Below are 133,737 nucleotides of genomic sequence, written 5' to 3' on the forward strand. Positions count from 1 at the left end.
CAGGCTACAACTAAAAGACCAAAGAGAAGGGATGGTGGAGGGAAAGGGGATGAGGGTCCAGTGGTTCTTCTCTCCCCGAGACCCTGGACCAAGGGCAGAAATGGCCTGGAGGGAGGGCTCTTCTCTTCCAGGCTAGTCCTGATGGAGCTGGGACTCCTGCCAACTCCCTCTCAGGCCGGCGGGTGCAGTTGGGAGGGCGGAGCCTCAGGCTTAGTCCTGATGGAGCTGGAACCTGCCTGGCCAACTCCCCTCAGGACGGCGGGTGGCAGTTGGGGAGGGCGGAGCCTCCTTCCTTCAGGCTTAGTCCTGATGGAGCTGGACCTGCCTGGCCAACTCCCTCTCAGGCCGGCGGGGCAGTTGGGGAGGGCGGAGCTCCTTCCTTCAGGCTTAGTCTGATGGAGCTGGCCTGCCTGGCCAACTCCCTCGAGGCCGGCCAGGTGGCAGTGGGGGGAGGCGGAGCCTCTCTTCAGGCTAGTCTGATAGCTGACTGCCGCCAACTCCCTCTCAGGCCGGCGGGTGGCAGTTGAGGAGGGCGGAGCTCCTTCCTTCAGGCTTAGTCCTGATGGAGCTGGACCGCCGGCCAACTCCCTCTCAGGCCAGCAGATGGCAGTTGTGTTTGATGTGTAAACTGACTTGACGCGGGGGAGTTGGCATCTAAATAAAATGTTAGTAGTAGTAGTAGTAGTAGTAGTAACGATTATACTCTTAAGAAAAATCTGGAAGAGCAGGCTGTTTTATAAGAGGTCTGCACATCCCCTTCATCTAGATACTCATTTATTCTTACCTTTAAACATGCTAAAATCCTTCCACGAAATTGCAAAAAAAAATATCTGCAACTTGTTACTTTTGGGACAATAAGGGGATGGTGGTATTATCTTTAAAACCTACAAAGTGACTTATCTTTTTAAAAATGTAAAAAGGAGCACTCTAAGCAGTCTTTATGCAGTACATATTGTAGTCTGTAGATGTTCACGAACTGTATACTCTTATCTAATAATGGTGTAGTGGTTCACATAGGTCTGGAGGATAACCTGTTATCCTTTGCCCAATGAATGGCATGTCTTCAGCTTAAAAAAAGTGTGACAATTTTGTAACCTTCACACTGTGTGTTTTTCACCCCACAGTTCTGATAACAGAAACAGGAATGTAGATCTGCATAAATGAAAAAAAAACAAAATATAAGAAAAACTTAAAAAGCACAGAGGGGCTGTATATATGTCCCAGTGTGCTTGTATAGGATTGTTAAGGTCTACCCTAATTATAAGGCCCGCAGACTAGTGTTTTGCCGGCCTGGGGCCAATTTTAGTCCATCAGGCTGGGTGTCCATAACACGCCCAGCCCTACATACAGCACCTGTTGTACCACTTGCCGCAGCCCCATCCACAAGGCGCGGCATTGTGATGCACGGGCATCTGAACCGCCCAAGGCACTCGCTGGAAGAGTCGGTCATGGCACAGCATCGCGGTGCTTATGACACTTCTAAAAAGAAGGTTCTAGGCTGCTTTTTAGAGGCATGTCAGTGCCATGCTCCTGGAGCTGCCCATCTGATCCCTCTAAATGTAAGTAGTCCAGCTGCATTATGGGTTTCGGGGATTTTTGTTTAAAAACTTAATCACAAGCACTTATAAAACTTTGAGAATGGAGTAAAGGTCATATTTAATGGCAGTGTATTCATATGGATGGGGAAAGAGAGAAGACATTGAGAAAACATTGTAAAAAGAAAAGAAAATCACAAGGGAATGAAGTCCACTAAAACAGTTGTATAAATAACAAGGTCCTGAAGGTTCAAGCTGACCACAGCTACACAGCATTGTGCTGGATACAGCTGTAGGCAGTGGTGTTACAGGGGGGTGCAGATTGCACCAAGTACACCTAAAGGGAGTGACTCCACTACCTCCAAATATCTGGCATTTGGCAGAAACCCGCTGTGGTATGCCAAAATTCCTGCTTCCCCCCCCCCATTACATGTATTTTACTCAAAGCTCTTCCTACTAAATTAGACATTTGTCTTCCTTTCACAAAACCACTGTGTCTTCCTATATATGACATACATTTATTCATTCTGTTTTGCTATTATTGCCGTTAATATCTTTGCGTCCTGATTTATTATGATATAGTGTCTATATGACCCTAAATGATTCAAATTTTTCCATCATTCCATTACGAAAAGGAGCAAATACCTCGATTCATTTAGACCCTGTTTTCCATCCCATTTATTTAAATCGCTTTATTTAAAGCGGATTAATTTGCTCCCCTTCCCATTGTGTCTGCAAGCTGTCAATCAAGCGCGTAGGCTTCAGACGTCACAAGTCTTGGGGTTTTGGGGGGGCAGCCAATGAAAATCGGCTGCATCCGAGGCTCTTCTGTTTGTCTCCCCAGACTAGAAAAAGAGCCTCTATTCGTCCTAAACCCCTTGCTCTCTTTGTCTCCCCATATTAACTCCATAATCAGTGCTAGGGAATCCTGGGAATGGTAGTTTATTATGGCACCAGCACTCTCTGGAAGAGGAGAGATAATGTCTCACACACAACAGGTTTTTTTCCCCGTAAATTAAAAAAGTGTTACTTTATAAATTTACTTTATAATATATACAGTGTGTATATAATAAATACACACACACACAAATATACATTCAGATGTAATATATGTGCGTATAACACAACACAAATATGTATGTGTGTATAACCTATTGTTGTGTGTGTGGTGTGTGTGTTGTGTGGTATCGTCTATCTTCTATCTATCTATCTATAGATGTGGTGCATGTGTGTTTGCCCAAATCGGATCAGAGGAAAGGCAGTGGGGTTCAGTGGGTAGAGACTCTGCAGCCAAAGCCAGGCTGAAAAACTGGATCAAGGAGAAGGCAGTGGGGTTCAGTGGGTAGAGCTCTGCAGCCAAAGCCCAGGGCTGAAAAACTGGATCAAGGAGGAGAAGGCATGGGGTTCAGTGGGAGAGACCTCTTGGGAAGAGAGAAGACTCGATCCCCCTCAGATCCCTGGGCGTTCAATCTCTCCTGGTCTCCCATAGTTCCTCTGGGAAGAGAAAGAGAAGGCTCGATCTCCCCCTCAGATTCCCTGGGCGTCAGGCTCTCTTGTGTCTCCAGATTCCCTGGGGAAAGAGAGAAGAGAAGGCTCGATCTCCCCCCTCGATTCCTGGGCGTCCAGCTCTCTGTGTCTCCCCAGATTCCTTGGGGAAAGAGGAAGAGAGCTCGATCCCCCCGCAGATCCGGGCATACAGGCTCCCTGTGTCTTCCTATAGTTCCTCTGGGAAAGAGAAAGGAGCCTCCATTCCCCCAAATCCCTTGCCTCCCATTGCTCCCTGGCTGGTCTGAGGGTGATCAAGCAGGCATGTACTGCAAAGCCCATCTGCTGCACACAGGCGCAGGCAGAGGCAAAGAAGAAAAAAGAAAAAGAATAGTTAAAAATGGTTGTTCAATGGTTCTCCTCACACATCGGCTATGAATGAGGAGCAGAGTGTAAAGGCTATGTGAATGAGAGAAAATGGTGCTAGCTATGCAGAAAGAGAACAAAGAGGGTGACACCCCCAGCCGCCCCCCTTGAGAGCATCGCTCCTCCCTCTCAGGTTCCTGAATCAGACACCCTTCGTTCCCTTCAATACCACGAATCGGACCCGGAGACAAAAATATCGCTTTTAAACACACTGTTTTTTTAAACCGGTTATAGGCTTATAAATCGAATTAATCAAATAAATTGAATAGGATTCAAAAACAATGGAACGATTCCGGGGCAAGGAGGATCAGATTGCGGGCTTAGTTGGAAACATACCCCCTTAATTCGCATCATGATCTGCGTTTTAAGCAAATGGAATGCCACCTGTATGGGACAGAGTCAACATTTTTCCCAGCCCACTTCTGTCAAAAGATCTCCCAGTTGAAAAAAAAGTATCCCATCCAACCAAGGCAGTTGCAAGCTCTCCTCTTGGAAGGGGAAGGGGAAAGTGGGGGGCTAGCCAGCTCCCCCGATGTTCTTGACCCATGCATTCCCCAAAAAGACTCCCCTGAAAGGGATCGAGCTTTGGCAACCTCTGTTCATCTTGTTCCAGCCTTTCTGCAAGCAGATAGTGGACACTGGCTTAAACCAAGCTCTCAAAGTTCCAGGGGAACAATGTGGGTTTGAGCAAGTCATCTCAAGAGATCCAGGAAGGAAGGTGGGGAGCCTGGGTAAAATTACAGCAGGGGAGAGGGGGAACAACAGTGACCCACTGTGTAGGTCTGCTCTAGACCTCCAGTCAGAGTGAAAAATGGATGAAGCTTAGCCTAAACAAATGAATCCAAACAGTTGAACATTCAGAATGAGGAGATGGAATAGGAAGGACCCTTAAAACTGATATCACTTGTACATGAAACTGAACTGGCAAGAATGGAAGGTCCAACAAACTCCAGACTTGCCTTGCTGACAATTTCATTGGAACCAGGCACACCAAAGTCTAATACAAAGAGATGGATCATGTTAGTTAATTTTAATTAATTTCTCTGTCCCCTTCTCATCCATCCAGATGGTGGAAGAACATACACCCAAACTCATAATGTACCTACAGCTCTAGATTTCTGTATGTGGGTAAGTTGGATAAACAAACAGAACACCCTAAAAAAAACCTATCTTCCATGAAGACAGGAGTTAGGAACCTCAGTTGTGGGGCTGAGTTCTCTCCATTGTGAGACATCTTCATCAGAACATGTCTCAAAATGGGGAGAACCCTTTGTGACATGTCCCTGCTGGCAGCCTTTAAGAGGCTTGACTGAAAGAAGCCCTTTTGTGGGAGTAAGGAGATCGAGGTAGAAGGAGGGAGGAGTTGTTTGAGAGAGTCAGAGCGAGTTAGAGTCAGCCTTTATTTTAATTAGAGTTTAGAGATTTAATTTGTTTTGTATCCTTTTAGACACATAGTTGTTTGTTTTGTTTATTTATTAGTGTTCTGTTATTAGTGTTATTAGTGTTTATTATTATTACTTAGTAGTTACTTTTCTTTTCATAATTTCTAGAATATATTCTTTAGAGGGAGGGTGGGGTGTAGATTAGAGAAAAAACAGGCAAGGAAAGTGGCAGTCGATCTCCTGAAAGATGTGAGTAGCCTTTCTTTCTGATCTCTAGTTGTGTCACAATTTTCTTTCTTCTTTCAGCCCTTCTGACTGTCTCCTTTCAGCCATGACCCAGTTCCATTCTCTGTTGCCAAAAGGGACATATCCTCAGTTGGGCAGTAGGCCCTCCATATCCACAGATTCTTTATCCATGGATTCAAGCATCCACGGCTTATAAACATTCAAGAAAATATATAAATTCCATAAAGCAAAGCTTGACTTTTGCCATTTCAGATAAGGGACTATGTCACTATATTTAAAGGGATATATCTATATTATATTTAAAGGTCCTGGAACCAACCCCCAGTGGATACCATGAGTCCACTGTTCATCTCTTTCTCTTTTTTGACACTTCCTTGACTCAATAAGAAACTTTCGGTGTTTACTTGATTAAAGCCAATATTATTTATGAAAGGCAATGAGAAATGAGTCAAGATTTTAAACCAACAAGGCCCTGATGGTTGCTGTGCCAAATATCGTGGGTGCAGGATTGGACCATTGTTAATTTGGGAGAAATCCTGGGCGTTGCTGAGGGAGTTTTTCTCAAGCGATTCTCCTCTTCATCAGCTTGGTTTTTCACTATTTTGGTTAAATGTCCCCTGCCCCAGTGCTCAGCCACACAAATGAGAAGCAAATTCACTTGCTTGGGAACATTTTCTCGTTTCACCCAATAATTCCCTTGGGGATAAGGGTCCCAAGTAGAAGTATAGAGATCCAAACTCCCAGTTTCTAGCAGGTTCTCCAGGTGAACAGTGTAAACTGCGTGGGCTAGGGTTTATAAATCAGACTCCTGTGGCCTAAAGTGGTAAGCTCAAATAAGGCAACTACTTCTGGGGTAGCAGAATGCTATGGAGAGGAGGATTACCTGCTTTTTAGCACCTATCTTTCAGGATTAGTTGTGGAACATTTCACACGAAGGGATTGCTAACCACAGGGGCTCATTCCCACTGGCAGTATAACTCAATTTCTGATCGGCTTTGCTGCTTGTCAGCAATCGATTCCAAAAGGTCCCTTGTTCTCGGTACAAAACAGGATCTTTTCCTTACTCCAGTGTAATCGGGATTTTGGGGCATGATCGTCGTCCCCATTAGTTTGCGTCGCTTCAAAAATAAATGTCAATCATCATGGCAGGAGGAGTGTGGGCTTATTTTGCCATAATCTAGAGATTATGGGGCGAGGGGGAGACCCCTGCCAGGCTTGAATTGGGTGATGAGTTTTAAAAGTGGAGGAAGGATTTAGGGAGCAACTATCAAAGGGCAGAGGGAGATGCAGAAAAAAGAGTTGGCTTATTGTAGGGAAAAGCATCAAAATCCATTATTTATTTATTTATTATATTTATTTGTATCCCGCTTTTTTCCCTGGACTAGGACTCAGAGCAGCTTCGCCGCATTAAAAACAGTACAATTAGAAACATTTTTAAAAGTACATTTAAAAGGAATTAAATTATTACGGCATTAAAACAGAAAGTTATTAAAAGAATAAAATATATTTTAAAAAGATAAAACTATATATAGAGAAAAAAAGGTAGCAAATTTTTTAAATGGTCCAATATCCCAGCTTGTCCTTATAGTAATTCCTTAAATGCCTCTATGAATGGGTAGATATTCACCTACCGGTGGAAGGCCATCGAGGAGATAGTGGGAACAGCACCCATTAGGGTTGCCATAACCCGGCTGCAACCGGGTTTTTCCCGGTTTTGGCGGCACCTGTCCGCTCCCGGCACGGGTGCCATCCAAAAACTGGGTAAAGCCCAGTTGCAGCGGGGTTGCAGAGCAACCCGAGGGGGGCTCGCTGCCCTCCTCCTCCTCCTCCACCGCGCATGGCCGCACGGAGAAAGAGGAGGGGAGCGAGGCCTGGGGCGGAGGAGGCTGCAGAGAGGTGGCACCTCCTGCGCGCAGCCGCGCCAACCTCCCCGCCTCCCTGCAGCCTCCTCCCTCCTTCCTGGCCTCCGCGGAGGTCAGGAAGGAGGCGAGGCGATCACCGGCAGCCTCGCGCCTTCCTCCTCAGCCTCTGCGGAGGCCAGGGAAGGAAGGGAGGCCTCAGCGATCGCCCGAGGCCTGGCCCTTCCTCTGCGGCCTCCTATTGTGGCGAGGCTCGGGGCCCAGGCGGGGAGGGAAAGCCTCCTTAAGTGGAGGCTTTCCCTCGCCACTTGGCTTCCGCTCCCCTCCGTGGGAAAATGTAGGACAAAATGTTCAAATGTAGGACACATTTCTGTGTCCTACATTTGAAAATTCTGTCCTACATTTCCCCCATTTTGGAGGTCCAGAGTTATGGCAACCCTAGCCCCCATGAGTTTTAAAAGTGGAGGAAGGACTTAGGGAGCAGCTATCAAAGGGCAGAGGGCAGAGTCTAGGGGCAGCCAGCAAGAAATACAATGCTTTTCCCCACATACAACTATTTAATTCTTCCTATTGCATTCAGTATGATTTATGCCAAAGTACGTGTGAAGGGAATTGACTGCAGCCTACATTTCTTTTGGGATTTTTCATCAATCCATTAACTTTTTTTGGTTAGGGAGTCTGAGTCCAATGTTGACTAATCATTTCCCATAGGAAGGGTTCTGGCCATCCAGTGCTATCCATCCAGGGCCATTCTGGATGTAGCCTATGCTCAGTGGAGATAGAAAGAGCCCATCTGGAGCAGGAGACCCCATTGTTCAACATCTGCTTCTCCTCCTTCCTTCTAGGTTGGGAAAGCTGCTGGGTGTCTTCCGTAGGAGAAGCAGAAAAGTTGGCCCAGCTCCAGTGGACATTCCCATCACTCCTAAAAAGACACCTAGGGCTGAAGGGAAGAGGTCCCCAGGCCGTCACTGGTGGTTCTGCCAGGGATGCCAGAAGCAACCTCTTATGGGCAAGCAGCCAGTCAGCCTTCATTATGCAGATCCCCAATACCTGTCTTGCAAGATGGAGGGGATCCTTGCAGAGAGAGCCAGCGCTTTGGGTGAGAAGATCCCCAGGGGTCTGGAGGATCTGTGGGGAGGAACCAAGGCTCTGTGTACCTGGGTAAAAGGGAGGGGGTGCCTGGAGTTCTAGCTCCTAAATTCTGGAAGGCCCAGGGGAAAGTAGCAGCCACATCCCCTGCAAATGAAGGAGGCCGGGCTCACATGGTCCTTTCTTTCTTTCTTATATCAACAGCGAGAGTACAGTCTTCCTGTCCACTTCCCACCCTTCAATCGGAGACGAATCTGCTCATAAATGTAACAGCCATCTCAGAGAGATGTTCATCAAAATCAACAGCAGAAAGGAGGTACAACCTCCCTTTAGGGCAGTGGTTCCCAACCTGGGGGCCGGGACCCCTTTGGGGGTCAAATTACAATTTCCCAGGGGTTGCCAGGGACCCCCCTCAGAGCACCACTTCCCAAACAAAGGGCTCCCAAGCTAGGTCCATTAAAGCAGCAGCCACCTCCAGGCCCTCCTCAGTTGCTTAGCAACTGCCCACAGAGTCCCCTTTCCTGCCTCTCTCAGGAACATAGAGCTCTGCAAAAAGGAAGAGAGACAGCAGCACAGCCAAAGAGTTTCAGTTTCACTTTGAACCACTACTACCGCTCTGCCCTTCTATGATGGGGCTTTCTGGTCAGGTTTCCCCAGAGGAGCTTTGCCATTGCCATCCTCTGAGGCTGAGAGAGTGTAGCTCCTTGGGCTGAGAGAGTGTGGCTTCATGCCCAAGGCTCAAGGCATACCTATCCTGGGGCCTTTGGGACAGGTTTCTTCAGAGGAGCTTTGCCTTTGCCATCCTCTGAGGCTTTTTTTGTGATTAATCACTATGCTTTACTTATGTTCAATGAAAATACGATTCATAACAGTAGCAAAATTAAAGTGATGAAGTAGGAACGAAAATAATTTTATGGTGGGGGGTCACCACAACAGGAGAAACTGTATTAAAGGGTTGCAGCATTAGAAAGGTTGGGAACCACTGCTTTAGGGCTTCCCTGCCCAAAGCCTGACTTTCCACAACCCTTTCCAGGTCACATCTTCATCACAGAACTCTGAGGGTTGAGATTCTGTACATCCTCCCATTGGGCCTAAGCATTCAGAAACCTAGTAGTCCCGAAACTCTGTGCTTGGGATGGGTCCCATTCCCAGTCACAATCTGGGGCAGGAGGACTTGGATGACCAGAGGTGAAGAAGGATCCTCCTCACTGACAGTCTGACTCTCTTGTCTTCCAGGACATCGTGGTGTGCTCTGACCAAGAGAAGCTGGACTTTCTCTGGCTCTCTCTGCCAGTAGCATAGATGCCTTAGAGATGGGGCAGAAAGACCTGGGTCTCCGACCCCCCAAAATTGAGTTGATCAAGACCATTGTGGTGAGTGACTGATTTCTGAAGGGGGTGGATGAGGAGCCCTGAATTTGGGCACTGGTGAGGAAGAAAGCTCCCATTTGGGGTGGGGAAACCTGGGAGGAATGTTTGGAGAAACCTCTTTTTCCATTGTGTCTATGGGGGGGGGGGGATATTTACAGTGTGGGAGCTAACAGGGCCTTTCCTCTCCTCTTTGATTTTAACCTTTCTCTTTCTTCCAGGTGGTGCTGGAGAACCTACCATTGACCTCTGTGCCTTCTCCTGTGCTGTCATGTGCCATGCTGGCACTGTACCACCTCAGGTACCCAGTGGCATCACTAGGAATGGATTTATCTTGTGTGGTATCTCATGGTGTCACCCTCCGCCACCCCATTGGCCTCATCCCATACAGAATCCTTAGTAATGTTTTTTGCATAATGTTACTCATAAATCGTAATTCCTGTATATCACTGATGTAATGGGAACAGATGAGTCATAAACAATTCAAATGACATTTTAAAATTACAACATCATATGTACAGCATGAATGGATTTGTATGCACATTGTTTCATGTTGTTAAAGTGGAAATCGTGTAAGATACAATTTTTTAGAATAAAATTTTTAAAGAATATTTTTTTAAAAAAATAATGTTCAATTTTAAAGTTTCAAATTATTTTTTTAAAAAAAAATAAAACTTCCTCTTCTCACTGAGCTTTGCCCCACTCACATCATCATCACAGCATTTTAAAAGAGTGCAGGAGAATGCCACAGCCTGTTTCTGTCAAAAGGCTGATGTCTGGGGAGCATTAGTGCCACCACCCTCAAGGTGTCACCTGCTGTGCCCCCCACCCACCCACCCACCCCCCTAGTGATGCCCTTTCATGTACCTAGACCACTCCGATGCCAATGGCATTTGCACTAGCTGAGCCTTCCTCAAGCCCACAGAGTGTTTGTGGAGAGGGAGGGAGCCCTGAGATAGTCATGTTCTTTGAAACTTCCTCTGGCACAAACTTAGAAAGGGCTGAACCTTCTTTTCTCTCTTAAGTAAATGTCTCCCCTTTCTGCCTCTTGGGGGCCTTTAAATGTGTAAGCATAGATGTTTCTGCAAAGTCAAGCTAGGGAGAAATTTTGTGCTGCCTCACAGACAAATTTAGATTGGTACCAAAAGTGACAGACACTAGCCATCAGATGAAGTAGGTCAGAGTCAAAAAATATTTCAGACAAATCAAACAGTATTGTCTTCTTGGTGCCACAACACTTCTCGTTGTTCTGCTGATGACCTTTGATTCCTTCCCCCCACACCAATTTCCAATTTAGATTATGCACATTTTTAAAAATCTCAGAATACATTGGGGGTCCCAGCATGAAAAGTACTTCTCATTTAAAAAAAAAAAAAAAGGGGGGGGGGGACAACAGTGTGAAGAATCTACCAGAGATCTGGGAAAGAAGGCCAGGACCCTTTATTTACCATCCTCACAAATGCGGGTGGTCATATTTCCTGGGAGACTGTCCAAAATTGAAAGAGGTGTAGGAGAAAGATACTTTCAAATGCTTTCCTCTTGGAGTAGACGGAAGGACGCTCTCATCTCCCTCCCTCCATTCCCATTGATAGATTTCTCCTTTCTTCCCCAACAGCAACTTTGAGCCTTCACTCGATCAGAACATGGAATCACATGTTCTATGCCTGATTTTATACCAGGTCTTCACCATGGAGAGCTCAGCTGACCACAGAGAGGTACATTTCAATAAAACCCACCTGGGTTCAGTTTCTGTCCCCCCAGCTGCCCAAGAGATGGCCCTTCTTCAGGAGCCAAGAGCCCAGGACACACAGGTACCCCAGGGCATTCAGGAGAAGGTTGTTTGTGGAGGTATTTTGCTTCAGAAGCAAACCTTCCCTTTGTGTCCCAAGAACTGTTTCCTGTTGGGGTGGAGATCTTAGCCCCACAATTTAGCTTCTTTATAGTCAGCTTGTGTTTCCTCCGGAAATAGGACTCTGAGCTAAGTCACTGGGTTCCATGTTAGGGAGGTCACCCAACTGAAGCTACAGTACTGTTGACATAGCTATTTCTTATTGATTTCATGAGTCTCCTGTAGATGATACAAGATGATTTAGGCTTCTTTGCCTCTTCCCATTCCCCTGCTTCCCTTTCTTTTTGCCTTTCAGGACTTCTACATCTCCTCATGCTCAACACTTGAGCTTCTGCTGAAGGGTTTTCTCACGGAGGATAGAACTGTAGACCATCTGCTCTTCCTGCTGAAGGTCAGTGTTCCCAAGAAATCAGCCATTCAGCCTGCTCTTCAAATTCTGAAGGAGACTCCCACAGGAAAGGTTGTTATAGCTCATTCTCTCAAGCCCACTTGGGACTAGATGAGAAAAGCCCAAGACAACCAACTCCTGATGAGAAGGTGATTCCTATGGGCAGATTAAGACTGTCACCTCCAAGTAGTAGAACCCCTTGTGGAAGAAACAGGGTGACTCCATTATCTCTTAAACACGATAAAAAGTAGTGGATTTTGTTTTATGTCAAGGCAGGTATCTGTAGGAAGATTTGGTTGAGGAATGGAAGCTTCTTCTAGGTGCTGTACAGTATCTAACTTTCTGCTTCTTTCCACAGCATATTAATTTTTTGGCTGGAAGGAAGAAGGGGAGAAAAGCTCCGGGCCCTAACATGTGCTTCAGCCCTGATTGACCATGCCACTGATATCCTAGGCCCTAAAGTGAGTACCACAACATGCCAGTCTGGCTCAAAGATCCTACCTCTCAGGGATCCTTACCTGAGAGGAATGAAGGCCAGAGCAGTTTGACAGAGAGCTACAGGGGAGAGAACGTTCTTGATTTCTTTCCTTCCAGGCAGCAGAACAATTCTCTGAATGGGGTCAGATGGTGTGTCAGTACATCATCCATATCACTTCCAGCAACCCGGTGGTGATTGAGGCAGCGAGGGATGTTCTTTCATCCATGTACAAGTTCCTTTGGCTCCAGAAAGGTGAGTAAGCTGGAAAGGAGGACACAAGCACTCTCCTCACTGCAAGAAACATCAAGAACGTGGGCCATTCTGATGGAAAGACCCAAGATGCCAAGCAATTAGAAAAAGTGAGTTTATCCTTTCTTCCTTTCAGGCCTTTCTCTAGCATATATCCTAGACTTTTGGTGCCTGGAACACTATGACACAGAAATGCTCGGCTATGTGGATGTCTGGCAGTAGATGTAAGCACACAACCCTTCCTTTCAAGTTCTCAGCTTCCTTTTAAGTGCACACTAAGGACCTGAGCACCCAGGGAGCAAAATCAAGTGCCCCTCAATGATGTGAAATGTTTTTCCTGGTACAGTAAAAATCTATTTGATCAAATGGAGCATAAGGAGGGTGGGACATAATCAGGTGTTTCTTGGAGTCCTGCTTTTCACCTGAAGGGGAGAGAGAAGGGAGGGGAAAGGGGGACAGGGAAATGGAGAGCTCATTTCTCTTTTGGTGGAGGTGTGCCTAGGGCTGGAAGGATGGCAAGCACCTGAGAGAGCTCCCTCCTTTCTGCCCCAGATGGGGAGGGTTTAGGAAGAAGGAGAGGTACATTTTTGCAGCCCCGCTCCTTGGAATGTCTCCCCATTCCATGAAAGAAGTGACGGGCTGACAGATGGAGCCAGGAGCTGTGAGAAACTGAGGCTTTTAGTGGTAGTCTCTGTTCCCCAGCAAGGGTAGCACCTCAGGATCGGGGTAATTAAAATCTCACCTTGCACAGAGAAACTGCTAGAATAGGATTGTTAATATGGATCAACAGTTTTTTCATATTTGGATGCTCCTTGGGGGCATAGTTAGGGCAGTGATGGTGAGTGTGATGCCACTCATATTGGAGCCCTTCACACCCATCAGGACATTGGAGGCAGATCTGAAGAACTGTCCACAGTGTGTGTGTGGGGGGGGGCAAGGTTGAAGGGAGTAACAGGGAATAGGGAATGAACCAATCAGGAACCCCCCCCTCCGGCCTGGGAAATGCAAAAAAATCAAATTGGGGAATCTGATGGGCAGCATTTTCTTTCTTTCTAGCCAGAGGTTGTGCAGAAGAATATCTTAGATGCTGTGCACCAACTGAAGAAAAAAAAAGATACCCAGAGCAGTTCAGGTCCTTTTACACACCCAAGGTAACAGCTCTTCCAAAATATCTGAACTGCTAGAAATTTGCTACAAAGCATCTAGAATTCAGAAGGGTGGAATTGCTGGCCCTCTTTAATAGGTTGGTCCAAGGGGTGTGTCAGTCAGGCATTATCTGGCTTTGGCTCTCTTGTTCCTTGGCCAAAATGGAAATGCTGGTATTGTGAGGCATTCTGTGTCTCAGAGATGCTCAGCGGGAAGAAGGGTCAGGTAGGATGGTCTTTGCATCCTGAAATTCCTGGTGAAAGAAGTAAGAAGAGGAAGGATCCTGTCTGTCACCTGGATGGATAGGTGAGTGTTTTTTGAAGTACAGCCTCTCCACCTCCGTTTTACAAACATTCCTTTCTTCTTTTCTTTTTTCTATAGATGATGTAAGGACCTTGAGAACTAAGTCAACCACACAGTACATGTTCCATCTCAGTGAAAGGTCACTATGGCTGTGCCTGAGAAGTTTGGTGCAGACCCAGGTGGCAACCTTTATTGCAAACTGTAAGCTGTATATAGAAGAGGACGCAGAGGACTTTCTGAAGGAGTCCACCTAGTGGCCTCCATGATTAGTTTGCTGTCTGGCATGGCTGCTAAAAGGACTACTCTGTTACTTTGTCAGAACAGCCCTGTGCTAAATAGATTGGAGAATTTCCTACAGAAGTTGAAAACACTGTGGGGAGATCCAATGCAAATGGAAACCACCAGCGGGTAGATTAATCATCTGCAGCAAGGGAAACAGACTGTACGAGTCTACAGCACAGTTTTCCATCTCCTGTCTCAGGAGCTGGCTTATAGTGACCTTGCTGTTAAGGATCAGTACAAAGCAGGGCTGGTTCTTGTGATCTTGGGAGAGCTAGCTCACAGTCCTCCTTGTGCTACTCTGGAGTTGCTTATTGAGCAGACCCTCCGCATTGACAGATGCCTGATTCCTGCAGACAGGCCCAGAAGATGATTCCCATTACCCAGGTAAGAAGGGAGGCAGGGATGGGGGGGGAGACGGAAGGAGTGGGGGAATGGGGCAGCGTGGTGAGCCAGCACGGCAAAATGGTTTGTGGATTGGACTATGACTCTGGAGACCTGAGTATGGTGGGTTACAGACCACCATTTCGGATGTCCTCAGGACGTCCCAGTTTGAAAAAGGGGCGTCTCTTCTAGACGCCCCTACTCCTATTGCAGCTGTTCCACACGGCTGTCGCCATTTTGACGTAGCGGACGGTCTGCGTCCGCACATCATGCCCCAAAAGTGATGCTGCAAGTGTGCGACTAGTGCCTCGCGGCGTCTCTTCTGGGGCCCAGGAAGGAGCGTGATTTTCGCGCTCCTTCCTTTGCAGCGTCCGGGAGCCGCGCGGTTTAGATGCCGCGGCAGGAGACTGCCCCTTCTGGGCGAGAGGAAATGTTGATTATTTTAAAAGTTGCTATGACGTTTGGGGATGTGGGAAATGTAAATATGGAACACATTTGTGAATTATTATGAAGCCATGGGTTTTAATCATGCTGATCTTGGAATTCCTTGCCCAAAGGCATGTGGCTAGGTGTTGAAGCATCTCCCCTTTTCCTACCAAGTGTAACCGGATTTGATCTATATCCAAGAAACCTGATTAGCCCTTGGATTGTTATTGGATTATGTTATAATAATAATAATAATAAAGATTTATTTATAGCCCGCCCAATCACAAAGAATCCGGGCGAGTTACAACAATAAAATACATCAATTACAATGAAGTTAAAAATCAAACCCTAGACCTACCGACCCCCCCATACCCAGTACTAAAACAGAATTAAACAATAATAGTATAAAAACATTAAAAACATTAAAAGCATTTAAAAAGGCAGAAACATAGGCAGGGAAGAATAGACAAATGAGGGGACAATATCTCTATATCTGGGGAGGTTAACTAAGTTGGAAAGGCCTACCAGAAGAGATCCGTCTTGAGTGCTTTCTTAAAAGCTGCCAGAGTGGAAATGTGATGGATCTCCTCCGGCAGGTCGTCCCATAGTTTGAGAGCAGTAGTAGAGAAGGCCCTCTGGGAAACTGTTGTTAATCTAGATTTTTTTGGCTGTAGTAGATTTCTTCCAGAGGATCTTAGTGTCGGACAATAGGGAAGAAGGTGTTCCCTCAAGTACTCTGGGCCCAAGCCATGTAGGGCTTTAAAGGTGATCACCAACACCTTGTACTTTGCCCGGAAACTAATAGGCAGCCAGGGCAGGGACTTCAAGACCGGTGTTATATGGTCATTCCTAGAAGCTCCCGTGATCAATCTGGCTGCCATATTTTGTACCAGCTGAAGTTTCCGAACTTGGCACAAGGGTAGCCCCAAGTAGAGCGCATTACAGAAGTCCAATCGAGAGGTTACCAGTGCATGTACTACTGTTTCCAGGTCCCTCGGCTCCAGGAAGGGGCGCAGTTGGCGTATCAGACGGAGCTGATAGCAGGCGCTCTTGACTGTCGCATCCACCTGAGCTGTCAGTTGGAGCGACAAGTCAAGGAGCACCCCCAAGCTGCGAACAGAATCCTTCAGGGGAAGTGTGACCCCATCCAGAACTGGCTGACACAACTCCATTCCTGGATACGGGGTTCCTATAGTGAGTACCTCCGTCTTACCTGGATTCAGCTTGAGTCGGTTTTCCCTCATCCAGTCCATTACCGCCCCAAGACAGGCATTCAGAGGAGAGATGCCATCCTTAGTCACTGCTTCAGTCCAAGACATAGAGAAATATATTTGGGTGTCATCAGCATACTGATAACACCCTGCCCCATGTCTCCGGATGATCTCACCTAGCGGCTTCATGTAAATGTTAAACAGCATTGGGGACAGGATCACGCCTTGAGGGACGCCCGATTTAAGCTCCCTCTTGGCCGAACAACTGTCCCCAAGCGACACCATCTGGAACCTGCTCGAGAGGTAGGATCGGAACTACTGCAATGCAGTGCCTCCAATACCCAACTCTCTCAGGTGTTCCAGAAGGATACCATGGTCAATGGTATTGAAGGCTGCTGATAGGTCCAAGAGCACCAGCAGGGTCACACTTCCCCTGTCGATGCCCAGACGGAGATCATTGACTAAGGCAACCATGGCAGTCTCAGTTCCGTATGCTGTCCTGAATCCGGTTTGAAATGGATCCAGAAAATCTGTTTCCTCCAAGACAGCTTGTAGTTGATTGGCGACTGCTCTCTCAATCACCTTGCTCAAAAATGGTAGTAGTGAGACTGGTCTGTAGTTATTTCTATCCAGGGGGTCCAGGGAGGGCTTTTTAAAGAGTGGTCTAACTATTGCCTCCTTGAGACAGGGAGGCAGGGAGGGATGCATTAATTATGTTTTTCAGCATCACCATGATTTTTTCTCCCCCCTGGATAGCCAGCCAGGTTGGGCAAGGGTCAAGAGGGCAAGTCGTCTTTTTCAAACTACAGTGGTACCTCGGGTTACGAAATTAATTCGTTCCGCGGCTAATTTCGTAACCCGAAAAACCTTCGTAAGCCGAATTGCCATAGGCGCTAATGGAAAAATAGCTCTCTGCTGCCCTCCGGTGGCGGAAAATAGCGCCGAGGTTTTTTCGTAACCCGAAGAAACCTTCGTAAGCCGAAACAATAAATCCCTATGGGATTTTTTCGTAACCCGAAAAATTCGTAACCTGGGTAATTCGTATCCCGGGGTACCACTGTACTAAGAAGCTTGTCCACATCCTCAGTACTTACCGACTCAAATTGATCCAGTCTAACAGTAATGGCGGAGGCACTGGATGCCTCTCTATTTGTCTCTGTGCTCCAAATTTGGCATCCAAATCAGCTCTTATCCGAGAGATTTTATCTGCAAAATGATCATTAAAAGCGTTGCAGCAGGCTTCAGAAGAATCTAATAAAGGGTTCTGGGTAGGAGGTAGTTAGGTTAGGTTCCTGTTGCCCCTTACAAAGATCATGGAGTATGCAGATATGTGTGTGTTTAATGCAGGAGTTTTGTAGAATGGGCATTGAGGAAATTGCTTTTGAATACCTTGCTGTGGATGCAGGTTTAACTTGTTTCTTCTGGTGTGTTATGATTTGTCACCATATATAACCCTTGCCATACAGTTTCTACTCCAAGTGATGAAATGCCCATTTGTTTTTCACCTTGCTTCTTTGTCTTGTCTTGATCTGTGGCTTGTGCTGAGAAATACCTCTGGCATATGTGGATGGAAGGAAAGAACTCTGGAAATACACCAGATGATGTTGAACTTCGAAGACACCAAATAATAATTTTGGCAAATTCCCTTCCAGAATTGCTGAATATTTCGGCTGGAGGATTAAGCTGCAGGAATGATGTGATGAATGAAATTTGGGCTGTAAATACAAAACCTGATTCTATGGGGAACTGGCTGTGTTTTGGTTGGGTACCTGTTCACCTTGAGAAAGCAGGAAATAAATTAGTTGATTTAGTTGCAAAAGAAGAAGTAGCAGCTTTGCAGTACTCTGTTATGGATCCTTCTTTGCCTTTATGCCCGGAGAGAAATTTAAAATTTAGGAGGGAAATTGTTAAGCAATGGCAACACAAGAGCAGATTGGGTACCCTTCTCCTGTCTTGAGGCATTCATATTTTTATCAAGCAAAGTCAAGCATGCCAGGTTTGGCTTTTCAGGTTACGAATAAGACAATGCACACAGCATGAGGGCTGCAACCACACTGCAAAAACAAGATTACACTTCTTTATCCATGTATCTACCTGTGTGTCCGTTCCTCTGAGCTATTCAAGCTGGAGGATTAGGCTGTCTCACATAACTACATTTTGCAGAATTCCATAGCACTGAGCCAGGGCAGTTAAAGTGGTGTCAGCCTGGATGATTTGTACACACTGGATGCAGCCATAGTGATCTTTCTGGCATTGGACGGGTACATTCAGACCTGAATAAAGCATGACACCCAGTCATTAACAGCCTGCTCAGGTCCTGCAAACTCAGGACTGCAGCTTCCTTGACTGGGTCTATTTACCAGCCATGCAGTCTTCCTCTTTTCCTATTGTCCTCCACTTTGCCAAGCATTATTATCTCTTCTAATGAGTCATGTTGTCTCATGATACAGCCAAAATACAATAGCCTCAGTTTGGTTATTTTGGTTTCTAGGGAGAGTTCAGCCTTTCTTTGCTCTTGGATCCATTCATATTAGAATTACAAACAATCATTTGTGGAATAGGTGGATGAAGATGATGGTCATTATAATTACATAGTATAATAGTAATAATAATTAATTCATAATATGTACATTATTATATAATGTGTTAGTAATGATGATGCAGTATAATAGTTATTAAAAACGATCATGGTAATCCTTTATGTTCTTCCCAGCAACTGCTTCAAAGTAAATTAGGATTGTTTTCCTAAACAATGCAGAGCTTTTCTTCTAGGTTGTTTCAATGTTTTGTGCAGTCAGCTCTGTTGGAAAGGAGACACTTGCAAATATTCCTTACAGACATATATCCTGTTAGTCAGGCATGATTGAAATGTTGATCATGTTCTGCTTTCTTCTTTATATTGTATTCCTTCCTAATTTATGAATCTGATTTTGGAAAAGTTCCCAGGGAAAAGTATCTTTGACAAAGGTTCCAAAGTTTTGTTCCACTGGGCATAAAATGTTCAAACCCCATCATGGCTCATCTTAACCATAGTGCATGATGCCTGCTATTGTGTTAGAAGGTGGTTGTTAAACTGCCCAATATATATACAATAGACGCTTGTTATACTCTGGGGTTTGGTTCCAAGATCCCCTGTGGATAAAAAAATCTGTGTATGCTCAAGTCTCATTCAATACAGTATAATGGTGTCCCTTATAAAAAATGGAAAATCAAGGTTTGATGTTTGAAATTTATACTTTTTTTGAACATTTTCAAACTGTGTATTCTTGAATACGTGTATCAAAAAATATGTGTATAAGAAGGGCTGATTGTGTGTGTGTGTATGCACACACAAATACATATGGCAAGATTTTTCAGAGAGGATTTCCAATTGCAAACCTCTAAGGCTGAGAGATTGTGATTTGCCCAAGGTAGGTTTTTATACTTGAGTGGAGAATTGAACCCTGATCCCCAGAGTTGCATTCCAACACTGAAACCACTACACATGGCTTTCACATACACATACACACTCCCTCACTCTTACAGAAATTCTTGTACCTGTTACTTTTGTTTTTTGGTCTTGATGTTCATTGTGCTCTGTTTTTGTCCATCTATGACTATAACAAAGTCAATTGGATGGATTGCTTTCCTATGCCATGAGGCACACTCGCTAAGGCTGATGGGAATGGCAGTCCAGCCACATCCATTGAGGTCCAAGCAGCTCATCTTTGTTTTAATGGATTCAGCAGGAGATTCCAGAGAGATGTCCTTCCTGCTGAACTATCCTTTATTTCTCCAACTAGGTTGTGGAGTTGTGATTACAGATCTGACAATATGAACTAAAGTCGACAGAGCTTGTCCCACAAGAAATGTGTTAGTCCTTTAGGTACCACAGGTCTGTCTGTTGTTTTCCTCTAGTGTGATAAACACACATGGGGTCAGGGTGGTGGGACCAGTAGGCCACGTGAAGCTGGTTGTGGTTGTGGTGTGCCATCAAGTCATTCCCAACTTGATCCTATCATGCGGTTTTCTTGGCAAGATTTGTTCAGAGGAGATGTGTCACCATTACATTCCCTAAGGCTGAGAGAGTGTGGTTTTCCTAAGGTCACCCAGGGTTTCATGGCCAAGCAAGGAATCAAACTGTGATCTCCAGAGTCCAACACTCAAACCACTACACCATGATGGCTATTGCAATGTGAATAGCCTTGTGAAATGCTTACCATGTTTTTCTCTTGACAGGGATATGGAGCAGATTATCCCACATTCCAGAAAAACTGACCTGGAACACAAATTCAATAGGAGAGGATTGGAGAGGCTGTACACATCCAAACACTTTTAGGAGAAAACCTATGGAGAGCACAAGTGCCTCTTGGAGTTCAGTTGTGACCAGTATCAGGAGCTGCAGCACTACACAAAGGAGATTGTCAGTTTCTTTACTGCCTCAGGTATGGATGAAGTAAGGGAGATAGAGGCTCAAGGCTTCCATTTTGGTTTTTAAGAGACTTCCACTTTTGATGCCACACACAGACTGTATAGCTTATATAGCTATAAAATGTCATTAATAAAAGTATAAATATAAGAGTTATTTTAAAAGAGACTCAACAGTTTATAAGGTTAAAACATTAAACATAAAAAGCATACATGTGGCTTTTGTCTCTCCAAGGATACTGTCCAGCTTCTCTGGCTGGAATGCTAACATAGTACACAGATTGGTTTTTCAGTTTTTAATTAATCCATGGCTTTTATTCATAAATGATCCTATGAGATCCTGAGTTATCTTTTTTACTGTTGTGTGTACCTCCGTTTTCTATGCTTGTGGGTTTTCTGTGCACTTCCTTCCATTTGATTCCAACATAGGGTTATATTCCGTTAATCTTTCAACTAATTTGGGGGTAGGGGCCCATTCATTCATCGTGGGGAGGGGGTTTACTGGTGAGTGAAATGTTAAATTGGGATGTTAGTTTTTAAGAAAACCCATCTTTTTACAGATGACTAGAGAATCTCTGCATGAACTGGATGTTCCATTTTTATTAAGGCTGGCCTGGGAGTGGAGTCAAGTGGGGCGTCCATATCATGCACGTCCCAACACCGCCCCCAGGGCACCTTGATACTGCACGCTGCTCCACATTGCGCATGGCATCATGGCACTCCTGGCACTGTGCCTACATGATGTAGAGCCTAAGGAGCATCGACGAGCCATGGCACTGGCAGCTATGGCGCCCTTTCTGTGGTGCAGAAAGAAGCCACTTTTTACGGCTCCTTGTGCTCCATGGAAAGGCAAGATCAGGGCCACGGTGTGTGGTTGCTGTGGCCCCAATCTGGAACTAAAAGAAGCAGCCTGTACGGCCACTGGGAGAGTCTGACTTGTGAAACTGGGATTTGGACCATCTCATGAGTTCAAAACTTAAACCACTACACTACCATGAGTCACATTGCTAAAATACAGAATTCTTAAATAAGGAAAATCACTTCTCTCATTGCTTTAAATTTCCATCATTACCTAGAATGAGAAGTAACCCAAACCTGAACTTCCCCTCCTGTTTGCCCAATTTAAATATAAAGGAAAACAGAAGACAGTAAGGCAAACTCCTTCTGGCAGAATCACTTCATGTAATAATGCACTATTTTTCTAATGGTGCATTATGCCTTCAATTGCACTTTTTCCAGGGTCAAAAACAAGTGGTACGAGTATGCAGACAAATCTGTCAGCTCTCACCAGCCCACTTCTGCAAGGACTGACTCTCACAGCACAGCACCATTAGGCTTGGTCCACCTGCCACCTCTACTTATATGTATGTCTCTTCTAGCAGATTCTGGTCCAGAATTGCTGCAGCAACATATAATAAACACACTTTGGACTGGAAGACTTTTGGGAATCCTTCCAACACTAAGATTTCTGACATGATAACTGATAGTTCCTCTAACTTTCCAAGATCATTCCCAACACACCCTTCTACCAGCCAGACAGGAGAGATGGACTTATTGTGTACTTTCAAGTCAATTCTGACTTATGGCAAGCCTATCATGGAGTTTTCTTGGTAAGATTTGTCCTGAAGTCTTTTTGCTGTCCTCCTCCTCTGAGGCTGAAAAGAGTATGAATTGCCCAGGCTCACCTATGGGTTTGTACAGCCGAGCAGGGATTCAATGCACGACACTGTTTTTCCAAGGTGGACTAGGGGGACATCAAGTAGAATCACAGATGCCCAGCATATATGTGGGTCTTCCAGAAAAAGCGGAACTAGAAAACTCTCCAGTGATGTTAGCACATTTGAGGAACAGCGCATTGTAATGATTTCAGCATTGGATAAGGACATTGGGATACCAGGGTGCGAATCCCGGCTCAGCCATGGAAACCCATTGGGTGGACCATGGGTAAGTTACACTCTCTCAGCATCAGGGGCAGGCAATGGCAAACACCTTCTGAAGAAACCTGCAATGAAAGCCCTGTGGTAGAATCACCTTAGGGTCATCATAAGTTGGAAACTGACTTCAAGGCACACATCAACTTAGTACCTTTGGTTTAAATTTTATATTTGAGCATATTCAAAGCTTTGTGTGGAAATTATTTTATTAGAGTATTTATAATACATAAACAATAGTATATATTTCACCAAAAAAACTGAACAGACCTGAAACCTCCCCCAATTGTTTTTAGGACACTTATCTGCAGAGACCCCTGTCTATCTATATAACAACAGCTCAGCTTCTTTTGCTGGGGCACAACTGTAGTATCTTCAGCTTCAGTCACTGACATTCTGCACTTCTTACCATTTCTATTTCAAATTGAGAAAAATCTGATTCAGAGAGGGAGAGAGACAGACAGATAGGCAGACAGAGGTTTGGGAAGGTATGGAAAATTTTCCCCAGCAAAATAAAGCATTGGATTTTTTTTTTTAAACCCACATCACTGGTGAACAGCTTGGTGCTCCCATGCTTACCTTTTTTGAGCCGTGCTTTGACTGGCTTCTGGAAGATGGACTGAATGGTCTCCACAAAGCTCTTGAAAAGGTTTGTAACATGTTCAAATGTCACAGGCACCAGAGCCAACTGCTCTGCAGGGAGCCTCTGCTTCAACATTTCCTTTTCTATTGCACTGTACTCCTGGCAGGGGAGAAGAACATTTTTACAAGTTTCAAATGTTGCCTGCCTTGTGTACCTGAGTTCCCATACTTCATCTACAGTATGGTAGGTGCAGTACACAGCACCAGGAAAAGGCGGCCAGGAAACGCCTCTTGTTGCTGCACAGCGGTACCACAGCAACCAAATTGTGCGGTAACGCTGTGCAACAAAAAAGGATGTACAGCACTGTGCAGTGGTGACACCCTGGCCATGTGCTAGGGTTGCGAGGTGTGCGGTCACTCCACCCCCGGCAACCCTAGCATGCGACAAGGGCATCCCTAAAAGCCCATTTGTACCGGGCCCATAGCTACGTAGCCATGGACTCAATCCACAGTGTTTCTGTTACATTTAAAGGCCTGCGACTAAGTGGGAGAGATCGACTGCACGGGTTCTTCCTCAGTTGCTCTGGTTCAAGTGTGATGTTCAGATGGGAAAGATCCAGATGACATTCAGAGTCAAACCATTGGTCCATCTAACTCAGTTTTTTCTCCCTTACAATGGCTGGCATCCCATTAGTGATGTACATAAGTGTGGACTTTAACCAGAGGCTGGATGGCCATCTGTTGGGGATGCTTTGATTTAAATTACCTGCATTGCTTGGGCTTGGACAGGGTGGCCCTTGCGGTCTCTTCCAACTCTATGATTCTATCTTACACAATGGTTTCTCTTCATTCTGGAGAGAAGTGACCAGTGTGGTGCCACAGGGTTCTGTTCTGGGCCCAGTGCTATTCAACATCTTTATCAATGACTTGAATGACAGAATTGGGGGCATACGTATCAAATTTGCAGATGACACCAAACTAGGAGGTGTAGCTAATACCCCAGAGAATATGATCAAAATACAAAAATGACCTGAATAGACTAGAAAGCGGGGCCAAAGCTAACAAAATGAAATTCAACACGGAGAAATGTAAGGTACTGCATTTAGGACAGAAAAATGAAATGCATAGATATAGGATGGGGGACAACTGGCTTAACAAGAGCACATGTGAAAGGGATCTGAGAGTCCAAGTAGACCAGAAGTTGAACATGAGCCAACAGTGCGATGAGGCAGCTAAAAAGGCCAATGTGATTTTAGGCTGCATCAATAGAAGTATAGTGTCTAGATCAAGAGAAGTAATAGTGCCACTCCATTCTGCTTTGGTCAGACCCCACCTGGAATACTGTGCCCAGTTCTGGGCACCACAATTCAAAAAGGATGTGGAGAACCTGGAGCGTGTCCAAAGGAGGGCGACTAAAATGGTGAAGGGTCTGGAAACCATGCCCTGTGAGGAACAACTTAGGGAGCTGGGGATGTTTAGCCTGGAGAAGGTTAAGAGGTGATATGATAGCCTTGTTTCAATATTTGAAGGGATGTCATATTGAGGAGGGAGCAAGCTTGTTTTCTGCTGCTCCAGAGACCAGGACCCGGAACATGTTATTGCATGAGAGGTGATCACACGCAAATTCGGGCAATGGCAAGCTATTTTCAGGCAATGGGAAGTTAGTTCGAATGCAATTCGAATTCATGTAAATTCTCTGAACTAGCAAATTCACATGAATGTGTTCTGGCCCCCCTTTCCTTTCATTCGAAATTAAGAGAAATTCCTCCCGTGTGATAAAGTCTTCAGAGAAGGTAACTGTTACAAAGGGAAGGATAGTGGATTGGATTCAGGGAGGTGGTATTTTAGGGAGCATGGAAAATAAGGGAAACCAGATCATTTCTGCAATCCTCCAAAATGGAGCTCCTTCAAATCCAAAGGATTTACTTCCAAGTAAACCTGCAGCTTCTACACTGATTATTTTGCAGTGAATAATAATAATAATGATAATAATAAATGGATGGGGGTCTGACACAGAGGATAGATGTAGATGTGGCTGAAATGGATGAAGAGACTGGCAGGAGAATAGATGTAGATGAATGACAGGAGGATGTAGATGTAGATGAAATAGATGAGAATGACAGGAGAATAGATGTAGATGAAATAGATGAGGAGAATGACAGGAGAATAGATGTAGATATAGCTGAAATGGATGGGGGCTCTGACACGGAGGACCCCTTTAAATTTGGCTGCCAGAAAATAGAAGGGAAGAAACGTGAAGCAGTCATTCAGGTGAGGCTAGCATTCACGTGAAAGTGGAACCATTCTCCCTTCTTCACCCCGGAAGTGCAAAGGTTCAGGATGCATCCAGAGCCCCAGCTAGCATGCGCAAGGGTCCAAATTCAAATCGTTGAATCCACATGGTATGCACCAGTGTGGTAATACAATGTGCACTCCGCTCTGCGTGAATCCGCATCACGTGACTTGCTTTGGATTCGATTTCCCCTCGATTCAGAAGGGCAATGGAAGGGCAACCAGGTGTGATAAAACATGTGTGTTATAACGTGAATTGACATAGCTGAATCAGGAGTCACCCCGGATCTGAGCTTCAAAACACCTGAGTCAGGTCCCAGATGCTCCCCCCCCCCACTTCAGCAGTCCTTTTATGCTTATCTATCCTTGTCACTTTCACTCCTTCCTTCCTTCTCCTCCTTTAACCTACATCCCTTCAAGGGGGTCCAAGGCCCTTTCAGCATGTTCCCAGAACTGAGAGGGGGACAATCTTTCTGGCCTGAGGGTCTCTCTGCTGGGCCTCCTCTGCAGGGTTCTTGTGAAGAAAAAGGTATGTATGTGGGGGGGGGGAGGTGTGCCTAATCTGGATCTTGTGGGCATCTAAGCCTAGTTCCCAGGTTGCCAGGGGGGAATGTCTCTCTCCCCAGAAGGGGCTTTGGGGTCCCTCCATCGGCCTCTTCTTGGCTTTGGCCTTAATTTGGGCTCTTCTCTCCCCACCCCAGATAGAACACTCTCCCTCCAAGACCCCAGAGATAACTCCCCCTCCCAAAAGAAAGTTGTTTCCAATGCTACTTAAGCCTATGCTGTGTGATGCTCTTTATTTGGCACAAAATCTTCCCCCAAATGAGGCATCAGAAGGGAGGGTCTCTCCTCTGCCCCACTTTCCAGGAGGGAGAGGGCTCCTCAAAGCCCTTTATATATTTCAATCCTCCCCTCCCCCAAATGCCATGCCTCTCCCGAAGGATCCCCCTGCCCCCTTTTCTCAGAGCAGGGAAATGTCCAATTAACAATTTGTAAGCTGCTCTGATAGCCTTTTGGCTGAAGAGCGGGGTATTATTATTATTATTATTATTATTATTATTATTATTATACCTGGGAAGGAAGCAAGGAAAGCAGGCCTGGTACGTCCCCTGCCTTTGATTGGGGGAAGGAGAGGGGCTTCCTTGCGTCTTATAACCCCCAAGGGCCCCCAGAAGCCCTTCAAGCCATTCCTCCAAACCAGACTGTGCATGCTCACATGCCCCCAAAGGCCCCCTCCTGACTATGTGCAGGGATCACAAGGGCCTTGATTCTGCTGCTGCTGTTTATTCTACTGGATGCCTTTACAGGAAGGAAAGGTGTGCATCCTTCCCTCCTTTCTTTATCAGAGGAAACTTGGAGGAGGCTGGAATGAAACCCAAGGTAATAAACCTGACTCAGCAAGAAAGGCAGGGAAGGAAGGCTCTGCTTTGTACATGTATCTCTGTCTGTCTGGAGATGTGTGTGTGTGTGTGTGTGTGTGTGTGTGTCTTTTTGCTTCATATGGCTGGGAATGGAGTTCAGGATTGAGGAGAGAAGAAAGTGTCAGTTTTGTGCAAATTCAGAACTTCTGTGCATCAGTGAGTCCAGTGTGTTGAAACAGCAAAGATCTTTACTGAGAACACATAATCAGAAATGCAGTGTTCAAGACAGAACTGCTCACCCCAAGCCAAAGAATACATTAAAACCTGAAAACCTAAAACTCCACCCTCAACCAAACCTAGCCCCCCCCCCCCCCCCCAATCCCCACAGTCTATCCCCCACAGTTAACCCGCCCCCCTTTGCCATTCCCAGAAACTAGCCCCTTTCTGTTACTACCAGCCCCCAACTTTCTTCAGCCAACTTTCTACACATTCCAAAACCTATCATTCCCATAATTATTCTATCCATCTATAATAAATCCCAACCCCCCTATCTATCTAACCTATACCATGACCCATAATCCCCAGCAAAATTTATAACTCAAAGCAATGATCTATACTAATAGCAATGGAATCCTAAACTTAACAAAATATAACTTTAAAACATAAACAGCCATAGGGACAATCAAACCTAACAAATAAAATCACCACTGGATTGAAAATATATTTTTTTGTATTCCTTCTTGAGATAAATAATGTTAGTTCACTGTTGAGATCTGTGTGGCTTCTCTCCTGTGTGGATTCTCAGATGTCTCACTAGGTATGACTTCGAATAAAATCTTTTCCCACAATGCTGGCATTTGTGTGGCTTCACTCCTGTGTGGATTCTCAGATGTATCACTAGATCTGACTTCTGAGAAAAACATTTCCCACAGTGCTGGCATATGTATGGCTTCTCTCCAGTGTGGATTCTCAGATGTGTCACTAGGTTTGAATTCTGAGAAAAACATTTCCCACAATGCTGGCATTTGTATGGATTCTCTCCTGTGTGGATTCGCTGATGTATCACTAGGTATGACTTCGAATAAAAACTTTTCCCACAATGCTGGCATTTGTATGGCTTCTCTCCAGTGTGGATTCTCAGATGTCTCACTAGGTTTGAATTCTGAGAAAAACATTTCCCACAATGCTGGCATTGGTATGGATTCTCTCCTGTGTGGATTTGCTGATGTGTCACTAGGTTTGAATTCTGAGAAAAACATTTCCCACAATGCTGGCATTTGTGTGGCTTCTCTCCAGTGTGGATTCCCTCATGACTCACAATTTCTTCTGTAAAGAAGGACAATGACAGACAAGACTGAATATCAGACTTAAGAGAGGAGGGTGTTACCCCAAGATTTAGCCCCCATTCACACCTCGCTATTTGAGATTATATTAATAAAGTTGCTGAGAGTGACTCAATCATGACCCTGCTGTGGATGCCTCCAATCCATGGAACAATTGTATCCTTACTCATAGGAGCTAGCAAACAAGATATTGTAAGTGAACTGCCAGGAGGGAATCAGTGGAAGCAAAGAGTTAGACAAAGGACTGTTGAAAGAATATTCCATTAAACATGTGTAAAAATATTTGGATTGACGGGTGGCATCATATCCTGTGAGACTGCCATAGAGTGCTGATTCAGAGCACATGGCATGATGCAAGCTAACTGCAGAGGTTGCTTCATGCTGTGTGGCACCAGGAGATGACTCACTACCAAAACAGTATACAGCTCACATGCGGATTGGTGTGGGTTGGATTGGATTGGAGTTGTATGTATAAGAGATGGTGAAGTTGACGGACGTCAGAGAGGAGAACTTGCAAATATTTGTATAATTTTGCAACTCAAGATAGAGAACCTCCAAGGACTTGTATGAAATCAACTCTGTCTGTAACTTATTTTTAAGTGTGGAAAGTGGTCAGTGCATTGCCAATAGCAATATCTGGATATTTGCTTCTGTACTCTGCTGTGTTATTGTTGAGCTGAATCTGGGAGTGTCGTCCTCAGATTGTGCTGTACATTGGCCTGTGAAAGGGACTGGAATTCAGAGCCAAGGAGCACCTGAGAGCCGGTGTGCTAATCCCTTTTGTCTAACTTATTTCTTGCAAGCACCAATTTCATTTAATTTGTTTTCAGACCATTCTTTCCCCACCCAGGAAGTATTCTAGAGCAATTTAAATATAAATAAAAGCCCTGACTGGCTGTTCTGGAACATCAGTCCAGTTACAGACAGACACTCTGTTAGTTTTCATGGCTTGGGACCTCAATACGCTCGCCAGTCCCACTTGCCACAGGAGCTCTGACATCTCTCCCCCTTGCGGACCCTCAGCAATTGGAATCAAGAGCTGACCAGGTAACGTATTAGCATTAGCAAAGCTCACTCCTTTCTTTTGTATGTGTGTGTGTGTGTGTGTGTGTGAACGCTTGTGTATGGGAGGGTGTGTTTGTGTGCGTGTATTTTGCTTTTCTCCCAAATAAAACATAAAAACCTATTTGAAATGCCTCTGGAGGTCTGTGTGCTTCAGGCCCTGGTATTGTTGGGCTGAATCCCAACATCACTCCTGCCCCAATCAAACTAAATCTCTCCTTTGAGCCAAGTACCAAATTCCCCTAAAAGCATAGCACTTGCGGGTGTCCGCCCCAGACTCCAGCATTTCAGGTAACAAAGGGTCTCTGGAATCAAAGCTGGAGCTAAGCAAGCTCAGGTAGGAAAAAGGAATCATTCGAGAAAAAGGAGATTTTGTGTCCCCCCTTCCTCCCTTTATAGATATTATTAATAATTGCTAAATGGCAACCCTTAATATGTCTGAAAACAAGGGCTTGAGCTGGTTCTCATCAGTTCACTGAAACAAGTTCTTAAATTCTGTCAGGTTTGTAGCTGCCTCCCAATGACCAAGGTCCCTCTCCTGGCCCTTCCCAGAGACCCCTTCCTGTCCACACAGAGCTAGGTGATCCTGCCTTTGCTCCTGCCTTCCCCTCCTGGCTCCCAGAGGCCTGATCCCCTTCCCTTTCTCCCTCTGCTCTCCAGCCTTTCCTCTTCCCATCTGCACTACTTCAACATTTCACCTTCAGCGTCTCATCCCTGCCTTTCTATTTTTCACATCCCCCCATCTTTCTATCACAAAACACACACACAGCGTGTGATGCAGAAAAGGGAGACTTTGAGGCCCATTTGTTGAGAAAGACAAAATAATAAACTTACAAATCACTCATTGGGAAAGGCAGAGCAAGGGAGCTGGGACCTGGACTCCCAATTTTGGTGAGGGTCAAGTGCTGGAGAGCAGCCTTAAAACAGTCTTAAGACATCTTTAAGACGGGGATGGACTACTGTTGGGGATTGGGGGGAGGTCACATTGGCCCTTTGGGATTTCATGAGCACCCACACATTGTATTGCCAGGGGTGGGGGGTGAAATAATATTTTGCCCTTCAAGATCCCAAAGGATTCCTTTGGAGAATTGGAAGCCTTTTTCCCACTGTTGGTCCCTCTCTGAGCCATTGCAGGGCCAAGGGAGATCTTTTCCCCTCAAGAAGCGTCTCCAGAGCTTCAAAAGGCTGGAAGAGGGCCCAAAAAGCCAGGAAACTTGCTCAGGGATGTGCTGAGGACCATTTGGGGATGAAAAGCATTAACTTCCATGGCTCCTTCCCACAGAATCTTAGAATTGGAAGTTTAGGAAGGGTTATTTAGAATCCTTACAAACTGGAGAGCAATAGTGCCTCATTAAACTACAAATTCCAAGATTCCACAGGATGTTGTTATGACAATTAAATTACATGTGAAAAGCAACTAGGAGTCCTACTAGGCCACAAGATGAACATGAGACAACAGTGTGCTGTGGCTGATAAAAAGGCCAATGTGATCCTAGGCTGTATCAAATAGGAAGATAGTGTCTAGATCAAGGGATGTAATACTGCCACTCTATTCTGCTTTGGTCAGGCCTCACTTGGAATACTCCTTTGTCCAGTTCTGGGCACCACAATTCAAAGAGGATGTTGAGAAGCTGGAGTGTGTCCAGAAGAGGGTAGTGAAAATGATGAAGGATCTCAAAACCATCAAGCCCTATGAGGAGCAGTTTAGGGAGTTGGCTGTGTTTAGCCTAGATAAGTTAAGAGTGGATATGATAGCCCTGTTCAAATATTTGAAGAGATGCTATGTTGAGGGTGGAAGAAACTTGCTTTCTGCTGCTCCAGAAAAAAGGACCTAGAACAATGCAAGCTAAAGGAAAAGAGATTCCAGCTCAACATTAGGAGGTACTTGCAGACAGTAAGAGCGCTTTGACAGTGAAATATATGCCCACAGAGTTTGGTGGAGTCTCCTTCTTTGGAGGTCTTTAACAGAGGCTGCAATGTCATATCTCTGGTGTGCTTTAACTGTGTATTCCTGCATGGCAGATGGCCCCAACTCTATGATTCTATAATTCTAAAGTGGAATCATAGCGCTGTGACAATGTAGTATGAAAGGGCCCTCAGTCTTCATAGGAAGGGCAACAGATTTGAGTCCCTTACCCACAGAGGCCACATTTTCATAATTCTCCATCATTACATAATTGTACATCAGTCTCTGCTTCTTTGTCAACAATTTCCATTCCTCCTCTGTGAAATATACCGCCACATCCGCAAAGGTCACCTGCAATAGAAAATAGACTTCATCCAGAGAGTGACTAAGGAAAAGAGGAGGAAAGCACATGGTGCGTCTCAAATATTATTTCATCACTTCAGAATTTAGTCAAGGAAATAAACTTTAACTTCTGTTAGCAAGCAAAAAGCTACTGCCTTTGAAATCCAATTTGTCTTGAATCCTTTGTGAAGCTACAAGCCCCTTTTCTTTGGAAGAGAACACTGAATATCTCAGGAAGCCTCCATGCTTTTGCACCAGGAAAACATATAGATGATGTTAAGATAAAATATGCCAGAGCTGCCTCAATTTAAAATATTTATTTTCACCTTTGTAGTGATGTAAAGAATATTTGTCAAAATTCAAAAAACAGTAGAGATACCTATTTGAAAATTTTGAAAGCATTTTAAGGAGAGGAAATTCTCGATGAATGAGTAAAATTTTTGATTTTTAATCATTTCCAAATGAAGTGAAGGGACGGGACCTTTCAGCTGACAATTCGATGGCCAGGATTTGCATATTTTGCGTAAGAAAAGCTACTATTCATACTGGGTTTTACCAGATGCTATTGCCTTTGTTAGGGTGATGTTCCCCGCCCCATCTTTGCCCACAGTTTTGCTCTGAAAAACAAAAGAGAACAAAAGGAGAGAGCGTTTTGTGTGTAGGTGGTGGTAGATACTTTCAGACCTTCTCCCCTTTCTCGTCATACTCTCCCATTCAAATTCTCACAAAAGAGAAGAAGGGGGTGGGGTGAAATCCTAGGGATTCCCAAGGGTCATCTCGCCCAACCCCCTTCTTGAAAACATCACACTCTCTCGCTTATGGATATTCTGCACTCTCCTTGCCAATAATAATGCATGATGGGTTTGCCTTAGCATCACCATGAGAGAGGTGCAGAGAGAGAGTTGACCATGCCCTGCTTCTGAGGCTGAGAGAGTGTGACCCTCACAAAAGAGAAGAAGGGGAGGAGTGGGGTGCAATGGCAGAAATTCTGCCATGGATAAAACCTTCCATTCAAAGGGATTCACAACGGTCATCCAACCCCTCTTCTACCATGAATGAATACCTAGGAGTTGGAGTTGAAGCTGGGCCCACCACCAATTTAGATCCACAGAGGTTCTCCCATATCCCACAACATTTCACAATGGGAAGAGCAAGAGACATGTGGACTAGCAACACCAGAAGGTGGTCAAGATGACCAAAGTTGTTTATGAGGAAGATCACACAAGCGAGGAAGGACATAGCAGTTTGCTTTTGCCTCAGTCTCCTGGCAAGAGCAAGACCTTCTCCTCTCCTCCCTTTTGAGTTGATGGGGTGCAAACTCCTTGGCACTCATTTTGCAGGAACTGAAGTGAGCTGAGGAGAAGAAGGAAAGTGGGAGGAGTAGAGAGAAACTGGGACATTTTTTAAAAACTCTAAAAAAATGTTGGGTGACAGAGGATTAACCAGGACTGCCTCGGCCAAATTGGGAGAGCATGTTCTCCGTTTCTTTTCATGAGCTTGCCCAGCAGTGACACACATGGAACTAATAGGATGGCGACTCACCAAAGGGTTGTTGTACCTTCGCAGCCTCTTTCTGTTGCCACCCAACTCCCTCCGCCTGGCCTTTGTGTCAGCCATCAGGTGGGCTGGCAGGGTCCTGGTGGCCATTCACTTGGGTCACTTCCAGGAAAAGATGTCCCAAAGCTGTGTACAAGGGGCTGAGGTGAAGTCCCTGAGAAAGAGACCAGGTTTAGGCTTGGTCTGGTAAGAAACCCTGCAGCACTCAAAGACACAGAGAACAGCATCCTGCTGGTGACATACGCAGGTAATGTATGCCTCCTTTGGGTCGATGGAGAGATTGATATCCCCTTCCTCCCTCTGCACCAACCAAAGCCCCTCTGGACTTAGCATAGTTCAGGAGATGGGGAAGTGGAGAGGGCCCAAGCTATGTCCCCTTAGCTAGATCTGAAACCTTTAGAGATCCCCAGTGGCAAAGATGTCTTCATTTTGCTTCTTGCTACAGAAACACATCTGGATGTTTCTCTAATAACTTGCACCCAGCTATCTCACTAAGCATGGAATAGCCATGAGAGAGGGTTTCCACAACCCTAAGGGAGGACCTGGGTCAGTGAATGGCCAATTGTAGACTGATTCCACCTGGAGCAGCACTGGAGCACAGAGGGTTCTGCTGGGTCAGGCTGTCTGGCCTAGTGGTCCCTCATTCTCCCAGTAGCCCTCCATCCCCCAGGGAGGCCCCCGGTCAGGCAGGGCAGGGCAGGAAAGGAGCCCTCTCTTCTCAGGTTGCTGCTCCCCTTGCATGTCATCCAGCCCTCCTCCCAGGATCGAGGGGCACCAGAGGATTGAGCTGATGGGAAGGGAGAACTCAATTTCCACACCAGCCTTCTGCATATAGAGAAATCAGAATTGTCTCTGCCCATGTGGAGAGTGCCTATTTTCCACAGTGTTGCCTGCTGATCTCTTTCAGCTCCAGGAATAAAAACCTACCTTCAACACAAAGACCCTGACTTCTGCAGCCCCAGAAAGGCCTCTTCTGCAGCCCTTTATGGCCGGAGCTTCCCCCGGTCAGAGGCTGTCTCCTCAGCCATAAAGAAGGGTTGCTCTGAGAACGAAGGAGGAGGAGGTCCACAGGGCTGAGGGAGGGAAGGCAATGGGGAAAAGTTCAGTGCCAATGGCCATGGAGGGCAGAAGGTGATGCCGAGGAGGAAATTCCTCTGAGTCCCAGCCCTTATAGGAATGAGTGCCAGTAGTTAGTCCAGGGGGCTGAGGGGGTCTCCTTTCCCAAAGGGGGAGGCAAGGACCGGTGGGCCCCTCCCCAGCTAGGCCCCAAAGGGAGGGTCTCTTTCCCCACCTCTCCCTCCCAGCCCCCAAAGCCCAGCCTCCCCACTGGCCCTGAGTCCCCTGCCTCCCCTTCCTCAGACCCCCACAGGCGCCTGCCTTCCTTCCTTCCTTCCTTCCCAAATGGAGGGCCTGAGGCCGAAAGGACACCCTTCCTTTTGGCCCAAGGAGCCTGGCCTCTTTCTCGCTCTGGAGCCTCTCAGTTCAACTCAGGAGGCCTCACGGAAGGTTCTGGAACATTATTCCCCAAAGTCACAAGCAGGACCACAAAATGGCCGCTTCAGCGCTTGGCAGTTGGCAGTTTGAGGCCTTCAGGGAACCCAGACTCCCTGAGAAAGTCTTTATAAATAAGTCTTTATAAATAGAGCATAATAATAATAATAATAATAATAATAATAATAATAATAATAATACAAGCAAGAGCTGGTTCTCCCTTTGGCTGTCCCCCAAGGCTTCTGCGCATGCCCAGGAGCCCCCTTCTCCTCCTTCTCCTTCTCCTTCTTCCCCTGCAGAACCCTCTTCCTTCCTTTTGGCCCAAGGAGCCTGGCCTCCTCCTCACTCTAGAGTCTCTCAGTTAGGGTTGCCATAACCCGTCTGCAACCGGGATTATCCTGGTTTTGGCGGCCCTGGGCCCCTCCTGTCCCAGGTGCCGCCAAAAACCGGGACAACCCTGGTTGCAGCGGGGTTGCGGTGCTTGACCACGCTGCCCTCCTACTCCTCCACTGTGCGGAGGAGGAAGAAGGGCCACACGGCCTGGGGCAGAGGAGGCAAAGAGGGAAGCCCAGCGTCGCCCTCCCTACACGGCCCCGCACCACCCACCTCCTTCTTCTCTGCCTCCTCCACCCTGCCCCCAGGCCATGTGGCGCATGGAGGAGGGGGGAGGAGAAGAAGGAAGAGAAGGAGGCGGAGGAGGAGGAGGAGGTGGTGGTGAGTGGCCAGATGTCTCAAGGTTTTTTTAATTTTATTTTGCGTGTTTTAATTGCTAACAAGTCTCCCTTGCTTTGACAATGACAGTGTGATGATGATGATGATGATGATGATGATGATATGAGTCAGCTTGAGAGGCATGCAGGCACTGTTTCTGAAGCCGACGGAGTGTCACCTTCCAAAGTGTGTTTGGGTGCTTTTAATGCTAACATGTCTCCCTTGCTTGGACAGTGATAGTGTGGTGATGATGATGATGATGATGATGATGATATGAGTCAGCTTGAGAGGCATGCAGGCACTGTTTCAGAAGCCGAGAGAGTGTCACCTTCCAAAGTGCCTTTTCTGTGTGTTTTTGGTTCTGAGGCATGGTCAATGTAAATAGCTGTGACTTTTACAAACTCATGCACAGTGAAGAAAAACCAAAGTCCCTTGACCAAGTACACACTTCTCAGAAGTACACTTGGTGCAAGAACTGTGAAGCCACCTTGACATCATGTTCAATATGCATAGCCATGTTAAACCATGCTAAGTGTTAAACCCAAGGGGTTTGGTTATGGAATAAGACTCTGAAATATGCAAGTGGCCATGTTAAGTAAAGCCATGTTCAATGCCCAAATGTGCTGTTGTGTGTGTTTTGGAATGGAGGTTGGGGGTGTTTGGCAAGAAAGGGAAGTACATTTCTGCCATCTGTCTAGAAATAATGCCAAAATGTCCTCCATTCTGATCATGCCTAAGAAAACCATCAAATTTTTTCATGTGCCCTACATTTGTCCTGGTTTGGAGGTCCTGACTTATGACAACTCTACTCTCAGTTCAACTAAGGAAGCCTCAGGGAAGGTTCTGGAACATTATTCCCCATAGACCCCAGGAATAAGGTCCATTTAAGGTCCACCATTTTTCTTAATTGTCCTACATTTTGGGCTGAGTTTTGTCCTGCAGTTGTCCTACAGCTTGGTCTAGAATTTGTTCCACATTTTGTCCCAGGTTTTAGCGGACAATTATGGCAACCCTACTAGGGACACAAAATGGCCGCTTCAGTGCTTGGCAGTTGGCAGTTTGAGGCCTTCAGGGACCCATAATGGAGGATGAAAGGGCCCCAAAGTCGGAAGGGACCCCAAACAGGGTTTCCGAACCTTAACAAGACCTGAAAGTTTCCCTGATGCTTCCTTAATTCCAATCCACAGTGAAAGATATTTCCCCCAAGAGGCCTCCAGGAAGGGCCCATCGTCCACAGCCAGCTCAGTCTGGGATGCTCAGGGAGGCCAGTCCAGGTGCAGGGTGGCCCTCCGTCCGCCCTCCTTTCCTTCTGCATTCCTCCCCTTTCCCCCAGCAACAGCCCCTTTCCCAAGAAGGCTGCATCCGCACAGCAGGAATAAGGCACTTTGACACTGCTTTAACCCCTCACTGGTATGGAATCCTGGGACTTTCCCTTTGGGACACTTAGCCTTCTCTGCCAGAGAACTCTGCTGCCACAACAGACTACAAATCCCAGGATCCCTCAGGATGGAGCCAGGACAGTTAAAGCGGTTGCAAACTGGATTATTTCTTCAGTGCAGATGAATCGGTTTCAAAAGGATAGAAGTATCCAAGTAGAATTTTTACCCTCGTAAAAATGGTTTACTTTAAAAAATATAAACAGTATGTTTTTCTGTCCAATCCTTATTTTTGTTCTTGTTTGTTTCAGTCTAGTCTTGGTCATGTGATTTAGGTCTGGTCTATCAACTTTTTTCTTGCCTGAAAATCTCTTAATAAGAAAACTGGGGAGGCTTTTAAAACCTTCCAAAAGAGCTACTTTTGACTTTGTTTGGGGGGCAAGCCTCCTCTTAGTAGCCAAAGCCCAAGTTTGTGAAGAATAATGAGGCTTATATTAAAACTATCCTCCCCATTTTCTGACCCCTTTTAAAAGGCATGTTCCCCAGAAGGAGCAGAGCTGTATAAGAAAACCCTGTCAGAAAAGAGACACACTTCCTTCCTTTTGGCCCATGTAGCCTGGCCTCCTTCTCGCTCTGGAGCCTGAGGGAGAGAAAGAGGGGCTTCTTGGTTCAGTTGGGGCCTCAGAGAAGGTTCCAGAACATTATTCCCCACAGTCACAAGCAGCACAAAATGGCCGCCCAGAACACAAAATGGCAGCCTCCGCCTCAGCGCTTGGCAGTTGGCAGTTTGAGGCCTCCAGGGAACCCATAATGGAGGATGAAAGGGCCACAAAGTTGGAAGGGACCCCAAGGAGGATTTCTGAATCTTAACAACACCTGAATTTTTCCTGATGCTATAACGGTGATGATGAACCTTTTACACACCGAGTGCCCAAACTGCAACCGAGACCCCACTTATTTATTGCAAAGTGCCACGTCCCTCTGGCTTTCTAGTAAGAAACTCTGGCAAACTGTGCTAAGGCAGCAGCATGTGTGCCCACAGAGAGGGCTCTGAGTGCCACCTAGGTTCGCCATAGAGAGTCCCTGAGACATTCAGTGTTTGCAAGCAAAGGAGGGGTCCTTGGGAAATATAGTTCTTTCAGAATGAGAAGGGAGTGGACAGGAGATCTAGGCAGGGATGGGACCTTGGGAGATATTCATTGTTCTCTTCCTAAGGAAAGGGATTTTGGCTTCACAAAGGATTTGGGGCAAACTGGATCTGAAAGGCAGTAGTAGCCTTTTCTCTTGCCAATGGGATTTAAAGTTTATCTCTTGTATTTTATCTCTCAGCATCCACATGGGCAGAAAGAGGAGGGGGTGCTGCCCTGCAGCAAGGCCCCTCCAAGCCTTCTGAACTGAGAACTACAACTCCCACATCTTCACTAGACACACCGGCAATATCTTCCTTCCTACCTACCTTCCTATCTTCCTAACTTCCTACATTCCTATCTTCCTTCCTTCCTTCTGCACCATTTTCAACCCCTTCACCTGAGGGAGAAGAAGCCAGTGGAGCTTGGAAGGCTTGCAACATGTATAATGTGCCTCTTGTTTGGCCCAATGAAGGCATCCATCCCAGAGTCGAGAAGGAAAGCAACCCATGGATGACCCGAACCCATTGCAGGGAAATAATGGAGGGGATCACATTGAGCTGCATCACCCCACTCCTGCCCCCATCCAAAGCCAAAGGGGTAGATGCCAAAGCCGTGGATCCCCCCCAACAAACATTATTGTTTGTGAACAATAATGAGGTTTATATTAAAATTACCCTTCCATTTCTGACCCGTTTTAAAACGCATGTTCCCCAGATGGAGCAGAGCTGTATAAGTAAACCCTATCAGAAAACAGAGACACTTCCTTCCTTTTGGCCCAAGCAGCCTGGCTTTCTTCTCACTCTGAAGCCTCTCACTTCAGAGAAGGTTCTGGAACATTATTCCCACAATCACAAGCAGGAACACAAAATGGGCCCCCAGAACACAAAATGGCTTCCAGAAGACAAAAGGCCGCCTGTGCCTCAGCGCTTGGCAGTTGGCAGTTTGAGGCCTTCAGTGACCCATAATGGAGGATGAAAGGGCCCCAAAGTCAGAAGGGACCTCAAAGAGGATTTCCAAACCTTAACAGCACCTGAAAGTTTTCCTGATGCTTCTATTGAAAGTAGACACCAGACCCCTCTCCCTAATTACAATCCATAGTGAAAGATATTAATATTTTCTCCCCATCAAACCACTACCTTCAACTCCTAGGAAGTGCAGAATTAGAATAAAATGAGTAAATCAATATCTATGGGACTGAGAGAAGTAGATCGCCACGGTGCCAAGCCGCTTCCTCCTCCTCCCGGCTTGGGAGGAAGCCTCGGCCTGCTCCCAGGCCGGGAAAGTGAAGTTACTACTAAGGGTGATATAAGCCAACCCTCTTCGGCCGTGCAGGAATACAGATAATTCAAGACAGCGAGAAGGGAAAAGATTAACTGGGATAATTGGAGAGTTTGCAATGGAAAGAAGCTGAGGATGAAGGGGAAAAGGGAAAGAGAAACTGGTACATTATTAAAAGCAGCTGAGAAATTGGGAGATCAGAAGGTCTGAAGAAAAAACAAAGCAAAATGCATGAACACACAAATTACTATTTAACATAACCATTTTTTTATTATAAAATAACCATACAGTCAGTCCTTCTTATACACGGATTTTTTATACACGGATTTAAGCATACACTGTTTGAAAATGTTCCAAAAAAGTATAAATTTACCTTGATGTTTCATTTTTTATTAGGGACACCATTTTGCTATGTCATTATACTTAATGGGACGTGAGCATACATGGATTTTGTTATACACGGGAGATCTTGGAACCAAACACCAGCGTATAACAAGGGTCCACTGTACTAGAACTGTCTTTCGCCACCCTTTTTGGACTCTCTGCTGTTGGTTTTGCCTCTTTGGCCTGCTGCTGGGCTCATCAACAGGGAGCTGGTTCATCATCATCCTCCCATTCTCTGCTGCAGATGGCAAGCAGATGGAAGGAAGGAAGGAAGGAAGGAAGGAAGGAAGGAAGGAGAAAAGGAGATTTCCCCCTGAGACTGGAGCTGCCTCCTGGACAGAGAGAAGGATGGGAGCAGAAAAAGGGCCATGCCAGTCTCATGCACCAGCAGAGACCCATCATCATCCTCTGCCTCTGGCTCCCAGAGTCTAGTTCTGGATTATTGGGAGCCCTCCTCTTTCATGGTAAGAGAGGGAGGGAGAGGGGAAGGGGAAAAGGGGAAGAAGGGAAGGAAGGAGGGGAAAGGGAAGGAGGGAAGGAAGGAGGGGAAGGGGAAGAAGGGAAGGAAGGAGGTATGGGGGAAGGAGTGAAGGAAGGAGGGGAAGGGGGAAAGAGGGACGACAGAGGGAATGAAAGAAAGACAAAAACGGAAGGAGGGGATGAAAAGGAAGGAAGAGACGGAGGGAGAAAGGAAGGAACAAGGAAATAAAGAAAGAAGGAAGGAAACCAAGGAAGGGAGTAAAGAAGGAGAAAAGAAAGGAGACAGGGAGGGAATAAAAAGGAGGAAAGGAAGGAGGGAGGGAGGAAGGAAGGAAGGAAGGAAGGAAGGAAGGAAGGGGCTAGAACTTTTTTTGGATGGTATGGATATCTATTTTATACTAAATTAAATTCTACAAGGCAATTAAGAGTACTGTATTGGTTGAATATTAAACCTAAATGTTGTCCATTCCTTCCGAACTGGGCATCCATAAAGGAAGCGTTTTGTAACTGGGTCCAGCTAAGCCAAGACAAATGGTTAAGGTATGAATATCTGATTGATCAAAAAGGCAAAAGACATACAAATAAAGTCACAAAGCAATTGATATCAGAAGGTCTTAGCTGTACCTGGTTTACTTATAGACAGATTAGGGAAAGGTTTCTAATGGATGTTAAGACTTTAGCAATTGGTGAAGCGGATATGGAATAGGAAAAATAATTGTTCAATAAGAAGATAATCATAGAATCAACATTTTTTATAAAATATGGGAAACTATTATTTTATAAGATTTCAGCTGGCAGAATGGTTTACACTCAGAAATGGAAAACGAAGACAATACCTAATGTAAAGGACTGGTTGATAAAATTGTATGATGTTATAGAATGATGTTGTGGCAGAAGAGTAGGGTATAAATACTCTAAATAAAATAAAACAAATACATCTCCGCAGAGAGACCAGGATGGTCAGGGAGGGCACCGTTTGGGTAGACCTTGGGCAAGTCACACTCTCTCAGCCTCAGAGGATAACAAATGGCCAAAGAGAACCCCCCTCAAATCCAAACCAAAAAACAAACACTGCTTTAGAAAACCTTGCCAAGATAAACCCAGGGCTAGCTTAAGTCCCCAAACTGTGTCCTCTGAGAGCTTTTGGACTTCAACTCCCAGAATCCCAGGCCATTGGCCAACGTGGCTGAGGCTTCTGGGAGCTGGAGTCCAAAATCTCTCTTAAAGGACACAATTTGGGGACCACTGCTGAACTCCCCAAACTGCGCTCTTGAAGAGATTTTGGACTTCATCTCCCAGAATCCCACACTATTGGCCAACGTGGCCGAGGCTTCTGGGAGATGAAGTCCAAAACATCTCCTATTATCAGGGTCTCCTTAATAGATTTGGAGGCGTACAGTAGTTACAAAATGGCTGTGGGCTGAGGAGGAGGAGGAGGAGGAGGGGGTGGCTGGCGATGCCCGAGCGCCTCAGATGGGGAGCCCCTTCGCTGGGAAGCCGAGCCCGCCCCATTCCGTCCCTGCGACGCTCCTCAGGCCGCCTCCTCCTCCTCCTCCTCCTCCTCAGAGGACGGAGGAAGGGACTGCTGCTGCTGCTGCTACTGCTACAGTGGCGGGAAGGCCCCCCATGGCTGCCTCGCTGCGCTGCTCCGTCAGGCTGGCTCTGCTCAGCGAAGAAGAGCTCCTCCAGGGGCGCCTCACGCTGCCTTTCTCCGGCCCAGACTTCAAGGGGCTCCAGATGGAGGTCCAGGCGCCACAAGGAGGAGGAGGAGGAGGAGAAGCAGCAGAGATGGCTGTCACTGATGGTGAGGCCACTGGGGAGGCATTCCTGGGGGGGGGGATAATAAATAGCAATAATAATAATAATAATGCATTCACATTGGAGGAATAGCCTGGTTTGGCTCTGTTTCAGCCTTGACTTATGGCAGCCCTAAGGCAAACTATCATGGGATTTTCTTGGCAGAGGGGGTTTCCTATTGCCTTCCCTGAGGCTGAGAGAGTGTGACTTGCCCACAGTCACTCAGTGGGTTTCATGGACAAGCAGAGATCAAACCCTGGTCCACAGAGTCATAGTCCAACGCTCAAACCTCTGGCCATGCTGGCTTCCCTAAAACGCAGGTTTGTTGTTATGTGCCTTCATTCAAGTTATTTAGACATGTGGCAACCCTAAGGGCATCCGCCTATCATAGTCTTGTTTCCCCTCCTCCTTCTTTCTCAATCTAACCCGATATATCCACCAACATTTGTTGTTGCTGTATTCCTTTAAGTCATTAATGACTTATGGGTCTTCTTGGTAAGTTTGTTCACAGGGGGTTTGCCATTGCCATCCTCTGCGGCTGAGAGAGTGTGACTTGCCCAAGGTCACTCAGAGGGTTTCCATGGCCGATCCGAGATTAGATCCCTGGTCTCCCAGTGTCCTAGTCCTAGTCCAGGGCTGAAACCACTGAGCCACTCTGGCTCCCAGGTACCTTAACATAAATATCCCTCACACATACATGCTCACACACTTTCCATGGTATCGACTTTGTACATCTAAAGCTTTTCAACAGAAGTACAAATGCTCCACCATCTTTGAAAAAGGTGGTCGGATGATGATGTTTCTGTTCTATTATTTTGCTGCATACAAGAGACGGGAAGTCTCTCTCTGTGAGCACAGAGCATTTGCTTGTGCCCCATTAGATCCACATGTGCCCCAAGTCAGAATTTCTAAAGTGAGAAGGCAAGTATAAAACCTGTATCATGCGCATGAGAAGATGAAGGAGAGTAAATGGCATAAAACTCTCCAGAAAGCTTTTCCATGTCATCCCAAATTGATGTTTTGCTTGTCTAAATAGCCCGGAGGCACCAGATCCTGTCTGATCTTGGAAACTAAGCAGGGTCAGCTCTTGTTAGTGCTTGGATGAGAGACCAGGTGCTGTCAGCTATATTTAAAAGGAAATGGCTGACCAAAACATCCCTGGGTATTTCGTGCCTAAGAAAACCCTATGAAATTCATGGGGTTGCCATAAATTGACAGGAGACTTGAAGGCACACATATTTTACCACTGAATATTGAAATGCACTCTCAATATGTTCAAAGATATATATACACACAGATTCTCTAACTGTCTTTCTTTGGTTCATACTTGTAATTTCGTAGCAGACTGCCTCTGCAGAAGCTTCCATAATTAGAGGAGTTTCTCCTGATGCTACTCTGAATATAATGATTGTTTCCATATGTTGCTGACCCTACCTCTCCGGATAGCTATTCAGATGGTGAAAGTAATTCAGGTTGAATCTGGATTACATTTTGTTGTCCACGTGCATTTTGAATGCCACTGATTAAGTTTTTTAGGGGGCTGTCAAAAAAACCCACTCAACCCGGGATAATCGATGGCAGGTCCCCCCCCCCCCCGAGTTTTTCTAAAAGATTCGAATTCTCAGCTATATGAATAACTGATGTAAATAGACCGGATAAATCGGGATAAAACTCTGCATGCCTTGAACGTGCTTCAAATACATTTGCATCATTGACTCTATTCGAGTGCTGACATGTGTGAGCAACTGAACTTGCAGAGATGTGTATAGATGCGGTTCCATAGTGTGAATAACAAATCCAGAATGCATGAATGGGATTATTCACATAGGGGCGAAACAGACTGTCCCTTTGAGCGCCGAATTGGGACTGTGGCAACCATATGCTGCACCCCCGATCTGGTGTTTTTCTGGGCCAAAAAGAAGTGGCAAAATGGCACTTTTTTTTGGCCCGGAAAAAGGGTGCCCTTGCCACTGCAGTGGCACTTTTTTGCACTCCTTTTGGCATGCAGCGTGTGAACACCACGTCAGAAGAGCTGCCCGCTGTGTGGTCAGGTGGGCAGTGTGATGCTGGCTTGGGGGTGGCTTTGGGGCGTGTGTCATCCAAACCCCATGCCCCCATGCCATCCCCAAACCTGTACTTATTGCTGGTATGTACAGCCCCATAATTGTTCTAAAAACCAACAACATGTAGACTGTTTTCAGTGAACTCAGGCAGCACAGTTTAGGAAGAGGCAAATATGTGTTGAAGGACAGAACAATGTATTCCACTTGGTATGCCTGACATCATTTAAGCTGTCCTGCTGCATCCGAGGTGTGATGGGTGACTCTTTCCTCATTCACCAATGTTCTCCTGTGTTGCTTGCCTTGCGTAGCAAAATGTCTTACTGCCATTTTGTTCTTGATGTCTTAGCTCACAGACTCTCAGTCTATCTATATGAGCTGAAAGAAAATAAAAAATAGAGTGTGAGGTTTGGCATCCACTGTTTGTTACTGCTGTGCGTGTTCCTGCTTGCAAATCTCTAGCATGTAAACTGATCTCGGCATTCAAACACCTTAGCCTGGGCTGCTCTAACTGAACAGTAATTCCCACTTGGGCTTTGATATTTAGAGTACTGTTTCAGAAAAAGTCAGTTGCAAGACAAAGATTTGGACCTAATTGTTCTTGTGTTAGCATGATATCTAGCTATGGTCTTACACTTACTGTATATACTTATGTATGTCAAAAAACAGATCCAGAAAACCTGGGTTGACTTATCCACGGATGAATGTAAAAACTACACTTTAATTCTTAGCAAAAAAGGAAGCATTCCCCTTTCTCTGAGTAGGATGGCAAAAGGTGAGAGCTTAGTCCATTGTGGGAACACCAAAAAGAAGCACTGACACTCTCTACTTTCTCTGACATGGCACCACTTCTGATCTTTTTTAATGCCAGGGTGGCAGCTCTTTGGTGCTTTCCCTCAAAGGAGCGGCAAGAGGAAACAGGCTTTTAAGGATTTGAGTAAAACATTTATGTATGTTTGTCAATTTTTCTAGGTTAAAATAAGGCAAAATTATCACATTAAAGTTAAAAGGCTATAATCACTGCTAATGTGGTTGCCATTTGCTTTGCTTTGCCTTTTCATTCTTTTTGACATGTGCATTTTCTTAGCCTTGCTTGCACCTGTTCACCTCCCCCACACATCACAGAGCCACATTTACCACAATTACCTCGTCATCCAACCAGCCTTTAGGGTGAGCACAAACACTTATGTCTCCTGGAATTTTCTAAGTTCTTCATCCTTTGCATCCTTTGTAATGTGTTCCTAAGTTTTCCCCTCGACTTATCCAAAGAATGAAAAGGCAAAGCAAAGCAAATTTCAAAATGCATAATTTTGGCCTCATAATCTACTCTTGACTTATACATGAATTGTACTTATAGTCAAGTATACACTGTAATTGTATTCTAATAACTGTACAAACTGAATAGCCACAACTGAAGATGGAAAAAACACAGTTCTGCACTTTTTGATGACAGTATCCATTTCAGCCCAATGCAGAGAGACGGGGAAGATGGAAAGCTTACACTATGAAAGCTAAACTGGATTTGTGGTCTTGACATTGTGCTCTTATGGATGCCTTGCCATATTGACTTAGGCTCAGAACACAGGCCAAATGAAGCAGATAGTCCTAGCTTCTTCCAGCCTAGCAGTTTGAAAACATATAAATGCAAGTAGATAAATAGGTACCACTTCGGTGAGAAGGTAACTGTGTTCAGTTCAGTCATGCTGGCCATATGACTACCAGAGTCATCTTTGACAATGCTAGCTCTCAGCTTAGTAATGGAGATAAGCACCGCCCCCTGCAGTTGGACACAACTACACAATCTTGTCAGAAGAGAAACCTTTACTTTTTTAAATAAATGCTATAGAGCCTGCTCATTCTCCTATATAAATGTCATGTAATTCCAAGACCGAAGGATGCTTAAGTGGAGCGTTGATGTCAACTCAGCGTGTCTGGGTTTCCCCACCATAACAAGTTGGACACCTAGGTGATAACAGATAATAATCGCACCCCAGACAAAATCCAATTTAGCTTACAAATGACAAGGACCCACAATTCCTCAGTTCAAAGAGATAGGGACAGGGTAGCATGCCAATTTCAGGGGCTTAAGTAGTTAGAGGGCCACAGGAATTCATCACCAGCTTTAGCTCCCAAGTTGTGGCTACATATGTTTGGCTGTGTCCTTCTTAGCAGATCAAGAAGTGAATTGAGTGGCTTTAATTCTTATCAGAATCAACTTCTCAGTATCCTTGTCTTCTTTATGCCAGATTCTTGGAAGAAAGAATGCATGGCCTGTTTGTAACTCTGTTCACTGTGTGCTTCCTTTCTTCTCCTAGAAAGAGCTCTGCCATGCAGTGTGGTGAGATGACCTCCTGCAAGTGGCAGCTGCTAGAAGTGAAGTGTATTTCAAAGTGGGAATTGGTATCAGAAGAATGTAACAGGCTTTGGCTGTAGTGGAGAGTGAGCACTACTGGAGCACTTTCTCAAGCAGCAAAGTGTCATGAGCTGGCACCTTCTTTCTCCCCCATCTGGTTCCTACTTAGACAGAAAGTCTGCTGCCTTGAAAATTGGTTAAACATCCAAACTACCTTCCTTGCCAGCAGTAAAAGTACTACCACAATCATTCTTAAAATATTGCAAAAATGGCAGCAGATGTTCAGAAACATATAAGGGAATAGAGAAACATTAGAAGTTTAAAAGAGACATCTGGGACACCTGAGTTAAAGCAGAATGTAGAAGTTTCAATCAAATGGGAGGGAAAAAACCTTTAAACTATAGAATTTCAGCATGTGTTTCATTATCAAACTACGTTTTAGTTTGAACAAGAAAGTTAAGCTTTGAATGGCACCTGAACAAAACAGTGTATCCTTTTCTTAAAAACACCTTTATATGTAGGCAAATGATAATGAAAGCTGGCTTTGAATTAAAAAAGACATCTGAGTTTTCTTTTATCAAAGATCCTGATTTACCGTATATGAAACATATTTAAAATTGTAAAGGTGTTTTCAGGGCCTTTTTAGTGTACAGAAGAATGAATCTCATAAATATTGGATAATTTGGGAGAAATGATAAAGGTAGAAGTTATGCAGAGTAATGAGTAGGGAAAGGACTCTTCTGGTGTTTTATTAATGGGGCAACCAGTGGTGTCACTAGGGAAGTGCAGACTGCAGTAGGAGACATCCTAAAGGGGAGTGACACCACTGTTCCTCAAACATCTGTGTTTGGGCAGAAACAGGCAGTGGCATTCTCCTGCTTCCCTTTAAAATGCTTTAAGATATGGTGGAGTGGGGTTATGCTCAGTGGGAGGAGAAAGGAGAGGCCTCAGGATTTTTTTAAAATTAAAATTTCTAATTTCAAAATTTCAAATGTTTATTTTTTAAAAAAATATATTTTTAAAAAATTATTCCTTTAAAATGGGAGAAAACATCACATTTTAACCAAATCTTCACTATGTATATGTAAATATATTTAGGTTGAGCATATGATATTGTAATTTGAAGGTATAATTTTAATTTCGCTAGTTGTTTACATCACAACTATTACCATTACATTCAGGAGTATATGGGAATTACAATTTATGAGTAATATTAGTGCAAAAAAGCACTACTAAGGGTTCTGTATGGTGTGAAATGGAAGGAAGTCAATGGGGCGGGTTGACACCATGCGTTACTGCGCCGGGTGACACCAATCCTAGGGATGCCACTGGGGGCAATTAAGGAACATAGAATATTTACTTATAGTTTCTTCAACTTATAAAGCACTTTCCTTTATAAAATTAGTTCAAAAGTGACTCTGCAGAATTATTAAAATGTACCGAAAACACTGTAAAAGAGCTATTCTAATTAGGCAAGAAAAATAATATTTAAAATTAGTTTTTAAAAATTATATACAATGCAATATAGTATTGGAATCACAAGTAATTGCTGAGCCAAGATATGATACAATATTTGTTTAAATTTAGAATTATCCACAAATAATTTTGAAATTTCTTAGCTATCTAGAGATTTGGGCTGTATTGTATCCTTAGTGACTATATCTTTATACCATGCTTATCACTTTCCTTTTTATATTGAATTCTAATGTGTTTTTTGTCGATGCGTCTATTATTGTTATGACTTAATGGAAATGAATGAATTTATATCTACCCCTCTGACATTTAACTCCAATGAAATGAAAAAAGAAATATTGTCCCTAGATTCAAATAGAAATCAGTTGCAGATTCTGTTCACATTTGGTAGTCACATTTAATGAAATGGCTGCTATCATTGAAATGCTGCATAATAGTATATTGAAAGCTGTTCAGAGAAAGTTCAGAAAGGTTTAGTCTTGTACGGAAGCTTAATTGTTTCTAGAAAGCTGGTGTTCGTTTATTCACTTTACAAAATGGAGATACCATTTAGAGAGGAGTTTTAAAGATTGTTCATATATTTATATATAAATACTTTGTTAATCCTCACTAGAATACACTGAGCTGATTGCTGAATGGTAAATCAAAATTTAGGTACGGTAGATCCCATTGATTTACTAGATCTGCTTTTGTTGAAAACTAGCAATTGGGTTTGGATGGACAGACAGAAAATATTATCTGTTTTATTTGTATCTGCATTATTTTAATTGTATATAAATCGCACCAGCCTGTACTGTTTGTTTTTGTTTCTGGCTTTATAAAACATAATGATAAAATAAAATTTGTGTAGCAATTGTATTGTACAAAACCGACCTCAAGGCTACAGAAGAATCTACTTTTTGTAGGTGTTTTTCTGGAACCAGTTACAGGTACTCAGTAAGTCTTGTTTCATTTATCCATGTTCTTCCATTGTGGAGTACAGGAGCTCTCAGAAAAACACTGACATGTACCAAGAAACCCAAAGTTATAATAGCTAATCCTCGTAAGGAACAGGATCAGAAGCAAAGTACTAATTCATACAACTAGTTCAGAAAAGGGCTTGGGTGCATTGAAAAGCAGCACACACTTAATCTTCAGACATACTTGTAGCTAACCATTTTTAACTCCGTGTTCCCAGAGGAGCTTTGTAATGCAGTTTGAGGTGTCTCTCCTATTTAAAAAGAAGAAAAGAGTAGTTGTTTTTTAAAATATATTCCCCTGGGCAGCACAGTACACTGCAGTACATGGCTGTATATGTCAGTGGAAAAGTAAGGCCAAAGCAGGCATGTGTGTGTTTTGGGAATTTGTGGAATGGGTTAGTGAAATACTGTACCTACAATCAAAGAAGGAAGGTGTTCAATTTCAGCATTTGTTAGGATAAAAGATTTAAAACTTCAGTCTTGCAGTTTCAGGAAGACAAAGTAAATCTGTGTGGGAAGGACAAAAAGATTATAACGAGGAAAAGTAAAATAAGCCAATATATAACAAAACCCAATACTATCCCTTTGGATAACGTAACAGAAAAAGATTACAGATTGAAAGTGGAATTATTTTTTCCTACATTTCTCAAAGGCTTACTATAGGACAGTGATGGAGAACCTTTTAGAGACCAAGTGCCCAAACTGCAACCCAAAACCTACTTTTTGTCATTTCTAGTGACAAACCCTAGTGAACTCTGTGTTGGGACAGTGGTGTGTGTGCCCACAGAGAGGGCTCTGAGTGCCACCTCTGGCACGCGTGCCATAGGTTCGCCACCACTGCTATAGGAGAATTAGATCTGACCTCTACCCTTGATAACCTGCTAATACAGCATTCTTCCATGAGTTCCACATAATCAAATACAGATCAATGACTATATCTTGCAAAACACAGCAATGTGCTGTTTACATGATGATGGTGCATGAGCATCCATTTATTCTGGTGCAGATGGCTATGATCAGGACACAATAATACAAAATGCTTTGCTAGCTCTTCCCAATTTTGTACTTGCAGTACCCCCATGGAATTGTTATTTCCATTTACAAAGCCATAGACTGAGCTGTTGGCTGAGATGGGGATAGAATTAAATTCTGCTGGGCAAATGCCCAGGACACTTGCCACTGAACTACGTTGGCTCAGAAATATAGAAAAAGAATGCACAACTGAGACACAGTCTGTCTTCTGTTTGCTCAGCACTCAGTACAGTATGCAGTTTGCAGATGTTGGGAGGAATGGTTTTATCTTGAAGTGTTTTAGAAAAGCTATTTAATGACAGCGTTACCATGACTGGCAAGGGGGAACAGCTGTTTTTATGTGCTTGTAAGTACTGAAACCAAGAGGCTCTTGATGACAGCTTGTCTCATGGAGATAAATATTGATCACAGTGCAAGATCAATTCTGTTTGTCTTAATTCATCACTTCTGCAAGATATTTTAACATCACACAAATGAGATTTTTATTTTAAATGCTCATGTTGTGTCAATGAGACACGGATTCATTTTATGATAAAGTTTTGAGGACAATAGAAGACATCTAGGGGGAAATAATGAGATTAAAATGTCCTTCAGTGATGTTCCTTTGCTTTCATTGTATATATGTATGCCAAAGGGCTCTGGTCTAGAGAGGCCCTCCATGTGTGATTGTATTGTGCACATTTTGCATGTGGAGAGCTCATGAAGCATTTGTATTTCTTTTTTTTAAAACCACATGCCTGTGTGGCATAGAAAGCTTCTTCTCACAAACCTCCAACTGGTCTTGATTTAGCATAGACAAACCTAACTAATCCTCTGCCATCCCACGTTTTCAGCTGCTTTTAAAATGTCCCAGTTCCTCTCTCCTCCTCCAACTCTCTCCCTTAGTCCCCTGTCAGTTGCTGCAAACTGAGTTTAAAGTACAAAAGCAGTTTATACACAGCACAGCAGGAGGGAGAGGAGAAGAGGGACAGAATCTTGCCCTTCCCAGAGCACTCCTACAAAAGCAAATGGCTGCACTTTGCAGCTTCTCTTAGCTCATGTGGTCTGCCTCATTGGTAAATTTTGTCATCTTGACCTCACTCTGATGTTGCTTGGCCACTTGTTTCCTGCCTTTCATCTGTGAAATGTTGGAAGGTATATTCTCTCGCTTCCTATTTTCCCTCCCTATGCAGTTTTTATAAATAAATGAAGATGGAAATAAATACAAGCATTCTGGAATGTCTGTAAAGCTGTAGTTGCTGTTGAGAAAGACAACACAAGTCAACTTATACTGTTAAGATCCATGGCCATAGAAAGTAATATACTGTATAGGAGGAATTCCAGTCTTGCATTTTCTATTAGTGGTCAATATGTAAAGGAGAGGCAAAGTCAAGCTAAAAAATAACAGTTCCTACAAAAATCCATTTGCCTCAGTTAAGGAAGTAGATGTGTACCTGGGCATTACTTCTTTAACAGAAAATTGGGTATAGAAACAGAAATAACATGGGAAGGAATGGGGTAGATTCTGCGACTCCACAAAAAGAAGAACAATTCAATGTGTTTCAGTAAACTTTTTTATTCAAAGCTATTTGCAGATATGGAATGAACAACCAGTTCAGATAATCATCACATAAGTAAAAATAAACATTTTGAACCTTCTCAAAACAACTTGAGGGCTTCTTCAGAAATGCATCCAGAGATGATTATATCTTTCACCAGGCTCCACCTTCCTGATTTTTCATTTTGGTAGAAAAACTCATAGAAAGGTGCTTCTTTAACTTGTGGATTGCTGATAAGGCAGGCATATCACTTCACTCTTTTTCTTTGTTTTGCGGTTTGCATGTGTTTAGTAAGGGATTCTGACCAGCTGCTGTTCACCTTGCCTGTTGTAGGCATGCATAGAATCAGCTAGAGTAGAATCCTGCTCTTTCCCAGGGCAAGGTTTCTTTTGCTTATTGTGTTGTTCACTGCAGACATTCTGCTGCAACCCAGCACTGAAAGTCTACGTTTCTCTAGCCATCATTCACCAACCTCCCAACACCAATACTGCTGAAAAAAATTCAAGCTAGGCAGAGGACAAGGAGTGATGAGAGATGGGTACCGTTTTAAAAAATGTAAAAAGAAGTTTCACTGTCAGAGGCTTTGTTACCTGAATTAAAGCTGTACTCCACACATAGGAAACATAGAAACTATTATTTTGACTACAGAAAGCATAGGTGCTCAGCATCCATTAGTAACATAAAAAGTAGTACTGTACCTTCCTATGCTGAAGACTTCGTTGTAAGCAAACATAATGGATGAAAATCCTTTCTGGCCCAACACCCTTCACTTAAGTGTACCCTGCCAACTCTTCATAAAATTTGCACTCCTTCAGTCCAGTGACTGACAGTATTTGCCTCTGGGTACAGGTATGCATCTCTGCACCAAAATTACATTACTCTTGGCTCACATTGCAGCAACCTTGTGAAACTATACCAGGGGTACTGGAGGCATATGAATTCAAAACCCTGCTAAAATGCGATTGGTTTGAAGACACAGAATAGCAGAGGGAAAAGGTGTTACTGGTATGTGTGAATGGGAGATGATGCAGGTTCAGAGGACTGCCTAGTCTCTTTTGACTCTTCTCCTTACCCTCCACTGCCTAAGTAGAGCTTGGCAAAATTACGTTTGGGGACTGCAGCTCTCTGAATTGTTCAACCAGCATGTGGTTCTGGGAGTTGTAGCCCAAAATAACCTTTACTGCTCTTGCAGCTATAATCACAGACATACAGATAGAATCCTGATCATTCCTTCCCTCATGCTTTGGATGTGAAATCTGTCCCAAATGACAATAGGGATTTCTCTCCTCAAACAGCATGAGATGTATTTTGCATTGTCAGGATCAGTGGTTCCCAAACTTTGGCCCTCCATTTGTTTTGGCCTTCAGATGCCAGAAGCCCTAGCCATCTTGGCAAACAGGAATTATGGAAGCTGAAGTCGAAAGGTTGGCAACCACTGGTCTAGACCCCAGATATTCATGTTGGGAGGCAATTAATCAGGCCCATCATTAGAGCTCAACAGCATTTGGCAACTGTTACCAATGGCTGAAGCCCTGCCGCAAAAGTGAGGATCTTTTCACCCCATTGATAGTCCACACTGACACTTGGGAAGCTTATTGGAAGGTATATACCCACAGTGAGCCATCTCCACTTTCACCTTAATACCCTCTCCTTCACCCACAGACAACTACAGCAGCCCCTTTCACTTTTCCATAGTACCTTAGCTGTGGAGGAAAAGACCCATTTCCAGATTGGTTGCATGACTCTTTGGCTGGAAAAAGGACAGGCAATTTGGTCATGGCGGCAGAGACCCAAACATTAGCTTTAGCCACCCATGTGGCTAAAAGCACAGTAAATACTTTTCAGTACTAAATTTCAAGCACCACTGGTTTGTCTAGCATGTTAATTCCCCTTTGATTGTTTTTGTTCCTGACACAAAGTAAAAAATGGCCATCAACAGTAGCAGCATTTGCCAGCTAAACAGGCTTTCTGGTGTTGTTGAAGCTGTGCCTGCCCGCTCCAAATTTGGGGGAGATGTGGTACGTCTGTCATGAAGGAACTTATCCAAGTGACAGCAGGGGCCTCATTAACCCTGACTTCATCCCTGAAATTAATAATTAATAAGTGATGGTTCATGGCTTTATTTGTCTGATCCATTGCCATCCCTTGTGCCCTGGGAGCCCTGGTGGAGCAGTGGTTAAATCCCAGTACTGCAGCCACAAGGTTGTGAGTTTCTTCTCTGGCAGGGCTCCAAGGTCCACTCAGCCTTCCATCCTTCATAGGTCAGTAAAATGAGTACCCAGCTTGTTGGGGACAATTAATTGGTTTACACATTGTAAATCACTTAGGGAGTGCTAGTTCACTGATAAGTGGTATGGAAATGTACTTGCTATTATATCATAATTGCCTGAAGAAAGTGATTCATTTGATTTATACAGTTGGCTTTCTAAACTTTCTAAAACTTAAGCATCAGCAAGCCTTCTTAGAACCTCTTGAACAAATGCCACAGAAGCCTTACTTAGTGCAGGGAAATCTGGGACATGTATTGGGTTGCATATTCATTTCACATACTGTATGGAGATGGTCAGTTCTATTCTCACTGTTCTCTTGGGTGAAATGAGAGTACACCTTTAAATTCACTCAACATTTCTGTATAATGATACACTTCGATGGAAGCTGTTTGTAGGAAAGCTTTTCTGTGAACCACCACTGTTCTCCTTCAACAGACATGCAATGTTCTGATATCATAACAAGGCTGTGAACTATGAAAACACTGATGTTATAGAGAGAGGGCAGATTGTTGGTGCATGCTGTTCAATCACTCCTTGCAGCAGGAGAGTCTGAACAAACCACAGATCTTAAGACCATGGTTAGGTTACTGTGGTAGCAGAGCCCAGCAGCAGCTGGCACTCTAAGCTATTTCTCTCCCAACACACCAAAGAAAGAACCCAGAGTTTGTTCTGCAGCTTATTTCTCTGGCTTGTGGTATATGATGTGAGGACAAGTCAGCATACTTTGGTTTCTCTTCAGATCATATAAATCATTTGCCTTTTACTAAGGACAAGTCAGAATGCCAGCTTCTGTTAGAACATAGCCTTCTGGCTGTAAATGGGATTAATCATCCTTGATAAGACTAGCTTCACATAGTTCCTGCAATTATCTCAATGTTTAAAATATGACCACAGTTTAGACCAGTGGTTCTCAACCTTCCTAATGCTGCAACCTTTTAATACAGTTCCTCATGTTGTGATGACCCCCAACCATAACATTATTTTTGTTGTTAATTCCGATATATGTTTTCCGATGGTCTTAGGCGACCCCTGTGAAAGGGTCATTCGACCCATAAGGGGGTTGCGACCCACAAGTTGAGAACCGCTGGTTTAGACTAAGGCTGCTGCTACATTAATGCAGTTTGACACCTCTTTAACTGTTATGGCCCCACCCTATGCAATCCTGGGATTTGCAGTTTGTTGCGCATCCAGCTCGCTAACAGAGAAGGCTAAATATCTCATAAACCTACAAATTCCAGGATTCCATAGCATTGAGCCATGGCAGTTAAAGCAGAGTCAAACTCCATTAGTTCTGTAGTAGACATGCAGCCTAAGTTCCTGTACAAAAGCTTCCGTATTGTAGTGTCAGAAGAATATACGTTATATACTGGTAGTTCAGTCTGTAACCATCTTTAAAAATTAAGATAACCACTGCAACTGACACTGTATAGAATCCCATCTCATTTTAACAAAAAATCAATAATGATATATTTTTGATAATCTTCTTCAAATGATGGTTTAAAATATTCAGCAGGGTTGTCCCGCTAGCCTAAATGCACTGTTCTCCAGAGCATGAGACAGAAAAGAAATATGACACTAATGACACAGCATCCTAGTTGTAAAAAATTCCATTTTAATCGTCTGGAAAGGCAATAAAATTACTTAGACCCAGACCCCCTTCCCTATTTTCTGATCTTCAGAACTATTTCATAATGCCAGGGAAGCATGTGCTATAGAATGAACAAACTGCCTTGTAACGCTTTTCACAGTCTCCTTCAGAAATTCTGACAGTCTTGCTAAAATCAAATAAACAGGCTTTCTGGAATGTGTGTGTGTGTGTGTTTTGTAATTATGTGAAATGTATTTATATTATAATCTGCAAAGCCATTCCTCCGTGTTTAGGAAGTACCTCAAGGCTCATTTGTATGTTTTGTTGATGAAAATGCACCAAACTATTGGAACTTGAGAATACTATCTTGTGCACTGGTATTAGAGTTGTGCACATATGGAGGCAGTCTTAATGTTTGCAGGCTGACCTATAGTTACAATGGTTTATGCAGGTGTTGTGCTTACAACACACTGCTGGACTTATCCTTAACCCAGCATGGTCCCATTAAAGTCAGTGGGGTGAGTTCAGTATAACTGGACTGTAACTTTGCTGTGCTTTTAAAAACTCTTTTGGAAGAATGTAGGGCCAGATACCACCAAGGAAACTGAAAGAATAGTGTTCTTGCTATTACATGCTGTAACAGCAAGTAGGAATTTGTGTTTGCAAATGAACATATTGAATGAATTAAGACTAGATGAACTCTTTTTCATCAAGTATTTTTGAGGCACATGGACTATTTTAAATTTTTACATCATAGAAATAATTACTGATAAATATAAAGTCTAATGTGCTCTGCATACTCGTACTTAGGAACGTATTTTGACAACAACAACAGAACAATGAGACAGATTTACTCCACTTTTAATGTGTTTTCTGACACATCAGGCCTTTCTGTTTTATTACGTATGACAGAGGTAGATGTACCACCTTAACAAATTGTAACAGCCCTAACTCACTGAAGCATATGTTCAGCTTCTCCATTAATTAGAGAATCTAGAAAGTTAGGTGAAATCAGTACAAAAAATCAAATTAACAAAATAACAAGTCAGTAAATTAATTCCAATCTCTGGTAAGGCCCTACATCCCCCACCCCACGCAAGTCTAATTTCAGTCACAGGAGAAATATGAATGCAACATACATACGAAAATCTAGATGAGACAATTTGGTCAATACTATTCTAGAAATATTTTTTTCTGCAGCCTTTGCAGTTGTTATGTACATACCATCTGTTTGTTTTCTTTCATAGTCACTCCAGACCACATTGCTATTAAGCCACGTTTTAGCTTTTATTTTCCTCTATGACATGACTTCATAATATTCTTTTATAGAGAGAGACAATAATGTCTTTTAAAATTTTTGATGAAAGGTTTGCTCCTGTTATTGATTTCCCCCCCTATTTTTGAAGAGATTATACATGAGAATTAAATTTTGTATATAGTTTCAAAAATAGGGCTGTCAGAATCAGGCTAATCCAGCCATAGCAAATTTGTGTGTGTTTGGCATCTCAGACATACACCATAGATGAAGAGTGAGGAAAATGTGGCCCATGACATCCAGTCTTCAGGGCCCCAATTTGTGGTCTGTGAAGTCCCCAGAGTCCAAGACAACCTGCCGAAATAGTTTTAAAAATTTGAGTGCTTTCCCCCCTACCTCTCCCATGGCTTAAAACTGCTGCAAAACACAATGGTTTTGCCTAAGGACTGGAGTGCAGCTTTGGTGCAGCTTTCAGACTCTTAGGACGCATGCATCATTGAAACACCATACCTCCAAAGTGACTTGAAGCAGCTTTATTTAGGCTGTCTGTATAGGGCCTATGACACACATCTAGCATCTTAATAGATAGAATGGAATTCAAGGGAGAGGAATAGAAATGCCTGGTTACTCATAAAAATAAAGTGGAGACATAAGTACAGAAAGAGAGATTCTGCAGATAAATCTGTATTTCAAGTAAACAGTCACTGTCTAGACATAATTCAAGCAACAGAATAAGAAGCTTTCTTTTAAAGTATCAGTGATCTGTGACAGCAAATCTGTGCATAACTTGTTCTTCAAGATTCTTACACTGAGCTTTTTATTACGGGAGAACTTCAGTAATAAAAAGGTGTTAATCTGAACTTTTAGAAAAAGATAAGTTGTGTTGCAACTGTGCTCTGAAGAAATTAAACATACATCTTCTGAGTATTTGTGTTCTGTGGATGAAAAATTACTCTTTGCTTTAGTGATAATAAAACATTTGCTGTTGTTAATTGTTGGATCTAAGTTTTATCACTTTAATATATTTACCAAAATGTATAAGATTTGTATAAAATATTTATATAGATTGGTGTTCTTGTTTTGTGTAATAGCCAGGAAACTTACTTTTGAAACAGAATTTTAGCATTTGGCAATAATGGTAAATAGTATTAATTATTTATTTACGGTATTTATTTCATTTTTATTTATTTTATTTATTTATATATTACAAATAATGTGCTGATTCTGCTGCTCAAAAATATGATTTTTAAAAAGTAGAATGTTTTAGAATCTAGCAATACTTGCACAGTTTACTGTGTTTGCTGCCTGTGGGCTTGTCTTGTCTTTACTTCCCTCACTTCCCTGCAGTACACATTCAGTTGCAGTTATTTGGTATTACCACGGTTTCCAAGTGTACCCCTACCAGACCGCATAGAAAAGTAAGGTGTGAACATTGGTATATATGCAATTTTTATATGTGAAAATTCAATTAAAGTGGGTGGTAATCATTAGCCACAAGAGGAGATTTGGGCAAAAGCTAACCATGAGTAGCAGGGGTGCCAACTGACTGCAGACCTATTTGATAAAGCAGATTGAGAAGTTTCTATCAGAGGTCCACACTAGCCAGGTCCAGCTCTTATCCAACATAACATAACATACCTTACTGTGCCTAGAAAAAGAAGGACAGATTACTTTCAGTAGTACCGGTAGATCTCAGCACTTTTCTGCCTTTACTTATAGTTATAATTGTAGTTATAATTTAATTTCATCTGATTCCAAGCAGTGTCTTGATCTCTTTTTCACTGCTCCTAAAGCAGTCACACACATTGGGGCAGTGAATTGATTGATTCTGCATAATTTGAACAAAAAATCAAACTGTAACAGATTTTGAATCCTCCGTTTGACAAAGGAAGATTTCAAAACTGTCACACAGTTTGACAGCAGTTATACAAAGTATTAATGTCTTAATATGATGCCATTTTGTACAATAATTTCCTTTGTTCTTTTTTCTGTGCTTCTGGTAAATTAGTTGATATTCAGACAAGTTAATGATATGTTTTACCATTCAACTGTGACAACTCTTTTCCTATGGAATAAGAAATAAGTTTCTGCGTGGCAAACTAAACATGTCTCTTCTCATCTCTGCCAAAAATAAGTAAGCCAAACTATGAGTTATAGCTATGACACCCATCTGATCTTCTGACTTGTGTATTGTTAAATATCTGTCATGGTATAGCTTTCATGTTTTCACTCTTCAATTAGAGGGTAAACTTTCAGCATATCATAATGACTGTATAAATTCCTAAAACAAAGCTAAGAAGACTCACAACTTTTATTTTCTTATGGGAAAACATTCATCATGTTTGCATAATCAGAGTAATAGCCCTGTTGTTTTACATTTACTCTAATACATGTAAAAGAATTTATATAGTTAAGAGACAATATTTCTACTACTCATATGAAACATTTTCTTTATGAAAAATGTTGGTGTCAAAAATTAAACAGAAGTAGTTTGTAAAGTGGCAGTTTGAACATTCCTATGTTGACACTTTTGTGTCATTTGGACAGTATATGTGGCATGAACATACTTTGTCTATGCACATTAGTGAGTCATTGTTATATGTATTGATCTCTATAAATCTGTGTTACTGGGGATGCTTCTATAAAGATTTAATTCCTATACGGTGAGTCTGTTCCTGAAGTCATTCAAGTATATTTTGAAAATTGCTGATTTTCCTGGTAAGAAGGTCTGTATTTGGAACCATTCTGAATGTTTATATTACATTTTAATTATACATCAGAATTTTGGGCATGGGACATAAGCAATCTTTTAATCTGTTATAATTTTCTTAAATTTGGAATTGAATAATTTATATCTATTTTTTTCTTTGAAAAGTGGAACAGAAGTTTAAATCAATAACAACAACAAAACCCTTAATAGAATTAATATAAACTACAAAAGGCAAGAGCTACAACAGTAAAACCAGCTACTGAATAAATAGTTCTGTAGTAGCAGCAAGCACAACTGAGCATTATTACCAATAGCACTACAGAATACTATGTTAAAGTCTTTCTGAAAGAGCTATACTTTGGCCAAACACCTACAAAAATATATGAGTAGTTTAATTTATGTAAAGGCCTGCTTAAAGCTTTTTCTACTGGAACATCCATCTTAATACAGAATCTTTTTATAACGTGACTTCTAAACATTCCTCTGGTGGAGATTATTAAATCTGTTACAATGAAATGAAATGGGTCAGTCTTTTGTACTAAGGCTTTTCAAATGGTATTTCATCTGAAAAGCCTTAATATAAAATATAAGAATGATTGTGAAGTCGAAGGCTTTCATGGCCGGCATATATAGAACATGGCCACATAGCACGAAAAACCCACAAAAAATAAGAATGATTATTTGGGAGCAAATCCTACTGAATTCTGCATCATCCACTAAATGAGAATGATAGTGACCCTTACTCCTTAAGATGAAGGCAGGATTGCTGGTTTTCTTACATTTGTATAAGAAGCAACATCACAGTACACACCAACAAGGCTTGTATTGTGCACTACACACTTGTTCCCCATATGTTGTGGAGGGTGGGGTGAGATGGGATCCAGATGTCTTTCCTAAAGGATGGACAGTTTCCTGAAGGATAGACGGAAGAACCCCTACACTTGTTGCTTGGAAAATGCAATTTTCCATCCCAGATACCACATCGTATGTATTGAGTTGTACAATGTATCACAAATATTAAAAGCAGCTATTACATGCTTCATTTGAGATCCTTGGTGGTGAACGATATACCATTCTATTTTTTGTGGCTCTGTGTGTCTGTGCGTGTGTGTGTTTTACAAGCTCCCTATTTTTAAAAGCATTATAGCTTCTCACATTTTCTTCACTCTTCACAATACCTTTCGCGTGGAAAAATGTTCACTTCACCTCCTAAGCTGTTGTTTTTAAATAAATATGGCACAACCTTGCCTGTACCTTACACAAGGTCACTCTCCTTTCATTACTGCTCTTGCTTGTGCACCTTGACTAGTGGCACAGTCCTATGAAGTCTAGGGCAACATAACACTAATATAACTGCACTTGCATTCAGTAGGACTCACTTCTGAGCAGAGATGCATTGTAAAAAATAGTTAAAAGAAATATTGATTCTGAAAAGAAATAAAGTTTATTGTGATGCTAATCTGAAAAGCATTACCCATACATTGCACTAAATGATGATTAAAAATTTGAATCATGGTGTTTCGATGTTCAGTGTTTAAGAAAGTAGCAAGTAGGAGAAAATCAGCTTCTGTTACCAGGTTTCAGATCAAGCAACCCTTAACAATGTGCTGTCAGGAATTAAAACTGCTCTAGCAATGTATCAAAAGTATTACAAAGGAAAGAAATCCAGTGACTTTGCTCAGAAAAATGAATTGAGAAGTTTCTGCTTAATGAGAAATTATTGTTATAGCTGAGTATGTGTCCTTCACACACAAAGAAATTCAGCATATCAGGAATGTTGTCTTCATTAATATACAAACACATTTTTGAAAAGGTCTGGTGATAACCTATAAAGCCTATATTGCTCAGGTCCAGATTATTTGAAGGACCGTATCTTCCTTTAGGATCTTCTGGAGAGGCCCTTTCCTCTTTCTCAGTACTTTCTTGGGCTCATTTGGTAGAGAAAAAGAGAGAGGGCCTTCTCAGTGACTGCTCCCACACATTGGGATCCTCTCCCTAGGTAGGCTAGGATGGCTCCTTTCTTGCTGTCCTTCTTCCAGCAGGTGAAATCGTTCCTTCATGCTTTGGGGAATTGACTGGGATGGGCTTTTAAAGGTATGCTGTGCTGTTTTCTGTGCTGTTTCATAATTGTCTTTTAATGAATTTCAAATGGTTTTAACTCTACAGATTGTTTAATATTGAAAATATAATTTATATTTATATTTTTTGTATGGTTTTATTCTGTGCTGGTTTAAATCATTTGTAGGATGCATTGGTTCCCATTATTGTGGGAAAGGCAGGATATAAACTAATAATGATGATGATGTCACTCTTTGCAATAGTATTCAGGGTTTTGTAGTATGTAATTACAGCAGTTCATTGTTCCATAGTGACTTGATGTCTGTATTCTTTTTTGTGGCAAAGGAATAAAGAAATAATATTGTATTATTCACCACCTTCAGTGCATAGCCCAGCCCAAGTCATAAGAGAGTGCTACCTCAGTCTTATATCTACCTGACTACTTATCAAGTAAATCACATACACACACACACCCCTCCTCAATGTAATTTTATACACAGGGGGAATAGTTTGATTGTAAATGCTCTGTGATAAAGCATGTGTGCACATAGAATGTTTAAATTCTGGGGAGAGCTCTCTTGAAGAAAAGAGAAATTCCAACAGTGAATATTTAAAGCTGTTTATTTAAAATTAAAATTAAAAATATTTAAAATTCCATATTGAAATGAACCCAAGGGAAGTAGAATAATGTGTTCACAGTTTGTGCTTCTTTCTCCTGATTTGTCTCACCTATGCTTTATCAAAATGAATGGAATTAAGCATCAGCACACATCTTCGTCTGGCAGCTGCAGGATCCCTAGTCCCCATTTGGAAAATTCAGTGGTGCCAACACTGAGGTCCCCCCTTTAAACACCTGGAACTACCCGCTGTTTTAATTTCCTCTCAGTGCCCTCAGCCCTGTCTGCCACTGGGATCCACCTGGCTCACATTGGAATCCTGATGTGTCTCTGTCCACCATGTCCCCAGGCACCAGATAATCCCCTTTGAGGAAGACTTATTTAGAAGGGGCCCCAACAACATGCAAGGCTGTCTCTGGCCCAAAACCTAAGGCATAGCACAACAGATTTCTGTGGTTTTATTTATGTATTTACAGACCTTTCCTCCTCTTCTCTACAGCTGAGGGAGTATGTGTGTTCAGATGCATGGTTAACAGAGATACAGAATTCTGCCGTGTGGGAAGAGACTCAGTTTTGATATCGCTGGGCTACAATAGTGCTTTGCTCCAATTCAGGTCACTCTCTGGTAAGTGATTGATACCATTACCAGTTATTTTAAAAAATTGTGGTTGACAGTTTTTCTCTTCTTAACTTTATTTGCTGATATACTGTAACCATTTTGATAATACTTTTCTTCAGTTTGATGATTTGTTTTATTTTGAGTTTTGTGAACAACAATTACTTCTATATTTAGATATCGCTATCAGAGAGTGAGCTAAAAGATGCATGTGCAAATGGTGGTATTGGGTTAATGAGTGAACTCTTTAAGAGGATTTCAGAAATCAGTCTCAGAAGTCAAGGTGCAATACAACAGAGGCGAACACTTTTATGAAACCTGAAGATGTTTAGGGAAGAATTAAATATTAGGAGAAATACAAACTTCTATCAAAATAGTAATCTCATGTCTCTTGTAACATGGCTGCTGGTTCTAGGGAAAGAAAATGTGGTGATATCATATGTACAGTACTTCGATTTTTATTAAGTCCATATTACAAGGAAAATGCAGGGGGGGAAATGAGGGGGTTCTGGCACATTTTTGTAGTATCTAATCTTGTGCTAGGCCTGGAGAATTGCTAGCAACATATTAGTTTAGATTTTACGCTTTGAAAAGGTATCTGCAAAGAGTATCTGTAGTCTTGTAAGACCTTACAATGGAATGTTTCTGTTTCCTTATCTCAGAGCTTGAAAAAAGTTCCTTTTGTTTAAATATAATTCCCAGAATTTTCCATCTTGTAGTGGTACCCCCCCCCCCCCAAAGCTTTTTTCTTCCAAGCTTTGGTTTAGCTGGGAGTTACACAACACTGTGTGTGGCTTGAAAGTTATGATGATTTAAATGTTCAAACTCTTGTTTCTTCTCTGTTTAAGGTGACAAATGTGTGCCTACTTTGAATTCATGCAGAGACTGTAATACTCAGTTTTCTTGCATTAACCATTTAGACAGCAGTAAATCATAGATGATATTCTCTGTTTCCTTCAGAACGTGTGCAACATCTGAATAGTATCAAGCAAGCCATAAAATTGATTGTCAATGAATCTAGTATATAAAGACTGCTCAGAGTCACACACACCCCTTCTCCTCGCCAACAATGTTCAACTGTTTGGAACAAATGAACCAATGGATCTGTAGCCACCTGCTATTACCTGGTAGTAACATTTAGTTTAAAAATGAATATAATTTTTCTCTAAGCTTCAGAAAACATGGCTTTCATTTTGGTGTTATTTGCCTGTGCAAACAAGGATCACAACGTGTACAAATGGGGGATCAGATACTACTTTGGGGTTCACATTAAATAATTTTTGTTCATGCGCTTGCATAGAAGTTGGCTTTGTGCATCTGAACAGTTAATAGCTACATCAAGTGTGTTCAGAATTTCAATCAACTTATTAAACCAGAGAAGAACTACTAGGGGAGATTATGCTAAGTCTGCAATACAGCCAAGCATTAAAAGCTAGACAAATGTGTATTCTGATCTAAGTAATTATGTGCTATAACTGTTACTTTGCCTCTAAGAAGACACAGTATATCTGCTAAATACATTGTGTACACAAGGGGTGGGCAAAGACTGCCACTCCCATCATCCCTAGCCAACATAGCCAATGGTGAAGAATGCTAAGAGTTGCAGTCCTAGAATAGCCACACAACATACAAAATTAACTGTGTTTCATCTCATAATTTAGCCTTCTCGTTTTATTACTCCAGTAAAAGGAACTCTGACTCTTAATCCTCTCCTGCCTACTCTGTTTCTTCTATACTGAGAATGATCAAGCATTAATATTTTAAATATTTTATTATGCCTTCTTTGCATCGTGTCTCTTCTGTTACAAGTTGACTTTATTCTTATAATGTGTCTCAGTGATCAGCTTAGTTTTCATCATGATAAAATTGATTTATGGCTTAGAAGTCATTAGAACAGATGCAGCCATGATCCCCCAGCCTTGACTGATTTGGTTTATATGCAGCCAGAATGCTGCAGATATCTGTATAATATTCATCCAGCCTATCTTTGCCATAGGAGGAGATAAGAGATAGCTGGAACAAGGGGAAGGGAAGAGTGGGTGAAGCAAACCCTGTGAAAAGAGAATGATGGCAGCTGGGAAAACAGAGAAAAAAGGTGGAGCTGAGCTTATATGCTTTCCTGTCATGTTCTCCATCAGGGTTACATTCCTCTATATGACATCAGGTGAAGCCCCAGAACTGAGAAATAGCAAGACCTGTGATAAGATGAGCTTCACTCTCTTGACAGTAACAAATGCCTTGTGGTGAGAATTTGGGTTCCTGATTAGGCTGGTCAAGGGGATCAGTCTTCACAAGGTCACAGGACCATTTTTTAAGTCAGGGAGGGGAAGTATCCTTTATGAAGGCTGTTTGGATGATTGCTGAGGCAGACAGCTATTATCACAATTTTTGCACAGACCGTGGAAACAGCTGGCTCAAATAATGTGGCTGGTAGATCACTAGTTAAAGATTTATGTGAGCCAGAAGATAAACCCAAGAGCTGGTCTTCTTGTAATACTGTCTCCATGCAGATTCTATGCAAAGGTTGGAATTGTTTGCCTTTGGGACTGTAGCTTCCAGAATCTGTTAGCCAGTGTAGTGACTAACTATAATAGCTGAGGGACTTAGGGACCTGATACTCCCTTCCCCATTAAAAGGTTTTCCAGACTCTGGATATAACTTGGAAGTGTAGTTAACACATTTAGATAAATACTAGGCTTAAAAGATGTTAATGGTAATCCAGGAAACATACTGTATGTTCTTCACCTTTGCTGTCCAAACCATACAAAATTGGGGGAAAGCCTTATTGGATAACCAAAGGGAAGGTCAAGAACTACACTATAATTGAAGCCCCAACAGAAAAATTGAGGAAAATAAAATATTCATGTTGCATCTTCCTTATCCAAAATGCTTGGAACCAGAAGTGTTTTTAATTTTGGATTTTTTTGGGTTTTAGAATACTGTATTTACATATACATAATGAGATGGGATCCAAGTCTAAACATGAAACTCATTTATGTTTTGTATATACCTTATACACATATACACAAGGTAATTTTATCCCTAATATTTTTAATATTTCTGTACATGAAACAAAGTTTTTGTATAATGAACCATCAGAAAGCAAAGATGTCACTATCTCAGCCACCCACATGAAAAATTTGGATTTTGGAGCATTTTAGATTTTGGAATTCTGGATGAAGGATACTCAACCTGTAATTTTTTTGCTAATACAGTGGGTACCTTCTGTATTAGCATAAGGCAAAAAATATGTATGTTTGAGCCCCATTGAAAACAATGGGGCTCGTGCACATGGCATGTGCTATTGTTTTTATTACAGTATGGCTTCAGCATAAGCTGAAAGCTGCGTATGGCACGCCTGTCTATGGCACATGTGCACTGTAATTTATAGATTCAATTGAGTGGAATTTTATATTGTATTTTGCAGTAAATGCATAAAAACTCAGTGATCATCTTTCTTCCTTACTTTGTTTTGGCTTCCACAATCCATCACTGGTGTAGTTTAACTGTATGCATAAGCAACTGCAGGTGCAATTGCCCATAACCTACCCAAATTTCCTCCAGTTACCCTAGGAAACCCAATTGTGATAGTGCTGCCTCACTTTCATGCTTTTGTATTTAGCTGCTATATGCTGAGCTTTATTCTTTCTATTTCAGAATATAGCATGTTTACAAATGCACTAAAGAACTGCAGGAATCAGACAAAGGAATCCTCTGCATTCAGTCAGAGAACAGAAGAATCCTCTGCAGCTCAGTATTTTCAGGTAGAGGCCCAGTGCTTCAAAATGTTATTTATTTATTTATTTATTTATTTATTTAGAGTGTTTATGCCCTGATTTTCAGCCAAAAAGGCTCCCAGGGAAGTTTACAGATCATTAATTTGACAGTTCCCTACCCACAGGCTTACAATCTAAATAAGATATGAAACATAAGGAAAAAGGGAATGGCAGTGGAGGAGGGGATTAACTCTAGCAGATACTGCCTATCCTTCTCTCCTTTGAGGCCAAAGCATTGACAGCTGGAATGGAAGGAGGGCCCTTCATCCTCTGCTGGGCTAATAATCCTTTAAGAAGTACATTGACTATTTCCAAATGTTATTGGTTTCTCTGACTCAGACTGTCTTGAAACACTGTCTTAGGTTTCTGCAGTAAATGTTTCACCTGTATTGTGTAAAGTGCAGAAAGTAATTATTGGAAGGCAACTTTTATATATATTTCTTCCCCTATTTTTCCTATAATCTCCTTTTAGTTTTATGGCTGCTTATCTCAGCAACAAAATATGATGCAGGATTTTGTGAGGACAGCCACATATCACAGAGCAATACTCCAGAACCATATAGATTTTAAAGATAAGGTAAGCTCTGTTAGAAATCTGACAGTCTAATGACAAATATTTGCTCTGTACCCACCTCTTTGGAAGAAATGGAATATGCGTAAGAGACAAGAGTTGTTCTGTCTGTACGTCCCTTCATTATCATGGGATTTTGCACAAGTTAAACTAGATCCACTTAAATCAGTGTGCTTAAATTAGTTTTGACTAAATTGTCCCACGGATTTTAGTGAACCTGCTCAAAGTCTGGCTCTTGCACACCTATCTACAGTATATACAGAGCAACAGCAAACCAATGCTGAACCTTTGTCCTGTTTTGTATGATTTTGCCCAAAACATTTTTGTTTAGTCTTTGTACTTTAATATTAATTTATATTATTTTTTTTAAAAAATCAGTAGATACTATCATACCTATTTTGTAGGGCTGGCTCTTTCATGTATGAAGTATGGGCCAACAGTACCTGGCTAAAATATTGAATAGACATTAGAGTTTATTACATAGGATGGAAGCACCTAAATCCCATGCATAAACAGAGTTTAAACCTGGAAAAATCCCACAATAGCGGGATTGTTTTCAGACGATGTTGCTCAAATTATGCATTAATGTGACATTAACCTGTGCAAAAAGCAACAAAATTATACCGCATTTTAACTTTGGGGAAATCCCAAAGTTAAAAAGCAGCATGATTTTGCCGCTTTTTGTACAGGTTAATGTCATGTTAATGCTTAATTTACGTGACATGTCTGCTCTTGCAGGATTTTCCAAGGATTAAACCCCAGTTATGCATGTGATTTTGGCACTTTTCCTTGTGTGTGATAAACTCCACTAATACTTTGACAGCATGCCCTTGGTGAAATAAAAATTACCTTAATGCAGTCCTGTAGTAGGAATTGAAAATAAGCCTGGAAATTATTTATTTTGCATTATATGTAAATTGGAAGGTCAGCATTTGCAAACAAAAAACAGCTGATCAGCACTGGAACAGAGGTTAGGCAATAGGGCTGTTTTACTTAGATATTTACACAGTTTTAAGAAGACTAAATAAAATTCAAGTGTGGTACATGGTTGCATGATTTCCTGGGTAACATTAGTTTTCTTAACATATACAGAGAAATGTATGCCTCATTTCCAAGTTGGCCCTGAACAGATGTAATGACTATGCTTTTAAGAGCAGGGCTGTCAACTCAGCATGGCTGTCAATGTGTACCGGAGAACACCGGAACAGTTTGTTCAAGACTGACTGAGGAACAGTAAGAGAATAGAACCTGTACTAGTGCTATGGGACTATGAGAAATTATAATCATATAGCACTAAAACAGGTTCTCTTTGTGAGTTTCCATGCTGAGCTTATACATTACTCTGCAAAGTGTCATAAACTGTTTTTCCTTGTACCTATAGGTCACATTTGGATAACATAAGCCAGAATTCTAAAGCTGCACACTGTGAATGTAGTTGGCAGTGTAGTTGTTGCAATGTCCAGCCTAGATCATTTTGTGATCTTAGAAAATAAAATAAAATTTATAATTAAAACTCTGTGTTTATTGTATATATTGAATCCATTAGTCAATTAAAAATGGGACATTTTGCTTCAGTTATTTACAAAATCAGAGCAAAAGCAGGTTTATGTGATAAATTTAATTCATCATGTTTGTACAAATGTGACTTTTATATGAATAGTATTATTTGAATTCCAGCTAAGCAAAGTGAAAAAGCAATGATACCTAGGTTTTTAAAAACATCGTGTCTCAAAGCAATTTATTATGCTTTTTAAAAAATCTATTCCAGAAGATTTTATCGATATTATTAGAGGGTGATTCTCCACAGTATCAGTTTCCTAGGACAGTGCAATATAGCATGCATCTCATACCATGAGCTCATTTTACTAAATGAAGTTACAGCACAGGATTCCTGCTGTATTGTGCTGTCCTAAGAATTTTCCATTACTGAGAGTATTTGCCTCCTGTGTCCTCTACCATGGTTGTTGTATGACTTCAAGTTATTTCTTGCTTATGGTGACCCAAGGCAAACCTGTCACAGTTTTTTTTGGGGGGGGGGAGGTCAATATTTGTTTAGTAGGGATTTGCTTTTGCCTTCCTCTGAGTCTGAGAGAGTGGCTTTGGCCCAGGTCACCCAGTTGGTTTCTGTGTCTGAGCAACCCTGCTTATTTCTCTACATTTTCCTTGCTTTAGGGCAGTGGTCTCCAAACTGCCCTTTAAGAGATTTTAGACTTCAGCTCCCAGAAGCCTTAGACATATTGGCCAATAGTCTGGGATTCTAGAAACTGAAGTTCTAAATCTCTTAAAGGGTACAGTTTGTGGACCACTGCTTTAGGAAATGCAAAACAGCCATTTCCTAAGGCTGGATCTGAGTACTATAGCGAGTGTATCTCCCCCAACCATTGCCAAATAGCGCTGTTATGCACTGTCTTCACAACAGGGTGCATATATAGTCTGAACTATGTCTCCTTTCAACCTCTTATGTGCTCCTTATCTCTCTGGCTCATAGAACAGGAGAAGGCAAAAGGAAGGAAAGATTGTGTCCATGCAAAAATAGGTTTGTGGTTCTTATGTGTCAGACTGCTCCATCTGGGGAAAACAGAAGCTTGGGAGGCTCCTATGTAAATGGATATGAATTCATTTATTTTGATTTTGGCAGTGGGAAAGATGTCACAAGCATATGTGATCCATAATTTAGTCCAGCATTATCCCATAATCCAGAATGTTAATGATGTAAAACCTTACTCTAATAAATCCCAAATAGAATAGACCTAATGAATCAACTGAATTTATATAAACAGTGACTTAAAGATTTGACTGTTTATCTGGCAGGTCAAGCTTCCAGATTTTCTTTAATTGTACTTTCACCTTGTCCACAGATTTTTAACAAGAGTGTGTGAACAAAAACATGTTCTATTTGTACTGTCCTATGTTTTCTCACTGCTTTTCTAACTTAAAAAAAACTGGGAAAAACATTCTTAAGGAGAGAAAGATGAAATAGCTGCACATCATCTTCAAATGACATCACCTTCCAATTGCACTAAGGTCTGAAAATAGATGGGCCAAAAGAAGCGGCTTCCAGCTGCTTCGGAGGCATGGCGTTCAGAAGATGCACACCCAAAGCTGCTGGAAGCCACTTTGAAGCCATGCCAAGGCAGGGAGATCCGGCCCAAAAAGGAGTGGATTAAATCCGTGCCTGCCAGCAGCCCATTAAGAACCATGGTATCAGCCCACTTTGGGAGCGGGCCATGCAACTGCCATGGTCCCAGTCCAATTGGGGCCGGAGCAGCCAGAAGCCCCTCCTTCTGAGCAATCTGCAATGGCCCTAAATGCCCCTTGCCTGGTAGATGCCTAATGCTGTCTAACTAAAATAAATAAAAATAAATAAAAACCTATTATTATTATTATTATTATTATTATTATTAACTTAAAAACTGTTTTTTTGTTTTTTATGGAAAACCAAAGAGCACTGCCAAGAGTTTGTAATGATACATTGTTTTCACTTATTTGATTCTTCACCTGAGATCCTTAGCTCTTTTAATCCTGCACAAAGTAAACAAAAATATCAATTAGTCTTCCTAACCTTGCTCTAGCGCCTATAAATTCACACCTCAAGGCCAAGAGTGAGGGACACAGAAAATCTTTCGGACCCATAGGGGAAAGGCAATATTGGTTGAGTCTCCCTTATCTGAAATGCTCAGGACCAGAGTGTTTTGGATTTTGATATTTTTTTTATTTTGAAATACATGTAACTTATGTAAGTGTACAGATGGACAGTGAAGAAAGCAGATAGGAAGAGAATTAATTAATTTGAAATGTGGCGCTGGAGAGGAGCGCTGAGGATACAGTGGATGGCCAAAAAGTCAAACAAATGGGTTCTTGAACAGATCAAGCCTGAACTCTCCTTGGAAGCAAAGAAGACTAAGGTGGGAGACAGACCGCCCAAAAAGGGCGGTCTCCTGCCGCCCTGGTTTGCCCTGTGAGGGAGCCGCAGCGGACAAACCGTATGGCTCGGTCATGGAGCAAAATGAACCCACAAAAAGCGGGTTCTTCTTGTGGTGCCTTTGTGACGCCACAAGGCGCCAATGGCACACTTGTGGCGTCACAAAGGCTCTGGGACGTGCAGATGCCATGCGTCTGTCACGTCAAAATGGCAGCACCTGCATGTACAGGGTGCCGCCATTTTGGTGCCCTCGTCACGTGCAAGGGGCGAGTCATGACTGGAAGCACCGCCCCTCACACATAACGACGGCGCCCTGTAGGGCCCGTCTGTACAGCACCTAATTTGAAGCTTTCATACGTCAGCCACATCATGAGAAGGCAAGACAGTAATGCTAGGAAAAGTAGAGGGCAGTAGAAAGAGAGGAAGACAGCATGTCAGATGGATAGACTAAATCAGGGATGCCACAGGTTTAAGCCTGCAAGACCTGAGAAGAAATGTAGAGGATTGTGGGGCTTGGAGATTGATTCACAGGGTTAACTCAAGTCAAGGTCAACTTAAAGATAGCTAACAACAAACATAATGAAGATATCTTGGACATGGGACCCACATCTAAACACAAAATTCATTTATGTTTCATATACACCTTATACATATAGCCTGAAGGTAATTTTATAGGATTTTTAAATAATTTTGTGCATGAAACAAAATTTGTGTACATTGAACCACCAGAAAGCAAAGATGTTACTGTCACAGCCACCCATGCCAAATATACTTGCTCTGTTTTTATAGTTTCTGGTAAGTTGGAAATGGCTGGGGTGGTGAGTTGCGGATGCTCTGGGGGCAATCCCCACCCCCTTTTCCACACCTACCTCTTTTTTTGAAACTGCAAGACTTGAAGGTTACTTATGTTTTAGGGAGAACCACACGTCATTTCAGGCTAGAATGTGGAGGAATGTATGTGGAGGGGAAGGATAGTGTTAAAATGGAAATTGTACCCCTTGTGGTCTTATCAAAATTTTCCATTTTTAAGCCAAAATAAAAATAATGGGGTGTGGGCTATGAGGGCTGTACTGGGGAGTTTGGCAGAGGGCAGTCTGCCCAGGTGTTGTTTGTTTTCCTGTCACTGGTTACTCAATAAAGCAAATACAATATGGATTTGGTTCAATATGATTCTGAGTTAAGGATGTAATTAGACTTTAAACTTCAGAATAGTTTCAGTTAGAAGCTTTCTTTGGCTTCATACTACATAAATCTATAGACATTCCACAGGATCAGTTGTGGGCGGGGTTGTTTTACTTTCTGCATCTATTTGATAAAACACTGGGACATAAAGCTTTATATCACCCCACTCTGTTTATTTTATCAAGGTTGTCCTAGATGTTGGCTGTGGATCAGGAATCCTTTCGTTTTTTGCTGTGCAAGCTGGAGCTAGAAAAGTGTATGCAGTTGAAGCTAGCTCAGTGGCAAAATATGCTGAGGTGAGTCTGTTGAGTTTGTTCTGGAGAATGAATTTGTTTTCCACTCTTGGCTCTATGCCACAGGAACTAGATATTCATGACTTTACTGTAAACTTAGGAGCACTAGCCGTTTGGGTCATTATTATCTATCAAGCATTTTTTCTTGTCTAACCCTCACCTGTTTCATAGGGTTTTGTCAGGAATGTGTCTTATAGTAACACATGTTTATTAAATGGTAGCAGATTGTACATATTTCATTGAGACTTATTTCCACCTAACATCTGCAATACAGCACATTGGATTCATGTTTCAGAAGTAGGTGTGAAAAGAGGATAGTTAATTCAACAAATCCCCTAAAAATTGGTGGAAGCAAATCTGGTGGGATTATGTACTTTCTTTTAGGAATGTAAATACATTATTTCTTTCATGAATTTGAAAAAAGTGGGCAAGCCTCCTCAGTCAAATTCCACTGTAAGTGGAAGCATTTTACATTAATATTAATAAATAATTTTGATGTGGCTAAAAACCATTTGCTTCTGATTAGAACTCAAATATAGAATATCCTTTTATAGCCTACCATTCTGCCATACCTTAAACACAATAGAAACCTTAGGCCTGTTACAGACTGCCAGAATAAAGCTGCTTCTGGTCTCTTTGGAGGTATGCTGTTTAAATGATGCATGCATCCTAAGAATCCGGAAGCTGCACCAAAGCTGCACTCCAGTGCTTAGGAATGGAGTGTGGCTTTGGTGCGACCTCTGGACTCTTAGGACCCATGCATCATTTAAACAGCATACCTTCAAAGAGACCCAAAGCAGCTTTATTTTGGCAGTCTGTAACAGGCTTTAGTGTCTGAAACAAAGCTGTAAGAGAATTGAATCACCTCTTTCTCCTGGTGCTGGATGAGGCCCGGTGCTGATTAATCCTAGCTGCGGGCCACATCTCTGGAAAAAGTAGGCATTCCTTTTTCTCCTGGGAGACCTGTCCCACTACAGGCAAACAAATCTTGTGGAATATGCAGGAATAAATGGGTCATATTAGTCTCATGCTTGTCTTGTCAACTTTTAGGACCAATCCAATAGGGACTATCCAATAGGCTGAAAAGTCCCACAGGTATGAACTGCAGGAGTTGAAACACCTGGTTCTCTACATGTATATTTTCCTACATGTACATGTAACTCTGATAATCTACCCCTATTCTTATCTGATTATCTGAATATTTTGGCTGTTCCCAAATAAATTGGCACTGAAACAGCTGCATTGTAAAACCCTATAATACAAAATAATGTGGATTATGGTTAAGTTAATGTGTTGTGCTGTCACTTCATTGGTGTGGTCTACAAAATGAAATCATAGGCATGTCAAAAATGTTATTCAGTTGAATGTGAAAAAGAAAAAAGGCCAATACTTTATAGCTGGTTTTCAGACCAGTATGTTGGGTTTTCTCATGCATGACTCCATAGTTTGGGGTTTAGTGAAAAACTGCCCAACTTTTCTTTTAATTTTGGCATAATGGGGGAACTTCAAGGCAGCAGTGTGAGACCCAGAAAGGCATATGCAACCCATGAGCTGCTCTTCACAGGCCCCCTTAGAGCTACGTTACAGTATTTATTTTAGTTTTTAAAAAATTAAAAATGATATTTTAACAATGAATTTATTAAACTAGTATTGCAGGATTATGGCAGCACATTTGAGATTTTTGCATTCAGTGAGCAGAAATTCCTGGAGTTACACATTATGCCCTGTCAGGACTCAAACAAATTACCATATAACATTGAAAGGCTGCTTCAGTACTGTGCCATATATTTAATTGGAACAAATTAAATATATGATACACATTGTACTGATTTCAGTAGAACAAGTTATACTGATATCTCCAACTAAATGTGTTTGGGATTTGGATTTTTGTCTCCTATATAAAGACTAAGAAAGAATGTGGTGTAAGTAGAAGACAGTTTATGAAGAGCACTTGAACAAACAGGACATACGAGCAATTGTGCATGAGAAAAAGTTGTCTATATGGAAGAGGTCAGCTAGTTTTGGCATCACTAGTAATAAAAAATTAGCCCTTGAGGAATAGAGTATTATTTTACATAAGAGTCTGGGAGAGAAGGAGGTCTTTCTGGAGCTTTTGACAACTGGTTTTCTTTTAAGAGAGGCCCAAAGAGAAGGAGGAATCATCATTATGGATGCTAACATAGTGTTCATGTAACAAGTATGAGATTTACTATCTAATGAATAAAAAAAAACTAGTTTGGAAAGGGGAAGGGGAATGAAGTTGTTAGTTTTTAAATATTTCCTGTTCTTTCAGCTCTTGTTTGATATATTTTTGAGCTAGATTGAGAAAGAAGGAGGAGGGGGAACAAGACAACGGGCCATCATACTATTGCCAGATATTGGGTGGGCCATCTGGCAACCATACTATTAACTATTTCAAAATGTATTATATATAGGTACCAGATGGAATAACCAAAGTCTAGGTGTTTTATGAACCTCTGCACAGAGCTAGGTTCTTCTTAGCCTATATATTTCAACATCTGATTAGACTATCCTGTTCATTGTTTTATCCTAAGCAAACAGTAACATGATCTAATTATTTCAGCAAGTTATTTGAGTAATAGCATGGTTCTTAAAATGATTTGAATGGAAGTCTGTTGAACTGACTGCCTACATAATTAAAGTGAAGCATATGATTAAAGCTTCAGACCTAATGAAAGGCAGCATAGTGCTTATCTCATTTTGTTTCATTTGTCAGTAAAATACAGTATATTGTAGATGTGAAGTGGGCCTGTTGCTGCCTTCCATTAGCTTCAGAGTTTATTTAAAATTCTATAGCCCTAGTGCAATGATGTAAGATATATTTGCCTATTATTCCATAAGTTGCAGAGTGTGCCTCATTTTAGGTGGGAATCATAACATATAAGAGTGTTGGTTGAAATATCAAGTACTCTCTCCTGGCCTGATCCACTTAGTCCTATCTTACATCAGCTGTGGCAAGCAACAGATGTCTGTTCCCCAGGATGCAGCAAACTGATTTCCATCCTCTCCCACTGGCGATCTCTGGTGCAACAATCACCAGGAGCATCCCTGTCATAATTCCTCGTTGAACTAGAGGTTGTTTTCAAGAGGGGGTGGGAACATCAGAAGGGATAATATTGGGTTGTAAGAACCAATGATCTTACTCTAAATAAGCAGATTCCTATACAGTACTAAATGATGGAGCAAGAATATCGTATGGTTCAAATGTTAGATCATGATATGCCTTATGCTGCTGCCTCATGGTCTGTACTAACTTTTAAGATGTCAGTAAGATAGATAGAAGGACAGTGTATTCTGTATGTATCACAGCTTCTAACATTCAGAAATTTTAAAAAGTAACTAAAATTAAAATTATTGTTACCTTTGAAAAGCAAGAATGTAAGGAGTTAACCTTTTTAAAATTCTAACTAAAATGCTATGTAGCTATTCGGGGGAAGCTCCTTGGAACAATAATGTGTAATTAATTACTTTTTAAAAGTAATTTTCCTAACTCTGAAAAATTGGCAGCTGTGTTTTCCACTTGGGTAATTAATCTTAGCTATAGTCTATGCAAGAGTTCTATATGAGAGGTAGCGTAGTTTATAGCACTGATAGCAACAAAAAGAGGCTAGAGTTGGGCATGTTCATTCTTTCCCCACCAAAAAAGTACCTCTCTCCCCAGGCTCTTGAGACTACTTCAAGAAAAGGCAATTTCATTTATAACTGAATCATACATGTATACATTTATAACTGAATCATACGTAAGGCCTGGTACAGACCGCCCAAAAAGGGCAGTTTGCTGGTACCTAGTTTTCTGCTAGGGGAAAACGCAGGGAAAAAGTGGGTTCTTTTTGCGGTGCAATACTGACGTTGCAGTGCGCCAATGGTGCAATTGCAACGTCAGTATCACGCCGTGACGTGCGAATGCTAAGCATCCATCACGTCAAAATGGCGGCGCCCATCTGTAAAGGGCACCACCATTTTGACATACATAATACGTGCTAGGGTTGCGGGGCGTCTGTTATCAAGACGTGTGTTGAGGCTCGTCTGTACCAGGCCAAAGACATTTAAAATAAGTCTACAATCACTACATGATTTTTTTTTAATCTACACACATTTATCTATCTATCTTTGATAGCTTTATCTGGAGGAAAAGTGGGAAAGTAAGTAAGGAAATATAGACAAAGACTAAAGACCTGTACAGACTGGCACTTTGTGCTGACCTGGGCCCAAATTAGGGTTGCCCGAGGGCTTAGCATTTACACACTCGAAGCCCTTCTCACGTCACCCAGGCACCATGTTGGCAGGCCCCCAACCAGACAGCACATGCCATGTTGCTGCTGCTCGTGCACAGCGTACAAATGGCACTGTGCACAAGGGGCATCATAAGACTGCGCCATGGCCGTTATGGCGCCCCTGTAGCACCGGGAATAGGAGTCGCGTTTCATGGCTCCTTTTTCGAGTGGGTTGGGGGTGTGGCGTCTGTTTGCCATGTCCCCAACCCAGCGCTTCCAGGAGCGGTACAGAGCTGCCCCTATTGGGCTGTTTGTCGAGCCTCATAGTAAGTCAGAAAATGTCTAGACTCTGGAGGATAAGTAAGAAATTAAGTAAGGAAATCTGATAGTGATATATTTGTAAAATAAGTTGTATCATGGTCTGAAATCTGAATCTCTTCAGAAGTATAAATTATGGTGGTTGCTACATTTAGCTGCTGTATAAGGAAATTTTGCATTAGAGCTGGGATTCATGTGGCCCTCCAGATGTTGTACTATAACTCCCAATGCCCTTGCCATCATAGCCAACTGGGAAGAACACTGGCAGTTGCATCTCAAAAACAGAGTTATTCCAGCTTCTTCTTTACAACAAGCAGTTCTTCAGGTGATCTTGTTATAGGCTTCTTTATTTCTAATTAATCTACTGTCTTGATATTCACTCATATTATTTATGGATTTAAAAAAATGAATACATTTTGGCTTTTCTGCTTCCTCTTTCCAGATTCTAGTGCAAAGTAACAATCTTTCTGATAAGATCAAAGTTCTGTCAGGAAAAATTGAGGAAATCTCCCTGCCTGAGAATGTAGATGTTATTGTTTCTGAACCAATGGGTTATATGCTCTTCAATGAAAGGATGCTGGAAAGTTACCTCCACGCCAAGAAATGGCTGAAATCAAATGGTAAGTCTTGGTGTTTGCCTGCAGTTGACTTGAGGAGTGCAGAACTTGGGGGTTGGCAGAAACTTCAAGTCTGCAGAAAAGAGATCTGACAAGTTGGAGCTGAGAAAGTGGTCATCCATAAAGTCTTTCTGGATATTGTCAGAGCTCTTCCTGGCTCCTATCTTTCAGATTATGTATTTCTGATTGTTTCTCAGTCCATACCTTATAATGCCACATCTTGCCAATATTCCTACTTTGACCTTTTGTGTCCTGATCTAACATGTCTTGGACTCCCTGGCAGACAGAAGTCACAAGACAACTAAATGATAGTTCTGTCTTCTAGCACTGAGGAATAGCACAATTTTTTTGTTTTTGTAAAGACATATATGGGACAATGGAATGATAGGACATAAAAAATAGAAACTGCTTCATATTTATAGAACAGTGGGGTGTTTTTGGGTTTTTTTGGGACTATCTCTTTAATGGGTCTTGTAAATTGTATGTAGATAGTTATTACTTTATTTCTAAATATTCAAATTGTACAACATAAACTGAGAGAGAATTGGCTTCAGTGTGGCATAGTAAAATCATCTCAAAATGTTTTCCCCTTTGCCAAGTGTTCCTCATTGCCTTGCAAACTAACAGCTTATCACTTTTAGCATAAATGTTCAAGTTTGCCAGTTTGTAGTCCTTCTATCCTGAAATGTTATGTTTTTTTAAAAAAGTTTGTTGCTTTTAAAAAAAATCTTTAGCGGTGCAGGTCTTAGTTTTACTGATTAAAATGTCAATTTTTAGTTTGAGAGAGAGCAGACTTTGCTAACATGTTAGGTCTTTTTTTCCTTATCTCTACAACAGAGGAGTTCCCCTCCTTGGAAACTGATATGGATTTGTCTCGTTTTATAAAGCATTTTGAGTTTTGTGGACTATAAGATGAATATTCGGATCCAACTTACTTCGTGTGAATACTAAATTCAGTGACCTCTCAGAAATGAACAGTTTTGGAATTTCATTCTTTATGTGATAATTTTCTTTACAATAGCATTGTCCTATTATGACAATGCTTCTCACCATCTCAAACTGTACTGTGAAAAAAAGCTATTGTTGATTATGCAGGTGTATAAATTTCCGGCATCTCTTTCATAGGTTAATTCATACCTTCATTGCCTGGTAGTCTGGTTATAACCAATCTGCTTATAGTCTTATTTTCATTGTTGCTGGGTTAAATTCTTACTGCTGGAAACGTGGGTTACTATATTCCATGTCTGACTCTGTTGGCAGTATAAGTGCATACTGTGCTCTTTCTTGTGTTTCCTATTGTATTGTGTTTCTTGTGTCTCCTATTGTATATGAGATGGGCTTAAGGTTTGCTTTACAGATTTTGATATCCTTTGTTAAATGCATAGTAACATTAACATGATCAGTTTGAAAATAATCTTCAGTGCATATCTGGAAAGTTGGTATTCTCTTAGCGATAATGTATTTACAGCTATGCATTGTTATAGCTGTTAAGAAATCTTATCCTATTCCTCCTGCTGTGGTAGATGAACTAGAATAGAATCTTACATTTGATTTAAGGAAGTTATTTAAAGATGTAATCCTAAATGTGTTAAAAACATTAAGTTTTCATCAGCTCACAGCAGCATCTTTCAATTACTATCATAAGAGTTCTGTTGTTGCTGGTGGACTTACTGAAATGTGGCCAGGGAAAAACATAAATTATTACCCACTGTGAAATGATGGATATATTGTTTGAGATGGAGAGTGGATGATGTTTATAGGATATTTTCAACAAATGTTTAAGTAGGGCTACACAGAAGACTTGAACTTTGCTACTGTATATTATCTTTTGTTCACTAGGAATGATGTTTCCAACATTTAGTGACATTCATTTGGCTCCTTTTTCCGATGAACAGCTCTACATGGAACACTACTCCAGAGCCAATTTTTGGTAATGATTATTTCACTTTTTTCACACAAAAAAGAAACAAAGAAAAATGTCTTTGCTTGGCAACCTAGCAGAGGTTTTCAAATAAGAATGCTTCTTGAAATCACCTGTCAGAAAAAGTGAAAACTCTTCCTTGTTTTCTAACCACATTTCTGTTTGCTGGTGTGCTGCTGTACCACTTGGCATGGATTATTTAGTTATGTGAGGCTTTTCAATAGGCAGCCCCACTATATTGTATAACTATATTGTTAATGTGGTGATTGCCTGCTAGTATTGTGTGATGGCATTCCATTTCATTGCAGGCAGGAAGTACTTGTCTAGGGAAGAAATGTGACGAGATTTATCATATGCAGATAGCCTTGGCTGGCAGTGCTGTAGTAATTGTGTAAATCTGTTTCCATCAGAGAGCTGGGTGTGTTTAAGAATCTTTTGTTTGTGTAGCTTTGTATATGACAGTTAAGAGTTGTGTTGTGATTCATTCAGCATCACTTAACATTATTCGGGGGGGGGCAGTAAGAACAAAATCGACCATGGCAGAATTGCTATTCAGGTAGCAATAATAATATGCCCTACTGTAATAATATTACTTATATGGCCTTATCTAATGGGTGGTTTTCATTCAGTTTGATTGTGTTCTGCAAGGGAAAGCCCAGATGTTGAATATGGTTTCTAGGGGTGAGGTTCTATGGCTATAACTTTTGTCTCATATTAAGGGATGAAATCTAGATTGTCTCTTGATCATATTCATACAATGACTTTCTTTCTTCACTGTGAAACAACAGGTTTCTTTTTCCTTTTTTATTATGGGATAGCTAGGAATTAAGATGATGCACTTAAATAACAATTGCATTACAGTCTGAGACACACACTATGCATTCCAATAGAGCTAGAATTGGTTTTTCACCAATGCTTCACTTTATTTATTTATTTCATTTGTATGCCGCCTTTCTTCTAGAATGAGACTCAAGGTGGAACTGACAGACAGTCAGTTAAAAAAACTTTCACAATCAAAAAATAAAAAACAATTAAAACCATCACATAAAACAGTATAATTTTTAATAGATATAGTAATGTTTTAAAAGATAAACAAAACATCCTAATAAAAAGCTGCCCTCTTTACACATTAAAAGCTGTCTTAAAGAGGCCTTTGCCTACTAATAAAAGGAAAACAGGGAGGGGGTAGCCTAACCTCCCATAGAAGGGAGCTCCAGAGTATCAGAACAGCCACTGAGAAGGCTCTCTCTCATGTCCTCACTATGCACACCTGTGAAAGACTTCCTCTGAAGATCTTAGAGTTCTGACACATTTGTATGGGGAGATAATGCCCTTCAGAAAGGCTAGACCTAAACCATATAGGGCATTATAGGTCATGACTAAGAGTTTGAATTGTCCCCGGAAACAAACCAGTAAAGTTGTTTTAAGAAGGAAATTATATGCTCCCTATCACTGGCCCTAGTCAGCATTCTAGTCACAGCATTCTGGACCTACTGAAGTTTCCAAATAGCAACCAAAGGCAGTCTCACATAGAGCGCATTACAGTAGTCCAAATGGGATATAATTAAAGCATGTGTCGTCATAGCCAGACCTGATTCTTAAGGAACTAGTTTTAGCTGTGCAAATGCATTCCTGGCCACTGCTGAAATATGGGCATCCAGCTCAGAGCCGAGTTCAGAACACCCAAGCTTGAGAACCTGAAACTTCAGGAGGAGTGTAACCCTATCCAGCACAGCCAAAGATCCCTGATCTGCCTTTTGACTGACTAGAAGCAATTTTGTCTTGTCTGGATTAAGTTTTAGGTAAATTGCCCTCATCTAGTCCATTACTCATAACAAGTATTTGTTTAGTACTGAGCAGGTTCCTTGGAACTGGATGAGAAGAGAAGTAGAGTTGGGCCTCACCAGTATATTGATGACATCAGACCTCAAAACCCCAGATGACCTCTCCTAGTAGTTTCGTGTAGATGTTAAACAATGTGGGGAACAAAACAGAACCCTGAAGGACCTCACAGGGTTAACAACCAAAGCATCAAAAAAGAATCCCCCCCAGAACCACTTACTAAATTCACCTCTCCAAGACCAAAACCACTATATAACAGTGCTCCCAAGTGCCATCCCAGAGAGTTGGCCCAGAAGGATACAAAAACTGCTGAAAAGCCCATCAGAATCAACAAAGACACACTCCTCCTGTCCAGTTCCCTGCATAGGTCTTTCACCAAAGCGACCAAAGCTGTCTCTGTCCCATAACCAGGCCTGAAGTCATATTGAATTAAATCTAGAAACTCCTGGAAATGGGAGGTCATCACATGCACCAGAACTTTGCCCAAAAATGAAATGTAAGAAACAAGCTGATAATTATTCAGTATATAGTGCTGCTCTTAAATAAATTAAATCCCCTTGAAGAAACTGGATTTAGTTTTGCCATTTCACTTTCTTCAGATCGTGCACATATTTTACAGTGCCTACCTGAGGATCTAGTTGATTTGTCTTCCAGTGCTTTTGTTTCTGAAATAAAAAACAATGATCTGTTAGACGTTAATCCGCATAACTTCAAAATCCAGCATAAAGACAAACATTTATCATAGTTTCTTAGAACATTTCAAGTTTTATTGTTTGTATGTTTGTTTGTTTGCTGAATTTAAACTCTGCCTTCCTCCTGAGGTGGTGTCCAAGGTCAAATCTAGTCTATTATATTTTGTTTTGCTCACACTGACATCAGCTTCTAGATGCATCTAAATGACAGATTCTCCCCTTTTTGCTTATTCACAAAAAAGAAATTTGATATACAGTGGGCAATGTTATCCTTGGATTTGCCGTCCATAGATTTAAGCATTTGTGGATGGCGAGCCCTCATTGTCCCCAGTGGCTGCACGTGGACATGGCTGTGCCACCATTAGGAACAGCCCTCATTGTCTTCATGGTGGTGTGGGCATGTGGCCACACTGCCATTAGGGACAGCCTCCATTGTCCCCAGTGATGGCACGTACATGTGGCCACACCATTATTAGGGACCACAGGACGTCACCAGAAGTCCTGTGGTTCCTAATGGTGGCACAGCTGCATGCATGTGCTGCCACTAAGGACAACGGGACTTCAGATCGTGCAAATTTTGGTATCTGGAGGGGTGGTGGTGGTCCGGAAGGGATCCCCTGCAGATACTGAGGTCACACTGTATATAGACAAAGCAGATGTCTAGAAAACACCAAACACATTTTTCTGGAAGCTGATTAGATGACTCCTGTTTTGTAAATTGCACAGACATCAACGGTCCAGCAGTCACCGTTTGCAGCATAAGCAAATGAAGGATATTTATGGGATGAAGCTGTGGACATTTATGGCTTGTGCTGGCTTTGTATGCCACCTGCTATGTTCACTGACTTTAAAAGGCTCATCCCTACAGGAAATAGACTCGAGTGTATGTGGATTATGAGGATGAATGTTTTCTTTGTTGGTGAGCTTGTAAAACCCATTATGAACCGTTTTTCTTCATCAGAATCCATTCTGTTTCTAGTTCCTGTGATAACAAAGATAAGCTGTAGTAAAAGAGGTCTCTATTTCTTTTTGGTTGCTTTTGTGTGTTACCTTTGTGGTCCATCAGGTCATACCAGCAACTCAGGGATTTGCTGTGTATGGACAGCTCACGCTCAAGTTGATCCTCATTAGTAGTCTGGGGCAGAAATCCAACAGCTTCGCCATAATCATTTAGAGATTAGGTGCATTTCTGGTAGTATCAAAGCATTGTGTCTTCTTCTGGCCTTTGGATCTTGTAAGATCTGAACATGACAATCTGTAAGTAAGTATTTAGAAAAATGTAAAACTTTGCCAACTGTATTACTTGCTTTTGTGAGTATGTACATGACATTTCTATGGAGACAGGGAAATTTATGTTCACAGTTTTAACTCCTGGACTGTAATGAGATGTATATTTTATAAATTGAAACATAATAAAATATTTTACTTCACTAGTCTTCAGAAAGCCAGCTCACTGACCATGATAGACAGCAGTAGAAATCAAATGAAAAAAAATAGTCTATTTTGTTGTTGTTGTTGTTGTTGTTGTTGTATGCCTTAAAGTTATTTCCAACTTGTGGCAACCCTGAGGTGCACCTGTCACCTGTTTTCTTGGCAAGATTTGTTCAGAGAGGGTTTGCCTCTCAGCCTCTAAGACTGAGAGAATGGCCAAGTATGGATTTGAATCCTGATCTCCAGAGTTATAGTCAGTCACTCAAGCCACTACACCACACTGGCTCATAGAATATGTAGTATTGCAGGGGAGAATGTATTTATAGAGGTATTCCAACCAAACCTCTTTGAGGGTTTACTCTGAGAATTTCCGTTTCAGTTGGTTGAAATGGACATTCCCACACTTCAGCTGCAGAAGTATTGTGGCAGGGCTTGACAACCACAGAGGTGGCCAAGTGCAACTGGAAGTGGCATCATGCTAGTGTGAACATAAACACCAGTCTTCACCTTCTTAAATTTTCTGCCGGAACATGGATTAAAGTTTCTTATCACTGGCTCTTGTGATCACTGGTGGCTTCAGCAGCGGGGGCGAGGAAACATAGTGTACTACATTACCTCCATGCTCAGCTAGTCTTTTGCTATATAATTGGGGACAAGGATAGGCAGCACTGATGTCATTTGAGTTTCTCCACCTGAGAAGTCTTGAATTCTGCTGAAGCCTACCAGAGTCACCAGTGATTACAAGAGGCAGAGATAAGAAACTTTAATCCATGTTCTGGCAGAAAGTTTATGAGGATGAAGACTGATGTCAACTTGAAAATGTGTGTGTCTGCCTGTCTCTCTCTCTCCACTCTTTTGCACAGAACAAAATATGTGTAGCAAAAAGTCATAAAACAATGAAGCAGATGTGTTCCTGGGCATTACTCCTTTAAGAGAAAATTTGGTATCAGAGGCAGAAGTAACATGGGGAGAATAGGGAAATGTTTCTTGGTGTTGTTGTGTGCATTCAAGTAATTTCCAACTTAGGGGACCCCTAAAGCTGAACCTATCATGGGATTTTTTAATATATTTTTTTGGCAATTTTTGTGAGAGGTTTGCCATTGCCTTCCCCTGATGCTGAGAGCATATGACCTGCCCAAGCTCACCAAGCCGAGCTGGGAATCGAATCCTGCTCTCCAGAGTCATAGTCCAACTCTCAAACCACTATACCAGGCTGGCTCTCCACTAGGTAGGTTTCTGCACCAAAAAAGAAGAGCAACTCAACAGGTTTCAGCAAACTTTTTATCCAAAACTAACTACATGGGTACATTGAATGAAAAAAACAAAACAGGTTAGGTAAGCCTTGTATAAACAAACATTTGAGCCTGCTACAGACCACTTGAAGATTTCTTCCAAATTGCATTCAGATGTGACTTTTTCTTTCATCAGCCTCCACTTTTCTCTTGATATAATTTCTGTGTTGATGGCAAACCTTCACATATTGTGTGTGTTATTTAGTTTGATATCTTGACATATTTGACTTAGCTCATATATTTAGTTCAGGGGTGAACAACATGTAGACCTCATGTGGCCCCATCCAGATTTCTAGCTACTTCCCCATGCTCTCACTGCTGCTCAATTTGTTGCAGGTGCAGCACTGAAAACAAATTGCTGTTTCTTTTTTTAAAAGTTGTGTTTTTCCCACACTCCTTGTTCATAAATAGAATTGCCATCCCAGAAACATTATACTACACATAGAAAAAGGTACCTGGGGACAACACACCTTGTCAAATGGAAAAATTACTCTTAATTCTCCTCCACTGTCACAGCAAATTCAACAGCATCTGTGATGGGCATAATCTCTGTCTCTCCCTCCACACACACATCTATATGTGCGTATGTGTATATAAAATTACATATGCAAGTGTGTAGATAGGTAGATCCTAATATGTTGATATCACTGGAGGTATAATTTGGACTTTAATTTTCCCCCTTGCACTTAAAACTCTTATACCACAGTTATTTATTTATTTATTTATTTATTTATTTATACTGTTCTCCCCAAACTGGGACCCAGAGTGGCTCACATCATTAAAAGACCAATACAATTTAAACGAGATACATTAAAACAGAATTGCTACAATATTAAAACAAATTGCTTATTAAAAGAATAAAAATACAGTTAGAAAGTTTAAATTGTTTAAAACACCGGTACTTTAAAAACATTCTGTTTTAAAAGCCTATCTGCATGACGGAAGGACAACAAAGAAGGGGCCATTTTGATCTCCCTGGGAAGGGAGTTCCACAGTCTAGGGGCAGCCCTGGAATTATTTTCTGTTTAGTTATGCAGTGCAAGCTGGAAAACACATTAGCAATTATTACTATGTTGAAAAATGTGTTTGGGAACAGTTTTCTAGGTACTGATGTTGTGGGCCTTCTAGTCATTTCTGACTTACAGCAACCTATCTCAGAGTTTTCTGGGGCTGAGAGTGTTGATTTCCATGGCTAAGTAGGGATTTGAACCCTGATCTTCAGAATCTTAGTTCATTGCTCAAACCGCTACACGACGTTGGCTGGGTGTGCATGCTCTTATACCCCACATGTCTCTTGCATGTGCACACCCCCCCTCAGCCTCTTCTTTGAAGGTTATTAATTTCCCTAAAATCAGATGATGCCTTAAGGAGACTATGAAGGTGATATTTAATGCATCTTTCTGCATGTGATCCCAAGAATCCACTGTCAAGTAGTCGCCATTACTCCAACATGCTTTCTGTGATACTAAAATGTAGTAGTAAAGTAATAATAATAGAAATAGGCACCACCCTCTACAGACAAACATGACAATCCTGTCAAAGGGGAAACCTTTACCTTTATCTTTTAATAGACTAATAATAAAAATACCCTGTGCTTGCCAAGTGAATCTTCAGATTGATAAAATCATCATGTTGAGTCATGTGTTTGAACAAGTCCATAACTGCTACATAGTAGTTGTATGCTAACTTTGCCACATATGCTAAGGTACCTCTTCCCCTCCCCCCCAGCATGGACAAGTGCAGTATTAATAAAAGATTTCAATGCAAGTGCTTTTTTGTTTATGATTTGCTTCGTACATGTGTGGGTGGTCTTTTTCTCTGCTTGTGTGTGTCTTCTGTAACAAATCAAAGAGGTTCTCAGACTCTGTACTCTTTGCATGAAAATTCCTATGCCAGTAATTTATTTGGATCCACCTGTTTTTTGTTTTGTTTTGTTTTGTTTTGTTTGTTTGTTTTTGTGGAGTTTTTTGCTGCAACTCTAAACAGAAAAACAAAATGATTCTATTCATCGTATTTTTGTATGGTTTCTGCCTCTTGTGTTATTGGTACAAGCTTAGCAATAAACGACTCAAACTGGTATAGAATCAAAGCTTTAAAGGAAAACTATCAACTAATTTGAGCTAAGAGTGGGTTTAATTACAGTATTTAATATATCATATGTTTGGATATACAACATGGATATTATAATTTTTTTAAAAATATATGAAATAGTTTACAGAAATAATATGGAATAGTTTACAGATCTCTGCTTCTCCCCAGCTGTTTTTTGTTTGTTTGTTTGTTTGTTTGTTTGCAGCCACAGGAAATCCAGTCTACCTATTAAGCTGTCCAGTCTTCAAATATTTCCCTCCTTTAATTTAAATAAATAGAGCAGCACCATACAGCATAGCCCTCCCTATTAAAACAAGTATGGAAGTTCAATTGTCTAAAAGCCCTGCATGTATGTCAGAGTACCCACTGAGTTCTAAATTTTGGATACTTAAATGTACCTACCCACCAGTGGAGTCCTTTTGGATTCCAGCTGAAATGAAAACATGGTTGATCATGATAATACATTTCCTTGCTCTTACAAAGCATACTATCCTAAATTTTATAATTACCGAACAAGCAAAGCAATTACATCTAAACTTTCTTCATTGAGGCATAATGTATGCCTGAGTTTAGGAGGGTGGGTTTTTCTGTCCTCAGACAGCAAGGTACAGCACCCAAATCTTCTTGTTGTTATCTTCTTTCTTTCCCTCTAGTCTCACTTCTTCTTTCAGGCTATTCACAGTGGCATTCTTACAGGAAACATTAAATTTTAAAAAATAAAGCTCCAATGCTCATCAAAGCCAAATTCCTCAGCAGGTTTTCCATAAGATCCACTTGTATTTTTACAGTATGATGCTGTACTCAGCAATCAAGACATTTGTAACAAAACTGAATTTCTTTTCCCATTATTATAAATTTTAGTTAACTGGAATTACCTGATTTTTTTAACACAGTCCTCTGAAAATAGCATTTTCTTTGAGGGCTGGTGGGATGGGGCAGTCTGAGAATTTGGATCTAGCAGGAATGACTGGTTTAACAGCATTTTTACTCAAAGTTTTCAGTGAGTTGTCTTACTTTAAAGTAGACAGTCTTTTTTCAAAGTAAAACAGGAAAGGTTTCTGACTTTAGCCAATAAACAGATTTCTAGAAGTGTTTGTGATATTTCTGGTGTCTTCAAATTGTGGCTCTAATTCCTAAGCTTATACACATTTCTTTAAATTAAACCTTGTTTTAAAATTTAGGACTTAACATCTTGGTGGCACATTTGCTTGAGATGCATGTCACTGCTAAAATCTTGTTTCCTCAGACTGCTGAATGCACAGGAGTGTTAAGTTCATCTTCTACATCTTCCATCCCTGATTAAAGTTGGTAGAATCTCAGAGGGTGGCATCAACATGGTGATTTTAGATACAGCTGTTTGGAATCTATAGTGATGGGAGGACCCATGGTTTGATTTGTTCAGTAGTGCCTTTCCCTGTTACGTGGTGCTTTTCTGAGGTCCTGTTGGCACTGGCCAGGATACTCTAGGAACCGTCCAGAGTATTCTGGTCCCAGAGCTGCCCCAACCTCCCTCTATTACTGCAGCCCTCCATTCTGATGATGGGTGGATGTTCACATGTGTGTCCTGCTGTGTTGTGCATCAATTGCTACAGCACATCACTTTGCTCTGGGGTCAGAACAGGGTGTCCAGAGACTATCACATGGATGGGTGCCTCATTCAGACCTCTGAGCAAGCAACCTGTGGTGGCAGTGGATGCACCAGCTGTCTAAGCAGGACACATTTCAAACAGCCAGCCAGAGGTGGAACAGAGCGCTCCAGATCTTCCTGAAAGATCCAGAGCAAACAAGTTGATATTTTAATGCGCATTAATGGGGTATACAGAGCTGAACAGGCTGGACATCATCTGATCTATTTTCACCAGACCCAAATTTTGGGTTGTGCGTTCAGTCTCTCTGTGGAGAGGACAGGGGGAAGCCATTTTATTTGGCCCATGCAGACAAGGCTTAACCAGCACATTAAGAAATTCTTTAAAATAAAAAAAAAGACATCATAGTGCTGTTTCCAGGAGAATTAAATGGCATTGCTTCATCATTACTTACAGAACTCATTGATCTAGTAGGGAGCTATTCCCCGACAACCTGCTTATTTGAGGAACTTGGGAGAAGAATAGATTTTGCAAATTGAAAAAGGGCATTGTGGTTTCGTGGTTTGTTGGAAAAATTTGCATAGATCTGTAAAAGTTCTGTACAGTATAAATAGATTTCTTTGCCCTAATTAAATGGTTAGTCCCAACTATCAGAAAATAATTAAATCCATGGAAATCTGGTAAGTCAGTGCTTGTGTACATTTCATTCATTCAGCTGATCTATTCTAATTGAGACTAAGAATTGGATTAAGGTTTTTGTATAGTTGTTTATTTCCTTTTCCTACAACTATTTTATTCTTTCTAGGTACCAACAATGTTTTTATGGAGTCAATCTGTCCAGTCTCCGTAATGCAGCTGTAGATGAATACTTCAGGCAGCCTATTGTAGTAAGTACATTTTAATTTTCTCTTTCATGCTATTTTTCTCTTCCCTATCATATTCCAAAGTTATGCTTGTTTTCAGCTAGAGGAGAAGTCCGGACACTGAAAACTCTGGATTCTATTGTGCATCAAAGGATGTAGGACTTTTTCAAGAGCCCCTTAATTGTTACTGAGTCCTCCCAAGAATTCACATACTACCAGTTTTGCAACTTTCTGACTGGATTTAGTATGTAGTTCTTGGTTTCTTTGTCAAACTCATGGCATATGTTAAATGGATCACTATACTTCTGTCCTCCCATCTTGTTCCTATGCTTTTAAAACCAAAAGTAGTCTGAGTAGACTATACCACCACAGGTTGGTTAGTTAATGGCTTCTTAATCCTTTTCCTTTCTGCCTTTTTGCAGTTCAAAAACTGACATTATCAAGCAGTTTTTTCACTTCACCCCATCCCATGCTGGTGAATTATTAACTTGCATAGAAGTTAATAATGATGTTGTGCACTCTCTGCATTCTCCAGCTGATCTCTCTTTTATTCCTGAAATGATTCATTTCTGAATATTTCAGGAAATATTTCTATAGAACCAGAAGTTCCCAACCTGCAAAAAAGACACTTGTGTTAATCTGGATTCAGTTCTCTTTTTATCAGTCAAGACAAAATCTAGGAATCACCTGAATCCACAGGTAGACCTGTGGATCACAGTCAGCAAGAAAATCATGAATGAGAAGCAGGAGCAAAGAAGTAATTTTATATCCACAATTGAGATTGATTTTACTGTTTACATTTTTTTCTGAATAATTTAGAACCTATTTAGATTTGCATTTTATGCACTGAGTTAAAAGCTTAGTTTTTTAAGTTCAATTTGTTCATCTGCAGTACTGTATGTGGTTCAGTTTGTGGTTCAAAACTTAGAAATTAGTCTTCTTCATCTTCAGATATGATACTACTTTTGTAGGGGGTGTGAACATTAATCAGACATGTCTTAGGGATGTGGTGCATCAAAAGGGTTGGCAACCACTGTATACAACAGAGGTAACGGTAACAATAATATATAATTCAGATGGTTGTTTTTTGTTTTTTCTTTACAGTTGAGAAGACTAGATTATCATGAATCTTGTCATTATTTTATTCATGATAGCCCCCCCCCCCCCCCGAAGAAATCCCAAATGTAATTTTGAAAGATTGTTCAGAGCTCTTTCAAGACAAAGATGATTACTGTTACATAGTTCTCACCATACATATAGTGCTGCTATGATACACCAAATGTTGTAGCTCATTGGAATTATGGCTAGAAGTTGCCTCTTCCTTTATGAATCCCTCCATTAAGACTGTCTGGATAGATTTTTGTACTTCACTGTTCCAGTTATACATAGTGCATATTCACACAGGGATACGAGGAATGTGAACGTAAAATAAAATAGGAAGAAGGCCAAGAGAACATACACCCTGTTAGAGTGGAAATTTTTACAATTTTTTTTACAATCTTGAAGCACCATTTGATAACATGCACATGCTTTTGTTTTTTAAACTTCTAGGACACATTTGACATTAGAATTTTAATGGCCCGCACAGTGAAATATACTGTCAACTTTACAGAAGCAGCAGAAGAAGATTTGCACAGGTTAAGTGTCTGGAAAGAATTTGCTTTTCCATCTCTATATCACACTCCCATTTTAAACCCTTGCTTTTTAGGAGATTATCACATGGCCATTTTAGCCCTGGTTGTGCATGGGATGGGATCAGGTCGGAATGGGGGAAAACGGGTGTTATCAGACAGTAAATTGCTGGTGCGCTGCAGCCTGACCATCACCCCATTACCCAGGTGCACTCTGTTGGGTGATTTTGGTGGTGCGGAAGCCTTCCATACCACCCAAATCGGCCTGCAGAGCTTGCCCAGGAGATGGGTGATAGTCGGGCAGCAGTACAGTAGCAATTTACTGTGCGATAACGCCCGTTTTTCTCCATTCCGACCTGAATCCGTCCTGTGCACAGCCAGGGCAAAAATTGCTGTGCAATAATCTCCTGTCTTTTCCCATTTATAAGCATGTTAGCAGCTGCACAGTGTGAGAGTATCCAGGTTTGTTTGTCAGTCTGTCTGTCTGTTTGTTGGTTTGTTTGGATAGACTCAATGGCACATTAAGAGTCTGAGTGTAGTAGTGTAATAAGCATAGTATTTAGGGCAAAATATAATTAAGTTTGAAATATTTACTTTAAGTGGTGACATCCACAAATACAATTACTGTATACAGAACCAATAGGTAGATGACATTACTTGACATATGTCCAACATTGTTCAACCTGTCTGGAGCTTTTTGTGGTACAGTATTGGGTATTGGTGTAATAAAATCAATCAAATAGAAATAGTAATATGAGGGAAAGATTTTTGCATTCAGTAGCAGGGGAGATTGATGAATAGGATAGACAGATTTAGAATCATGTGTTTATTTTTCCAAAATAACATTTCTGTAAAATAATTGTGGATTGCATACTAAGTGGTTTGTGGGGGGAGGGGGACAAGCATCATAGTTAATCCAAATTAAATATTAATATGAAGTAAAATCCAAAGCAGTAAATTAGTAAAAATTATGTTGTCCAAAATAGAGATTAGATTTCAGAGCAGTAGACAAGAGGCTAGAGGCACATGCATAATCTAATCTAGGGGTGGGCTACTGTGGAAGGCTAGAGGTGCACATTAGCACCAGCAGGAGACCTTGGGGGAGGCACCCACCACAGCACCCAGTCCCCCACAAAAAAAATCAATAATTTTGAGACACTGAATGCCCTCTAGGGGGCTTTCTCACCCAGTTTTGAGGCTTTTCTGGCTTCCCAGTGGGCATTTGGGGTCATTTTGAAGCCTTCAAAAATTGTAGTGATTTGTTTTGCTACCCAGTGAGTCCAAAGGGCTCTACATGTGGTGGAAATGCCCTCCAAGGCATTTAGGAGCAAAAGGTTGAAAGAAAAAAATGATCCTTGAATGTGTGTGACCCACAGCCTTCCCCCCCCCCCCCATTGGACTACAACTCTCAGAATTGCACATTGCCCTTATTACATGTTAAGTGGGAAGCGGGAGCATGTGCCTCATTTTCAAGGTAATTAACAATGAATAAACATTGACTTGATATTGTTTTAATTGTAGGTGTGTAATATCAGGTGATGCTAACTATTTTGTTTTCATTCTACAGAGTGGAAATCCCCTTTGTTTTCCAGATGATGCAGTCTGGTCTAATCCATGGCTTGGCATTTTGGTTTGATGTGGCGTTTGTGGGTTCATTGTATGTATTCTTCCTCATTCATTCCTAACATTTATTCTGAAATAACGTAAAGTGAAAGGCCCTTTCCCCTTTAACCAAATTAACCAACTTGTTCAAGTTCTTCTTCATCCTAATACATAAAAGAATAATCTATGTTCATACTTCTCTATTTTAGGGTCAGGCACATCTATTCCTACTGACTTCATTAAGGCATATTTGAATGGGAAGGTTGTTTATGTAGATCAAATTAGGTGTGAAACATTAGGAAGAATTTCTCTACTGTAAGAGTCACTTAGCAGTGGAATAGACTGCCTCAGAGGGTGGTGGGCTCTCTTTCTTTGAATGTCTTTAAACAGAAGTTGGATGGCAATCTCTCAGGAGTGCTTTAGCTATGTATTCCTGCATGGTGGAGGTTGGAACTTCACTAGATTGTCTTTGCAGTCTCTGATCAGTACATTTGTAAGATTCTACTAGTCCAGCAACATCTGGAGGGTCGCCTTTGGCTTTAGGGCTTTAAATCAATTACCAACATGATGAATTGTGGTTGGCACCAGATCACTCCCAACAAAGTTATTTTATAAATCAAAGTGGAGCCTGTGGCCTAGGACTGGTTCCAGTCAGTAGCCACTGAATTCATTCAAGTGACTGTGTTCTGAATTAATTAAAGTGGGCCTTACAAGCATCATTACATAGAACCCATTGTAGCAGTCAATGAGCTCCTTGGAACTGATGTATTCAGAGCTAGGAAGTAAAGTGTTGTAACGTAATGACCTGCAGGAGGTTATTTTCTTCTATAACTAGAGTCTGAAAATTGTATTTCAAAAATAGAGTAACACATGGATATGAAGTTACTTTGGTAGTGTAATAAGCAAACTGTTCTACTTATTTTTAGAGTCAGAGAAATTTAGGAGCCCCCAAACTGGCCAAAAGTCTCAGGATTTGATAGGAATTAAAGATCTGCTTATGAGGAGTAGTTTCTGATATCCACACAATGTTCTTCCTGTCCTGGATTTTTTCTTCTGAATTTCCTGTACTACCTGCAACTTTTTATTTCCCTTCAGGGTACTAGGCCCTGTTTTTTTAAATGTTCTGGGAGTTTCTGATCCAGGCTGTAAATGTCACATGTTTGTAACCATTGCTGCAGTTCTTCCAGATTTATTTTTGGGTGGTTCTGCAGGTGACATTTTGAATGGAGGTGATCTTTGCCACAAAGATTTTCCACTGACCTTCATTGTCTCATTACATTTCCAATGACTAGACTGAACATTTCTCTTCCTTCTTCTACAGTTATAATGCTAAAGTGATACGACTTTATATCACTTAAGCACTGTGATTTTGTGCCATTCAATAACAAAAAGTAATATACAAATAACAAGAGGCTTTCTCCTAAAGTTGCAACTAATAACAACAATTTTTAAAACCTGTAACTAGTAATGTGAACAAAATACTTGAAAAAGTAACTTCCCAAGCTTTGGACATTGTTATTAAAATATGTATGTATTGGCCTGGAGTTTAACATAGTGCTCTGTGTGACTGGAAGGAATATTACATTTGTAGAAGGAGTTCTTCTGTTGTTATAAGTGTTCTTCCTGGGTTTCTGTTCTCAGAACAAAAATAGTCAGGTTCCAGGAGACTATCTTCCTTCTGACACTATCTTCCTTCCTTCTGTTCTTTTACAGCTACCCTAGACTTTTAGCTTTACTTCTCTTCTTGATGCTTGTATATTTATTTAAGTTCTCCCTTTTTAAGGGTAACAGTTTGGCTATCAACGGCTCCCACAGAACCTCTGACTCACTGGTATCAAGTGCGCTGCCTTCTTCAGACTCCTCTCTTCGCAAAAGAAGGGGAAACACTTTCAGGGAAAGTCTTATTTGTAGCAAATAAACGGTAAGCATGCAGGAAAACTAGTGCTCATGTTTTGCTAAAGTTGTTCATTTTGTGGACTCAGCAGCAAGTAAGTCTCCACCCAAACAGTAAACCAAATAGGTTGGCAGGAAATGACCAGGACTTTATTGACTTGGCCCCAGCATTGGTCTGGATCCAGAAGTTGACCTGCATACCAGTCAATGTAATCCATACAACTCTACTCTCCTGCTGGATGTATCCAGAATGACAAGTGCAGGAATCCACTTAAGTGGGAGCAACTGTGTGTTTCCCCTGCCATCTGAGAGTGGGGTGCAGTCACTGGCCCCTGAGCTGTTCATGACCCTTTTACCTATGTCTCCAAGGTCCCATGTGGGGATCCCCAACTGGTTTGATAGGCACATAAGTCTATCTTCTCCAAACATGATCCAGGTCCCATGCTAAAACTTCCTAAGATTGTGACAGAGGTTATAGAGTAAGTACAAAATCTTAAAGTACTTAATACATCAAATAAATGGAAAGTGAATAGGGACAAATCTCAGACCTAGATGAACTGATAGAGGCTTCACCCTGGGAGTGAATCAGAGGAAAGCGTACAGTCAGCTTCATCCAAATCTGCTTCCATCCATCCTGGTGAAATCCTCTTGGCTATTTTTCCATAACCTGCAAAAACCACATGGGCTTCTAGGACAGAAAATGGGGTGCTGGCACTGAACATGTTCCCATCTGCTGCTGTGAGCTACAAATACGGTTCCTAGTAAGTCAAGGATACCATTTTGGGGTTATTCAGAACATCTGTAGTATATGCGTGATAACAGAAGACATTGGCAAATTGATGGAAATGACAGAATAGGCAGTATGCTTTATTTCTCAACCCACAGTGTAGAAAATCCAGTCCTGCTGTGTTCATGTCTCAGAAACAGGATTAGTAAAAACAAAATAGTCATTTATAACATCTGTGCCAAGTTAATTTGCTGCACCGACATTTTGCTATTGCTGTTAGCATCTCTTTATGTATTTGAAGCAAAATTTAACAGAACAATATTGCTTTCAGTTCTACAGAGGGAATACATCGGGCAATAGCAGTGTTTCTTTTCTTTTTTTGTTTTTGTTTTCTTTTTTGGTGTAGCTTCAATTTAGTCATTTTTAAGAAATAGTAATATTTATCAAAATAGTTAGCAGATTTGTCCTTTGCTTTGAAATTGCCTGCATTCTTTGATTTCAGTTTCTCCTTGCCTCTCAATATAGAGAGAAAGTCAGGTATGGCCTCATTCCCACTTACAGATAAATCGATGTGCAATCCGAATCAATGGATCGATTCGACATTGGATTGTGGTTTATACTACACTTGCCTTGATCACATTTTCTGGCATCAAAATAACCCACTTGTGGTTCGCATTCATGAATGAATCAATTCAAATTGATTTGGCTCCAGCCAGTCGAAGGGCAAATTTGAATCGATTCCAATCTGCTTCTGGTTCACACTTGTGTTGAATGGATTTGCTGAAAAAGATTCAGAAAAAATCAGCATCAAAAAGACGCGGGTTAAATGGGTCTGGTGCATGGCCCCCCTCACCAAATCGTGTCAACGAATCGACTTAAGTGGGAACCAGGGTCGTTTGAACCTGTTCAAACTGAATTGCGATCCAGTTTAAAAGGTAGTGGGAATGAGGCCTATGTATGTATGTGAGAGTTCATCCTAAATCCTCAGTGCTTTTAAAGCTTTGTACTGATACACAGAGCAAAATTAAGATATTCAGGGCAATTTCTGGCCTCTGTTTTAAGACTACTGTGTTTGTGTATCACTGGGATAAAACCAGTACTTCAGGGTGTCTAGTAATACAATCAGAATGCTTCCTTTACATTGATAGCAAATACCCACGTGATGTAATATTGTTCAGTATGCCAAACATTGTGGTTAAAAGTTTTTCTATAAAGGAATCATATTGCTCTTCCTGAATACCTCCTTTCAGAGATGAAGAGTATCAGTTACTGGGCTGTGGGGTAGAAAAGCAGTGTTTTCCATAGCACGATGCCATGATTAATGTTGTAAACATACCTGTTTACAAAACTGTTACTATAGCAATATGATTTGGTTGCCAAAAGCCTCATTAAAGGCCAAGCAGTTTGGCTGCTGTCCTGCCTGTAAACTTGATCCTGAAGAAATATGCATGTAGACCTCAAGAATACTTTGGCCATACGAACAGTTTGAGACCTAGCAGGTATTTTGGACTGCAGGGACAAAAAGCTATAGAAGGAAACAAAACCTCATAGATCCTTGATAGAGCTGTCACTTGTCTAGCTTCTTAGGAGATTATCACATGCAAAAATAAAGCGACTTACCCATGCCAGGATGCAGTCATTTACAGGATGCAATAGGGAATTATCGCACAAAAAATGCCACTGATGTCACCAGGCGACTGCATCCCGGCTCCCAACCATGCTCAGCTGGCCAATTTGCAAACATGGGGAGCTTGATTTTTTGCATGTGATAATAATCTCCTTAGTGCCTTATGGCTCATCGAGAAAGGGAAAAAGTATCTGGAAGTATCCAGAGTTTCCAGTTCCTTTTGTTTTGATTTTACCTGCATATTCCTAGGTCTGCATCCTTCTTGAAATATCCTGGCTTCCTTCACCCACCCACTCCCGCAACATGGTCTTCCTCCCCCCCCTCCCATTGATCACCTGTCACAGTTAGACTCAAGCAGTGCATCAGAAATTGATTCGCACTAATTTCCACTGAGCCATTATTGTTGTTACTATTTGGTCAAAGTGCTAAAGCGCTTTAGCAATATTAGACTAGTTAAATATTAGGATTAGTTTGCTTTGGTGCAAACATTCCTTTCTTCTTCGTGGTCTCTGCGAATCACACAAATGGGTTATTTCTGCGCACGGTTGCTCTCTGTTGAATCTGTGTCCTGAAAACAATAGCTATGCTTACTGGCAGTGACCATCTTATCTAGACCCAGAATAATAAGTAAACAGACAGCCAAGTAGAGATACCTTTTGTTTCTTTTTAAAAAACATATCTCCAGAGGATTAGCTTTGTTAATTCATTACAATAAAACATCATCAAGTTGATTCTACATTAGCTGACCAGGATTTTGCATACAACCATAAAACAATCCAGTACCATATCAAAACATAATTACAGTCGGCCCTTCTTATACACTGATTTCTTGTACATGGCTTCAAGCATCCACGGTTTGAAAATGTTAAAAAAAAGTATAAATTTCAAATATCAAACCTTGATTTTGTATTTTTTATAAGGGACACCATTTTGCTATGTCATTTAATGGGACATTTTCAAACCATGTATGCTTGAATCCGTGTATAAAAAATCTGTGTATAAGAAGGGCCGACTGTATCAGTTTTTTGTTTTGTTTTGTTTTTTGAGGGAATAGTGTCTCTGATATGTACAAAAAGAGGGCCAAGGTACTGAGCTCTCAGGTCCAAATACAAAAACATTCCAGAAAAAAAATAATGATACAAATCTTCTGTCTTTCTACAACCATATGGGCACTTTCTGTTGGTGTTCGATATGCCATCCTATCACCCTTTAACTTCCATTAGGTGCAAAATATTTAATCTGCACTTAGAATGGTCTTAAGGTCATATGGGCAAGTAAAGGCTAAATGAGGGGGCAATCTTTCAGGATAAATGGTGAAATTCCTATATAAAGTAAGAGAACAGCAATTACCCACTACTGCAGCATTTTCCTGGAAATCAATATGAGCTAAGCGTCTTGTAATTTCCAGTCGGATGCCATTATAACCTTTTGCAACCAAACAGTTTTTTTGAAAATCCCAAATTAGATACAAGATGACAGATTTTTATAGCTGGGGGTTTGGGCCCATTTATTCATATGCCATTACAACTAAAGTAGAAGCCAACTGAAAAATTATCTTGAGCCAATAATAAATGGCTGCTTTCTGAGCCAACATGTTAACTGAACAGCATGCAGATTTCATATGTATGACTGCCTTTGGGGAAGAACATTTGGAGACTCCCAGAGTTCTTGTTAGAAATTTATGCTGTTCTGAGTCCAATACAGCCACATCTGAGTGGACCCACACTGCAGCCCCATACAGCAACTGGGGCAGTAGCTTACTGTTGTAGAGCTCAAGAAATGGCAACACAAACCTAGCACCAGAATCTACTGAATATCAAAAAATAGCATTAGTTGTTACATTGGCTGATACTACAGTACCTTTCAAGTGTGTAGACCAGCATCCAGAATCCTTAAATGTTACTCCTAGTTCTTTTATAATGACTAGCATGCTCCAATTGTTGGTTATTAAGCTGCCATTGATATTTCTGCCTTCTCCTTCCAAACACCATGATTTTAGTTTTTGAATAATTAACCTCTAGAAATTATTTTTCACAATATTCTCCTAGAGCCCTCAAAAGCCTACGCAAGTCCACTTCTATAATAAGAAAGAAAGTTGGCACCATCAGCATAGAATAAGATAGGGATATCTTTATCCTTCATGCAAGAAGAGAAAAACTTTGCATCTAACAGAGAAGAAATTATACCATTAATATATAAATTAAATAAAAGAGAGGTGAACGGGTAGCTGGGTCGAACAGCCTTACAGGAATGGCTTCTGAGACACTGCCAATAGCAATTTGTTCTAATATATATACTGGAATTATTATACAACCCCTGGATTGTCTTTAATAACCTAAGGTCATTATTCAAAAGGGTCAGTTTATGCCACAAAAGTGGCCATGATAATAGAGTCAAAAGCTGCCCTGAAGTCCACAAAGGCTTCAAAAAGAGGGTGGAAAAGTATATTTTTCAATAAATGATTTAAAAGAAAACACTGGCCAACTGTTAATTTACCACGAGAGAAGCCAACCTGCTCCTCAGCCAAAAGATTTTCTGCAGCCACCCAGCTCTCAAAACAAAGAGGGCTGTAGCACTTTAAAAATAATAAAATTTATTCTGAGATCAGTGTGAAAGCCCAGAAAAGAGTTCATGGGATTTAGGGGAAATATTTTATAGCCTCTTGTGTCATATTTTAGTATTTTAAATCACTCTTCTAACTAACTAAGAGTAATGCAAATTACAACAACAACAACAACAACAATAATAATTTATATTCCACTTTTTCCCAAAGGAATCAAAGCAGATTCCAACAATATAAATAAAACATCAAACAATTAAAAATTACAATTAAAAAACCCCCAACACCCCAACCATCCCCCAATCATAAAAACAGTGATCAACTCATAAAAAGAGATTAAACGAATATTTAACTTATCATTCTGGAAAATAACTAGAGGTTTTAAATTTTCCCCCTAAATCCCATAAGCTACATATACTATTACTGTCTATCTATCTATCTATCTATCTATCTATATATCTAAAATGCATAATAGTATACATTGAGCCACTTTACACTGAGCCAACCTCATGTAGTAGTATGGCGACCATGGTTCGAATCCCTGCTCAGCTATGGAAACCCACTGAGTGGCCATGGGCCCAGAACAGATGGGCCTTGGAGGCACCCTCGTCACGTGCGAGGGTTGCCTGGCAAGTGGAGCGCCCACGTGCCCGGCAGCCCTCACATGTTGATGGGGGCACAGCAGGTGCGGCACGCCCACTAGAGGCGGCACATAATGGTGACATTGCACTGTGCCACTTCCAGACAGGGCGGCACAGTTGTGATATCATCACGATGTCTCTTGCCACAAAGAGGAGCTGCTTCTGGGCACTCCTTTTTTGCTCCGCAGGAGCGCCACACAATTTGGTTGCTGCGGCGCTCCTGTGGAGCAAAGAGAGGCTCCGGGGAGGCGCCTCTTTCTGTCAGTGTGTGCCCCGCCTTGGGCAAATAATACTTCCTCAGCCTCAGAGGAAGGCAAATGCAAATCTCCTCTGAACAAATCTTGCCAACAAAACCCTGTGGATAGAGTCCCCTTGGGGTTGCCATACCTCAGAAATGCCTTGAAGGCACACAACAAGAAGATGTTCTTACACTGCTGCAAAACCACTAGTTTATCCCAAAATCCAGCCCTCTCAGGATTAGATAAAGGCTCAAGGTTTGCTTTTCAATGCAAACCCAGTACAGTATTGCAAGCCCAGCTCCAAAATTAAACTACTGGGTCTCTTTTAATGTAGGACAGGTCTGATTAATCTATGAAAGATTAATCAAATGTACAAATTAGTACATTAATGCCTAGTTACACGCATCAAATGCAAACATACTAGACTGCAATTTAATACAGTTATGCTGATACCTATTATAGCTGTAATATGTCATTTTTTCATTATGTTTTCCATTTTCAATATAGGCAGAGTTATGACATCCAGATAGTGGCCATAGTGGATGAAACAGGTTTTAAGTCAGGCAATATCCTTGATTTAAAGAATCCATTTTTTAGGTAAGTAATGCTGTTGGCTCAGTTTCATAATTATTATTGAACTGTAAAATTTGTCTAGAGAAATCTTTATTTTATAAATGATGTACAAGGTGTTCAAGATTGTCCCTTCACAGAAGCTATGAAAAATCTGTTACTTTTTATATGCTAATAAAAGTATTTTTTTAAAAAAACTGTTACCTGTTAACATGATACAACTTCAAAACTTCAATACTGTACTAGAAAATACTTACTAGAAAATGCCACATACTTCTTGTGAATTTATATCTGATACTTAATACTTTCTCAATTTGCTGCATGACTCCTGGGACATTTGGCACTAAAACTATAGCTGCGTTGTGGTTTTGCTCCTTGACATATTTGTCTAGGGGCAAATAAGTGGATTTAAAGGTGACTGAAATAGTCAATGAACCCCACCCCACCCCCATGAATATGTATACAGTTGGACCTTGGTATCCATGGGGAATCCATTCCAGACCCCTCCCCCCTACAGAAACCAAAAATCACAGGACTATAAGTCCCATTTTTCCTAATAGCTGCATGACGTTGTGTGCCCACTAAAACAGCCGCGTGCATGCCCGGCCATTAGGAACATGGGCTTTATCGCCTGCAGATGCTGAAATCCATGGATATGGAGATATGGAGGCTCCACTGTATTTTTTTTTTAAATGAGAGCCAGTGTGGCATAGTGGTTTGAATGTAGAACTAGGATACTGGAGGTCGATGTACGATTCCACACTCAGCCCTGGAAACCCGCAAGTCACCCTCCCAGCCCCAGAAAACCCCATGACAGGTTTGCCTTAGGGGTGCCATAAGTCAGAAACAACATTAAGGCACAAAACAACAACAACAATAAATATGTTAGTATATCTTCTTACAAACCCAAGCCACTGGTTAGTTAGGTCTTTTTTCTTCCTTACTTATATGATCCTTGCCAGTCTGCTTCATATTGTGAAAATGTTCAGAGGACTATAAGAACAGTAGATCTGGTTTTGTTGTGATTTCATTGTGAGCAAATTCAAGTCACACTATACATTGAATAAAATTGTGGTTTGGGTGGACGTTTTGGATAGACATTAGACATTAAACCACTGAACGTGTATCTGAGTAGACTTTCCCTGGTCTGCTGTGCTGCAAAAGAAGAAACATTGGTCAAAGTTCTAAGGCAGCCTTCCATCATCCAGTTGTTAGTCGTGTTGTTTGGCAGTGGTGGGAGTTGTGGTCCAATTCACCCAACAGGTACTAGATTGAAGATGGTTCTTCTAAGATAATTAAGGGCATCATCATCTGACTTTTTTGACTTTCAAATTCTTTCTTGTGAAAGAGGAGTTGTTTTCAAAATACTGAAAACCTCTGTGAAGTGCCTGTCAGCCCTTGGCTGTAGCCAGGACTACTGGCATGTAAAATAGACACCCTCCTTGCAGAAATTGGTAATGATTATTTTGAACATTCATATATTCCAAAATCCAAGGGGAAGGGATCTGAAATCCAAGACACTTCTGATCCCAAGCATTTGGAATAAGGGATACTCAACCTGTATTACCCATTTTTAATTCTAGGAGATATCACACCAATTTTTAGCCCTGAGCAGCAGTCTGTACGGTTTACAGTTCTAAAAATACAATGCAGTGTCTTAAGTTCATATTCCTTAAATTTGTTTTTAAAGGTATGCTTAACTGATATGTTATACAACTTCTGGAGGAACAGCCAGAATTACAACTCAACCAAGTAGCTTATGAAAAGCTGAAAGTGAGACTATTGAACAAGTTGCTGCTTCTGTGAAATCTGTTTGTACGTATCAAAAGGAAATATTTTATGCAAAATGTGTAAGAAGATGTTTGTACAGTTTCCCTCTACTTTTTCGAACTGACGTGCCAGTCTTAAAACATGCCTGCCTGGGAAGTATTTTCTTACTGTAGTGAATGATGCTTTCTTGGTTGATGCCTTTACTTGGAAATCTATTCCACTGAAATCAGTGGGGATAAGTATTAGGAGTGGAAAGTTATTTCCACATTTGAATTATTGTATTTTTATGCCAGTGGATCAAAACAGTATTGGTATCTGATGGGCCGGGTATCACTTTTGGTTTGTTTTTCTAATGCCAACCCTCCTTGTTTTGTTTTGTTTTCCCCTCAAGGAATATTCTTAACAAAACCTACCTCATTTTTCCATACATATCTAGAATGTATGGGAGTGATGTGAACAAAACGCTAAGCTCATATGTAACTCTGTTTCAGTATTTGCAAGATGTGTTGAACTCTCTAGAGTAGGAGTGGGCAAATTGTGCCTCCCCTAGTCTGTTTTGTAGCCCATAGCCCTTTCAGATTATCCATTCTGTCCTTTTCTCCTTGCCCACCTCCCAAATAAATGATGAATTTATTTTCCTGGAAAACTCCAGGAGCAGCAGCTCAACTTTAAATAGATAGCAGCTGAACACTGAAAACACCAATTTCTGGCTACTTCCAGTTCTGTATAGGGTTTTGCTTTTTTAATGTTTGCAATCTGTGCATCCCCTGGATGGTCCCAGAGGCAGTAAATTGTCTCCTGGACTCACTGCAGTTGCCCATCCCAATCTAGAGCTTATTCATGGCTGGTCAATAATGAACTGTAATTGTTTCATAGCAATATGGCACTAAGCACATTACCTGAGAGATATTTCTGACTGATATTGTTTGAATGGTGTTTTTTTTTTGGGGGGGAGGAGCTTTCCTGGATTGTCCTGAGTCAGTCTTCACAGCTTGTTTTTTTTTTAAAAATATATGAAGAGAAACAACAGCAGAATAACTTAATCTGCACCTGCATTTCTGTATATTTCATACATTCTGTAGATAACATTTGCAATTGTATATTTAATCTTTCCAATAAAATTTAAATATAAAACATAACATGGCTTTAGTCTGTGGGTTGCTTTAAAAGTGTGTCTTCCTGTTTTCCAAATGCAGCTTTCATTTTGTCTGCATTTAGATGTTGCCTTTTCAAGGGCTCCCATGAAAAAGATCAGCAACATCTCTACCCGCCAACAGCTATGTGACCGTAAAAAATTAGCCTGAAGTGCTATTTAATGGATAGAGTCATTCATAGGATTTTGCCAGTGATTATTTACAGCAACACTCTGCAATACAAAAGGAAAAGTACACAAGCTGAAGTTGGGTGTGGAAGTAATGAGGCTCAACCATCTTCCTGCTCTTTTGAAAGATGTGATGCTTGATCCCATCAGCTTCCACAATCTGCCATGTTGTGAAAAAGCAGTGCTGAACAAGCTCACTGGGGGAATGAATTTACATTTGCATTTCTTGAGTTACCAAGTAACTGCTCAATATGAGGTGAACCAAAAAACACTAATTGTAATATCTAGTGGAGGGGTAGAGTGAGATGGTTCCTGCAGCTAACCACAAGCATCTGTCAAATAAAAATCAGTGTTATGTCTCCCTAATAACTGTCAAATGTCTACACTAGTCCTAGAATCAGTATATTTTTTGGGAGGCCCCCCCTCCCCCATCCCTATTGAAATGTCTTAGAAAACAAGGACTGAGTCATAGAATCATAGAGTTGTCAACTAAGCAATACTAAATAGGTACGTATGTGGACTGTTTCGTGGTCAGCTGTCCTGGGGTGGTGAACCCATGGCACTCCAGACTTTAGTGTGTAGTTTTGTGAGATATTTCATCTTCTCTCAGAGAGCTCTGGTACCACACAACAAACAACAAATCCCAGGATTTCATAGGATAGAGCCATGACGGTTAAAATGGTGTCAGATTGCATTAATTCTGCAATGTGGCAGCAGCCTAGGTTTAGGATTGCTAGGAGTTAGTTGCATCTTGCAACTGTAAGTACAATTTGATTGTACTGAGGTTGAACTATAAAATATAAATTCTTGGAAATAAAATATTAGCATGTGTACCACAGGCCAAGATGACAATCCTACAATCCTATTTCCAAGTCTCTGAGACAAAATTATTGAATGAACATTGACATCCATGGCATGCAAGATACAAGGCAAAGTGCTTCCTACCATCAGTAAACCATTTAATCTGAATATACTGTTTGAATACTTATAAAAGAAGACGTGGGGTTTCTTCAACCAATGCTATTCTTTCAGACAACTTGCTCATTACACACATAAAACAGGAATATGGACTGGAAAATTGCAGGTTTGGAAAGCAATGTCAAAAGTTTCAAGAGCTTTAATATTTCCATAGCTCTTTTAAATCAGTGATGATTTCTAAAATGTTTAGAGGCAAGATTGACATGGAAGCTTATCGGATACATTTTGTGAAACGTTTTATGGTTTGAAAGAGGATGGAACAGAACAGATTTTATTGCAAAGCCTTGTTTGCAAAATGTTTTTCTCTGGGGCTCTTTCTGTTTCGTTCACATGAAATTGCTCCAACGATTGTATTCCATCTTCCCTTCCCAGAAAACATTCTGAGGCTATTACTCCCGCTGTGTGCGATATCTATGGGTCCAGATTGCATCCTCATCTCAACCCTAGTGTTATGACGTGGGGTGAAAACCCTCCTCCTGACTTATCATTTCCTTCCCTTACTACTGTTCCTGTCAGGACGGGATGGTGAATTCCTGTTGTTCCCCTCAATAGTATTGGACTGCCCAGAGAAAGGGTCTCGGAGATGACAACACCTCTTGCCTTCTCCTCCCCAATCCTCTCCTTGGGCTTCCCATAGAAAGGATCAAGGAGGAGAAGGGTCTCGGAGAGGACACCTCTTGCTTTCTCCATCCTGATCCTCTCCTTGGGCTTCCCATAGAAAGGATCAGGAAAGAGAAGGGTCTTGCAGGGGCCAAGGCACCTCTTGCCTTCTCCACAATCTTCTCCTTGGGCTTCCCATAGAAAGGATCAGGGAGGAGAAAGGTCTTGGGGGGAATTAAAGCCGGTGCACTAATGTTCATGGTCTTCTTACAAATGAGATGTTACTATGATCTTTAGTCCTGTTTTAAATGACTTGGGCTTAAATAAGGATAAGAAAGACATTGACATCCATAGCATGCAGGATACAAGGCAAAGTGCCATAGCATGGAGGATACAAGGCGAAATAAAAGAAAATGTCAGAATGGAACAGTTATTATGTTTATTCAAAATACCTTGCGAAAACGGAGGACCAACTGTATAATCAAAGTTTCATTTTCTTGAACATTCCTGTTCTGCTTTAGCAGACTCTTCATTAGCTTTTTCTTCTAACAGTGTTTGAGCTGAGCATCCAGTGACCAGTGTTCACAACCTCCCAAATCACCATATGGTAATTTTGAAATTAAGCTCAGGCTAAATAAACTTGGCAGACCTTCCTGCTCTTTTTGCCTTTCATTTTCCCCCTTGCTTTTATTTTCTTTTCTCTACTCCATATTTGTATTTGTACTCCATTACAGTGGACCCTTGCCTTATGTGGGGGATCCATTCTGGATCCCCCGCATAAGGCAAATTCCGCCTATGCTGGAGCCCTATTCACTTGAATAGGGCTTGTGCGCGTGGCTGCGCAGCAGCACACATGCACCATGGGCATGCGCCCCATTCATCTGAATCCGATGCGCCACCCCTTGCGCCCTGTGCACTCCCCGCAGCTTGAGTGCATAAGCTCAAAGCCGTGTATAGCGCACCCACATATAACGCGGGTGCACTGTACATTCATTTCACTTTAAACAATGCCAAACACATTAAGACTTGTTCTGACAGGTTTTAGTCCCAGACCACAAGTATCTGTAGAGGTGTAGTAGAAGTACAGTATGTTGATATCTAAGCTTTTTTTTCTCCACTGTGATATACTCTTCCTTTAGGAGAACTTCAACAACGGTGATTTTGGACATATTCATTCTAGCAATGGGGATCTACTATTACTAGGAGGGTCTCAATAGTTCTCATCACTACTGTAAGTTGCAGTTTGCTATGTCTGGATCACAAATTCATAAATGTTGGTGCTTATAGAAGACTTGGATGTACTGGGAATTATAGACATTATAGTCTCTCACTGGGTTGTTTTGATACCAGCGTTTATTTTGTTATGTACTGTTTGTTTTTTCACTGTCCCAGCCACAGTGGACTTTCCAGAGGTTCAGGTTCCAGGGACTTTGCACCGTTGTCCCCCTTCCAGCCTTGACAGATGGGATAGCTGCTACAAAAGGCAACTAGCAAAATTATCTGGATGAGGTGAAGGTGCCTTTTAAAGAACTGCAGTTGGCACTGGCTCAGGCCATCAAGTATAGAAGGGCATTCATCTCTAGACAGAATTAGCTGCAAATAAGCAGTGAATAATGACCCTCAAAATGGCAGCTTTCCAAGAGCTTCTAGTGCGTTAAAAAGCCCATGCTATGCTGCTTTGAAACAACTACAACAAGCACACAACTGACTGCAGCAACCCTTTCAAGAAGGCAAGAAGCATGTAATTGTCTTTTCACGCTGAAATTAATCTTTGGAGTCTTTTAAATGTTACCGTAGTCATGAGAGAACTAAATTTCCATTATGAGATCCTTTTTGGCTGGAGTAACATTTAGGCCCCATTGCCACTAGGCTATAAAGCGATGAATCTTGCTGCAAGTCTGGCTCGGATCGAGTTCCCGAGTGGTATTGGAATCACGTCCATCATTCCCATTACAAAAGGTAGCAAATGGACTCGGTTTTTCTTGACCCATGTTCTCGTTCCCATTGATATTTCTCCGTTGTATTTTGATGCGGACTTTTTTGTTCCCCGTTCCCATTGCCTGTCTTGAATGTTTTTTTTCTTTTTTAAGCTGTCAATCAAGCACTTAGGCGATTAGACGTCACAGTGACATCAGTTGTTTCAATGCATTTTGACTCGGGCTATTTTTGTTCCCCGTTCCCATTTGTGTCTTTCAAACCTTTTTTTCTGTTTTTTTTTAGCGGTCAATGGATTGCTTGGGCGGCTAGGCGTCATTGTGATTGGAAGAGGGGAAGAAGAAGAGGAAGAAGAGGAGGAGGAAGAAGAAGAAAAGGAAGAAGAAGGGGGGGGGAAGAAGAGGGGGCTGGCTTGGTGGCTAGAGACCTGGAGGAGACAGACTAGCCATGCAAACCCACTGGAAGACCTTGGGCAAGACACACTCTCTCAGCCTTTCAGGAGATATTAAATGCAACCCCCCCCCCAAAGAAACTATGCCAAGAGAACTCGGCAGGGTTGCCATAAGTCAGAAAGGAGTTGAAGGCACACAGTAACAACAACAACAGAAGAGAAAGAAGAGGGGAAGAAGAAGAGGAGGAGGAAGAGGAGGAAAAAGAAGAAGAAAGGGGGAAGAAGAGGGGGCTGGCTTGGTGGCTAGAGAATTGGAGGAGACAGACTGGCCGTGCAAATCCACTGGGAGACCTTGGGCACGTCACACTCTCTCAGCCTCTCAGGGGAAGGTAAAGGCAACCTCCCCCTGAAGAAACTTGCCAGGGAAACTGCAGGGTTGCCATAAGTCCTAAAGGAGTTGAAGGCACACAACAACAACAATAACACAAAAAGAAGAGGAGGAAGGGGGAGGAGAAAGGGGAAGGAGGAGAAGGAGAATAGGAGAAAGAAGACAAAAAAGAGGAGGAAGAAGAGGAGGAGGAGGAGGAGGAGGAGGAGGAGGGAAAGAAGAAGAGGGGGAAGAAGAAGAGGGGAGGAAAAAGAAGAGGAGCAGTAAGAAGAGAAATAACAAGGGCCCAGCCAGCCAGCAACAAACCCCAACTCCCAGGACTTGGGGCAGAGGAGCGCACGCCTGTATCCACACTCTTGGCACCTCTTTCACTCTTTTCTGGCTCTAGGCTATGGAATTCTGGGAGTTGGAGTATGTTGTCAGGCCCAGAGTGGAAGAGGAGGAGGAAGAAGAGGAGGAGGAGGAAAAATAAGAGGGGATCCAATTCAGATCCAAAGGTCTTCCCGTGTGTGTGTGTGTGTGTGTGTGTGTGCGCGCGCGCGCACCCAGTCCCACAACCAACTCCAACTCCCAGGAGGGGCAGGCGTGCCAGAGAGAGAGAGACAGAGACAGAGAGACTGAGGCTGCATCTACACTGGAGAAATCACCCGGTTTGGCACTGCTTTTAAGCATCCTGGCTCAAGGCTATGGCATTCTGGGAGCTGGAGTTTGTTGTGGGCCCAACTCCCAGAATTCCATACCCTAGAGCCAGGAAAGAATTAAAGTGGTGCCAAACTGGGTGATTTCTCCAGTGTAGATATAGCCCAAGTCTCTCTTTCTCCCTCTCTTTGGGGCCCCCTTGCCCCAGCCTAGCTATGGGCTTGCTACACACGTGATCGCTTCCCGCACCACCAAGGAAAAGCTACATGAACACAAAAATGGCGCCGGGAATGTCAGGAAAGAACAAAGTTGGTGGCACCTCCAGACCAGCCCCTTTAACTTTGGCCCTCCCATCCCAAAATACCCGAATTGGACACCCAATGTTCCCATTAATTTACCCCGGATCGGACACGGCAAAAGAACCTCTGGAAAAGTGGTGTCAGGATAACCCGGGTTATCCACTGCTGATTTGGGTTTTTGCTAGAGAACTCGATCAAAATAGGCTTGAACGCGAATTCAAATGGCAATGATTTTCCTTAAACTAGGAAGGAATGTGAGTTCAAATGGGAACGATGTTCCTATAATCCAATTCTTGATTCGCTTTATAGCCCAGTGGGAATGGGGCCTTAAATGGTCAAACTATGTGTGGGTCAAAGGGTTTTGATATCAGTGGTTTTGTGGTTAAGACCTTTAAGGTTTTACCTGTTTGTCCACATGCTTGAATCATATAAACTTGACTCCAGTCCAGGATAAAGAACAAAATGTGGTGAGGAGATAGAAATCAGGTGTGTGTACTACCTGGCTGCTGAGCTCCTTTCGAGGTAGGGTGGAATAAAAATGATGTAAAATGTAAGATGGGCAGAAAATAATCTGTTAAGTCTTTTCCTAGAAGCCTGCAGCTGTTACCCAAACTTTACACATCCTCAGCATCTCAAATGTCATGGTTAACAGCCTTGAACAAGACAACATGGCTGTCTCAAGGGGCCTCTAAGGACATGACTACCTGCCTGAGAGGAAACAATCATCCTTCAACAAAGGAACAGTTATTTGTGTGGACTGTTAGCATATATAAGAAGTCTTTGCAATTCACATATTAACCTTCAAGGAGAGATTTAAGGAAAAGCTCATGCAAATTTCCATTGATCTTTTAAAAATTATTATTTACTAGGATGTCTTTTCCTTCTTGTCATTTTGTAACAGGCCATGCCTCTTGTAGCGTCCTCAAAATTTCAAATATCCCTACAAACACAAAAAAGATCCCATTCTCAAAGCAGCTCCGGCATCACAAGGGTAACATGGAAAGGGCTCCTTTATGACAAAGTTAAAATCAGTACAGTACTTTCTATTATGATTGGCTGACTCAGATGAACACTCAGAAAACATTAATGGGCAGCTGGGAAAGTATCTCCCTCCTCCCGCACCCTTTTATAGAGTGTCGATATGTAATTAATTGTAAATTAATCATAAAATTTAAAATGATCAACAAGCAGCAATAGTACACAACTGATTCCTTCTTACAAGTAGCTGAAATGTGTCCAGTGCTGCCCAGGTCCATTGTTAATACCCCCAAAGTGTTCCTTGGAATCCCTTGTTTTCCTCTTCCCCATCCTTTAAAAAACAATCTTGGCAGCAGTTTGATAATTAAAACAACTGTCTTCTGTTTTCATATATATATCTCAGAGTATGCTCTTCTGTTTTCTTACCTTTTAAAAAGTATTTCTTGCTCAGTTATGCTCCCCTCCCCACCTTTAGCAAGCTTGCCATTTGGAGTGTTGACCTGAAATTGTGCACTGCACCTTGGACGACAATCAGATTTGGAAGTGTCTTCCACAATGACCCTGTTAGTTGTGGCTGCCTTAGACAAGAGACACATTTTCTTTCATTATCATAGATAGAACACAACAGATTTTGCACATCCATGATTTTGTGGCATTAGACTTCAGCCTGATCTTGACAAATGTGACAGAACATAAAGGCTTGCAATATCTGAACTAACTCTGAACTAGATAAGACATAGATAGGTCTACTTGTCTGATACAGAAGTAGGACACAGCACAGCCGTGGCCAGTCCTGTTGTTAACTTATAAGTGTTTCTAACATGTGTAACAGAGGATTGCATATAATCACAACAAAGGGAGTAATCCTTTAATCCTCTTTTCTCTTTCCACTGGGAACACTGCAGAACAGAATTTTAGAAGCTGATAACCTGAATCTCAAGAGTAACTTTGTTTTTCAAAAATTGTGTACTAAGAAAGCAATTAAAAGGTGAGGGAGTCAGAAGGACAGAGGCCCCCAACATCAGACCCTCTGGTCTATGCAAAATCTTGGTAGGGAGCATTCCCTCTCCGCTACAAGGCAACTGGTTTTGTTTTGACAAACATTCGCTTCCGCTACAAATCTTGTGACAGGACCGTGACTGGTCCAAATGTCCCCCACATGGGTGGAGATAGTTGTAGGATGAAACAGCTTTGACTCCACTCCATCCACATCCTCTCTGTCGTCACTCAGAGGCAGACCTGCAACATGCCTCTCCTTCCTCACCAAACATGCCAGAACTCTGTCTCATTAAGGCAACCACCATGGAAACTGCAGAATTGCATGGGACAGGAACTTCGTCGCACTATAATTCCATAACTATCATGGCTTCATCCAGTGGAATCCTGGAGTCTGTAATTTGGAGGTGGGGGTGGGCTTTTGGAGCTCTCTGGCTGAGAATTTGTACATGTGTGTGTGTTGTTTGCCTTTAAGTCGTTTCTGACTTACAGCAACCCTAAGGTGAACCTATCACAGGGTTTTCTTGGCAAGATTTGTCCAGAGGAGTTTGTTTCCCATTGCCTTGCCCTTAGGCTGAGAGCATGTGTCTTGCCCAAGGTCACCCAGTGGGTTTCATGGCTGAGCTGGGAATCAAACCTTGGTCTCCCAAGTCATAGTCAAGCACTCAAATTACTACAAGCATACTCTTCCCTAAACTACACAGCCAGGAATCTATAAGATGGAGCTGTGGCAATGACGTGGAATCATAATGCTTTACAATCGTATAGCCCAAACGAGCCCCATGACAGAAAACTCAAGACTGCCTCTCTTGTAAATCAGTTACATCTAAGACCTCAGAGGTGAATTTCCAGTCAATACTATGGCCCTGCATCATCAGAGTTGTGTTCTACTAAGGGACCATTCAGATTACCTTTTGCACCAAATTGTAACCCAGATTAAAAGTGGGAAGTTCCCACTGGCGCCAGTTTTTACATACCCAGATCAGGGTTTTGCACACCAGATCAAGAGGAAATCCCTCTTAGAGTGGATTTTCCGAAAGTGGATTATTTTCTGTTTCTTTTTTAGAAAACCAGTTTCTTCCCTGCTGCCGGCAAATGTGAACTTGGCCCCGGTCATGATCGGGTCAAGTTCAGGGGAGGGATTTAGGTCAGAAGGAGGGCAGTGGGCAGAACATGCCTCCCCTCTCACACCAACTTTTTGCAAGCAGCTCTCTCTCTCTCTCTCTCTCTTTGGTAATTTTAATTTTTGACAGATTATGTGGATGCTTGTGCTACAGATTGATATATATTGACAGAATGTGTATTCTTATGCTACATTTCCCTTGTGTTTGCTTGCTGCCGGCATGGCACGTCACTTTGCAAGTGGCATCTTGTGTGTGTGTGTGAGACAGAATATGCGAATGCTTGTGCTACATATGTTTCCCTTTCAATTTGGCAAATTGATACAATGTGTGAATGCTTGTGCTACATATGTGTGGGAAACGGAGGGAAAGCAAAGGATGCAAAGGAGGAGAGAAGGAGAGATGGCATTCTGGGATGGCAAACAGAGGAAAAGCAGAGGATGCAAAGGGGAGGGAATCTGTAATGACCCAAAGGCACACAACACATGCACATACACACACAAGTTGACAGAGTATGTGAACGCTGCTGCCAGGTGTTTTTTTTTAAAAGGAGGGGAGAAAGCACCCATTCTGTTGGCCAATAGTTGTAGGACACGTTACCTTTGAAAAAAGTGGAAGTGAATTTGATTTGACAACAAAGGAGGCTCCATTTTAAAGCACTATTGCAAATGTGAACTTCAGCAGGGCAAATTGCATCGATCAAGGTAATGGGTAGTGGGAACTTCTTTTCGGGGAGATTCGGTACTGGCTTACTGAATTTGACCCAGTTCCACCCAGGGCAAATTCCCCAGTGAGAATGGGGCCTAAAGAGTATTACTGATTGTCCTTGATCATAATAAGGTAATTCGCATAAGTGAAAAGCAATTAATGGCAAACCTGATTTTTTTGTACAAAATTATTACTTCTAATGTCTAATTTCTTTAATCATGATTTCCCACCCACCCAGTTTCAAATCCTTCCTTGTAGAAACATGTTTGAACAATCTTGTTTCTGATTGAAACAATAGCCACAACCCAACAGCCATTTTGGGTGCTCCCAAGTGCTTTGATGATCCCAGAAGGGCCCATTGTCTCTGGATGGCAGCTTCCTATGACAAATCACAAATTCAACCTCCCTTCAGTTTTGAAACTTTACCATTTGGCACAAGAAACCTGCTCTTGAAGAAACAGAAAGAATGCAGGTCTTAGAAAACCTAGAACTATCTATGCAATTCTTTGAACATTTTGTGGCAGGGTGCACCCTACAAGTAGCAAAAATGTGACTGTCACAGATAAAATGCACCATTCATTATCCTCCTTCATGGCACTGCATTTCCTTTCGTTCTGTACTGCAATCCTATACAAATTTATTTAAGAGCTCACTGAAATCAGTAATCATTTGCTACATAAACACACACACACAAAACTGATTTTTAATGGTTCACAATAAGTGGATTTTCCTACACTATTGTTGCAAGGGGTGTGCAGAGCTGATTCTTCAACTTTTTCTGTTTAACTGACTGCGAGTAGACCTTGAGAGAAAGGAAGCAAGGATCTTCTGCACAGCTGCAATCTCTTGCCATCACCCGGTGATGCCTTGCTGCTGGTATTTATGGAGTCAGGCAATGTTCACTGGGGCAATCCTATGTGCAAATCAGGCCAATAGGTATGAATATTTTATCAGAAAGGTCTCCTTTGCACTACAGAATTAGCGTTTAGTATTTTGATTTCATTTTAAGTCCCCATCATTGGATCATACAGAATCCCGGCATCCGTAGTTTGGTGAGCCTCTAGATCTTAATGGTAGAGAATTCTAAATACTGCACAAAAATGGCAAATCTTAAGATTCCCGACACACAGTGACATAGTGTTTACAGTGTTATGAAAGTGATATACTTGTGTAGTGTGAAAGTGAACTGCATTAAACAAAGCACAGTTTTCCAGAGAGGGATATTTATGTCAATCTATTGCAGGAAAAACAACTCAGAAGCTTGTGGACCTTAAAGATGAACGCATTTTTAATGGCACACATTTATTAAAGTATTGAACATAAGAGTCCACTTCATCAGGTGCTGTTACTATTCTTCACAATCCAGTACAACTGGCTATGCCAGCACAACAGCTAGCAAAAAAATAATATCTGGAGGGTCACAGTTCCTGTTATATTAGTTGTTTTGACCTTTGCACGTCAGGTAAATATTATCTATCAGGTCTTGTGAAATGGCCAAAGGTGATAGATAGTATGTGAGATGCCAGTGACATCTGGTGGTGAATATATGTACCTTGTTATTGTTGTGTGCCCTCAAGCCATTTCCAACTTACCGCAACCCTAAGGTGACCCTATAACAGGGCTTTCTTGGCAAGATTTGTTCAAAGGCGGTTTGCCATTGCTTTCATTTGAAGCTGAGAGAGTGTGACTTGCTGCCCAAGGTCACCCTGTGGGTTTCCATGGCCAGGTGGAGATTTGAGCGTTGGTCTCCAGAGTCGTAGTCCAACACTCAAGCTACTGTGACAAGCTGGCTCTCTATGGACCAAAACACATTGCAGAAATAATTCAGTTGGAGACCGCTTTAACTGCCCTGACTCTGTGCTAAGGAATTCTGGGAGACATTTAGCCTTCTCTGCTACCAAGTTACCAAGGAAATGTGAGCATAGCAAATACTTCCAATTCCCCTTGTCTGATAAACTCCACTGTTGCTATCCCTATGCCCTTTCGCCTTGATGTTGAAGAAAGCAAATTTAATCCCAGTCAAGTCTCAAATACTTTTGAAACAGGACTTAAAAAAACAAAAGGAAGCGGGGGGGGGGGGGGGAGGAAGGAAAAGTCTATGGCTCCAAAACAATTAATTAATTTATTTAGTATCTTCTCTTTCTTAGTAAAGGTATTATTATTATTATTATTATTATTATTATTATTATTATTATTATTATTATTACTACTATTACTACTACTATTATTATTATTATTAGAGTGCCATAGGATTTACACAGCACTTTACAGAGGAAAACAATCCCAAATACAAATAAAAGCCTGCCTACCACATAGAGTCTAAAACCAGCAACAAGAAGTTATGAAATTAATGAAATATCACTATAATAAGTTTAAACAGTAGGTTAAAAAAATACAAATTAATAGGAATAGTCCATCATAAAATCATAGTCATGAAGTCAAGATGAGAGTTGGAAGGCTTCCCTGAACAGAATTGTCTTTAATTCTGACTTAGAGGTAGCAGTTCACAAGTTCATAGCAGAGGGTGACCAGATGTCCTCCTTTTCCAGGACATGTCCTACATTCCAGCCTTCTGAAAAATATGGATGCCGGCTATGAAAGCCTTTGACTTCACATGTATAGAAGTGTTTGTCTCTTTTACGTGTTGTCATGTCCTCCGTTTTTTCCGGGAATCTCCTACATTTTGCAGTGCCTAGTCCTCCTTTGCAGTGAGGACACCTTCTCACCTTGAGGTAGCGTCTCTAAAGTGATGGGGAATTAGAAGGGTTTTGATCATTTTCTATGGTGACATTGCCTTGTTAAAGTTCACTGTTAAAGGCCAGGATTTATTAGCACCCTGTTCCACTCCCAAACCTATCCATGGTGTCTTTTATGACCACAAAATGGGGACATACTAAAGCATATGTCAGTACTTGCCCATAGGGAAACCATACTTGGCCATATAGGGAAACATTCCAGAATACTTGCCCATAGAGATACATTGGGGAATACTTGCTTATAGGGAAACATAGGAATGTTTCCCTATGGGCAAGCATTCTCCTATGAGATCACTGTCTCATATTCAGATTGGGTGACAGGAGAGGAGGGATGACTGTGATGGGCCTGGGATGAGTTGGCAGCAGCTGGGTCTACACAGCAGAATTAATGCGGTTTGACACCACTTTAACTGCTGCCAGGGCACAATCCTATGGAATCCTGGGGTTTGTAGTTTTTGTGAGACATTCAGCCTTCTCTGTCAGAGAGAGCTCTGGTGCCACAACAAGCTATAAATCCCAGGATTCCATAGCACTGAGCTACAGAAAGTGGTGTCAAAGTGTAGATGAGTCCAAGATGTAACAAAGATAAGTCTAATCTTGATTGGGAGTTCCTGCATGGCAGAATGGGGTTGGACTGGATGGCCCTTGTGGTCTTTTCCAACTCTGTGATTCTATTATTCTAATTCAATGGCCACCTTCAGCATCCATCCATTCCTTCCCCCAAGTTACATGTGGCAACTTCATGGCTTTTGGTGTGTGTGTGTTTTAACATACTAACAGAAGTAGCATAACTCCAATCATATTCAGCTCAGAAGGAAATCCCATTTGGTTCAATGGGCTTCAATAGGCTCACTAAAGCAGTGGCAACCAAACTGTGCCCTTTAAAGGATTTTGGACTCCATCCCCCAGAATCCCAGACTATTGGCCAACACGGCTGAGGCTTCTGGGAACTGAAGTCCAAAATCTCTTAAAAGACACAGTTTGGGGACAACTGCTGAACCCTTTATATTATAGCAGTGGTCCCAAAAGTGTGTGCTTGAAGAGGTTTTGGACTTCAACTCCCAGAATCCCACACCATTGGCCAACATGGCTGAGGCTTCTGGGACCTGAAGTCCAAAACTGTCAAAGGGCACAGTTTGGGGACCAGTACATTAAAGGGACCTCTTGTAAAAAAGGATCTCTTATTCCCTCCCACACCTCAAAATGAACCCGGAAGCCGAGAGCCGCGTTTAATTCTACACTTTCTACCTCTGCGCACCAAACTAAAGCTGAGGGAATTCCATGCGCATAACCTTCTCCGCCCGCTCTCGCTGGTTCTCTGCAGCACCGAGAGCCGAATGGGAGGAGACCGGTCTATCTTCCAATCTCTATGGTGGGTCCCTTTCGGTCCTCCAGGAAGGACCGAACGTTGAGTCGAAAGCGGCGCGACTCCTTGGCTTTACGGCGGCTTCTTTGCGACACTGTCGCGGCGCCAAAACTCCCGTCAGCCCACGGGGCAAAGCAAAGAGAGGAAGTGGGAACACGTGGGGACCCTGAGAGTGTGAGTATAGCTGGGATGGAGGAGTGTGTGTCTCTCTCTTTCGGGGCTGAGGGGCCAGGAGTGTGTCTACTCTTATCAGTTGTGGAGGTTGTGATGGTTGTTTATTGTGTTCAGTGAGGACACAAGTGGACTGACTCCATAGGGCCCCCGCCATCCACCTCCTTTCATCCCATACAGAATCCTTAGCAATGTTGTTGTTGTTGTTCTCTGGTCAGTGCAGATGCATCCAGGGAGTTAGCAGTGTTCAGTTTCAGGCTTTCTCTTCTGAGGATATCTGCAATTAGTGCCTCTATTTTCTTCTTTGGTTTCCTTCCCATATTGTTACAGAAATCTATTTGTCTGGAGAATGAGTGCCTTCCCAGGAGATTGAATAGCACCTGCTGTAAAAAGGCAGTAGCTGTTGTTTTGTTTGCCATCTGATCAATACCCACCGTCTGCTAGCAATATATTGATCAGGACAAAAGATTTCTTGTGTTTCAAGATAGTTGTGCAGTAGGACAAAAAGTTTAAAGTAAACCCTGCTGTGTGGGAATATTTAAATATTCTTATGATGCAAGCAGTGTTGTGCGGACGTGATTGTTATTATTGCTATTATTATTGGTCTCTTTCTGGACTAACACTAAGTTTGGAGCGTGTCCAAAGGAGGGCGACTAAAATGGTGAAAGGTCTGGAAACCTTGCCCTATGAGGAACGACTCAGGGAGCTGGGGATGTTTAGCCTGGAGAAGAGAAGGTTAAGAGGTGATATGATAGCCCTATTTAAATACTTGAAGGGATGTCATATTGAGGAGGGAGCGAGCTTGTTTTCTGCTGCTCCAGAGAACAGGACCAGGAGCAATGGATGCAAGCTGCAGGAAAAGAGATTCCACCTGAACATTAGGAAGAACTTCCTGACAGTAAGCGCTGTTCAACAGTGGAACAAACTGCCCAGGAGGTGTAGTTGAGTCTCCCTCCTTGGAGGTTTTCAAACAGAGGCTGGATGGCCATCTGTCGACGATGCTTTGATCTGGATTTCCTGCATGGCAAGGGGTTGGACAGGATGGCCCTTGCGGTCTCTTCCAACTCTATGATTCTATGATTCTAAGTATTCTGTTGCTGCTGCTGCAGTTTACAGCCACAAAACCTTCTGAGCACGACCTGCCAAATAAAATGTGCTCTCCCGTCCTCTCAGTGGGGAGTGTGGACGATGTACAGCCAAAATCCTGGTTCTGGTGTGAACAGTGCAGACAATGTCCATCACATTTAGCACCAGTACAGGGGTATAACCCTCTTATAGTGACTTTTTAAAAACTCACCACTTGCTCCGCATCTTCCTGGAAGATCCTGAGCTCTCAGTTCTAATGTTGGGTAGCTGTTTATAATGCATTCCAGATAAGAGGTATAACCCCCTTATAATAACTTTTTAAAACTCATCACTTACTCTGGATCTTCCCGGAAGATCCTGAGCTCTCAGTTCTGATGCTGGGCAGTTGCTTATAATGCATCCTGGCTGCCACCACTGCAAGCCAGTTGCTCTGAGGTTAGAATGAGGCACTCAGCCTTGTGCTCAGGGCTGAGCATCGTCTTCTGACTTCAGGAACAAGCAACTCTTGCTAATAGCCACTGCACCACATTGTACAGAGGATGCACATGTGAACAGCTGCCTCTTGTCAGAATGGAGGGCTATAGGTGGGGGGGGGGGGGGGGGAACACCATGCTAGTCTTAATTTTGTTCTGTGTCATATAGACCCACTGCCCTGCATTTCCTCCTGGAGTCAGTCAGAAAAATCCCAGAACTCCATAGAATTAAGCCGTGACAGTTAAAGTAGTGTCAAACTTGATTATTTCTGCAGTGCAGATGTATCTCCAGTTAATTATTTAATTTATTTTAAAATAATTATTTTTCTTCAAATGCAGATGTACCTTAAGGCTTAGGGTAGAGTACAACAGTTCTCTCTCAGCCTTGTGAAAAGCAAATGTAATCACACATAAATGGACTGTGGCGGTTGTTCCACAGTTACTTTTTTAAACCACAGCTCCTAGAATTCCTCCAAACAGTGTGTCCATTGGCAAGAAGCCGACAGCACTGGCAGATCAAACAGCATTGGTTGTTTCCTTGCTTTTTGGCTGCCGCTGTGACACAGATCATTGCCAGGGTAGTAAACATGTTGGTGTAACATTGCAGAGCAATCTTTCCAGAGGGATAGACGAGAAAGCGTATCAGAAATCCAAATCCTGCCAGGAACAAAGGGAGGAGACATTATTAGAGGCATGTGTAAATGCATAATGCTAGGGTTGTGAGAAAGGCATTTACAGCATGTAGACTCACCAAGTTCTATGAAATTACTATGATTACAGGTATGTTTGTGTACATATTTGTCACAGTGGGCATACAAAACACGATTCCAAACCATTTAAAGTTTCAAATATTAGTATGAAAATATATTCCAAAGGGCATATAGTACAGGGCATTAGTGCTGCCAAGTTATTGTCTTGAGTTCTCAGTGGTGTTGTTTATATAATGAAGAAACTAAATAGCATGACAATCTGTACACCCCTTTATTTCTATTTTTCTATTTTTATCATAGGAGAATCAGTATATTTTGTTGGCTTCTTCATCTGCTTCTCATGCTGATCTGATGTGACAAACGTTTATATTCCCTACACACTGTACACCCTTTGTCAAACACCATTTGTTCATTAGTAGTTTTGATGCCAAATTCTTACAAAGGAAGATGGGGCATGTATTCACAATAAATCTAAACTCAGATATTTGAAATGGATTGTTGACTTCCTGTTTTAGTTTACAGCAAACTGTGCAACTCTCAGGACTTGGGGGGATCTACATTGGTAGAACTTCAGAGGCCCAAAATTGTAATGTCCTCCCCCATAGCTCAAGAGAGGCCTTTCTTTCATGATCAGTAGATAAAGAAGTACATAATATAGTGATATAATATTCACAACGAATCACTATTATCTTTTGTGTTTTGCAGCACTAACCAAATGGAAGCCAAAGGTAAAAGGAAGTTCATAGGACAAGGTGGGAAAGCAGGCGGCGGTAGAAAGAAGTTTAAAAAGAATAATGGTAAGACCAATCAAAGATAAGACAGTCTTCCCCAGTCTGGTGCTCCCCAGATATTTTGGAGCATTGCTTCCTTAATTCTTAAGCACCAGCAATGCTAGACTCATGGGAATTATAATCCAGAATATCTGGAAATTGCCAGGTTGGGTTGATATACAGCTGAGACAATTAATGTTGTTGTTGTTGTTGTGGCTTGAAGTTGTTTCTGATTTATCATTATCCCAGAGCAAACCTACATAAATAGTACATAATATTGAAGGCAAACTGGATGATTGAGCAGAATATAGGAAAAAAAGTTGTTTCCATTTGAAATGCTACCTGGATGTTTTAAAAGTCAGGGGATTTATCCCTAAAAAGGAAATGATACAATATTTAGCTTATTGAAATATACAAAATTATAGCATTAATTTGGTTAATAGCTATGTAGATGCATTCATCTCTTCATGCCACCACAAAACTCCAGAAAACATAGTGAAAACCAACAGGCTCACATGAGGATACTTGCACACAAAGGCTTTTATGTACTGTGTGTTCCTTATGATGAAAAATATTACTTGTCACTAGGAATTTCAGAAATACAGTATGAATTGTACTACTCAAGTCCATTTGAATTTAATTTATGGTGAAGGTAAGAAGAAATCCTGAATTAAAATATCATGGCTGGATAGGGGCGAGGAGAGAATAATCTTAGATACCAATACATATATTACTGTTTAATCTTTTTTCTTTAATGCTGAAATCTTGATCCTGCAGAGAGGTTCAATAAAAAAGAAGGTGAAGAAGGCAAACCCAAATTTAAATCCAAGAAATTTGAGAGAGGAAACAAAAAACCTGGTAAAACAGGTACAAAACAATTCAAGAGTAAACAACTCTTAGAAAAGTTATCCAGGAAACGCAAACTTCAAGATGACAAAGAAGGAGGTAAGATTTTTTTTCCTCTTAAAGATGTGTTCATAAAAAAGTCCTTTTGCATAGCAGTTGGATGTTACTCTTTTGAGATGCATTTTTTTAAAAAGAATGCCTGAATCCAGAAATCAGTGTGCCTGAAAAGGAGATACAGCTTCAAGGGCTCTTCTGTGCGTGTGTTGGTGGGGGTGGAATACTATAACATTAAAGTCAGAAGGGATGCTTTTGCAAGCTGCAAAGGGTGTGGAATCCTGCCCCCAACTGATCGACATCTATATTTGACATCAAATATTTTCAGGGTTAGGTACACCTACCAGGCCTGTTGGGTTTTCAGTCAAGCAGCACAGAGGGAAAAAGTGCAGCCAGATTAGCATGAAGCAGATGAAGACTCTAAATATCCCCTCTTTGACAAGTTCCTCTGGAATTTCACTGTTTCATGCTTGGTGGTTTTAGCTAAGGAGGCTGTAAATGCTTCATTGAGAAAAGGAGTGGTCCTAGCCTTTTCTTTTTCATACTTCTTGAGAAAGTGGCATCAATAAACAATTGCCCATCCTGATCTAGATCTATTCCAGCTGGGTAGTCCTGGAATAAAAAAGCCTCCCCAGAAAGGTTTGCCTGTTAACCTCTTTGTGGTCTTTTTGGTGCCAGGTGAAGGACCTGCTTTTTTGTGATACATGAGTCAATATGGTAATACTCTCTTCCCCACCTGGCTGTATCCCGAAGGGACAGCCGGGCTGTGGAAAACGAGGCAGGGCAAGAGCTTGTCTCTCAAACCTTGTCCTCAGTCTGGCTGCTCCTCAGAGGACAGCCAGGGTGGGTAGGAGGATGGAGGGCAAGCTCCCCCCCCAAGCCTCAGCCTGGCTGCCCCTTGGAGGATGCCAGGGTGGAGAGGAGGAAGGAGGGCAAGCCTTCCTGAGAGGACAGCTGACTACGGAGATGGAGGAAAGGCAGGCGCTCTCCCTTCAAGCTTCTTCCCCAGCCCAACTGTCTCCTGAGGGGACAGCCGGTTTGTGGAAGATGGAGGAAGGGTGCTGAGACCCTAAGTTTTACCCTAGACCTATCCACAGGGCATATAATTTTGACCCCAAACCTGCCCCTGACTTATACATGAGGTTGACTTATGGTCAAGTATATACAGTAAGCCACTATGGTAAGCCACTAATTTTTCATGTACTCTCAAAAATATTATGCGTTTTTATTATTTTCTCTTTCATTATTGCTTATTTTTAACACTGTTTTACTCCCCCCCCCCACTTTGTCATTTGTTCATGAGTGACTACAATAACATTTTGATCATACTGTGCATTCACGTTGTTCTTGATCTTATTCTTTGAGTCCTAGTGATTTCAATACATCCTAGTGATTAGAATATTGATAGTGAAAATAAAAAATGCTAGTTACCACACTCCTACCTTTCCCTTGCTGAGGAAACTCCCTGCTGCTCTTTTCTGCATGCAGATGGATGAGGAGCATGATGCTTTGGTTACTGCTAAACTAGGATGCTCCAAGCATTTCAACTAGACAGGAACCAGAATCCAGAGTATTGTAATTTTCCCCTTCTATACTACAATGGTGAATGCACATGAATGAAGTGGGGAGGGGAATAAATATGCTCAGGTTAATAATAAAATTAGCAGATCCCAAGTCTTCCAATCAGTGTGGGACTGTGGAGGGTGCAGAGATTGCTGTGCAACTTCATGGCTGATTCCTGCCTCACCCAGCCTATTCTACTCTAAGGTTGTGGCTTGTTGCTATATGCTTAACGTTCAGATTTCAAGTCAATATCATCCTTTGTGAAGTTTTCTTAGGCAAAACTATGGCTCTAATATGGCGATGATACAAGCACCACAAATGCAATGGCAAGAGTACTTGTTTTGTATGCCAGAGATGCCTGGGTTTTTTATGTTTTGTTTAACCTTTGCAGTTAAAATGCTTGGGTGGAAGAGCTGTGGCAGATAATCTGCCTATGTCAGAATAGACCATGCTGGGCTAGATAGACTAATCGGCATGATTTTCAAAATAAGCTGTCACCTTCTTTGCTCAAGGCTGACATTGCTAAAATAGAAAGCCGAAGCAAAATTAATAAGAATTAGTTAGAAATGACTTGGTGTTGGATATGATCCCATATGCAGAATATTCAGCATCAAACAAATGGCATTATGTTAATCAACCAGTTAATGCTGATGAGTGTGCTACATAACAGTCTATTTTAATTTTTATCATCAGGGTTGCAGCCTAAGAAGCCTAAGTGGGATGACATCAAGAAGAAAAAGAAGGAGCTGAAGCAGAGCCGACAGCTGAATGACAGAGCCAACTATGAGGCAGTGCTTAAAGGAAAACAGATTTGGGAAACACTCCGGCGGTAATAAATGACTTCAATTTTATTTTCTGCAGCACACTACTATATCTGGATTTTCTCTTTTGGAGGAAAAAATAATTCTACCTTTCACTATAGTGCACTTGTAGAATTGCTAACTCTCGTATTATAAAGCTGGATTATAAAATTAAGGATATAGGTTGACATATTAAGTGAGCATTTTTGTTACTGATAATCAGCAAACATGTCAATGAATTTTTTAAATATAAGATAAAAATACTGTAATGCAAGGGAAACTGAACCAAAAGGTAAACTCTGAGCTGAACTTCCTGAAATACTGCAGTTCTTCCTCTCTGCAAAAATAAAGTAGTTTGACATCACTTTAACTGTCATGGCTCCATCCTGTGGAATTCTGGGATTAGTAGTTTCTTTTGGTATTCAGCCTGGTCAGTCAGAATGCTCCGGTACCTCACCAAGCTGCCGATCCCAGGATTCTGTAGGATAGAGTCATGACAGTTAAAGTGATGTTAAACTGCTTTATTTCTGCAATGTGGATACACCCATTTGTCTTACAGATCTCTTGAATATTTAGCTGGACTATTGGAAACTCAGATTCAGATCCCTTTAACTGAATTTAACTGAGGCCTTATCTTGTCATTAGACAAGAGTTGAAATGAAAGAGTATGCCATATTGTATCTTCAATATATTTGACTGTTAGCTTTTCTACCTGGAGTGTGTGTTTTTCCAGAATCATCCTCGATTGCAAAGATCAGTTGCCCCTCCATTTTTGTGCGGGATCTGTTCCAGATCTCTCCTCCTATGAAAATGGAAATCTTCTTATGTCAAAGATGCCTTCAAAATACAATAAAATAAAGATAAATTGCAAAATTTTTTTTAAAAAAATGGAAATCTGCCAATATTCAAGCCCCACTGGTTTGAATGGTGGCGCGTCCCCAGTGGGCATGTGCCCTATTTTATCTCCCTCTGTTTGCCCCTCACACATAATCGAGGGACATGGATTCCGAGTCTGCACAAACAGAGGGATGACTGTATTTGGAATCTTTAGACTGCTCATATATATTAATTTTTTATTGACCACACTTCTTAAAGATATTAAAATGGTTTCCTAATGTAAGAAGCCAAGAGGCTTCTTTCAGTTCAAAGCGATTCAGTTGTGAAGGGGAAATGTTGGCTTAACCCTGGAACTACTTATTTTCATAGGAAAGACTGTGACAAAGCAAAACGTGACAAGCTGTTAAGTGAACTTCAGGAGCTACTTCGTGGGAAAATTAAAAATGTAAGATGATCAAATGTAAAAAAACAAACTGTTAACAATTAAGAAAATACTTGAATTTTTAAAAAATGTTTCTAAATAATGGTAAAAGTGCATGTTTAGTCTCTTGATGTTTCTGGACAAACAAAAGGGCAATGAGCAATTCAGAGGTAGTACTGCCCTACTCCATATGATTGTGGCAGGGATCCAGAAAGCTGCCTTTAGCAAGCAGAAGTTACTTCTACCTCCTTTGCCATTTTCCACATACAGTGGTGCCTCGGGATACGAAATTAATTCGTTCCGCCATTCCTTTCGTAACCCGAAAATTTCGTAACCCAAATACTCCGTTAGCACTGGAAAGCCTATAGCAGCATTTGAATTTCGCGCCGAAATGAATTTCGTAACCCGAAACAGTTTTTGCCAATCCGACTTTTTCGTATCCCGGAAATTTCGTAACGCGATCATTTCGTATCCCGAGGCACCACTGTATTCCCTTCTGTTGGAGCCTGGATCACATACTGTTGCACATTTGTGTACATATTGAATGTTTCCAACCTGGAAGGACAGCTTTTCAGCAGATGCAACAGACTGTGACATGTAGTCAGAGTTTTAATGTTTGTTAACTCCAAACATTTTGAGCCCATAAGTGGTCTCTTTTCACCAATGACTCCAATTCCCCTACCACTGCAAAGTACTCTCTTTCTTTTCAATCAAATTTCATTTAGGTTACTGATTTCATAAAAGCTAGTAGCATTCTGGCAAACAAGAAGGTGGAAAAGCCTATTTACCTGGGTTATACTAATTTGCTGTCCTGTATTTGACAATTAATTCTTGCATCAAAGTGCATCCTATAAATTTTTTTATGGGGGAGGGGCTTATAAGAAATTTCCTACTATGTTTCAAACAAGTTTATAACAGATATATGTACTACATGCATTGGTTCAATAATGCTAGGAATGCCAAATGCAGGGTGTCCAAAAATTACCTTTAAAATTTCAGTTGTATACAGAATTGAAATTGTAAAGATAATTTTTGGTTACCATGCACAGTAATTATTGGAAAACAGATCAATTTTCTTCAAATTTGTTTATTTCTTGCCTCAGGCTAAACTGTTCTTAAGCACCACATTGCTTGTTGTATTATACATGTTTTATGTATTGTCTTTAGATCTTCAGCTGTACTCTCAATTCAGAAATATAACTATAGTTTTATGTATTAGGATAAATGCATAAAATGTAATACCATCTAAACAACATGGATAAATTGATTGATTTATCTCCATAGATGGCGTTTGCTCATGATTCAACCCGTGTCATCCAGTGTTACATTCAGTATGGCAATGAAAAGCAAAGACAAGAAGTATTTGAAGAATTAAAAGGTATAATTTTTAGATATATAGCTTTTATTTGCATATTGCTTCATTGTTGTCATTGCATCTCACTGAGATTTTTCATTCCACAGAGAGTTTCACTGAACTAAGCAAATCCAAATATTCTAGAAATATTGTGAAGAAACTTCTTATCTATGGGTAGGTACCTTGCATAACCATATACTTGGTTCTTGTTTTGCCTGCATGATTATTTTCAGTTTGAGATAACCAGACATGCGATGGGGAGTTGACATGTAGAAGATGAAATGTTAGACTTAAGATGCCTAGCTACAAACATGTACATGACCATTAAGGTTTTTGGACTACAAGTTGTTTGTTCACTATCTAACCTGTATCGAAGTAGGGTGGTCAAGATGATTAAAACTGGATTTGATAGAATAGGCATGTGGTCCTGTTGGGACAATGGCTATGTTTTTTTATTCAAAGTACTGTTGCTCAGTAAGACAAGGAAAATGCTTTATTCTCCTCCTTGCATCTGGCTGCTATTTATATCTGAAAATGGTAAGGAGACAAGCTATACACATTCTGGGATGATCAAGTGTTTGTTTATGGTATGATATGATTATACTCAATGGTCCTGTGTTTTGGAGAGTGTTTTCAACTCCAGTGAATTCTGCCGAAGGTCCCTGAAGAAGGCCTTTTGTCATTGAGGCTGAAACACCTTGGGCTTTTTAAACAAATAAACAGTTTACCATCTCAGATCACATGCAGCTTGTCTCCTTACCATTTTCTGCTTTTAACATGCTTTTCAGTACTCTCTTTATTGCTACTTATATCTGCTACAAGTAACCAAAATATTGGTTTGATTTACATGAATACTGAATTTATAATGTCTCTTCTCCTAGTAATGACATTAGCTGTTGTAGTTCAGTTAGCAATGTGAGTTTGATACTGTTTCTTTGAACAGATTCTTTCTATAAATAAGGGTGTATAAAATACAATTTGTGGGCAACTCCAGGGCCATTTTTGTGGACCACAGGACCCCCCCCCCATGGTAAAAAATAGTCTACAACAAAATGCCCCCTTCTAAGGGGTGTAGGGGCCCTTTTATACGTTTTCCCTATCACCATTACAGGGCCAGGGAGGTCCTTTTTTACGAAACAAGAAGTAAAGAAGAAGTGACTTCCAATCACTTTCTTTTTTTACATGTTGAGTATCACTTATCTGGAATGCCAAAATCTGAAATACTCCAAAATCGACCACATGGGTGGCCAAAATAGATATACCTTTGCTTTCTGATGGTTCAGTGTACACAAACTTTTATTTCATGCACAAATTATTTAAAATGTTATGTATAAAATTATCTTCTGGCTGTGTGTATACATTGTATACAAAACATAAATGAATTTCCTATTCAGAAGTGCAGCTCTCCAAGGTCTCCTAAGGTGCTAATGCAGCCCTCTAGCTTCCCACAGTTGCCCATCCTTGCTATAAAACAATATTTACCCTTGCATGATCTTCATTGCATATATTCTCTTTGGCTTCTTTTAATTTCCAGCCAGTTTGGGGAAACTGACTTCACTTTTCCATAAAGTTTAGTGCACAAGTCAGAGAACTCTGGAGTAGAGGGCATGTGGCTATCAAGAAACAAACAAATAATGGTTGGCCGCTAAAAGGAGCCAAAATGGACAAATACATGTCACTCTGTGATAAACCTGTAGTTAAGACCTGTTTATATTGAGATGCAGCAGTATGTGTGTGTGTGTGTGTGTAGATCAGATAAAAATGTGCAATACTTAACTAGTCTGGTCTGCTTTTTTCCCCCTGATTATTGTTGCTGCTCACTTATTCCTGGAACAGAACAAAGCCACAAATTGCAGAAATCATCAAAAGCTTTAAAGGGGAGGTGAGAAAGATGCTGCGCCATGCTGAGGCATCTGCTGTGGTGGAATATGCATACAATGACAAAGCCATTTTGGAGCAAAGAAACATGTTGACAGAGGAGCTTTATGGGAATACCTTCCAAGTCTACAAGGTGATATCCTGAAACAGCTTTCTTGTTACAGTACAAGTAGTTTGTAACTCTTGCCCACATGATCTAATATGTAGAAATACAAAGAGTTAGGGAAAGAGAAAGCAGACAAACATGAAAAGAAAATATACCAATTTATTTTCAGAGCAGGAACCCTGACATGAATGCTTATGTGCCTGTATTCTATAGGTATCATCACAGATACCTATGTGCTTTATCCCACAAGTAAATACAGTTTCATCCTGCTCTCTAGGCCCCTTCTTGGAGTACTATCCTACTCTTCTCTCTGTGCAGAGGGAGGTATTTTGCAGGAACTAACTGCAACTGTGAAGACTATAAATTCTTCTGTTTTAAAAATCTGATTCATGTGATTCTAATTAACATCTCAGTAGTTTCATTAGAACTGTTGTTTATGAGTGCATCTACACCATAGAAATAATGCATTTTGACACCATTTTAAGGGGTGTTAAAACTACAAATCCTAGGATTATGTAGAATGGAGCCATGGCAGTTAAAGTGTCAAACTGCATTATTTCTGCAGAGTAGACGTGCCCTATTATTCCAAATGCATATACTGTATACTTTTGTGTAAAAGCTAGCCACTTTAGAAATGTACTGGAATGTGAAAATATCCTACTTTATCCCCCACTAAAGCACAGCTTTACTAAGCCTTAATGGTGGAGGCCATCTTTAAAGGCCTGTCTCAGTTTTAATTTGTCTGATATGAAACTTGGAATACTAACCCTCATTGGCAGAAAATAAATAGAGTTGGCCCTCTGTTTTCTCAGGGGATCCGTTCTTCCCCATGAAAACAGAGGCTCATGCATATTCAAGCCTCATTGGCTTGAATGGGGCGCGTGCTTGTGTGCGAGCAGTGGCGTGCCCCATTAAAAATAGTGGAGGTCGCCCCTCTGTAGATTACCAAGGTCGCAGATCTGAGATACGCGAGTTAGGAGGGACAACTGTACATTGGGTTCGCAAAGTCTGACAGAGATAGAGATCACCTTTAAATGTACTTCATCATTTACTGTGAAGTGTTGGTTTCCTCATATTTTTTACATTTGCTTTTAGTTTGAAATGGTATATATATCCCTCCACTGTTAATGAAAATTGTCAACTTTAAAGACCTAAAAAGTAATAATTGGTTGCCATTCAACTGGAAGTCAATTTATTGGGAATTGTAGTGTTCAGGAATATAGCCATTCTGATATCTATAAAAATAAGGCTTAATGAAGTTCTTTCAGAACCTTTGAAATAAGGAATACTAATGTGTTTTTAGTTAAAGTCTGTTCTCATTATGTTCTGTATCATATTCTTGAAGAACTAAAGATCATGCCTTGTGGCTTTTTAAAATGAGAGACCAATTAACTGGAATTCCATTTTACACATTAATTAGACACCATACCTTTGGAAATGGTAGCTAACAAGGTGAATGTAACAAATTTTCATACCTGCTATTCTAACCTGTTAAAAACTGTATATGAATAGAGGTTAAATTTTATGAGTTCCACTAATTCTTCCTTCAAATTATATCAGGTTTCCAAACATGTTTACATAATATGGCTTAGTTTACTGTGACCTAATTTGGACCTGCGCAGTTGGGAATGCTGTTGGAAATAAGTGTAGCCTTTTCAGTACAATGCAGTTCTAGAGGCAGTCCCCACTGTGTTCTTGAAGGTGTACAAGTGGAATTTGTCCCCAGCACTGCTGAATCAGGAAGCCTGTATTTATCAGAAGTCCTGTATTTGTAGCAGCTCCATGAATTAGACATAGTGAAGTCACAGTACCAGATTTAGGAATATATGACTACAGGTGGAATTGGAGAAATGCTTTATGATGTGGTTAGTTTTTTTGTATTCTCTGTCTCCTATAATTTTAATGTCATTAAAACGATTTGTGGTGAATTTTCTTCACTTTAGTCATCAGAGCACCCAACCTTGAATGCAGTGTTAGCGGCTCAACCAGAAAAGCAAGAGGCCATTCTGGAGGAGATGAAACAGATCCTTACTCCAATGGCTCAGAAGTAAGAACAGCTTGGCTTAAAGTGTATTCTTGAATCCTTTTTAGCATTATATGTGTAGGAATAATTGTGAAACTCTGGGTTGGGATTCTGCATTCTGAAATATATGTATGGTCTATCCACCTAGTTTCTTGTAACTGGGCCACTAGGACCTCTGCAGGTCTGGGAAGACCCTGCAAATGACATTCTTGCAACCAGCCCAGCTACTGTAAAATAGCTGGATGCATCTCTCAGGACCATCCCAATTCTCCAACAAGGTGGAAATGGCCACAGTGGGTGGTTGCATCGCGTAAAGCAGTGGTCCCTGAACAATGTTCTTAAAGGCATTTTGGACTTCAGGTCCCAGAATCCCAGACTATTGGCCAACATGGCTGAAGCTTCTGGGAGCTGAAATCCAAAATCTCTTAAAGGGCACAGTTTAGGGACCACTGGCTTAAAAGATGGGTTTGGGGAGAGATTTTGGTCATTGCAGTCTGTAAAGAATTTCATCCTCCACACAACCCAAACAAGTGGATTACAATAGAGTAAATTGGAAATAGGCTATCATAACTCAGTAACAGGATGTAAGCAATGATATTTAAAATACTGGAAACAGAATTATTTTTCTTAACCAGCTGACTTATGCTTATGTGTTTAATAATGTGCCCCTTTGTCAGGATTGTGAGAAGACCAGTGTTTGTTTAGAACAAAAGTGCCTAGTGCTTCTCCATAGTATTTCTCTTCTGGCACACAGACAGAAATATTATGTTCCAAATTCAGCCAAACATTTTGTTCACCACAGTTTTGGTACTTGACAGTCATCTAAAATATACCAGCAAACAACAACCTCAGTCCTCTAGCTCAATTCCATGTGCTTTTGTATATCAGTGTTTTACATTATTCTGTAAATACAAATTTAAAGTTTCCTTTTTTTCCTCCTTTTCATCTTACAGAGAGGCTGTAATAAAGCATTCTTTGGTACATAAAGTTTTTTTGGACTTTTTTACTCATGCACTCCCTAAACAGAGATCTGTAAGTACTAGTATAATGGCTTTAAGTTGTTACAGTTTTCCATGATCTAGATTCCCCCCCCTCCCCCCCCCCCCCCCCCCCCCCGATGTTCATTAATAAACTGCAGAGATGTGGGTCAAATGTGCATTGGCTGTCTTCAGTCAAAACAATAAACATACTTCTTCAACTAAGGAAGCATGGGTGCAAGTTCTGTGCAGCCTGTTTCATGGGCGAGGAATTGACAACATAACTCTGATGGCCACCTAAGTATGGATATCGTCTTTCTTGCGTTGTTTTCAGTGATGTGCAAGTCCTGTCAGCTTAATGATGACAACAGGGAATAGAACAATACTGGTCATATGCTAATGGTTACAAATGGCAAACTCCTACATTGTCTTTCTGTTGTAAACATGATATTGGTTGCTAGAAATCTGAAATATTTTCCTCTACAGAAAACAATGCCAATTGTCTTCTGTTGTCTTGCTATTGCTAGTTACAGATCTGTTCAACATAATATTGTTCATACTGTTGTAGACATTGGTCAGGATTCAGTGGGCTCCTTCTGGTGCACCCTATTGCTTCCACCAGAACTGTTGATTTCCTTTCTCTCCAGTACCCCTTTATAAACCTATATGGCTGGAAAGCCATCTGTGATTTGGTGTAGTACACAAGGCTGTGGTAAGAAGGATAGCAAAGTACATTTCTATACTGCTTATCAGTGCACTTAAGCACTACCTAACAGTTTGTAGTATGTTAGCTAATTGCCCCCAAGAAGCTGGGTACTCATTTTAGTGACCTACAGAAGGATGCAAGGCTGAGTGGACCCTGGAGCCCTTTCTGGGATCGAACTCGCAACCTTGTAGCTGTGAATGGCTGCAGTACCAGTGCATTGCTAGGGCTCCTTTACCAAAGTAAACCAAGGATAGCCAATGTGTGTGACTAACCTTCTTAAGATCCTCTCCTTAAAATTATGGTTCTTTATGTCTAGGAAATGATTGAAGCAATTAGAGAAGCGGTAATCTACTTGGCACACACACATGATGGAGCCAGAGTAGCCATGCATTGCCTGTGGCATGGAACTCCCAAGGTATTGTATGTGAAATAGCCTACCTGTGTTAAAGTCCTGTGCTACAGATTAGTACAAATTGGTTGGCTGAGATTTTGTGTGGCCTGTCTAAAAAGTTGCAATGAGGAGCTTTCTTCCTGACACAGGTTCCAGCCTGTGTTCAGTTTCATCTGTGTTCAATTTTGGCCAGTGTGATTGTAGTACATGAAAAGTATGAAAACAACTACCATTCTGCTAAGAGTTAGTGTTTGAGAGATTCTAAGAAGGATTTCAAACTAGCTTTGTCATTAATAAGACACGATAATTTCATCATATTACTCTTAGGCATGATGTAATTCCAGGCTTCAGAAAAAAGTGATTTGCCTATTATTTGTTATGTACTTTCAGTGTTGGACTGTGACTCTAGAGACCAGGGTTCGATTTCCAGCTTGGCCATGAAACTCATTAGGTGACCTTGGGCAGTCACATGCTTTCAGGCTCAGATGAAGGCAATGACAAACCTCTGAACAAATCTTGACAAGAAAATGCCATGATAGGTTTGTGTTAGGGTTGCCACAAGTTGGAAATGACTTGAAGGCACAGAACAGCAACAACAACACTTAAAGGTAAAACTTGTATGTGAGACATAGGACTGTCAGAATCTCTGTTAGGGCTTTTCCAAGGCTTCAGAGAGAAGAAAATAAATCAAATGCTCTTTTCAATCTCTTGTCATCTCTTTTATAGTAGTCTGGCTCTTTTTCTTGCTTCCCATTCCCTGAGGAAATTCAAAAGTTACTTTTACTATTTTCTGTGTCGTTGCTTTTGTGGAACTCGCACTAGTTTTTTTCTGATGATTACTGGTAGCTAACTCTGCTGATTATCTGTCTAAGGCATTTTCATTGGTGTGTCTTGCTAGAGGAGAGGCAGAGAGGTTAATACTGTTGCTACCAAATTCTTCCAAGAAGAATAAAAATGAGGAGTGGGAACAGAACAAAAGCTGAGACTGGAGGTGAGAAACAGGGAGAGATGGGAGTCCAGATATCTGGAAGGTAGACAAAGGGCTGGGAAACAAAGAAAATGTGACAAAGACCTGTAATGGTGTAGAAAGATAGAAGGGGAATGATATGGGTTGCCAAGACTTCAGGAGTCAGGAAAGAGGCAATATGGGAAACAGGAAAATGGGTGTAGCAGATTGGAGAAGCTTTAACATCAAAGGTATCTATAACAATGTAGAGCTAGAAGAAGGTGCATACTACAGGGTGTCGAGAGGACAAGGGTTAAAAATAGATTGCAACAAATCCTTTTCCATGACTAACACCACAGTGTACATATCTTGTTCGTAAACAGATAAAAGCGGCACTCAGCAAGATGTGAGGTTTGCATCCCTATTCTATTTTCTGTTGAGAGATTATGTTGGACTCTCCTGAAAGTGCTCTTTCTCTAGACTTCAGATTTTAGGGATGGAAAGACACAGAGGAAACAACAAGTTGTTGCCTGTCCTTCAAAAACTAGCTTGCATATCTGATTGCATCCGATCCATGAGCCCACTCTTCAGGTTTTTTAATGTTGAAAAATTAGATGTGCTATACGCCACTTAGTATTTGAAAATAATTTATTGTATTTGTATTAATTTTTAAAGCTCAATATGGAGAGATTTAGATTGAGCTCCTATTCCTACATGACATGTTTTGGCACTAAATTCTTGGTAAACATCTGACATATGAGAGCTTAAAGAAGCAGGACTTGTTGTGTGCCTTCAACTCATTTTTTACTTAAGGCGACCCTAAGGTGAACCCGTCACAGGGTTTTCTTACAAGATTTGTTCAGGGGGGGGTTGCCCTTGCCCTCTTCTGAGGCTAAGAGAGTGTGACTTGCCCAAGATCACCACATGGTTTTCCATGGCTGACTGGGAATTCAGACCCTGGCCTCCCAGAGTCTTAGTCCAATATTCAAACCACTACACCAGTGGTTCTCAGACTGTGGGGTAGGATCTCCAGGGTGTGCAAGAGTTGCTCAATGGAGTCACAAGACTTGGGGGCCCTGATCTCACCTTCACCTTCTCTTCCCATGTTTTTTATGTGTAAAAGTTAGACATGCTTTGAATTAAATATTTAATTTACTTAAATAAAACTGTCCTAATTTGAACAATATTATTTCCTT

At 41.5% G+C, this 133,737-nt stretch overlaps 2 protein-coding genes across 7 annotated transcripts in view; both read left to right on the forward strand.

Moving 5' to 3' along the window:
* Positions 1-39,329: 39,329 nt before the first annotated feature.
* Positions 39,330-103,092, forward strand: LOC121922611 (histone-arginine methyltransferase CARM1-like). 3 transcript variants are annotated; one of them, XM_042452229.1, is made up of 13 exons: positions 39,330-39,719; positions 61,945-62,070; positions 65,719-65,825; positions 66,310-66,414; positions 71,698-71,808; positions 76,801-76,978; positions 78,815-78,905; positions 88,636-88,717; positions 90,245-90,330; positions 91,892-91,981; positions 93,710-93,847; positions 100,121-100,210; positions 101,874-103,092. In XM_042452229.1, the coding sequence occupies exons 1-13, from the start codon at positions 39,500-39,502 to the stop codon at positions 101,881-101,883; spliced, it is 1,434 nt and encodes a 477-aa protein (XP_042308163.1). In that variant the 5' UTR covers positions 39,330-39,499; the 3' UTR covers positions 101,884-103,092. The 3 variants fall into 3 exon arrangements, with proteins under 3 accessions (XP_042308163.1, XP_042308161.1, XP_042308162.1); XM_042452227.1 differs by lacking the exon at positions 39,330-39,719 and adding an exon at positions 41,121-41,539; XM_042452228.1 differs by lacking the exons at positions 39,330-39,719; positions 101,874-103,092 and adding an exon at positions 41,121-41,539 and having other exon boundaries at positions 100,121-100,214.
* A 13,293-nt stretch (positions 103,093-116,385) lies between these two features.
* The window catches only part of PUM3 (pumilio RNA binding family member 3), a 38,990-nt gene continuing 21,638 nt past the window's right edge, over positions 116,386-133,737 (forward strand). Inside the window, exons 1-11 of one of the 4 annotated variants that reach the window (XM_042452542.1) lie at positions 116,386-116,435; positions 119,575-119,666; positions 120,417-120,584; positions 122,796-122,931; positions 124,109-124,184; positions 125,445-125,538; positions 125,622-125,688; positions 127,351-127,525; positions 129,442-129,545; positions 130,475-130,553; positions 131,521-131,619. In XM_042452542.1, the coding sequence (XP_042308476.1) occupies positions 116,401-116,435; positions 119,575-119,666; positions 120,417-120,584; positions 122,796-122,931; positions 124,109-124,184; positions 125,445-125,538; positions 125,622-125,688; positions 127,351-127,525; positions 129,442-129,545; positions 130,475-130,553; positions 131,521-131,619 (1,125 nt within the window). In that variant the 5' untranslated portion in view covers positions 116,386-116,400. The other 3 variants (XM_042452544.1, XM_042452546.1, XM_042452545.1) reach the window with 3 other exon arrangements.

This window comes from Sceloporus undulatus, chromosome 2 (assembly GCF_019175285.1).
Source record: "Sceloporus undulatus isolate JIND9_A2432 ecotype Alabama chromosome 2, SceUnd_v1.1, whole genome shotgun sequence".
Taxonomy (NCBI): Eukaryota; Metazoa; Chordata; class Lepidosauria; order Squamata; family Phrynosomatidae; genus Sceloporus; species Sceloporus undulatus.

What these genes read in the sequence shown, in the direction of transcription:
- LOC121922611 (XM_042452227.1), top strand. Translation starts at nt 41,209, where the DNA reads ATGGGGAGCCCCTTCGCTGGGAAGCCGAGCCCGCCCCATTCCGTCCCT. An exon ending in GCAGAAGAAGATTTGCACAG is followed by an intron (nt 90,331 to 91,891) that starts GTTAAGTGTCTG and finishes TTCATTCTACAG; the next exon opens with AGTGGAAATCCCCTTTGTTT. An exon ending in GTGGCGTTTGTGGGTTCATT is followed by an intron (nt 91,982 to 93,709) that starts GTATGTATTCTT and finishes TCCCTTTTTAAG; the next exon opens with GGTAACAGTTTGGCTATCAA.